A 144,179-nucleotide genomic window follows, 5' to 3' on the forward strand; every position below is an offset into this window, starting at 1 on the left:
TCTGAGGACCACATTATCTTGACAATTATATCACAACGATCAGCAGGGCTGAAACATATCCAAAGCCCTTATATGAACAGAACTCTCTTTGATTCCCTTTTCCTTTTCCATGGATAAAGCTGCTGAAAAGGGAGCAGATGGTTCTTCAAAGAAAGTTCAATCTATGAGTTGCAAAAGAATCTGAAAGTTAAGCTGAGGTCACAAAAGTCTATAGGGTTGTCTGCAGTGGGACGCCACTCCATCTTAACCCCTTGGTTTCACCTTTTCTTTAATTCCTGGAAAATCTTGACTCCTGCCTCTGTTTGCTTTCCTGTATTACTATATTATTTCTGTATTGCTGTCATTGGGAATAACCTACAGTGGACGCAGTAGATCAAAGAAGATTCCTCTTGAATAAATATTTATGGTAAAACAGGTATATATGTTTCAAACAATCTTGCATTTTATTTTATTATTAAATTTTTATCAATGCTTTTACTTTGGGAGGGAGTAATTTTCTCATGCTGATTAGGCCCAGTGTCAATTCTATCTTGTGATTATTTCCATTTTAGTCAAATGTTTGTGTGTGGGGATAAATTCATGTACAAAAACACAATTGAAGACTGAAGACGATTAAAGGTGTGAAGGCAAGAGTTTATAAAAGAGTTTTAAAACCCAGTATGTTAAAATTCAGAAAACACACAAACGTAAGGTTCCTATCCTGTTTTAAATATTTTTTTAATACTAGAATATGCTTCCTTTTCAATTACACAATGAACGTATCATAACATTTAAGTTCACTATTTTTTTTATATCTCCAACCATTCTTGGATTACGTTAGTGTTTCTTCCTCCTTGCTTATCATCCACCTATTGGCTGATGTCCAGATATATCCATCCTTTAATATATATTTTTTTGAATATTCCATGAGACTTAAATGTTAGAATGAGAGGAAACATGGCACATAAGAAAATTAAGCTATCTTCTCTCTTTCTCTTTATAATTCAGTGTGGCAAAAGCCATCTCTTTTGCTTTTTACTCAGAATTGAACCTTTGACTTATCAAACAAGCCATGGGTTGATTTTAGACAAAAAATGTAAGTACTTGATTGAGAAGAATTTATGAGAAGGGATAGGAACAGTTCATTTCCCAGGTCCCCCTATTCCCATCTCTATTATTAAACTCTATGAAACAGCCCCAAATTACTCCATACAAATTAAATTAAAAGCAATTATTTACTGATTTTATTTATACTCTACCTTAGGGCTTGGGCAAGCTTCTAGATAGATAACAAATTTAATACAAGAGCAACTAAAAAAGATCAAAATATTTATGGGAAATCTTGATGACTATGAGCTGTTTACTCAATACCCTTATTCCCCTGTTAAGTTTTTCACTGACAAGGCCTTGTTGTGAACTAACAAGATTTCCTTTCTGAAATTTGACCTTGAGATGCATAGATGCTGAAAATAAACATTCTGTAGTGATATCAAATATGTAGCCAATTATATATTATGCAAAGGTTGACATATGCACACGCATCTCCATATTTTGCATTTTTAATTTTTAAAGTTTTCACACACACAAACACGCACACTTATTTATTTATTTACTTATTTATTTGGGAGAGGGCTTCCTGCCCCAAGATGCTTCCAAGGCATTTAAACAGTCAGACAAAATCAATAGTCTAATTGTTTATGCAAATAGTTTGATATGTCTAAAACGTGATATTGATTTTTCCCAATGTTACTTGTGAGAAAGGGAATTTCACAACTGAGATGGTCTTTAGATTGTGACAGGAGTGCAAAAGATTAGAAAAACAACTGCCTTTGCGTTGGAGTTTTATTCCATTTTCCCATTCTGGTTAATTCATTAAACATTGTCACATATTTCAAGCCTGTTTTTCTTTTCAGTCCCAGATGTTAGAAATGCTGGACTAGGAACTGACTGCTGCTTCTTCTCCTCTTCTTCCTCTCCCTGTTTCTCCTTTTTATTTAATTTATAGGCTGCCCAATTCTCATACCAGTCGGGGTGGCTTACAAATAGCAATCAAAATACAGATAAAAATATAGATATGAGATACAGTGGATCAGAAGAACAAAAAAATGAAAACAAAAGCCAATAAATTGATAATCTATTCCCAAGGCCTGGAAGAAAAAAGAGCTTTAATAGGTGTTTTTAAATATATATATAATTGTGGGAGCAGCAAGGTGGCCTTGTAGCAAAGACACTTGCCTCCCACTTGGAAAGTTGAGAGTTCAGTCTTAGGTAGCAGCAGATGTTTCTCTCTTAGTGGGCAAAGAAAAAAAAATCTGCTGTGAACTCTTCATAGGCATCAGGAACGGCATCTGGCCAGTAAATGTTCAACTCCATCTAGTCACCCCAACTGTACCCTGAATAGAGACTACAGGATTGTAAAAGGAAAAAAAAAGATAAGTGTGGGAGCCACATGAATCTCTATGGAGATTCCTCCAGAGGACAGTGTAAACATATTTCCTGGGTCCTGACAGTTGATATTATTAAATTGACAGGACCCGGAATCTTCCTGGGCCAAAGTGAATGGGCAAAGACAACTAGACATAAGAGGTCCTTTAGACAGGCAGATCTTATTTCTTCAAGAGGTGCATAAGAGGTGGGAAAATATTAATTTTCTCATACTTGTTGCAAGGAAGATAGGGAGTAACTTTTTTTCTATTCTTTGTTTTTCTCTCTCTATTGCACTCTATTGACTTCTGGCTGTCATCCAGACGCTATCCTGAGCTGGATGGAAAACTCTTATTAAGCAACTTTCACCAAGAGGATAGAAGAATGTTGAATCTGTATGTGTTAAGTCTGAATCAACTGAAACCAATTCATCCAGTCAATCAAACAGACGTCAAGATATGACATGACACAATTCTAAATCAGATAAGTTAAGAACAGTATTTCCAGAAAAGGAATTTAGCAGACAGTGGTTTGTTTGTTTTTAGTTCAGTCAAGATTTATGTAATAACAATTGCACAGATTTATAGATTTTCTGTAGCGCAATGCATAAGGTCAAATATCCACAGATAGCCTATTGACAGCTAATATAAGAATTACGGTTGTCCGTGGGCTCTCCAGATTGAAAACTCATTTGAAATGTAGACAGATACATTCTCTTGGGAAACTTATGAAACAGACATGCTTAAAACTTGGCTTGCAGTATTAATGTTCCTGATGCTCTTAATCTTCTGGAAAGACTGAGTGCATGGAAGATGACAGCTTGAAGAGTCATCCATTATGATTTCAATAAAAGTCTTGGAATTCTTCACACCTAGTATGAAATAAGCCATTTGAGACAACATATCACTAAAATGCTATGGCGTTTCCACATCTCACACATGCTCTCTTTCTGGTTTATACTAAAGAAAAAACAGATTGGTATTAAGAAATGTGCCCTATAGCAGACAAAGCAGACTCTTATTTCAATGCTTGTTCTACAAAGAGTAAAATGCAACTAGGGTGTTGAAAGAACATTATTGGTTTGGAAATAGAAAGGATATATATATATATCCCCCAAAGCGTTTGTTTGACATTTTGGGTGACTTCTGAATTTCTTGTATGTAATCCCCTTGAAAAATTGGATAGGCCATAAACCAATAAACAGATAGAGCTCTCCTAAGTATGGCTCAGGCTGTGAGAAGTGGGCTTTAGCTGAGATTCAACAGTTTGGATGGTTTAGGTCTGTTAGTCAGAAGTATACCACCTCTCAGGTAAAAGTCTGTGTCACAGAGAGGAATAGCAGGCACGTCTTCTGTTCTTTAATAAAATAGAGATACACGATAAGGTTCTTATTCCTTTGTGGATAATGTTTTCCCCCACAGTCCCACACAAGAAGGGATTTTTAACCCTTAGTTATTCATTGAAAATATCTGCAGGGAACTAAAGGGAAAACTTTCTACAAGAGGTTTCTTTTTCCCTTTATACTCTTATAGAGAGTTTTCCTTTAGTCTCTTGTAGAAATTTTGTGTGTGTGTGTGACTAAACTATAACAAAAAAGATGGAAGTTATCAGCTGATATTTAAAAGGCCCAGCCCTCTTGAGCAAATGTTCTGAGGAATTTTCATTTTGGACAAACAGATTCCATAGCATGAAAAAGTTTGAAAATTTCTTATGTAGATAAAAATCCATGGAGGCAATTACCTTTTTCCTTTAAAGTCATGAAGAGGGTTGCATGAGAAAAGATGATGCCAATGTATACCTTGTATATAGAAAGCTTGAGGATCCCATCTGGTCATCATATTTTCTTCTGTTAAAAGGTCTTCATTAAATCTGAAAATGCGCCTACTCTATTATAAGTATTTTTAAAATAAAAATCCCCAAGAGAGTAAATCAAAACTCATTAGTGCTTCATACTTTTAATCTGTGGCTTCATGAATTAATTGATAAACCACAACTTGTTTAAAATATCCTTCCAGTAAAGTACATGATTAGGATAATAAAAATATTACGAGTCTTCCTGGGTGGCAAAGCCAAAAGAAGTGAACTATGGAAAAAAATAGATTACTCATGTCAGTTGCAGTACTAAGAGTTGCAATATACTTGAAACAAAATTTATATTTCCAGATACAACCTACAAAACTCTATTTCACTTGGAGATTTTTCCCATTAAGACTTGGGTTTAGTTTATCTTCCAGTGTTCAATAATTTCTGACCAGTTCCCAATTTTACTTCAGAGGAAGTTTGCTGAGAAGGTGGCTGACCTGTATCTCCAGAGGACATTGGAGGAAATGGACTATCTGAACTTAGTTAGCTTTCAGTCCTGGACACACTACTGAAACAGAATTGTTTACAATTTGTACATGACTTATAGTAGAATTAGGATGAAATTATACATCCATCTGGCCTGCCTTCATTTTTTGATCATAATATATTTCTGCTCAGACTCAGTGGGTTTGGAGTGTAAGGCAGAAGTATTATTGTAGTTCTCTTCCATGGGTCAATTCCAATCAGTGTTAACAGAGAGGAGATACTTCTGCTCTCTATGGTATTTCAACACTTTATTATTTCCTTTCTCCAATTTAAACTGTATATGAGGCTGCTGGGTGAAGTCATTCAGTGGCAGTATGTTTTCCATACTCAGTTATACTGTTCAGAGAGGGTTGTGGTGGCTCAGTGGCTAAGATGCTGAGCTTGTCGATCGAAAGGTTGGCAGTTCAGCGGTTCAAATCCCCAGTGCCGTGTAACAAGGTGAGCTCTTGTTACTTGTCCCGGCTTCTGCCAACCTAACAGTTCAAAAGCACGTAAAAAATGTAGAAAAATAGGGACCACCTTTGGTGGGAAGGTAACAGCGTTCTGTGCGCCTTTGGCGTTTACTCATGCTGGCTACATGACCATAGAGTCCTGGCTCTTTGGCTTTGAAATGGAAATGAGCATTGCTCCCTAGAGTCGGGAATAACTAGCACATATGTGCGAGGGGAACCTTTACCTTTATTATGCTGTTCAACTCTTGGCAATCCAAGTGATGCTGCTAAGTGCTTTCTTAGTGTCTAAATTTGGATGAGGGAATACGGGTTGAAGAGCAGGCATGTCTCAGAGGGGCTTTGCAGAAACCCATCTTGTGTGCCAGTTGCCTCCATTTTGATCAGGAGCATCCACCTTATGTGCCATATGAAACCCTACACATAGTCACTGATGCCTGAGCCGCTTCTTATCTACTGCAATGCATTCTACATGGGGCCTCTCCTTTGAAGACCATTCAGAAAGTGCAGCTAGCCTAAAACGAAGCCGTGCAAATAGCAGTAGTTTACACTGCTATTTCATTGGTTACTAGAATATTTTTGAGTTGCAATTCAAGATGCTTGTTGTGACTATAGGGCTATAGAACTGCATTCCTCCCAAGATTTAAATGGCTCTGATCCTGTCTTATTTTTGGAAGGGGCAGAAGACCTGTTTTTCTCTCAGAGATTAGATCAGGGGATTGCATGCATTTTTGGATTGTGGGGGACTAGGTGAAGTTGCATTGGATGTTTTATGATTTTAAAAAGTTTTCAGAAAGCATGTGTTGTCAGCTTGAGCCAGATATCAATAAGGCAGCTGTATAAATTGATTGAATATATAAATGTTTTGAACATGTTATTTTTCTTCAAATTTTATTTTTTTACAAAAAATAATAATTAAAAAATGTTTTTGTTGTTTTACTCTTTTATTTATTTACTCTTTTATCATTACTCTTACATGCGCTGAACACCATTTAGATAGCCAATGTACCAAAGCAAGGCATAATTAAGCAAACAATCCACTTTTGGTTTCTATAGTTCCATATCACAGGTATTAGTCTTCCCATTTGTTATTATTATGAATTGAAATGAAAAAAGCTTCATCACCCAAATACCAGCATGAAGAATGGGGCAAAAAAATTATAGAGGAAGAGAAGAAATAGCCTAGGTGCCTTGGGGGAATCTGAGACAACAGTAGGAACTGAACATCATGTTCAAATTATAGTCTTTCAGTGTAAGGGCATATTTTGTTAATTTGTGCCAGGTTGGTATCTTTCTATTACATTCACAGAAGCCTCTATAATACTGTGAGCTGTATAAATCAAGTGTGGTTTCTGAAGAAGTTCAATTCCAGGTCTTAATAGCTATTTTAATTCTGCATGTCAATTATATTGTAGCCAAAAGTTCAAATAAAGGTCAGGGGATCTAGGTTTTGTTAAAAATTAAACAATATAAATCATAAGGATTGCCAGCAACAAAGTTACAGTTTAAAATTAAAGCATTTCTACTACTAAGGATAGTAATGGATCCCAAGACAGGGATGAATTTGGTCTTATTATTTCTCATGATCCTGCTGCTTTTAACTGTGTCCCCCACACATCTCTTGATGCAGATGTGTGTTACAACCTTATCTGGCAAAGAAACTGTGGTAAGAAGTTCTCTCTTTTCCCTGAGCATTTCTGTACCAGCAAGTTCAAGCACAGATACAAGTAGTCCTTGACTTACAACAGTTCATTTAGTGATGGTTCAAAGTTACAATAGCACTGAAAAAGGTGACTGACGATGGTTTTTTACAGTTACAATCATTGCAGTATCCCATGGTCATGTGATCAAAATTAAGACGCTTGGCAACTGACTCATATTTATGAAGGTTGCAGTATCCTGGGGTCATGTGATCACTTTTTGCAACCATCTGATAAGTAAAGTAAATGGGGAAGCTAGATTCACTTAACAAGCATATTACTAACTCAACAACTGTAGTGATTCACTTAACAACTGTGGCAAGTCATAAAGTGGGCAAAATTCACTTAACAACTGTCTCACTTAACAACAGAAATTTTGGGATCAATTGTGTCATAAGTGGAGGGCTAGCTCTACTTGAAAAGCCCTATTTTGTAGCACTCTTCGTCTAGTTTCCTCAAAACGACACTATCGAGCACTGCACAACAGAACAACTAGACACAAGAACAGTTTTTTCCCGAAGGCCATCACTCTGCTAAACAAATAATTCCCTCAACACTGTCAAACTATTTACTAAATCTACACTACTATTAATCCTCTCATAGTTCCCATCACCAATCTCTTTTCACTTATGACTGTTTGACTGTAACTTTGTTGCTGGCAATCCTTATGATTTATATTGATATATTGACCATCAATTGTGTTGTAAATGTTGTACCTTGATGAACGTATCTTTTCTTTTATGTACACTGAGAGCATATGCACCAAGACAAATTCCTTGTGTGTCCAATCACACTTGGCCAATAAAATTCTATTCTATTCTATTCTATTCTATTCTAGGGATACTAGTTAGTCCAATTTCTGCTGAACATCTGCTATTTGAATTTTTCTTATTTAGACGTTACATTGGTCTCTAAACTGATATAAATATATTGAAATATTCTTTAATTAGTTGTTTTGCTCACCCTTATATTCAGTTTTATCAGCTTTTTATTTTTAATTTTTAAAAATAAAAAAATTGTTTTATATTTTACAGGTATTGTTACAATTGGCCTTAGAAAGCCTATTATAAAATCAATTATAAATAAACAATAATCTATGATTAAAAGAAGCTGTGAAGAGTCCTCTCTAAGCTTGGTTGTTTTCTTGCAAAATTTCATTACCCAAACTAGGTAACATCATCAATGCAGTGCTGATGTTACCTAGCTTGGATAATACAATATCTGCAAGAAAACAAACAGGCTCAGAGAGCACCCAGGACCTTTCATTTCAACCCTGAGCTACAAATATTTTCCTTTACCAGAAAATAAACTATGTTAGGACGCTTTCTTTTTCTCCAGAGCTTTTCTGCCCTAGTAATTTGAAGTATTACTGAGTGATTCCTGCAGCCTTGTCTTCATTAGTGAAATATTTCCCTAGCAATGGCATATAATGCTATGGTTAATTCATTTTTTTTCTTTCCCTCTCTTCTTTTCTCTCTTTCCCTTCAATTCTCCTTTCCTGGGCTCATTTCCCCTCCTCTACCAATTGGAAAACTTTCGGCCTGAGAATAAAGTAAAAAAAAAAAAAAGCCAGATCAGAGTGTAATTTTTGCCATGCCCTTTTTCCAGAGAATATCTCTTTCCACAGTCCTCCCCTTCTAATTTTTAAAATTATTCTTTCCGTGACCCTCAGTATCATCAGGGAGTCTTCAGGTGAAGGAAACTTGACACAAACTTGGTGGAAGGTGATTAAACGATTAATCCCCACACGTTTCATTCTAGTGCTTAAGGGCTAGAGGCTTTAGGAATGTTTGAAAGCTGTTCTCCTTCTCCTCAGAAGTTCAAATCCAGGAGAAGAAATGAATTACCCCATTGGATTCTAATTAATCCATCTCTGAACGTGGAGATATTAAACAAATCCCTTCCAGCTTTGCCTTCCCCTACAATCTCAAGTCATTTGTAGTAATCCTATTAATTTCAATCTAACAATGTATGCAGTAGCCTAATAAATGTCAATTGAAGTGTCCCACTTTTTAGGATATAGCAGAGATCAGTACAGTAAATATAGTGTATTTTAGTGCCAGGCCCCCCTCCCCCTAAACTTTACCAGACAATGTCTGGTTTAATTTATTTTTATGGCTGGTTCCTTAGCTTCTGGCAAGGCAAGTATTTAAAAAATGAACATATGTTGCATAAAACGACAATGCATTTAAATTAGGCAAGAGTTACTTGATTTTGACATGTGTTGCCAGCATAACCCTGTTTGTGTAAAATAGAACTATTTTGTAAAAAGTTATTTTGTTAGATATTAGTTATTTTATATCCTGGTAGTTTACTGGATTTTCTTTAGAGCGGAATAATAATGAAAAATCAGGGTGTGCATATACAAATCTATCATGGTTAAGTTCCATGAGTAATGTTGGAGTTGATACCATTGTAATGTGGAGTTTTGGCAAACATGGTGTAAGGACTGAGCTGAGAGCCACTGGTTCCCAGATTCTCATTATATAAACTTATTACAACTGCACAGCTTTAAGTTCCAGCAAATTCCACATCAAATATGCATTTTAGAAAAACTGAAGGAACAAGTCATGAGCTTAGTCAGCAATGCTATACAAGTCATTTACATCTTTTCAATGACAATGGACAATGAACTGGTTTGCAGGGCTCTATTCTTATCTAGAGTGAAGATTCTAATTTAGGAAAACTGTATCTCTGTGTCTCCTATTAAATCTCCTGGAGGATTCAAGCCAGCCATGCAGTAAGTGGGAATCTTGATTTATTGCCAGATTCTGGTTAGAACACCCTGGTAGACATTTAGTTGGGAATGTCTTTTATACATGAGGAGTAATTAGTATCATAGTATCATCATCTACCTCCAATCTTTGAATATAAAGGAGACTTGCACAAGTAGTGAAGAAGGAAAAAATACAAGATAAGAATTAAAAAGTGGTGTATATTTGTATGTTGCTTTGGGCTTGAATGTATGTGGACATGAGGTGAAAAATTTGTTCACACAGATTATTATTGTTTGAACAAAATAGCCAGGCCAAGCTAGGGTCATAAGAGGCAACCTTATATTGAATGTGATAATTACTCATTTTAACACCATGCTGTTTTCAGCATATACCCAGGGTTTTTCAAATGGAATTTTTGCTCGGCTTTCTGAAGAATATCATGAATGAAACTTTCTGCAGGTAAGGCAGTACATGAGAATTTAATTTCAGTTTTATGTTTCCTCATTATTTTTATTTTTTTAATCCCACTTTTATTTTAATAAACAACTCAAGGTGGTGAATATACCAAATACTCATTCCTCCTCCTATTTTCCCCATGAAGTGAGTTAGACTGGGAGAAAATGTCTGGCCTAGAATTTTCCAGCTGGCTTTCATGGCTAAGGCAGGATTAGAACTCATCACCTCCTGATTTCTAGCCTAATCGCTATACTACAAATAGTTTTGTAGTCAAAGTGTAAGTTTAATAATGCAGTTGGCATTATGCTTTGATACTGTAAATGGTTTTTATTTATTGCTGCAATTTGAAATGCATATTGTTCCATTTTAGAATCTTTTGCAAAATAAATAAGTAATATAATATAATATAACAACAGAGTTGGAAGGGACCTTGGAGGCCTTCTGGTCCAACCCCCTGCCCAGGCAGGAAACCCTACACCAGGGATGTCCAAACTTGGCCCCTTGAAGAGTGGTGGACTTCAACTCCCAGAATTCCCCCAGCCAGCAACTTGCTCATATTTATAGCTCATGCTGGCTGGGGAATTCTGGGAGTTGAAGTCCACCACTCTTCAAGGGGCCAAGTTTGGACACCCCTGCCCTACACCATCTCAGTCAGATGGTTATCCAACATTTTCTTAAAAATTTCCAGTGCTGGACATTAACCCAAATGTTTATTTTCAATACACATTTACTTCCATGCTGAATTCATTTCCACCAGCTTTTGGGTTATTCAGTGATTATTTCATGAAGCTGTGACACTAAGGAAGAAAGTATGTCTTCATACTTGGATATAAATTTCAACTTGCTTAAACAGAAACCTATGAAATAAGAGGCTAAAACAGAGAGGCCTGACATACTTCCTAGGTAGGGATTATTATATCCATAATGAACTGTTTCTAAATCATTTTCCAGAGATGTAGCTACATTCATCTGTTGCAGCAAAACAGCAAGGGGTTTTGGGACCTTGCAAAAACAAATACACTTATTATAGCACACATTAAAATATGTCTAAGGGTCATTCTGCTTGGAGTATAGCTATTGAAAAATTGCACAATAGAGGCAAATAAACTTGGAGGCATGTTGTGGCTGTCTGACAGATGGATGGAATATGCAGCATATGGTGGTACTGAAAGTCAAGAACCTAAGATTTAAATGCATCCAGATAAGTAAGAACCTAAGACTGTTGTTGGAATTTCCAAACTGTTAGTCAAACCATATGAGATTTTGGATTTTGTGGAGGAATCAGATGGTAAATGAGAGCCAGAGAATAGAGCCTGAGGTGAAGACAGATGCAACCTAAATACTACCTAAGCCTGGTTCTTTCCATTGTACTATGGCATTAGCCAAGATTTCAAAAGCACTAAGATAAACCACAGTATAACCAATATGAGTCAGAGGATTTGATTATTTGTCACTGAAAGCAATTAAGTCCTAATGGGGTTAAATATATATTTTTGAATTAAACAAGAGTTATAACTGTGGGAGAAATCCAAAGTGAATCCAAAGTAAAACATGAAAAAAAAAATAGAAAGGGAGATTTATATTCACCTCTGATCTATGTAATGGCATTCAATGAAGTCCTTCATTCTAGGATCTGGGCAAAACTTCAACATTCATGATACGAAGCTCAAACCTGGTATTGCACCGAATGTTGCTATTGACTATATATTACCACAACATATAAAAACTTCAGATCTGATATTTATCCATCATAGATTCCAGCTGTGTAGTATATTTTTAAGAGGCACTGACTTTACGTAATCATATCATAAATAGACAAATTATACAATTACGTGATGATACTGCCAATCTTGTTTTCAATTCTCTTCTAGACATTCCTACCACCAACCAAAATAATTGATCTTCTTTCAAGATTCTACCATTTAGCTGACATTTGTACAGAACTATTTATCACAGTTACAAATCTCTTTTGGGGTCAGTCACTGGAAGACTTTATCGTGCTTTCTGAGAATTCAAGATTGTTCATTCTTTCTGTGTTAAAGACAATTTCTTCGATTTGGAGGTACACTTTTGAAGTTCCTCCTTTTAAAAAACTATCCTAAATGTGTTGCTTTCATTTGCTACTTTGCTACTTCATCAGCTCACATCTATCTCCAAATCAGTTAGAAACAAATTACAAAGCCCTTATTCTAACAGACAACTTTAGTGGATTTCATTATATATACTACTCCATTATAAGAAATGTGGATTTATTCCCATTCTTGATGCTTTGCACAAAAATGATTTACCTTTGCTACACATGGAAATATTGTAAAACCAGATGAGTCCAATATAGCATAATTCCATTTCAAGATAATCAGGCTTTGGCTGATTGATGGGAATTCATAGAAGCTGATTTTTCTGATTTTTCCCAGAATTTCCTAGAATGCCTTAAAAATGTTTCAGATTGGGTGAAGAAACTCTCCTGGATAAGGTGAATAATATTTTTTAAAATGTATATTATATCACCATATTATTTATATAACTAACTCATGGCAGTGAACATACTTAATGCTCTTTCCTTTTCCTATTTTCACCCAAAACAACAACCCTGTGAGATCGGTTGAGCTGAGTGTGACTGGCCCAAAATCACCCAGCAGGGTTTCATGTCTAAGGTGGAACTAGAACTCAAAGTCACCCGGTTTCAAGTCTGGTGCCTAAACCACTAGACCAAACTGACTCTCTAATTTTATATGGTAGAAAGAGACTAAAAGATCCCTCCCATTAAGAAGAGATGGCTAGAAAGCAAAAGACCATGAGTTCAAGTCCCACCTCAACCATAAAAGTCAGCTGGGTGATCTTGAGGCAGTCCATTCTTTCTCAGCCCAACCCACTTCACAGAGTTGTTGTGGGGCAAATAGGAGGAGGAGGGGGTGGTGGATATGTTTGCCATCTTAAATTATTTGTAAAAATAATGAAGGCAGGAAAGAGAGAGAGAAAAAGAGAGAGACAGAGACAGAGACAGAGAAGAGAGAGAGAGAGAAAGAGACAGAGAGACAATGACAGAGACAGAGAAAGTGACAGAGAGACAGAGAGACAGAGACAGACAGACAAAGAGGTGAAGTATCACTTATTATTTTATTATTATTTATTTATTATTTAGATTTCTAGACCGCCCTTCTCCTGAAGGACTCAGGGCGGTTTACAGCCGTATAAAAAACAGTATACAAACATTAAAATAATTTAAAACGAAATATTTAAATTTAGGCTACTCCTTAAAACCCGTTAGAAAAAAATGTTCCTTGGGGATCCCTCTTTGTCCCTTAAGCCTCTATGCTATAGCTCACAATTTTTAATCCTCTGGGTAAAATCTTATTCTATGTGTTGCAGTAATCTTATATGTACATTGTCAGTACTATTTTTTATCAGATCCGATGGTAATTTCAGTCTATGTGGTCAGTGCAGCATTTAAAAGTGCATAGAATACTACAGTTGTGCAGATCACTGAAAGGGCATTAAAACTGGGGTCACTGTTAGAAGTAAAGATGGGGAAAGTCAGAACAGGAATTCACTGCTCTCAGTTATGGAGCGAGCCTGCAATCTGGATGGGTTTTTGATGACTAGGATCATATCCAATTCAATAGGCTGATCAGTTGAAAGCAGCTGGTCAAACCCAACTTTTGAAACATAGTGCCCCTTCAGAATATGGCTTCATAGAAATGCACTTAAGATTTGGAGATTTGTAATATATTAACTTCTTTATCAAAGGCAGCATATCTGAAATACTGGTAACTAGGAAGCAAGAGTGGACAGGGTTGTTCTTGTCCCTACCAACTGAAGTTATTTTTCAGTGACAGGATGATAAAAAGAATGTAAAAGACTGAGTGGCATTTATGAGAATTGGCATCTGTGTTCGGGACCAATAATTCTCTAATTTCTCTATAGCAACTCTTACAGCCAAGATCAGGCGTGGATTAAAGCCAACTGATGCCCTAAGCACAGCCCAACAATGGAAATGAGATTCTTGCATCATGAAATGGAAACAAAGGTGATATCTGACAACACCTTCAAACCAAACTTTTCAATTTAGTCACTCACCATGTCAAAGTAATTTTTTTAAAAAAATGAAGCAGATTAAAGCTAAACGTGGCAGATAAGGAGAATGACAAAAATATGGCTAAAGTTGAGTGTGGCTGTTAAGAGTTAAGGGCATAATAGCCAAGAATGGGAAGGACTCTATAATTTCTTTCTTTCCTTGGTGTCCTAAGCAAGGGTGACTTTCTTTTTGTTTAATGGTTAATCCATGTGCTTATTTTATTTAACGTATCCAGGGCTGGCCAAGATACACTGAGAAAAACACAAGCATCATGCTATTCTTGCTCAATCTGCAATAATGCTTTGGATGTCCTTCTTGAGTTTCTCTCATGAAACTTTCCCCAGGAACCTGCCTGGAAAACTTGACTTACAAAAAAATGCTTTTAATCAATCCAAAATGAAATGAAATCCATGCTTTATTCCTTTACTTACGTTGCTCATTACTTAGAAAGTTATTCCATTTCAAAATCATGCCCCGTTCACTCATTATATTAAATTCACAATCCTCACAATACTGTGACTTTTATGGGAAGTTCTATTGTAACTGTTTTCTGTTTTTCAAAGTTGACATCTGCTGGAAGATACCCTCCTTCCTGTTACAAAAATGAATTAATGTGCAGGTAAAAAGTGCTTAATCTTTATCTTGCTTTCAGCCTAATATCATCAGTTTATTTTTCATATCTCAGTTTCTCCAAATGCTGGAATAGTATTCTGGGTAATTGAGGTTTACATGAAAAAAAATGGTAATACTCAGCAACAAACCCTCAAAGGAAGGACTGGATGATGTGGAAATGTTCCATTTTTATTTCATGGCATCCAGATAGATTCTATACTCATCTATAAATGTACAGCTGAACAATAACTTGCAGATTATGTTTGTTTATTGATTTAGCATATTTCTAGGCTGCTACCATTGAAAATTGAAAATGGTGGCTCACCTAAAAGTTGATTTGGAATAATCTTAATATCTAAGGCACTGCTACAAAGAAGAGGGGGTCAACCTATTCTCCAAAGCACCTGAAGGCAGGACAAGGAGCAATGGATGAAAACTAACCAAGGAGAGAAGCAACCTAGAACTAAGGAGAAATTTCTTGACAGTTAGAACAATTAATCAGTGGAATGACTGGCCTCCAGAAGTTGTGGGTACTCCATTATTCAATACATTCACCCCTGATTTTAGCTAATAGTAATTCATGTAATCACTTCTTTGTGGCTATACAACTTAGGATCTTCCAAACATAACTTAATATAACATAACCACGTCCTTCTAGGGGCTTCAGACATTTAAGGACATATAGAATAGAATAGAATAGAATTTTATTGGCCAAGTGTGATTGGACACACTAGGAATTTGTCTTGGTGCATATGCTCTCAGTGTACATAAAAGAAAAGATACGTTCATCAAGGTACGACATTTACAACACAATTGATGGTCAATATATCAATATAAATCATAAGGATTGCCAGCAACAAGTTATAATCATACAGTCATAAGTGGAAAGAGATTGGTGATGGGAACTATGAAACGATTAATAGTAGTGCAGATTCAGTAAATAGTCTGACAGTGTTGATGGAATTATTTGTTTAGCAGAGTGATGGCCTTCGGGAAGAAACTGTTCTTGTGTCTAGTTGTTCTGGTGTGCAGTGCTCTATAGCGTCGTTTTGAGGGTAGGGGTTGAAACAGTTTATGTCCAGGATGTGAGGGATCTGTAAATATTTTCATGGCCCTCTTCTCGATTCGTGCAGTGAATCATAATCACTTGATTCCTATGAATGAAAAAAGAAATAACAGAAAAATCAGAGTAAAATAGGTCACACTTAATATTTAAATTAGCATGTAGAAATCCCTCAGTAAATGATTTTGACCCTACAACATGTTGTTTTTTTTTTTTTTTTATAAAAAGTTTTTATTGGTCAAAAAAGATTTATGCAAATACATATCAGGTATGGTAAATTTTCATTTTTCTTATACATGATAAGAATTTTACTCAAAATTTTAAACACATACAACAGCCATATGGCAAGCAGGTGAAACGAAGTAGCTAAGTTTCAATCTTACATACACAATGAGGAAGGGTCAAGAATAATCAGAATATCATACGAAAGAGAATAAGGAAAACCAACACAATACCAAATATCTTTATCACTTCCTAGTTTTGGATCTCAGAACTCTGGGTTCAGCCTGACCCAACTCCAGGGCCGCAACAGCGGCAGCCGCCTCCGCCCATGGTCTATAACCTCCCTTCTTCAATTCCTGGGTCATCTAAATCCAGGAGGGCTTTGTGTTCCTCCACGAGGCCGCAGCCTCCGCAATTGTACTAATTTTTTCGTAATGCCCTCCCGGAAAATCATCAATCCCTCTGGCATCAGCCATCTGAAGCCCACTCCTTCTGGTACAATTTGCTTGATAAAAGTAATATTTCTTTCTCATTTCACGTACCTGTCTGGGAATCTGCCTCAGAATGGCTATCTCCCTGCCCCTATAAGTCAGTGCCCCACTCCTATGTTTTCTAAGAATTTCATCTCTCGTCTCTCTTTTCACAAATTTGACATGAACCTCTCTAGGAACTGCATGCGTGCGTGCATATTGTGAATTAACTCTATAAACTCGATCCACATCCCAATTCATAAAATCAACACCTCTCCCAAGAAATTCTCCCAACAGTTTAGTCACAACATCTCTCAAGTCTTCTTGGTCCACTTCTTCCAAATTTTGAAACCTAAGGAAATAAGACATTTTATCCATCTGTAGTCCAAGCACAGCATTGCTTGTCGCCTCTTTTCTGCACTGCCCGCATCTCACCCTCCAGACCTTCCACTTTCTGCTTATTTTCTGCTGAGACTTGTTGAGTATCCTTTAAATCCTTTTGGATAGTCACAATTTCTGCTCTTATTTCATCCAGTTTCTTGTCCATATTAGATAACTTTTCCAGAATTCTCTCCATTTCTCCAGCAGTTGGTCTCTGACCTTTTGCCATTTAAAAAAAAAAAATTTTTTTAAAATCCTCAGGCAAGCACAGTATCCTTATAATTTCCTCCGGATCCACCAGGGGGCACTCACAGGAGCAACGAGTCCAGAGTACAGTTAATCAACCAGGAAGCCGAAGGGAAGTGATGTCATCAAGATTCTCATAGTGAAGGCGGAAGCTGGACGCCACCATTGTTCCCCAGAGGGAGGGGGGGCCTCAAACCCTCCCTCCTAAATTTCTCCATCACCTCTTCTCTCCAGAGCTCCACAAAACCGGTAATCTTGTTATTTTAAGTTCTCCTCTCTCCAAAGTGATTCGTACTCCTTCCAGTCGCAGGGGAGAAAAAACCCCCCCGCACTCCGGAGTACTCCACTCACGTTTGCCGATATTCCCTTCCCTTCTTCATTCCTCAATTCTTCTCCGTTCCCTGTTCACCACCAGGCTGCTGCAATTATAAATCCAAAGCCCCGGTGTCACCGGGCACAGCGGCCCAGGCGACGACCAAAGTAATGGCCGCGGCCTGTGGCCTCCGCACCCGCCGAGCCTAGGGCCAGCATCGGTCCCCCAGTCCTGTATATCGGCTGGGAGACCCCTGGCGAGCCGTCCGTACGGCAGGTGTCCTTTTCGGAACACCTGGCCCCTAAGGGCCTCGGCGGCGGCCGGATTCGGACACTGGAGGCAGGAGAAGCCTTCCAGACGTCCGTTGCCACCGGACACCGGAAGTCGTCTCCCCCCCACCACATGTTTGAATGGTTCCATTTATAGAATTGGGAGAAGAGGTTGATCACAAAAAAAAGTAATAATAAAATTTATATTAGAGTGATATTTCATGAGTATGAATAACAACTACAGTAACAATATAAGGTTCAGTGTTAACAATTGAAGGGGATGTACAAATTACTTCATATGATTGGTCTCTCTCTAAGTAGACTGAATTTTGGCACAGAGGAGAAAATATAATCATCTGTGCACTGAAGATATGGGTATGCTATAGGTGGGGAAAACTAGTTATTTATACAATGTTTGGGCCAATATTAAAGCCTTCCTAGAAGTCTGCTAAACAACAATAAAGTACAATCCACTGAATTCTTAATGCAAAGTTTTACAGTATTTTTAATTACTGGAAAATACTCTAGGGCTTGGATAATCAAATAATTTACACCTAGATGCTTTGACAGCACTCTGGCCTTTGGCCTTGTGCCTAACACTACAATAAAGTGTAAATCATTACAAGATGATTCACACACTGTCATGTCTTATTGCTTAGTTAATTTGTCTGAAATCACTTTCCCTAGGAAGCCGAAGGGAAGTGATGTCATCAAGATTCTCATAGTGAAGGCGGAAGCTGGACGCCACCATTGTTCCCCAGAGGGAGGGGGGGCCTCAAACCCTCCCTCCTAAATTTCTCCATCACCTCTTCTCTCCAGAGCTCCACAAAACCGGTAATCTTGTTATTTTAAGTTCTCCTCTCTCCAAAGTGATTCGTACTCCTTCCAGTCGCAGGGGAGAAAAAACCCCCCCGCACTCCGGAGTACTCCACTCACGTTTGCCGATATTCCCTTCCCTTCTTCATTCCTCAATTCTTCTCCGTTCCCTGTTCACCACCAGGCTGCTGCAATTATAAATCCAAAGCCCCGGTGTCACCGGGCACAGCGGCCCAGGCGACGACCAAAGTAATGGCCGCGGCCTGTGGCCTCCGCACCCCGCCGAGCCTAGGACGCGCCAGCATCGGTCCCCCCAGTCCTGTATATCGGCTGGGAGACCCCTGGCGAGCCGTCCGTACGGCAGGTGTCCTTTTCGGAACACCTGGCCCCTAAGGGCCTCGGCGGCGGCCGGATTCGGACACTGGAGGCAGGAGAAGCCTTCCAGACGTCCGTTGCCACCGGACACCGGAAGTCGTCTCCCCCCTACAACATGTTTGAATGGTTCCATTTATAGAATTGGGAGAAGAGGTTGATCACAAAAAAAAGTAATAATAAAATTTATATTAGAGTGATATTTCATGAGTATGAATAACAACTACAGTAACAATATAAGGTTCAGTGTTAACAATTGAAGGGGATGTACAAATTACTTCATATGATTGGTCTCTCTCTAAGTAGACTGAATTTTGGCACAGAGGAGAAAATATAATCATCTGTGCACTGAAGATATGGGTATGCTATAGGTGGGGAAAACTAGTTATTTATACAATGTTTGGGCCAATATTAAAGCCTTCCTAGAAGTCTGCTAAACAACAATAAAGTACAATCCACTGAATTCTTAATGCAAAGTTTTACAGTATTTTTAATTACTGGAAAATACTCTAGGGCTTGGATAATCAAATAATTTACACCTAGATGCTTTGACAGCACTCTGGCCTTTGGCCTTGTGCCTAACACTACAATAAAGTGTAAATCATTACAAGATGATTCACACACTGTCATGTCTTATTGCTTAGTTAATTTGTCTGAAATCACTTTCCCTAGGAAGTCAAGGCAAATGAGGATATGGATGTAATTCTCTGACAAAAAGATCTACATTTAACTTCCCATACCCTCAATAATGTAAATGAAGAAATCTTGTTCCGGTCTTTTGCAATTAATTCAAAATCAAAGATGTCTTGCTTTATCCCAAACTATCCAAATCTACAGATATCATACAATATCTTGCTTTCTCCGAGGTTTAACTAACTTGGCATTCTCCAAATATGCTCAACCACAATTTCCTGGACTACAAAGCATGCTAGTTATACTGGTAATATCACAGTACTTGAGAGAAGCAGGCTGGAAGAATATATTTTATCATCCATATTATCAGTAACTATAATTGTATATATTATACTCTTCAGACTGTATCATGGATTTTTTTGTCACTGTGTTTCTAAATTGGTGAACTTAAGAGAGCCAAATTGTATTTTACTTTTATTTAGAGATGTAAATGGAGAAAGGATTTGACGATTTTATATCAGTGGTGAAATCCAATTTTTTTTTACTACCGGTTCTATGGGAGGGGCTTGGTGAGTGTGGTGTGGTTTGGTGGGTGTGGCAGGGGAAGGATGCTGCAAAATCTCCATTCCTATCCCACTCCTGGGGGAATTATATTGCAAAATATCCATTCCCACCCCTCTCTGGAGCCAGCCAAAGGTAGTATTTGCCGGTTTTCCTCAACTGCTCAAAATTTCTGCTACCGGTTCTCCAGAATCTGTCAGAACTTGATGGATTTCACCTCTGTTTTATATGGAGATATAATGAAATATAACAGAAATAAGCCTAGCAACCAGCAACCAGCAACCAAAGACTTAGCTTTGCAAATGAAAAGAGAACAGGTACTATTTCATTAGCGCCCCTTCCCTTCCCTTCCCTTCCCTTCCCTTCCCTTCACTTCACTTCACTTCTCTTCCCTTCCTTTCTTTTAGACTCTCAAGCACACATAGTAATCTAGGCTTCTTGGAAGAGCTTGTTTCCCCTTAGCATCAGCACTTCCTGGAATGAATATGCATCCACACAGCATCATGTGAATTTGGTTTCCCAGTCAGGTTTCCATTGCTGGAATGGGTGGGTGGATTGAAATCTACATGTCACCTTATCGTCTAAACAATATGGTGATTCCAGGAAGTGCTACAAAATTAAACCTTAGTAAAAGTGATTAAACATAAACCAATAACTCTGGACATCACATGCATTTTCAAAAGTAAAACCGCACCTTCCCTAATGGAACAATAAATATATTACTAGATGGTTATTTTTTTTAAGTGGGCAGTAAAATGTTCTGGATTTACATTGACCTGCATATTGCTAATGTGCAATTAATAATATTTTTAGGGCTCCTCACACCCATTTCTAATGTTAATGCCAGCTAAAGAGGCCTCCAACACTAACCCTGAGCATGAGGCCATGATACTGACAAAAATGTCCTAGTTTCAAGGCAATTAACCTTAGAAACATCTTTCTAAGCTGCTACCAGTGGCTATCCCTCCACACCCCACCTCACTAAAGCTAACTGATGTTGTGGAAAGTTTTGCTGAGATTGCAGTTGTGGGCTGCCATTCTGGTGAAAATCAGGATTGTACCTGATAGTTTTTAAAAACAATATATATTTGTCAACCACAAATTATAAGCAAAACCTGTATCTATACATTTTTATTGCCAAAAAATGCAAACTATTACATGTAGTCCTCAATTTATCACTAAAATCGAGCCCAAAATTTCTGTTGCTAAGCGAGACAGGTGTTAAGTGAAATGATGATCCCATTTTACAACCTCTCTTGCCACAGTTGTTAAGTGAAACACTGCAGGCTTTGGTTAGTAACATGGTTGTTAAGCGAATCTGTCTTCCCCGTTAACTTTGCTTGTCAGAAGGTCGCAAAAGATCCCAGGACGCTGCAACCGTCATAAAGATGAGTCAGTTGTCAAGCATCTGAATTTTGATCATGTGAACAGGGAGATGCTGCAACAGTCATAACTGGGAAATGATCATAAATCACTTTTTTCAGGGCTGTTGTAACTTTGAACAGTCACTAAATGAACTCTTGTTAAGTCGAGGTCTACCACTGAGTTGAGACTTAAGAAGCGTAATAGAGTGCTGAAAGCTGGAGAGACACTTCTCCAGTACATAAATGACAAGGCAATTTCATATGCACACACGATTTCCCTCAAATCATGGAATGTTTTCCTCAAATCAGGGAAAAAACCCATCTAAGTTATGTTCTATCAAATTGAATTAACAGGGCATTTTTTAAAAAGAAAAAATGCTAAATAATGTCTGGTTGGCACGAAGACTTATCAGTTCAGAAACCAGGATCCTGTGAGTTCTAGTCCTCCTTTAGCCATGAAAGTTCACTGTGCGACTTTGGGCCAGTCACTCTTTCTTAATCCTATCCATCTCACAGGGTTGTTGTTTTGGGGTTCATAGGTGGAGGACAAAATATTAAATATGTTCGCTACCAGGGATGAGCTGCTGGGGGTTCGCAGGGGTTCAGGAGAACCTCTAGCTATGATTCTGTGCAGTTTGGAGAACCCCCAAATCCCACTCCTGGCTGGCCCCACCCCACCACCTCCTGCCCCTCCCCTCCCAGGAGTCCCCACGCGGCCCATTTTAGATGCAGGTAAGTAAAGAGCGCGCACAGAGGCTTGGGAGGGCGAAAAATAGGCCTACAGGAAGTTCGGAAAGGCCTGAAACAGGCCCGTTTCTGTCCTCTAGGGGGCCTCTGAAGCCTGGGGAGGCCATTTTCGCCCTCCCGGAGGCTCATGGAAAGCCTCCGGGGCCCAGGAAGGGCAAAAATGCCTCCCTGCAGGCACACCCACCATAGCCATGCCCACCCAGCAACCAGGCAGAGAACCCCTTGCTAAAAATTTTGAAACCCACCCCTGTTGACTACCTTGATTTACTTATAATGTAATAAAGACAGGATAAAAATCTAATAGTAAAAGAGAAAACCCCAATATAGATAACCCCAAGATCAGATATTACCAACTTGTATAAAAGTCAACGTGTCACTTAGAAAGCAGAAGTATACCAGTGGGCAGGTATAGTGTTGTAAGCTTTCAGGAAAATGCAGAAACATTTCTACAAACTGTTCTTATGTGGTTAAGAGGAGGGGGCATCGAGAGTAACACGTGTATCAGAAGGTGTATGATAAGAGTAGACCATATATGGACTTTTGCTTGCTTCGACCTATTAGGATAACTTCTTCTTTTCCTTATGGCAATGTATGTAACCAAAAGTATAAAAGATTATGCTTAAGCTTTACTCAGGGCTCAGACCTTTGTTTTCCACGTAAGTGGGGGTCTGTGTCCTATTTGCGCAAATAATAAATCAATTCTTGTTTGTCAAATCCTTCGTGGTATTGTCTCCTCGCTTTAAGACGTAAGTTTTCTGCTACAATAGAATAAACACATATTAAATACATGGACCAGCTGAAGGTGATTGTGTGTGTTCTAAGTTCTCCCCAACCCCCCCCCCCGGGGGTCCGTTCCCCTAGTGGAGAACGAGGATAGTACTTCTCTGTGTTGATTGGCTAAGCCAGTTGACAGCTGGTATAAAAGGGCTGTCAACAGAGAGGGAGAGAGTTTTTTGTTCGTTTGTATTTGTCACTGCTGTTAGCTATGTTAAGGTTAATAAAGTAAATTACCTGCTATCCAGAGTCCTGCCTACCCCTTGCCGGCATCTGAACCCACAATATAACAGTGACCATGTTTTGTTTAACAGCTTGCTTTTTCAAAAACAGCAAGGGGTCTTTCTTCAAAATACATATCTTGGCCTACAAAATTTAAGGCCTTCTCTTCAGAAACATGCTGATTATATAGTAAAATCTATTTACACCAAAGGGAAGAAAAGTCAGTTATCAGAGTAAGAACTGAAGTCTGTAAACAGTAATCACACATAAATAGCCCTTGGTAATTATCTCTCTGGAATGATTTTCAACCAGGGATCTAACACTAGAAATCCTATTTGATCAGCCCTTGTATTTTTAATATTTTTAAAAAAAACATATTTTGATGGTTTTATTAAAATTATACTAAATTCAAATGATAGTTTGCAATTAATTAAAAAAAAGGAACTAAAGCATTTAAACAATGAAGTGTTTCTCCCCTCCCAATTAATATTATTATGAGGTAGGCAGGGTAGAGGTGCTGAGCCTCTATTTAAAAATAAACACCTAGAAAATGCAGATGTCTGCCTTCTTCTCCTCCTTTCTATTTTACATGTCAGCTGAAAATTGCACATCTGGTAACGGTAACCCAGAAGATGTTAGTTGAGATCTTGATTATTTTTGTAACTGAACATGATTTGTTTTCTTAAAGTCAGTTCCAGTGTAGAAATATTTTACATGAAGTCATTTTTAGGTAACTTCTTTTCAATATAAAGACAAGTATATGCTTATTCATTTTCCTCCTGTTACATGTATCATATGTGTACACTGTAACATTGAATGTTGTCAAGACTTGTTTTCTTTATCTAGGTAATAACATGCTAACAAGCTGTTCTATGGCTATAACAATTTTCCTGCCAATTCAGTAGTTTATGGCTAAATCTTGTTTGTCTTCAGGAACAATCATGTTATATTCTTTGCTGCTATCCTGAAAACAGAAGCTTGTTTAAACCGTGAAATCCTACATAATAGCAAGAAAGACATTGTCCTCACGTTGGAAGGATTATGATCTATCTTTATTATATACAAATAGAGTAAGACTTTAATCATATCTGAGGAATTGATACCAAGATACATTTCTTTTTAGATTCTGTGTTCCCATTTGTCTGCATCTATACATATAAATAAACATTGTGTGTGATGTGAGTAGGCACCATCTCTATCATTAGTCACCTGAATTTGTTCTTCCAATCTTATCTTTTCTATAACCAGATACAGATATCTATCCATTCAGAAGTCAGCATCTCCTGTCCTTTAATTATTTGGAACTGGAAGCCTTAGGCTTGATTTAAATCAGGATGAGATGAAAAACAAGTTATGGACAGACAAACCACCTGCCAACAAGACATCCTTCCAAACTGAAATGAATGCCCATATGTGCTGTTTAAACTAATTCAGGGTATTTATTGTCATACCAAGATTAGTTGCAAAAAGAGGGAAAGCCGTGTGCTACCTCTGCTAGGTAACCTCCTCAAGAATATTTATGTAGTTTTTCAATTCATCGGAGTAACAGCCAATCTAGAGTTGTGGTGAAGGCCCCAGGCTAGAAACTGAGAGATAGTGAGTTATAGTCCCCATCTGAGGCACAAAGCTAGATGGGCCAGTCACTCTTTCTCCACCCACAGAACATGGCAATGGCAATAGATTTTGGAAAAGCTTTGCCAAGGAAACTACAGGGACTTGTCAAAGCAATTGCCAAGAGTATTGAAGGCAAACACACACAAACACACACAGACACACACAAAATGGGAAGCAGCTTCTGAAAATTTCCACTTAAGTGAGAAAGGAATTATTAAAACCCCAACCCTCCGCAGATGCCAACAACACTCTGGTTGATGATAAAAAAAAAACAATGCTTCTGAGACTCTTTGTGAAATCTCAGAATTTGAGTTTAACCAAAACAGTGTCAGTTCCAAACCCAGGCCTAAAGCCAAATTTAAATTCTGGAACATTTCAGTCTAACAGAAAGTGCATGGAATTGAAAGAAGAAATTGTATTTTCTTGCTGTTCTGCATACGTTCAACAAAAGTTTATCATTTTCCCAGAAAAGATGCTTCCCTCCACTAAATAAAATTAACTTCCTTTTGCTTGTCTTCCTTTGTCTTGAACTGTGATATCTTATTTCACATACCAAGAAAAAAGTTCAGAACCAAAACAACTCTCAAAAGAAGCAATCTTATTTATTTGTTTATTTTATTTATATTCATATTTCTGGACAATTCATTTCCTTCAAAGAGGGACTCTGGGTAATGTACAGTATAGTAAAAAAAAATATAAAGCAGTATATGAGAATTAAAATGTTCATGTTAAAATTTAAATTTTAAAAGACCATAAAATTATAAAAAATTCTGAAGACGCAAGAAAATGTTCAAGGAGGCAATTTATATTTTATATAATTTATATTTTCCAAAGCCTATAAACTTTTAAGAGTTAGCTGTTTGACTCATGATATACGCATTCTATCCTGCAATAACTGCCACTGAATATTTGTGGTTTAGTTTGGAAGGAAGGGATGGCAGGAAGGAGGGAGGGAGGGAGGGAAGGAAGTAAGGAAAAGGAGGGAAGGAAGAATGGGAGGGAGGGAGGGAAGAAGGAATAAAGAAAGAGAGAGAGGGAGAGGGAGAGGGAGAGGGAGGGAGGGATGGTCACACAATATTATAGATATCACAGATAAGAAATGCCCAAAATTAAAATTCCCATCCATGTAACAAGCTTACCAAGAAATATTTTTTCTCCTCAAATCTAATCCTACAATTTTATTGTTGGTGTGATTTCTTTCTGGTTTTTTTGCAAAATGCTGCTGCATGTACATGACTCACCCCTTCTCCCCCCGCCTCCCCAGACTCCATAAAACCTGGAACCATCTGGGTGCAGGCCTGGCTGCGATGAGCCTAGGGTGCCTTTAGCCAGTTCACTTGAAATTTAGAATCTGTCCCATCCTATCACCGAGCAGCAATCGAACATTTGTTCCCTGAAGGCCCGGCACACTGCCAGCAGCAGGTGTTAGCCTGTCCTCTGGGAAAAAAGGCAGCAGGCACAGGCATTGATGTGTGCCTGTGACAAGATGTTGCAAATCTGCTCTGGTAGTGACAGTGACAGCATCTGGGACAGAGCTGTGAGTCGCTATGCTGCAACCACGGAAAACCAGTTGCCCTCTTTCTTCTAAGGCTGGAAACTGTGCAGGTTTCAAATGAGAAGGGCTGGGTGGGTGGGAAGGAAAGCCTAAAGCCACTTGCTGTTCTTGAGCACACACAGTGTAATAAAAGAAAAGAGCTGGCTTGAGAGAGAAACAGAGAGATAGAGAGAGAAAAAGAGAGAAAGAAAAAGAAAAAGAGAGAAAGAGAAGGAAAGAGAGAAACAAAGACAGAGACAGAAAAAGAGACATAGAAAGAGAGACAAAGGGAAAGGAAGGAAGGAAGGAAGGGAGAGAGGGAAAGGGAAAGAAAGAAAGAGAGACAGACAGAGAGAGAGAGAGAGAGAGAAAGGGAAAGAAAGAAGGAAGGAAAGAAAGAGAGAGAGAGAGAGAAAGAAAGAAAGAAAGAGGGAGGGAGAGAGAAAGAGAGGGAAAGACAGAAAGAGGCTGAACCTAGCAGCAAGACAGTACTAGACATTATAAGGCATTTTAGCAGCTGCCCGTTAAGACAGCACACTTCATATTTCTGCCTTGAAAGTCTATTTATTTATTTATTTATTTATTTTGTCACAACATCATATAAAAAGATTATATAGTATATAAACATATATATGAGTAAATATTGGGAGGTATAAGCATCTATATATATCTAGGAAGAAGAAAAGAAAAACAATAGGACAGGAACGGTAGGCACATTTGTGCGCTTATGCACGCCCCTTATGGTCCTCTTAGGAATGGGGTGAGGTCAATAGTAGAAAGTTTTTGGTTAAAGCTTTTAGGATTATGGGAAGAGACCACAGAGTCAGGTAAAGTATTCCAAGCACTGATGATTCTGTTACAGAAGTCATATTTTCTGCAATCTAGATTAAAGCGGTTAACATTAAGTTTAAATCTGTTGGTTGCTCTTGTATTATTGCAGTTAAAGCTGAAGTAGTCTTTAACAGGAAGGACATTACTGTTGTGTTCGGCTGGAGAACACATGACCAGTAACTAGCAGTTGATTGGTTAACCGCCGATGCTATAGCAGGCGGGAGAATTAAGGAGCTGCTATTGGCTGAGCTGTTTACAGCTCCAATATAAAAGGGCTGTCAGTTTAGAGCTTGCTTGCTTGCTCACCTCAGTTAATTGTTTGTAGTTAATAAAAGAACTGTTAATGGTTCTCCTGCGTTGCCTCACTTCTTGCTGTTGTTTTGCGAATACAACACTGGCGACGAGGATTTTGTTAGCGGAGATCGCAGGGGAACAAAGCCATTCATGAGAGCTAGCCAGAGAGCAGAGCCAAGGCAACAAGACATTGAGGACTAAATTACCTCAGGCAAGTCTCCTTGATCAATGGCCACTCTTTCCACATTCGCTCCATTCGATCAGGCGAAGGAATCCTGGGACTGCTTTGTAGACAGGGTCAATTGTTTCCTGGCCGCAAATGACTACAAGAGACTTCCCGATGACAGGAAATTAGCAGTATTCCTTAGTATATGTGGGCATGACATGTTTGAAACAGCCCGAGCGCTGTTGGCGCCTCAAAATGTTCAGGATGTACCATGGGGGGTGTTATTAGATAAGCTGAAGGGACATTATGCTCCCTTGCCCTCAAGAGTAGCCAGGCGCCATGCCTTCAGGCACAGGTACCAGAATGAAGGAGAGTCTATAAGTCAATACACAGCAGCGTTAAGGAAGGCTGCCCTTTATTGTGAGTTTAGTGACCTGGAGGATATCCTTCTGGATCAATTTATTTGTGGTATCAGGGATATCGAATTGCAGCGCCGCCTACTGGCCAGAACAGATATCACTTTTCAAACTGCAATAGATGAGGCTCAAGCCTCAGAACTGTCTGCTAAGTCGGCTTCTGAAATAAGGAAGCCTTTCAGCACTGCTGCAGCTGCTAAACCAGCCACAGTGCATCAGCAGGAGATGGTTTCTGATCAGTTCTCAGAGGAGGAGGAAGAGATAAGCCGTCTTAATTCGAGTTCTAGGAAGGGTTGGGTGACAGAGGGAAAAAAGCCACAGAATCCATGCTTAGGTTGTGGAGGAAACCACCACCGTTCTTTGTGTAAATTTAAGAACGTGGAATGTCGGCATTGTGGCAAGAAGGGCCATCTCGCTAGAGTCTGTAGGGCCACGCTGCCCTCAATTTCCAACCCTGCAAAACAGCATACTAATTTCAACCCTGTGAGACCCAATCGTGATGCACGGCAGCGAGATAGGGCTGAACGGATTGAGGAAGATTGTTTCTCTATTCACCGGGGCACAGAACAGGGGGAAACCAGAGTAAGTCATGCGAGGTCAGGACTTAGGAAAAAAAATTTCCTCACAGTCCATATTGAGAATAAACCGTGTAGAATGGAGATTGACACGGGATCTTCTGTGTCTATCATAGCGTGGCACACCATTTCCCGCTTAGTGCCCTCCCTTAAAAAACACCAATTAGATCGGGCTCGACTAAAGCTTCGTGATTACCAAGGTAATCACATTCCCATTTTGGGTTCCGGGTATTTTCAAGTTCAATATAAGAACTTTAATGATCGCCTTAGAATCATAGTTGTTGATGGCATTCTCCCCTCTCTGCTAGGTCTGGAGTGGTTCGATGCATTGGGTTTGGCCATAACAGGCATACATGCTCTTGCATCAGACCACTTCTCCGATCTCTTCCAGGAATTCTCTGATGTCTTCAGTAAGGAATTAGGCAAATACAAGGGGTCTCCCATCTCATTAAATTTAGATACCTCACTAGCTCCTATTCGCCTTAAGCCTCGTGAGTTCCTTTCGCCTTCGCACTAAAGTTGATCAGGAAATTGACAAATTATTGGCACAAGGTATACTACAACCAGTGGACCATGCTCGCTGGGAGACGCCTATAGTGATCCCCATTAAGGCCGATGGATCGATAAGGATCTGCGCGGACTACAAGGCCACGCTCAACAAGGCTCTACAGGCAAACCCATATCCTGTTCCGGTGGTCCAACATCTTCTGCATTCATTGGGCCACGGCAGCATATTCGCCAAGCTCGACATGGCACAGGCCTATCAGCAGCTTGAGGTAGATGATGAGTCCGCGGAGGCGCAGACGATCGTGACTCACCGCGGTGGCTTCAAATGTCACCGGCTGCAATTCGGGGTCTGTGTGGCCCCCGGCATTTTCCAATGCCTGATGGAGAGACTCTTACATGGGTTGCCGGGGGTCATCCCCTATTTCGACGACATCTTTGTGTCAGCCACCAATGAGGCTGAGTTGCTACACCGCCTCCGTGCCGTTTTGATCCGTTTCCAGAAGGCTGGCCTTAAACTAAAGCGTGAAAAGTGCATACTGGGTGTTCGCCAGGTTGAATTTCTTGGTTTTCTTGTCGATGAGCGAAGTCTGCACCCTACCCCCGCAAAGGTACGTGCAGTACAACAGGCTCCTACACCCACGACTAAGACTGAACTGCAGGCTTTCCTTGGCCTCCTTAACTTTTATAACTTATTCTTGCCACATAAAGCTACAGTCGCAGAACCTCTCCATCGCCTCCTCAACAGCAAGACACCTTGGAATTGGGGACGGAAAGAGGACGCAGCTTTCCGGGCCGTGAAGGCACTGCTCACCTCTGACAGTGTCCTCATGCAATACCATGCGGACTTACCTTTGCTCCTGGCATGTGATGCTTCACCCTACGGGATAGGAGCTGTCTTGAGCCACGTTCTACCAAATGGATCAGAAGCTCCTGTTGCTTATTTTCTAGGACTTTGTCTCCAGCAGAACGTAACTATGGACAGGTAGATAAGGAGGCTTTGGCAGCCGTGGCGGGATCAAGCGTTTTCATGATTACTTGTAGGGCCATGCATTCACGCTTGTCACCGACCACAAGCCACTCTTGGGCATCCTGGCTGGGGATCGTCAAACCCCCCTCATCCTGTCACCAAGGATGACACGATGGGTTGGGTTCTTAGCGGCATACCAATACACCTTGGTCTACAGGCCAGGCAAGGCTATTGGGCACGCGGACGCATTGAGCCGTTGCCCCCTTCCAATTCCTGCAGAGGACCCTGCCCCTGCCTCATCAGTCCTGTTTATCGACGACCAGGCTATTCCAGTGTCAGCATCAGATGTGGCGAAGTTCTCTTCCAAGGACCATACCCTCCGCCAGGTGGCCGACTGGGTGAGGAGGGGGTGGCCCCTTGGGCAGTTGGCTTTCGAGTTTCAACCTTACAAGGTCAGGCAGCATGACATTTCTATCATCAGAGGCTGCCTACTCTGGGGCTCCCGAGTGATAATTCCAGATGAGCTCTGTGGCCGGATCCTCAATGTCTTGCATGAAGGCCACCCAGGCATCGCCCGCATGAAGGCATTAGCCCGCAGTTACCTGTGGTGGCCAAGGCTAGATGGGGAAATCGCTGAGTGGGTGGCCGGGTGCCCAAGGTGCCAGATCCATAGAGCAGCTCCTCCAGCGGCAGTGGCCACTGGATGGGGGATGCCACAAAGCCCTGGGCCCACGTCCACATAGATTTTGCCGGCCCCATCCAAGGTCACATGTTGTTGATTATCGTTGACGCTTACTCTAAGTGGGTCGAGGTTGTCTCAATGACCTCTACCACCTCAGAGGCACTGATCCATGCACTTAAGAGAGATTTTGCCACTCATGGTTTGCCTGATGTTTTAGTGTCAGATAATGGGCCGCAGCTAACCTCAGCGGCCTTCCAAGCATACCTGGCAAAGCAGGGCATTCGCCACGCCACTATTGCTCCATTTCGTCCTGCCTCGAATGGCCTGGCTGAAAGGACAGTCCGCTTAGCTAAAGAAGTCCTAGCTAAATTAGTTTCCGGAGATTGGCGAGACAAAATAGCGACCTACCTATTGGCACAACACACCACTCCATGCCCCACGACTAACTGCTGCCCGGCAGAACTGTTGATGGGCTGACGATTGAGGACTGTGTTAGATCGTTTGCACCCTGAGTACTCGCCAGAGAAACCCCCTGATTCTACCAGTGGAGCCCGCGCATTCCAAGTGGGGGATTGGGTGTATGCCCAGCATTTTGGGGGGGACCCGCGGTGGCTACCAGGTCAAATAGAAGAAGTGACCGGCCCCCGTTCATACCGGGTTCAGTTGGAAGATGGTCGCATGTGGCGGCGCCATGTGGATCAACTGCGCCGCCGCCACATGCCCCCATCCAATGTACCGAGCAACACAGATCTGGCCGCATCGAATCAGCCACCACCTGTACAAAGCAAAGAGTCCCGTCCAGAAAACATGCCCAATCCTGATAGTCCACCCACAACTTCACCAGCTGTCGATTTACCTCAAAGGCCACATCAGGACCGGTCCAACGAGTTTCCATCCAGCGCGGCTGAACAAGCCCCAGAAGTTCGTGAAGTTCCTGTGCGGGTCCCATCAACAGCACCTGGTACGGTTGTACTGCGCAGGTCGGAGCAAGCCAGGAGACGTCTAGCCTACTTGGCCTATTATGCTTGTGCAATCCGGGAAGGGAGGGGTGTTGTGTTCGGCTGGAGAACACATGACCAGTAACCAGCAGTTGATTGGTTAACCGCCGATGCTATAGCGGCGGGAGAATTAAGGAGCTGCTATTGGCTGAGCTGTTTACAGCTCCAATATAAAAGGGCTGTCAGTTTAGAGCTTGCTTGCTTGCTCACCTCAGTTAATTGTTTGTAGTTAATAAAAGAACTGTTAATGGTTCTCCTGCGTTGCCTCACTTCTTGCTGTTGTTTTGCGAATACAACACTGGCGATGAGGATTTTGTTAGCGGAGATCGCAGGGGAACAAAGCCATTCATGAGAGCTAGCCAGAGAGCAGAGCCAAGGCAACAAGACATTGAGGACTAAATTACCTCAGGCAAGTCTCCTTGATCAATGGCCACTCTTTCCACATTCGCTCCATTCGATCAGGCGAAGGAATCCTGGGACTGCTTTGTAGACAGGGTCAATTGTTTCCTGGCCGCAAATGACTACAAGAGACTTCCCGATGACAGGAAATTAGCAGTATTCCTTAGTATATGTGGGCATGACATGTTTGAAACAGCCCGAGCACTGTTGGCGCCTCAAAATGTTCAGGATGTACCATGGGGGGTGTTATTAGATAAGCTGAAGGGACATTATGCTCCCTTGCCCTCAAGAGTAGCCAGGCGCCATGCCTTCAGGCACAGGTACCAGAATGAGGGAGAGTCTATAAGTCAATACACAGCAGCATTAAGGAAGGCTGCTCTTTATTGTGAGTTTAGTGACCTGGAGGATATCCTTCTGGATCAATTTATTTGTGGTATCAGGGATATCGAATTGCAGCGCCGCCTACTGGCCAGAACAGATATCACTTTTCAAACTGCAATAGATGAGGCTCAAGCCTCAGAACTGTCTGCTAAGTCGGCTTCTGAAATAAGGAAGCCTTTCAGCACTGCTGCAGCTGCTAAACCAGCCACAGTGCATCAGCAGGAGATGGTTTCTGATCAGTTCTCAGAGGAGGAGGAAGAGATAAGCCATTTTAAGGCAGTACAGTAGAAGCCATTTTAAGGCAGTACAGTAGAAGCCATTTTAAGGCAGTACAGTAGAAGCCATTTTAAGGCAGTACAGTAGAAGCCATTTTAAGGCAGTACAGTAGAAGCCATTTTAAGGCAGTACAGTAGAAGCCATTTTAAGGCAGTACAGTAGAAGCCATTTTAAGGCAGTACAGTAGAAGCCATTTTAAGGCAGTACAGTAGAAGCCATTTTAAGGCAGTACAGTAGAAGCCATTTTAAGGCAGTACAGTAGAAGCCATTTTAAGGCAGTACAGTAGAAGCCATTTTAAGGCAGTACAGTAGAAGCCATTTTAAGGCAGTACAGTAGAAGCCATTTTAAGGCAGTACAGTAGAAGCCATTTTAAGGCAGTACAGTAGAAGCCATTTTAAGGCAGTACAGTAGAAGCCATTTTAAGGCAGTACAGTAGAAGCCATTTTAAGGCAGTACAGTAGAAGCCATTTTAAGGCAGTACAGTAGAAGCCATTTTAAGGCAGTACAGTAGAAGCCATTTTAAGGCAGTACAGTAGAAGCCATTTTAAGGCAGTACAGTAGAAGCCATTTTAAGGCAGTACAGTAGAAGCCATTTTAAGGCAGTACAGTAGAAGCCATTTTAAGGCAGTACAGTAGAAGCCATTTTAAGGCAGTACAGTAGAAGCCATTTTAAGGCAGTACAGTAGAAGCCATTTTAAGGCAGTACAGTAGAAGCCATTTTAAGGCAGTACAGTAGAAGCCATTTTAAGGCAGTACAGTAGAAGCCATTTTAAGGCAGTACAGTAGAAGCCATTTTAAGGCAGTACAGTAGAAGCCATTTTAAGGCAGTACAGTAGAATAAGGTAATAACATACCATCTCAGCTTTGCACAGAAAATGTAATACAAATTATATGGGAGGAAGTATTGTCTTAATGCAGTTACCAAAGCAAAGAGTCCCGTCCAGAAAACATGCCCAATCCTGATAGTCCACCCACAACTTCACCAGCTGTCGATTTACCTCAAAGGCCACATCAGGACCGGTCCAACGAGTTTCCATCCAGTGCGGCTGAACAAGCCCCAGAAGTTCGTGAAGTTCCTGTGCGGGTCCCATCAACAGCACCTGGTACGGTTGTACTGCGCAGGTCGGAGCAAGCCAGGAGACGTCTAGCCTACTTGGCCTATTATGCTTGTGCAATCCGGGAAGGGAGGGGTGTTGTGTTCGGCTGGAGAACACATGACCAGTAACCAGCAGTTGATTGGTTAACCGCCGGTGCTATAGCCGGCGGGAGAATTAAGGAGCTGCTATTGGCTGAGCTGTTTACAGCTCCAATATAACAGGGCTGTCAGTTTAGAGCTTGCTTGCTTGCTCACCTCAGTTAATTGTTTGTAGTTAATAAAAGAACTGTTAATGGTTCTCCTGCGTTGCCTCACCTCTTGCTGTTGTTTTGCGAATACAACAATTACAATAAATGATTGTATGAGTTAAACGTAGGTCTTGTCGAAGGCGACCGAGTTCCAAGTTTTCTAAGCCTAGGATTTCAAGTCTGGTGGGGTAAGGTATTTTGTTGTTTTCAGAGGAATGGAGAACTCTTCTTGTGAAATATTTCTGGACACGCTCAATTGTATTGATGTCAGAGATGTCGTGAGGGTTCCTTTCGCCTTCGCACTAAAGTTGATCAGGAAATTGACAAATTATTGGCAGAAGGTATACTACAACCAGTGGACCATGCTCGCTGGGAGACGCCTATAGTGATCCCCATTAAGGCCGATGGATCGATAAGGATCTGCGCGGACTACAAGGCCACGCTCAACAAGGCTCTACAGGCAAACCCGTATCCTGTTCCGGTGGTCCAACATCTTCTGCATTCATTGGGCCGCGGCAGCATATTCGCCAAGCTCGACATGGCACAGGCCTATCAGCAGCTTGAGGGAGATGATGAGTCGCGGGCGCAGGCGATCGTGACTCACGCGGTGGCTTCAAATGTCGCGGCTGCAATTGGGGTCTGTGTGGCCCCGGCATTTTCAATGCCTGATGGAGAGACTCTTACATGGGTTGCCGGGGGTCATCCCCTATTTCGACGACATCTTTGTGTCAGCCACCAATGAGGCTGAGTTGCTACACCGCCTCCGTGCCGTTTTGATCCGTTTCCAGAAGGCTGGCCTTAAACTAAAGCGTGAAAAGTGCATACTGGGTGTTCGCCAGGTTGAATTTCTTGGTTTTCTTGTCGATGGCGAGTCTGCACCCTACCCCGCAAAGGTACGTGCAGTACAACAGGCTCCTACACCCGACTAAGACTGAACTGCAGGCTTTCCTTGGCCTCCTTAACTTTTATAACTTATTCTTGCCACATAAAGCTACAGTCAGAACCTCTCCATCGCCTCCTCAACAGCAAGACACCTTGGAATTGGGGACGGAAAGAGGACGCAGCTTTCCGGGCCGTGAAGGCACTGCTCACCTCTGACAGTGTCCTCATGCAATACCATGCGGACTTACCTTTGCTCCTGGCATGTGATGCTTCACCCTACGGGATAGGAGCTGTCTTGAGCCACGTTCTACCAAATGGATCAGAAGCTCCTGTTGCTTATTTTTCTAGGACTTTGTCTCCAGCAGAACGTAACTATGGACAGGTAGATAAGGAGGCTTTGGCAGCCGTGGCCGGGATCAAGCGTTTTCATGATTACTTGTACGGCCATGCATTCACGCTTGTCACCGACCACAAGCCACTCTTGGGCATCCTGGCTGGGGATCGTCAAACCCCCCTCATCCTGTCACCAAGGATGACACGATGGGTTGGGTTCTTAGCGGCATACCAATACACCTTGGTCTACAGGCCAGGCAAGGCTATTGGGCACGCGGACGCATTGAGCCGTTGCCCCCTTCCAATTCCTGCAGAGGACCCTGCCCCTGCCTCATCAGTCCTGTTTATCGACAACCAGGCTATTCCAGTGTCAGCATCAGATGTGGCGGTTCTCTTCCAAGGACCGTACCCTCCAGGTGGCCGACTGGGTGAGGAGGGGTGGCCCTTGGGCAGTTGGCTTCCGAGTTTCAACCTTACAAGGTCAGGCAGCATGAAATTTCTATCATCAGAGGCTGCCTACTCTGGGGCTCCCAGTGATAATTCCAGATGAGCTCCGTGGCGGATCCTCAATGTCTTGCATGAAGGCCACCAAGGCATCGCCCGCATGATGGCATTAGCCCACAGTTACCTGTGGTGGCCAAGGCTAGATGGGGAAATCGCTGAGTGGGTGGCCGGGTGCCCAAGGTGCCAGATCCATAGAGCAGCTCCTCCAGCGGCAGTGGCCACTGAATGGGAGATGCCAAAAGCCCTGGGCCACGTCCACATAGATTTTGCCGGCCCCATCCAAGGTCACATGTTGTTGATTATCGTTGGCGCTTACTCTAAGTGGGTCGAGGTTGTCTCAATGACCTCTACCACCTCAGAGGCACTGATCCATGCACTTAAGAGAGTTTTGCCACTCATGGTTTGCCTGATGTTTTAGTGTCAGATAATGGGCCGCAGCTAACCTCAGCGGCCTTCCAAGCATACCTGGCAAAGCAGGGCATTCGCCACGCCACTATTGCTCCATTTCGTCCTGCCTCGAATGGCCTGGCTGAAAGGACAGTCCGCTCAGCTAAAGAAGTCCTAGCTAAATTAGTTTCCGGAGATTGGCGAGACAAAATAGCGACCTACCTATTGGCACAACACACCACTCCATGCCCCACGACTAACTGCTGCCCGGCAGAACTGTTGATGGGCTGACGATTGAGGACTGTGTTAGATCGTTTGCACCCTGAGTACTGCCAGAGAAACCCCTGATTCTACCAGTGGAGCCCGCGCATTCCAAGTGGGGGATTGGGTGTATGCCCAGCATTTTGGGGGGGACCCGCGGTGGCTACCAGGTCAAATAGAAGAAGTGACCGGCTCCCGTTCATACCGGGTTCAGTTGGAAGATGGTCGCATGTGGCGGCGCCATGTGGATCAACTGCGCCGCCACATGCCTCCATCCAATGTACCGAGCAACACAGATCTGGCCGCATCGAATCAGCCACCACCTGTACAAAGCAAAGAGTCCCGTCCAGAAAACATGCCCAATCCTGATAGTCCACCCACAACTTCACCAGCTGTCGATTTACCTCAAAGGCCACATCAGGACCGGTCCAACGAGTTTCCATCCAGTGCGGCTGAACAAGCCCCAGAAGTTCGTGAAGTTCCTGTGCGGGTCCCATCAACAGCACCTGGTACGGTTGTACTGCGCAGGTCGGAGCGAGCCAGGAGACGTCCAGCCTACTTGGCCGATTATGCTTGTGCAATCCGGGAAGGGAGGGGTGTTGTGTTCGGCTGGAGAACACATGACCAGTAACCAGCAGTTGATTGGTTAACCGCCGATGCTATAGCCGGCGTGAGAATTAAGGAGCTGCTATTGGCTGAGCTGTTTACAGCTCCAATATAACAGGGCTGTCAGTTTAGAGCTTGCTTGCTTGCTCACCTCAGTTAATTGTTTGTAGTTAATAAAAGAACTGTTAATGGTTCTCCTGCGTTGCCTCACCTCTTGCTGTTGTTTTGCGAATACAACAATTACAATAAATGATTGTATGAGTTAAACGTAGGTCTTGTCGAAGGCGACCGAGTTCCAAGTTTTCTAAGCCTAGGATTTCAAGTCTGGTGGGGTAAGGTATTTTGTTGTTTTCAGAGGAATGGAGAACTCTTCTTGTGAAATATTTCTGGACTCGTTCAATTGTATTGATGTCAGAGATGTGGTGAGGGTTCCAAACAGGCGAGCTGTATTCTAGAATTGATCTAGCAAATGTTTTGTATGCTCTGGTTAGTAGTGTAGTGTTTTTGGAAAAGAAGCTACGCAAGATTAGGTTTACAACTCTTAGAGCCTTGCTATGTAGTTACAGTGGGCTTTGGCACTTAGATCATTTGACATGAAAACGCCAAGGTCTTTAACGGGGTGGGGGTCATCTGTAAGGTAATGTCCATCAAGTATGTACTTTAGTGTTTGGGTTCTTTTTTCCAATATGTAAGACTGAGCATTTGCTGGTTGAGATTTGGAGTTGCCAAGTTTTAGACCAAGCGGTTAGATGATCAAGGTCTTTTTGGATGATAGATGCATTGTCTGTGGTGTTAAATAGTTTGACATCGTCAGCAAAGAGAACACAATTACTTGTGATATGGTCACAAAGATCATTAATGTATAGTATGAAGAGTGTTGGTCCAAGGACGCTGCCTTGAGGGACGCCACTCTTGACAGGAACAGGATTTGATAGAGCATTGCCAATTTTGACCACTTGTTGTCTGTTAGACAGAAAAGCAGATATCCATTTGTGAAGGGGTCCTGAAATGCCATAGGATTTTAGTTTTAGGAGAAGTTTATCATGTACTACTGAGTCAAAAGCTTTGCAGAAGTCTATGTAGATTGCATCTATTGTTTTGCCTTGATCAAGATTTGTAGTCCATATGTTTTTACAGTGAAGAAGTTGTAAGTTGCATGATAATTTTTTCCTGAAACCAAATTGTTTATTGGAGAGTAGGTTGTTAGTTTCTAAGTGTGAGGTAATGGATTGGTTGATGATTGATTCCATGACTTTGCAGGTGACGCAGCACAGAGAGATCGGTCTGTAATTTTCAACTAAGCTGGGGTCTCCTTTCTTGAAGATAGGGATGACTGTGACCAAAGTTTGGGAAGTGAAAGCTTTGTCAAAGATTATGTTTAGGGGTTCTGCTATATTAGTGGAAAGTTTTTTTAAGAAGTATGCCCATAGTCCATCAGGTCCAATAGATAGCGATGGTTTCAAGTTATGAAGAGCTTTTTCAACGTTATCTTCTGTGAAATCTATATGGGTTAAGTCATCATATTCAATGCTGGTGCGTTTGTGGAATGTCGGATATGTGTTATTGCTGTTAACAAAAACTGAGCCAAAGAAAATGTTGAAGAGGTTTGCTTTAACTGTTTTGTCATTGCATTCTTTGTTGTTAGAATCTTTTAGTGGTGGGATGGATCTAGAGTCTTTAAGTTTATTGTTAACAAAATTATAAAAGGCATGATTGGAATTTGTGCGCAGAAGATTCTCTTCTTGCTTGGTGTGGTAATTTGTGCATTCAGTTTTATTTGGTTGCATATATTTCTGTAGCGGTTTTGAAATTTGCTACATAGCCTTTTTGTTTCTTTTCAGAGGATTTTTTTTGATTGAAGCTTTTTTATTGATATGGGTAGTTTGCTTTTCCTGATCATGGTGGTCATTTGTGGTACATATAGTTTAATGACTATTGATTTCAAGTAGGAAAACTCTATAGTGGTCTTCAGCGGTTATGCAGGTTGCAAACAGATTTTGCCAGTCCAGAAATGAAAGATCGTTGTTTATAAGATCGTAGTTGGCTTTTTTGAAGTTGTAGCTGGGAATACTATTGTTATTACGATTTAAGTATGGACGTATATTGAGACAAAAATCAATCATGCAGTGGTCATTGTTGGAAAAAGGTTCTTTAATTTGTAGTCCATAAATTGAGTTTGAGTTGTTGCAGAAGATGAGATCAAGGCAGTTGTTGAGTCTTGTATTTTTAGTTACAAGTTGTTCAAGACCTAGATTTGTAACAGCGTTGTATAGTGTAGTATGGATTGGATCATTTGTACATTCATTAGTTATCCAGTTTATGAGAGGTAGATTTAGGTCACCCAGGAAGATGAGAGGATATGGGCAAGAGGTAGCCCATGTTAGCATTGAGGTTAGCATATTTGCATGGGTAATGTCATAGTCAGGGGCTCTGCAGCATAGTAAGAATCGAAGAGTAGAGTTAAGGGATAAGCCGCATACAATAGTTTCAGGAAGAGAAAGTTTATGTGCAACTTGGATAGTTTTTAGGTTCAGTGACTTTTTGTAAAAGATAGCCACTCCACCACCTCTTCGGTTTTCACGATCTGATCAATAAACTTGATATTCTTTGTTTGAGATAATGGAGTCAGGAAGGGATGAGTTCAGCCATGTTTCACAAACAAAAATGATATCAAATGTACCACTGTTTAACAAGAGGATAAATTGAGGTAATTTGTTAACAATGCTTCTTGCATTTATCAATTTGCATTTGAGATCTGTAGTAATTGGTGTTGCAGAGGTAAGGGGTGTGCATACCTAGTTTTGGATGTTTGTAGGTTGGGAGTTGTGCACAACAGGTGGTTGAATAGATGGTTGGGGGTTGTGCACAACAGGTGGTTGAATAGATGGTTGGATGGGTGGTTGGATGTTTTGTATTGAGATGTTTGGTTGAATGGTTGGTTGGGTGGCTGGTTGGCTGGTAGTTTGGCTGGTTGTTTGGATGGCTGTTTGGATGGCTGATTGGGTGGATTGTTGGGTACATAAAGTCCCATTATGACAGCAGCCAAAGAAACAAAGATAGTCCTCACCTCCCATTTTAGACAGCCCAGGCTTCCACACCAAGATGCATGTCTAAAACTTGTACAGTTTTATACTTGTATACTTGTATTATATTGAAATATGTGGGTTTTAGTAGTGACAGATCATCAGACAAGCCAATTATAAGGGGGTGGGGATGGGAACCTTGCTAATTCTTCTACAGCAGTGTTTCTCTACTTTGGCGACTTTAAAATGTCTGGACTTCAATATCCAGAATTCCCTAGCCAGCTGGCAGGGCACTGGAAAGCTCTGCTGTTGACAGCTCTCTAGCCATCACTATGTTTCAGAACCTCAAATATGCATCAAGTAAGATTTTGGGAGCTATATCCTTCAAGGTTTTTCTGTGTAGGCATTTCAGATAATAAAATAAGAATATTAGTTGGGGGGGAAATTAGTGAGTAATTGCACAGGCAATTAGAAACTGATAATCTGAACATAGACTTTATTTGTCTTTGAGCTGGTGATTTCTTACATTTTGTGAAATGTTTGTGTTAAGTTACTTGGTTGATGTGTTGACTAGTCTGTCCAGTAAAACTAGAAGGTTCATAACCCTTTGAACATAGTCTTTTCTTTAGCCTTTCTTTATTATGGAAGGTATTCAGCTTGCCTGACATAATGCTAGAGTAGATATTATTTCTTCTTTTTTCTTCCCCTTTTTAAACACAGTGTGAAGACTTCTGTGTAAATGAATGTTCGCCTCCATCATTTTCAGCCATCTGAAGATAACACTAATTCAGATACATTGGTCCTTAGTCACTGTGCAGGACAATTGCATTCACAGGGTTGAGCATTGCATCTAGGGTGTGTTTTTTAAAAAAATAGTTCTCTCTTGGTGTGCATTTACTCCTGCCATACAACCTACGTCTAGTTTAATGAAAAGAAAAACTAGGGGAGACATGATAGCAGTGTACCAATATTTGAGGGGCTGCCAGAAAGAAGAGGATATCAACCTATTCTTCAAAGCATCTGAAGGCAGGACAAGAAACAATGGATTGGAACTAACCAAAGAGAGAAGCAACCTGGAACTAAGGAGAAATTTCCTGACAGTGAGAACAATTAATTAGTGGAATAAGTTGCCTCCAGAAGTTGTGGCTGCTCCAACACTGGAAGTTTTTAAGAAGTATGCACATAGTCCATCAGGTCCAATAGATAGCGATGGTTTCAAGTTATGAAGAGCTTTTTCAACGTTATCTTCTGTGAAATCTATATGGGTTAAGTCATCATATTCAATGCTGGTGCGTTTGTGGAATGTCGGATATGTGTTATTGCTGTTAACAAAAACTGAGCCAAAGAAAATGTTGAAGAGGTTTGCTTTAACTGTTTTGTCATTGCATTCTTTGTTGTTAGAATCTTTTAGTGGTGGGATGGATCTAGAGTCTTTAAGTTTATTGTTAACAAAATTATAAAAGGCATGATTGGAATTTGTGCGCAGAAGATTCTCTTCTTGCTTGGTGTGGTAATTTGTGCATTCAGTTTTTATTTGGTTGCATATATTTTTGTAGCGGTTTTTGAAATTTGCTACATAGCCTTTTTTGTTTCTTTTCCAGAGGGATTTTTTTTTTGACTGAAGCTTTTTTATTGATATGGGTAGTTTGCTTTTCCTGGTCATGGTGGTCATTTGTGGTACATATAGTTTAATGACTTTATTGATTTCAAGTAGGAAAACACTATAACGGTCTTCAGAGGTTGTTCAGGTTGCAAACAGATTTTGCCAGTCTAGAAATGAAAGATCGTTGTTTATAAGATCTTAGTTGGCTTTTTTGAAGTTGTAGCTGGGAATACTATTGTTATTGCGATCTAAGTATGGACGTATATTGAGACGAAAATCAATCATGCAGTGGTCACTGTTGGAAAAAGGTTCTTTAATTTGTAGTCCATAAATTGAGTTGGAGTTGTTGCAGAAGATGAGATCAAGGCAGTTGTTGAGTCTTGTATTGTTAGTTACAAGTTGTTCAAGACCTAGGTTTGTAACAGCATTGTATAATGTAGTATGGATTGGATCAGTTGTACATTCATTAGTTATCCAGTTTATGAGAGGTAGATTTAGGTCACCCAGGAAGATGAGAGGATATGGGCAAGAGGTAGCCCATGTTAGCAGTAAGGTTAGCATATTTGCATGGGTAATGTCATAGTCAGGGGCTCTGTAGCATAGTAAGAATCGAAGCGTAGTGTTAAGGGATAGATCGCATACAATAGTTTCAGGAAGAGAAAGTTTTTGTGCAACTTGGATATTTTTTAGATTCAGTGACTTTTTGTAAAAGATAGCCACTCCACCACCTCTTCGGTTTTCACGATCTGATCTATAAACTTGATATTCTTTGTTTGAGATAATGGAGTCAGGAAGGGATGAGTTCAGCCATGTTTCACAAACAAATATGATATCAAATGTACCACTGTTTAACAAGAGGATAAATTCAGGTAATTTGTTAACAATGCTTCTTGCATTCATCAATTTGCATTTGAGATCTGTAGTAATTGGTGTTGCAGAGGTAAGGGGCATGCATACCTAGTTTTGGATGTTTGTAGGTTGAGGGTTGTGCACAACAGGTGGTTGAATAGATGGTAGGGGGTTGTGCACAACAGGTGGTTGAATAGATGGTTGGATGGGTGGTTGGATGTTTTGTATTGAGATGTTTGGTTGAATGGTTGGTTGGGTGGCTGGTTGGCTGGTAGTTTGGCTGGTTGTTTGGATGGCTATTTGGATGGCTGATTGGGTGGATTGTTGGGTACATAAAGTCCCATTATGACAGCAGCCAAAGAAACAAAGATAGTCCTCACCTCCCATTTTAGACAGCCCAGGCTTCCACACCAAGATGCATGTCTAAAACTTGTACAGTTTTATACTTGTATACTTGTATTATATTGAAATATGTGGGTTTTAGTAGTGACAGATCATCAGACAAGCCAATTATAAAGGGGTGGGGATGGGAACCTTGCTAATTCTTCTACAGCAGTGTTTCTCTACTTTGGCGACTTTAAAATGTCTGGACTTCAATATCCAGAATTCCCTAGCCAGCTGGCAGGGCACTGGAAAGCTCTGCTGTTGACAGCTCTCTAGCCATCACTATGTTTCAGAACCTCAAATATGCATCAAGTAAGATTTTGGGAGCTATATCCTTCAAGGTTTTTCTGTGTAGGCATTTCAGATAATAAAATAAGAATATTAGTTGGGGGGGAAATTAGTGAGTGATTGCACAGGCAATTAGAAACTGACAATCTGAACATAGACTTTATTTGTCTTTGAGCTGGTGATTTCTTACATTTTGTGAAATGTTTGTGTTAAGTTACTTGGTTGATGTGTTGACTAGTCTGTCCAGTAAAACTAGAAGGTTCATAACCCTTTGAACATAGTCTTTTCTTTAGCCTTTCTTTATTATGGAAGGTATTCAGCTTGCCTGACATAATGCTAGAGCAGATATTATTTCTTCTTTTTTCTTCCCCTTTTTAAACACAGTGTGAAGACTTCTGTGTAAATGAATGTTCGCCTCCATCATTTTCAGCCATCTGAAGATAACACTAATTCAGATACATTGGTCCTTAGTCACTGTGCAGGACAATTGCATTCACAGGGTTGAGCATTGCATCTAGGTTGTGGTTTTTTTTTAAATAGTTCTCTCTTGGTGTGCATTTACTCCTTCCATACAACCTACGTCTAGTTTAATGAAAAGAAAAACTAGGGGAGACATGATAGCAGTGTACCAATATTTGAGGGGCTGCCAGAAAGAAGAGGATATCAACCTATTCTTCAAAGCATCTGAAGGCAGGACAAGAAACAATGGATTGGAACTAACCAAAGAGAGAAGCAACCTGGAACTAAGGAGAAATTTCCTGACAGTGAGAACAATTAATTAGTGGAATAAGTTGCCTCCAGAAGTTGTGGCTGCTCCAACACTGGAAGTTTTTAAGAAGAGATTGAAGAGCCATTTGTCAGACATGAAATATGGTTTCCTGTCTGAGCAGGGGGTTGGACTAGAAGACCTCTAAGGTCCCTTCCAATGCTGTGATTATGTTATTCTTATCCTCTAAATTCCTTCAATCCTGTTCCTTTTAGTAAAGACACAAAATGTAGCATAACCCTACATGGCTACACTTTCACAATCATAGTAGATGGAGCCAGTTTTGTTTCTCATGTTCTTTCCCGCCACTGTCATTTTTATGAAGGGCAGGCTTCTTGCCATATCTGAATATAAACTGACCCATTGCTTTCAACTTGGAGATACATCTCAACCCACAGTGACCATTTCCCAATGTGAAAACTAACTTTAAGAGGTACAAGATTCCAGAAATCTGGAATCTTGTACCTCTTACAATGGGAAGGGGATGAAGGATTTACTGACCAATTTAGTATACCGCTGAAGTTCCTGATTAATGCTGCAGGCAGTAGACTGCCGTTTAAACACAACTGCTGCGCTAAATTCTGAGATTCTATAATGGGAAAGAGAGAAATAGCTCAACAACAAACAAACAAAAAATTAAAAACTCTGGAGGAAACTTGGGAAAATACCCGCCCTGCGTTATAACAGCTTGCCTGATATGTTACTTCTGGAAGAAATAGTTATGCAACTGATCTCATCATTAAGTAGCCTCCTTATTAATACAGTGACAAATATTTGTATACATTTTTACCACACTATTTCAAATTGGTGAAAAATAGCTCGTAGAATTCCCTCCTCCACCCACAATGAAGAAATAATCAGTTCTAATTCCCAAGTCAGTTTCACAGCTGGAAAGGACTGTATTTTCCATTATGCAACTAACTGTCTCTCCAGGGATCCACAACTCATGTCTGGCTTCCCACACTTTAATTAAATCCCATGGAAATAAATCTGGGAGTACCTCCTCCTGTGGGTCTGTTTTAGACCAGAAAACGGGGGACACCTAAGGGGGCTCAAACCCACGGAGATAAGTCTAGCAGAAGAAAAAAAAAAAGCAAAAAAAAAAAAAAAGCCAAACAACAGCATCTTCTGCCACATCATCACAATTAAAAAAACCAAAAATGTGGTATCTAAACATTGCAAGAATGACATTAGAAAGAGATTAAGATGAAAGCTGAGAATGAGGTAGGAAATCAGAAGCCTCTTTCTCTGTCTTAGTGGGCATCCATTCTCTGTACTTTAATAATGACACTATTGTGAAAGAGCCTAAGTGACCATTTGAGAATTCTGATGTTCCTAAGGATCTGTTCTCACCAGTGTTGGAAGACAGCAATACCTATTTTCACTCCATGCTTAAAGAAAAACGCTTCAAGACTTCTCTCTGCAGGGCAGCCCAACCATTCTCAAGACCTTCTTTGCCATGTACAGTCATAACTGTGCATGAAGACTGACTCTGAGACATTTAAAGCAGCTGCGTCATTTCCACAGTTCGTTCAACTTTGAAGCTCATCCTAGTTATCTGCGCAGGTAGTTGTATATGGCTCTATGCACATTCGGACAACACTTTCGTTGGGTCAACATGCATGCAAATTCAGACAGCTGGGGACAATCACACTCAGTTTTTTTGTTTTTTTTATCTGTTGGGAGGGATGCTTGGCTTAGGCTAACTTGCTATGTAAAACATGTCTTTCAAAAGCTTAGCCCAGCCCTACTGCTCACTCCCTTGTCAGTACATTTAAGATTGCTAAACGTAGGAGTGCCAAAATGTAAGACAAGCCTAGCACTTTATCAAGCATCCTGTTTCCCATGATATTTAACAATGTTGTCAACCAGACTTTGGTATTGGATTATTTTGGCCCAATGCCAGCAACCCATAGCTATAGCTGAACTTTAAAATTGATTCTTTAATTGTGCTCGGTCTGTCAGCTCTCTATACCCAGATTTATTTGGACAATAAGAGGCCAATGCTCCCAACCCACGGCACTGGGATTATAGTACAAGCAGAAAGCGCTTTGTGGCTAAAGAAACTCTGAACTGTGAATCTGGCTATAGAACAGGAGAAGCAAATAATGCTGCAACAGCGTTACTGTCCCTCTTTAGAGGTCGATCTTAAAGGCAAGGGCAGAGTATTCCGTGAAACAAATAATGGAGTTCCCTCCAGAGGCCATCCTTTCCTTGGGGTAGCCAAAGGCAAGTAAAATCAGCAGAAGGCCCCAGGTAGCTTGGAATGGTTGCCCAAGAGTGACCCCTGCTGGGTTTAGAGAAAGTGCTTTGACTTTAAGCCATGATCAATGTGGTGCATTTACCTTGCTGCTGTCAGACAGCAAATGTTTGATTTTCGGAAGAGAAAACTGGAAGACTGCAAGGGAAGTGGGACCAAAGAGGGGAACGAGATTAAAATATGTAAATAAAATGAATTGATGGCTTGTGATGAAAGATTTAAAAACATCTAATCATTAATAGCCTTATTTATATTTTGTTTTCTATTTCTATTGATTGTCCATGTGTACCAGTTTTCCCAGACCACATAATATTCTGAATATTCTTTTTCTTGTAGTTCTATGGTAAGCCTGTCCATTTCTGCTCAGTCATATACTTTTTGGATAATCAGACTCTCTGGTGGTATGTTACTAAGTTTCCAATATTGCGCGAACGCAATCCTTGCTGCTGTTAGAATGTGCAAAATCAAGTATCTTGTTTTTTTATATAATTTTGTCTTAAACATTCCAAAAAGAAATGTTTCTGGATTCAGTTCAATTTGGCATTTTGTTATATCCTGTAACCATCCCTGTATCTTAATCCAGTACTTTTTCGCTTTGGGGCACGTCCACCAGGCATAAAAGAAGGTACCTTGATGTTGATTACATTTCCAGCACTTTGGACTTAGGTTCGGGTACATTTTGGCCAACCTATCTGGCGCTATATAATGTATATAATGTATATAGAAATTATATGGAAGGTAGATCCGAAATATACAATAATGTCACAGCTCTGTTAAATATGTACAATTGTTATGAAAAAAAATGTAATAAAAATAAAATTTAAAAAAAAAAGAAAGATTTAAAAACATCATTTTAAAATAGGCATACTACACCTGGGCTGAATGTCAAAGATCTTGAAGATTGTCAGTCATTCAGGTAAATGTAGGTATACCTGGGTTGCAGGTATGTAAAATTCTGCAAAAATCTGAATGACCACAAGATGGGAACAAAGAAGAAGAATTTCCTGCTCTCGGATGGTCATGCAAATCTTTTTCAATCCATATTTTAAAATCAAGAAAAAGATGCATCCTTTCAGAAGCCACTTGTGAAATTGGGAAGCTAAGATGGCTTCCCAATTGATAAATGTAAGTAATTTATCAATCTTATTTCAGCAAGTAATAGTGGACTTTCACCTTGTTTTAAAATGGATAAATGCCATTGTTTTCTGTAATATGTTAAAGTAAAACAAATGTAAACACATAATACTAGACAATAATAAGATGTAAAGCCCCCCTCTCTCTTTCTCCCCCTCTTTCTGTCTACTTACTTACTAAGTGGAAAGAAAGAATGAATTCATAACTAGATTAAGTTGAAAGTGAATACTTTATGAAGTATACCATTTCCTGCCTGAGCAGGGGGTTGGACTAGAAGACCTCCAAAATCCTTCCAATTCTGTTATTCTGTTATTCAGCATTTGAATGTATCCAATATATATAAATTGCAGCCTAAAAGAAAAAGATTTGGAAATGAAGAGTCTTACAACCATCTACAAGATGGTTCTTTACTATCCCCATTCCCTAATGTATGAATGAGTATATCTAACTATACCAACATTAAATTAGGGTCAACCCCTAATGCACTATTGGGCCTTAGTGTCAACCCTGTTGATCACATGATTAGACTTCAAGGATGAGCTACCTCCAGTCCAGTGGTGGGTTTCAAAATTTTTTACTACTGATTCTGTGGGTGTGACTTGGTGGGCGTGGCCTGGCTTGTGGGTGTGGTTTGGTGGGGTTGGCAGGGGAAGGATACTTTAAAAATCCCCATTCCCGAGACTTCCGGTGGCTCCGCACGCATTGGAGACTGTCCTTTCGGACCGCTGCCCCCGTGATTCTGTTAAAGCCACTCAGACAGTGCAAATCAGCTGTCTGGCGGCTTGAAAACCCTTCCCTCAGGAGAAGAGGGAAAGGTGAGCAGTCGGATGGGGGTAGAGCTCCCCAAGAGCTCCAGGAATAACTTCTGGAGCTCAAAGGGTGAGAGCTCCCTGTTTAAACGTGGCAAATGCTCCAGATCCGGGAAGCTTCTGCATTCATGCAGAACAAAGCGCTCGCGACCATCTCTGCTATCAAGATGAAGATATTCTAATTACTTTAAGCAGATGGAGCGGAGGCAAGAGGCAAGGTGGATGTATGCCTTAGACCTCATCTCGATCTTCGAAAGGTATTTGAGAAGAAGGAAAATGGCGGATTTGGTTAATGAGGCATGAAAACGAAACCTCTTTGTTAACATCGTTAGCGCCTTGTTAACTCTGCTTAATTTTGATCGATTTTATACTTAAGTGAAGAAATCTTAAAGAGAAAAACCGAAGGTTTATAGAACTGATTTACCCATTTCAAATAAGTTGCTTGAAAAGATTTGACTTTGTTGCAATTTACAAAGTTAAAGCAAGATGGCTTTTAAACAAATACAGCCTGTTGATTCTAAGGGAGCTGCCTCGCTAGTTCAAATACACAAATTACAAGAGGAGTTGAAAGAATTTCTGAAGGCTCAAATTTTTGCTCAAGACAAAAAACTTAAGGAAATTGAGGAGAAATTATTGGAAATTAAAAATTCTGCTACAGTTGAGAATGAAGATTTACAAGAAGAAATGAGGTCTGCCTTTATGACTATGATTGAATTTATAAAAAAGCTGGATGGAAAAGTGCATGAGATTAATCAAATTAACTTGAATTATAAAGTCAAATAGAGGAGCTTCGGAACAAGGTGGAGAGAGCAGATGAAGAACGGGTTTTATTACAATATAAAACAATGGAATTTGCATTGAGGGTGAAAGGTTTAAAAGAAAACAAGCGAGAGAATCTAAAAAAGATATTTGCAGAAGCCTTCTCACAGGTGATTGGACTGACATCAGTGGATCTTGAAATCAAATTGAGAAAACTTACCGTGTTAATTCATGGGTGGCAAGGCAGAGACAACTGCCAAGGGATATAGTGATTTATATATCACTAGGAAGATTCGGAGTGAAATTTCACAAGCCTCCTATAAAAGTAAGATTCAAATATTGGGTCAAGAGGTTTTGGTGTTGAAAGAAATTCCTTCCAAAATATTGAGAGACAGAAAAGAATATGCTTTTTTGGCAAAGGAGCTTAGAAACCACCAGGTATGGTATAGATGGAATGTGCCAGCCAGATTAATAGTAAATTATATGGGAGGGAAGTATTGTCTTAATGCAGTTACCAAAGCAAAGATATTTATGTTACCGTATTGAAGGCTGGAAGTTTACCAGATTTAGAAGTTAAGGTAGGAGGAGAAGTGGAAATGGTTAAAAAAAGGGAGAAGGAAGTAAAGCAAACACAATTTAAAATTGGGGCTGTAACTTTCGGAGAAGAAATACAGAAAATAGCAGGGGAGGAGCAAAGGATGGTAATGTTTAAAAAAGAACAAGGAGTAAAGAATCAACATTGTCAGATGAAAAGTTTTTCCTTTTATGGGAAAGGGTAAATTGTAAGTAAAAAATTTTGAACATAAAAGAAATAGAAAGGATAATGTGCATCTGTTTGAGTCTGTAAGTCAAATGTGGATGTATTATATTTATGCTGTTATTATTATATTTATTTATTTATTTATTTATTTATTTATTTATTTGTATTTTTATACCGCCCTTCTCCGAAGACTCAGGGCGGTGTACAGCCAATAAAACGACAAAAATCCCAACAAATTTAAAATACACTATCAAATTTAAAAAACTGATTCAATCGCTGTAACTTAAAATATTAGCTAAAATTTATCAAAACTAAAACCTTGGTAAAAACCCTATTAAAACCCACTAAAACCCCCATACTAAAATCAATCAGGCCAGCCCCGCTTGGTGAAAAAAGAAAGTCTTGAGCTCGCGCTTAAAGGTCCGGAGATCAGGGAGGAGACGGAGTCCCACCGGCAGCTCATTCCATAAAGCCGGGGCCCCCACAGAGAACGCCCTTCCCCTGGGGGCCGCCAGCCGACATTGACTAGCCGATGGCACCCTAAGAAGACCCTCCCTATGGGCGCGCACTGGACGTATCGGACAATGGGAGGTAACTGTTGGCAGCAGGCGGTCCCGTAAATATCCCGATCCAACGCCATGGAGCACTTTAAAGGTGATAACCAACACCTTGAAGAGCACCCGGAAGACCACTGGCAACCAATGCAGCCTGCGCAGGAGAGGTGTTACATGGGAGCTACGAGGAGCTCTCTCAATCCCCCACGCGGCCACATTCTGCACCAATTGGAGCCTCCGGGTGCTCCTCAAGGGGAGCCCCATGTAGAGAGCATTGCAGTAATCCAGACGGGAAGTGATGAGGGCATGAGTGACCGTGCATAACGCATCCCAGTCCAGGAAAGGGCGCAATTGGCAAATCAGGCGAACCTGATGAAAAGCTCCCCTGGCGACGGCTGTCAAGTGGTCTTCTAAAGACAGCCGTGCATCCAGGAGAACGCCTAAATTGCGCACCGATTCCCTGGGGGCTAACGATTCGCCCCCCACAGTCAGCAATGGAGTAAGCTGACTGTGCCGGAACGCCGGCATCCACAGCCACTCCGTCTTGGATGGGTTGAGTCGGAGCCTGTTCATCCCCATCCAGACCCGAACGGCCTCAAGACACCGAGTCATCACATCGACGGCTTCGTCGGGGTGGTTCGGGGTGGAGATGTACAATTGAGTGTCATCAGCATACAGCTGACAGCTCACCCCGAAACCATGGATGATGTCTCCCGGTGGCTTCATATAGATGTTGAATAAGAGGGGCAAGAGAATCGACCCCTGTGGAACCCAACAAGTGAGTTGCCTAGGGGTCGATCTCTGCCCCCCTGTCAACACCGTCTGTGAGCGGTCGGAGAGGTAGGAGGAGAACCACTGTAAAACGGTGCCTCCCACCCCCAAGCCCTCCAACCGCCGCAGCAGGATACCATGGTCGATGGTATCGAACGCCGCTGATAGATCTAACAGGACAAGAACAGAGGAACAACCTCTGTCCCGTGCCCTCCAGAGATCATCAACCAACACGACCAAAGCCATCTCTATGCTGTACCCAGGCCTGAAGCCGGACTGGCACGGGTCTAGATAAACAGTTTCCTCCAGGTACCAGGGGAGTTGCCAAGCCACCACACTCTCTACAACCTTCGCCAGAAAGCGAAGATTGGAGACTGGATGATAATTAGCTAAAATAGCTGGGTCCAGGGAAGGCTTCTTAAGGAGGGGCCTCACCACCGCCTCTTTCAAGGTGGCTGGGAAAACTCCCTCCCTCAGAGAAGCGCTGATAATTCCCTGGAGCCAGCTTCGTGTAACCTCCTGGGTGGCCAGTACTAACCAGGAGGGACACGGATCCAATAAACATGTGGTGGCATTCAACCTCCCCAGTATCCTGTCCATGTCATCGGGAGTCACAGGATCAAACTCAGCCCAAACAATGTTCTCAAGATGCGCCCGTGTCATCCCATCCGGATCTACCCAATCTGTGTCCAACCCATCCCGGATCTGACCAATTTTATCGTGCAGATAACTTCCAAATTCCTCAGCCTGACCTTGCAAGGGGTCCTCCCGAGCCCCCTGAAACAGAAGGGAGCGGGTCGCTCTAAACAAGGCAGCTGGGCGGTTATCTGCCGATGCTATAAGGGCGGCCAAGTATACTTGCTTTGCCGTCCTTATTGCCACTAGATAGGTCTGAATATGTGACCGTACTAGTGTTCAGTCAGATTTGGAGCAACTGGCCCTCCAGGCGCTCTCTAGGCATCTTCTCCGGCGCTTCATCTCTCTCAGCTCCTCAGTAAACCAAGGAGCCGGTCAAGAGCAGCGCCGGGTCAGAGGCCGCATTGGCACAACGCGATCCTCGGCGAACCGTGGGCCAGCTCCTCAGGAAATGGCCCAAGCTCCGTCAGGAACCTACTTGGGTCCATCAGGCACCTGGGACGGAACCAGCGAACTGGCTCCGTCTCCCTGCGGTGAGGGTCTGCGGTCCGAAAGTCCAGGCGAAGGAGAGAATGATCTGTCCACGGCAGGGGAGTAATGACTAAATCCCCCACATCCAGATCATTCAGCCACTGTCCCGAGACAAAAATCAAGTCCAGCATGTGTCCCCCAGTGTGTGTGGGCCCATTCACTAACTGGGTCAGGTCCAAGGCTGCCATGGAGGCCATGAACTCCCAAGCTGATGACGATGACTCACCTACTGACGGCAGTTTGAAATCCCCCATGACCATATGCCTGGGGGTATCAACTGCCGCCTTGGCTATCATGTCGAGCAGCTCGGGCAGGGTTGCTGTCACGTGGCAGGGAGCCAGGTACGTGACCAGTAAACCCATCTGTACCCCATGGCCCCACCGCACAAAGAGAGACTCACAGCCAGCTGTCTGCGGGACAGAGACCTCCCTCGGATCCAAACTTTCATTTATAATAACCGCAACCCCCCCATCCCTGCCTTGAACCCTCGGCTGATGAAATGCACAGAAGCCCGGTGGGCACATCTCGATGAGGGGAATGCCCCCTTCTGTGCCCAACCAGGTCTCAGTAACGCCATCAGGTCCGCGCCCCCCTGTATCAGATCTGAAATGAGGGGGGCCTTATTAATAACGGACCTGGCATTGCATAACATCAGTCGAAGGTCGCGGCCCTGAGGAATCTGACCACTCGGGGAACAGGAAAAGGGAGCGGGACCGGAGCACGCAATCGTTTGTAAACAGCGCGGGCGCACTCCCTGAATATGATATGGTCCCCTCCTTCCACCATATCTGCCCCTCCCATAAATCGTACCGATAGAATAATACTCTTGTCCAGGGGCTTCAGTCACCCCCCCAAATTATCCGAACCTATCTTCCTAATGTGAGCTCTAGCAAGGCCTGGCCCCCTCCCCCACCCACCCCCCCTCCCCTCCACCCTGGCCCTCCCTCCCGCTAAAATCCCCTTAAAAGATTTAGTTAAAAAACTCCTCAAACCCCTCTTTTCTGCATGCATATATGGTGCATATATGCACCATATATGGTGGATTTATCTATTTTGGATAAAAATTGAAAGTAAGAAAGGATAATTTAAATTCTTTTTTATATATAAAATGTTTTATAGATGGTATTTGGTATTTGGAAGTTAAGTTGGGGTGTATTTGTTTTAATTTGCAAGTAAAATGAGGGAGATATATTTTATTGATCTTATTTTATTAATGCTGGATTTAGTTACTTTGGATAAAAATTGATGTTGGGTTTAAAGTTGGGGGGGAAATTAAAATTAAAATAGAAAGGGAGTTGTTTAAGGTTAAAATGTTAAAATGGTTATAAAATATTTGTAATTTATTGTGATGATGTTAGAGTAATATTGGAAGATGGATTATATGTTTGTTACTAAAGACTAGCGGTTAAAAATATTGAACTTGTTGGAAATTTCAATGTACCAGACTGAAAACCCACAAGAAAATATACTGGAATGAGGAAGATGGACTGACTATAATTAGAACAATTATTGGATGAAGAAACATCAAATATTTTATGAATGAACATTTCCTTCTTTTTTGGTTTCTTTTTATGGAGAAGGAGATTTGAGGTTTTAGTGGAGGGATGGGAATTTATGGATAATTAGGGTATTCTAGCTTATGATTGTTAGACCATATACCTTGTACTCTGCTCTGGGAAGTCCGGGGGTGGGGGGAGGGGGTGATGGTGGGTGGGGGGGGAGGGGTGTGGGATGTAATGGGAAAAAAATTTATTGTAAAACTTTTTCAATAAAAAAGAAATCTCCATTCCTACCCCACTCCAGGGGAAGGTTACTGCAAAATCCCCATTTCCTCCCGATCAGCTGGGACCCGGGAGGCAGAGAATACATGGAGGCAGGGCCAGTCAGAGGTGGTATTTACCGGTTCTCTGAACTATTCAAATTTTCTGCTACTGGTTCTCCAGAACTGGTCAGAACCTGCTGAAAACCACGTCTGCTCCGGTCTGATCTTAAATGGTACAGTCATCGTAATCAGAATAGAGCTGGAAGGGACCTTGGAGGTTTTCTAGTCCAACCCCTGCTCAAGCAGGAGACAATTGGAGATAAGTGGCTGTCCAGTCTCTTGTTTAAAAACTCCAGTGATGAACCACCCACATTTTCTGAAGCCTATGTCATGTCACTTTTTTCAGTGCTGTTGTAACTTTGAATGGTCACTAAATGAACAGTTGTAAATCGAGGATTACCTGTCTATTAGACATGGATTCACACTTTCTCGCTTTGGCAGTAGCTACTTTTCTCTTTGAAACGATATATAGCCTCTTCTTGCATTATTGATCCTTAGTGTCATTACCTATTTAAAACAATGACCTTGAAATGTCATAACAAAATAGACTTTTATCAGACTAAATCTGACGCACACATTTGGATGAACTGTACACTAAGGTACCAAGGGAGGGAAAAAATAACTGATTTGAGTGGACACAAAATATTTGTACACTTGCAATATCTACTCTGCAACACCACAATAGGTTTTACAGTGCTAAAACTCAACTCTTTTTTATTTGTTTCAAACAGAATTTACTGTCCAAGTTGTAAACACTGGATTCCAGTGAAGGTGGGTATTAGGGTTGAAAAAAAGGAAGGAAATGCATTTTTGGGGAATGCATTGCAACACAAAACGAAGAGCTGGACAGACTGGACAACTGGTGTGTATAAGGTATCTCAGCAAAGAAGAAATACATGGGAAATGTTTCAGAAGGGACCCTTCCTAATTTTCTACAGAGTAAAATGAAAGGAGATAAATATTTTCAGTCTTGCAAGATTCTGCAAATGTACTCTTACAATAAAGGTAGAGCTAGTACTCTTGACTGTATTTATTTTCTGGACAATCTTGCAGGGCTAACAAGATGGCCAGTTGAACCAAAGGCCTCAGGTATGACCTTTGGTTGCATTGCTGCAGCCACCATCTTGCCTTTTTTGCCTCTCTATTCCCCTCTGGATGCTGGTAATTTTAAGTGTTACACTATTATAAAAATTCATTTTGATTTGATGATGAATAGTATTTTAAGTTTTTATCCGAAAACCTTGCAAAGAAAATTTTGGGGACCTGCAGGAGTTAAGTCTGACTTAAGGCATAACTTTTCTTCTAACGTGATAAAAGACTTTTTTTTAAAAACATACTGAAATAAAGTTTTGGGAATTTTTGCTTCAGTACATTTGAAGGGCACCAGGTTAGTCTGGGCTGAATATATATGAATAGATACTATGCAATTCTCTGCAAATTAATAAAATTCTTTGCTTAGTATTATCTGGAATGATTTGCTGCAGTTGTGTAATATTTCACAATTTAGGGCAGGTGCTTTTCTCTTTTTATGTTCTTAGATCATTAAACAAGAAATTCAGAACCAATTTATTTAGAAGTCATACAGTGCTTACAATACACTTTTCTTTACTGAGAGATTTCCCTCCATTAATTGTTATTGGAAAGGACATGATTGTCCTTTTAAAAATGATTTATGGGTGCCAAGTCAGCCCAAGTAAATGGCTATGTCATTTGCTTGTGATAAAATATAACCCAGAGCGTATCCATCGTGGAGACTTTATTCTGAATGTTGCTCATCAAACGTATAACCAGAATTGGACTGAAGCTTGGGGTCAATCAAATTGTCCACAAATCATATGGTAAGGGATCTGCAAATAAAAAAATTAAGCCTGTACATATTTCCCTCTATTTGTTTTTCAAAAATTGGAGGATTTTACACATTCATATTTTCAAGATCCACTCCAGCAGAAAATCCAGCCTTTTAAATTTCTTGAGTTGCAGCTAAGAGTCAATAATCTATCTAGCCATGATGTTTGCTGATTCTCCAGAAATTATTTTGGAGTATTTATGAAGGAAAGTAAAGAATAAAACTTGAATTCCAGAAGAATCCAACCTCTTTATCAAAAGGACAAACGCGATGTGCATCCTTTTCCTTTACTGTGTGTGATGTCATGAAGTATGTACAAAAGAAGCAGAATTTATGTCACAAAAACATCATACCCATTTTGATAAGTGAGGCCTTCGACCATCCAGTCACAGCTACCTACCTGACGACTTTTTAAAAAATCCAACTTCACCCTCTCTTGCAGATGATTCTGTTCACTCTCAGAAGGAACCTACATCTATTCTTCCTTCTAAATCAGGACCCAAACAATTCTCTCCCCACGAATGAACCAAATAAAATGTTTTAATGTCTCTCTCTGTATGTATATGCGTGTGTGATACATGCGTGCACACACACACACTTAAATAGAAATATAGAAAGGAACTGTAAGTATAGGTATATTACTACTATATTCTGTTGTAATGTTGCAAATGGTAGAGTAGAAATGAGCACATTCAATAAAAAAACAAGCAAATCATTATTAGTTTAATTTCCACATAAGCAAAACAAACAAACAAACAAACAAACAAACCATAGGCCTAAAGGATATTGAGAAAGAGATCATATCATTCACAATTGGATTTGTTAGTAAAGTTTATTATTTGCCCATAAAATCCATTTCTTTCTTTCTTTCTTTCTTTCTTTCTTTCTTTCTTTCTTTCTTTCTTTCTTTTTCTTTTTCTTTCCTTCCTTCCTTCCTTCCTTCCTTCCTTCCTTCCTTCCTTCCTTCCTTCCTTCCTTCCTTCCTTCGTTCATTCATTCCCTTGAAAATGGTCAGAAGCAAAGGCTTGGTTCCCTCCACCATATTCATGTTATCTTAACATGGATTAGGCCATAATTTGACAGTAATTAAGAAAATAAATACTGAAAGGGCAAGAGGTTACTAATTTTACATACTCTCTGAAGTTGGATTTAGATACTTTAGGAATTTTCTAGTGTCAGATGCTATCGGTTTAGTCTCAAGTCATAAAGTTCAAAAAATACAAATAGGTCATTGTTTTTTATCTCTAAAAAACTATTCTAATGAAAATATTGGACATATTGGAAAAAAGTTGTAAGTTTTCGATCAGTTTAAATTTCTAACTTTTCAGCTGAAGGCCTTAGACAAGGCATCACACTTTTTAAATTCAAAAGTTATCAAAATATAGCTAGTGGCATTATTATTATTCTCATTTTAATCTAGAAAGAAACAGATGTCCTTTAGGTGGCAAGTGACTTCTTCAGTAATGGGTGGACTAAATCCCCAACCCCAAGCTTAATAAACCACAATCCTTGTGCTCACATAAAAACTGTGTCCAAACAGATGAATGACTTTTTAACACCATGGTCTTGATTTAGCGAAGACAATCAGTGCTAATACAATCCATGACATTTCAGAATAAAAATCAGTAGCTTTTGTTGCAGAACTGTGGGTATTTGTTTCAATCTATCAGTGGTTTTAAATTCCACCCACAGCAAGCTGGTTTCATCTTCTCTTTCAATTGCCATTTCTTCACAAAAATCAAATATTTTGGATGTTAGTTCCAGGATTGGCAACTATGGCAACTTTATGACCTGTGGATTTCAACTCCCAGAATTCCTGAATCAGCCATGCTATAGTTGCCAGCCCCTCTGTTAGTCCATTGTTATGTGTACAATGTACACAGTACAAGTAACAGTGTACTGTTACTGGCAAGTTTTATCTGATCAGATAAATAATATTTTTAGAAGAGTTCTGAACTCTGGATGCGATGGGCAGATGGTTTATAGCTGTCAATCTGCTCTTGATTATTCCCATCAAATATCCATTCTGGCTCTATATTCACAAACAGAAGCATTCAAGAGATTGGACTGGGCTACCAGCTTTCATGTTTCATTAGTTTTTCAAAGTGTAAAATACAGAAATGCAAAGGGAAAAAAATGAAAATAATGGAAAAATAGGGGAGGGGAAGGGAAAGAGGAACAGAAAGGGAAAAGCATTGACTTCAAACTCTTTTCAGTACAGTAGAATAAGGTAATAACATACCATCTCAGCTTTCTATTTTTACACAATAATATATACTAGCCATTTCTATAATAACAAGCCCATCTAATCAACAAAACCCCAAATCAAAATTTCATTTTTTCTCCACCTCAAGCACAAAATCCAAAAGGGGTTTCCAACAGCAGTGGGTTTCAAAAAAATTTTACTACCGATTTTGTGGGTGTGGCTTGGTGGGCATGGCATGGTTTGGTGGGCAGGGCTTGGTGGGCATGGCAGGGGAAGGATACTGTAAAATCTCCAATCCCACCACACTCCAGGGGAAGGTTATTGCAAAATGCCCATTTCCTCCCAATCATCTGGGACTCGGGAGGCAGAGAATAGATGGGGATGGGGCCAGTCAGAGGTGGTATTTACCAGTTCTCCGAACTACTCAAAATTTCTGCTACCAGTGCTCCAGAACTGGTCAGAACCTGCTGAAACCCACTTCTGGTTTCCAAGTAGAAACAAAGTTAAATGTCTTCTTCTCTTTGATGAAAATTATCAGTGCAGCTATTTCTTGCTAAATCCATCAACTTTTGAACCACATTCATCCATTGTGGTCCTTCCATTTTTGTGCATAGGGTATCGTTGCTGCTGTGGCCATATGTAACATCAAAGTTCCATTTTTCCCCCAAGTTCCCTACCCATTAAGCTCCAAAGAAAAGGACTACCTGTATGCAAAAGGGTTTGATTGCAACATGATTGTTTCAATCATTTTGAAAATATGTATGTTCCTTTCCTAAGGAACTCACTTGTGAGTAGTCTGAGTTGAGGAAGCAATGAAAACACACAAATAGTTTATATTAACCTTCAATTAGATAAAATGGACTATTCCAATCTCAAAACAATATATACCCATATTTGCTCAAAGTTTTATTTTAAAAGTGAAATAAAACATTCAAACCATTTTCAGTTTTAATCTGATTAAAAAAAACTTCAAGATACTATTTATTCTGAGCATATTTCTTATCTGCACTAGAAGATATATTGCAAGCAATGAGATTTTTTTTTAATAAAACAAAACATGGGCTATATGCCTTTTTTTTTGTCTTGCAGATCTATTGGGCTTGGAATACGCCAGTAAAATAACAGGATTGATTTTCTCAATTTTTCAATATTGCATATTGGAACTTTCATATATAAGTTTCAAATTGAAGGCTAGCCAAATTTTAATTCATAAATTGACCCAAGACAAGAGGAGCAGGTTAATTTCTGCAAAGATCAAATTCCTCAGCCATATCCATAATGAATAGACCTTTTGTAGTGTTTCAAGATTTAGAAATATTTTTTAAAAAAACAGAAGAAGAAAAAAGAAAAAACAATCACTCTTTCATAGTAAGAAAGGTTACAATCAGCTACCCAGAGACATGTAGCAATAAATTGCTAAACTCTTCATGTTATGATATGATGGCCTGAGATTTTTAATATCAGTATGGTACAATTATTAGTTTTCCCAATATAGTGGGCTGCAGTTCTAAGGCATTTGCATTCAAAAAATTATTATACTGCCTTAATTATTGTATAAATGATATTTTATTTACTTGATCTCAGTTTTCCTAAAATATATACAGATGATGAAGCTATTGAATTTATATTGCTGAGGTAATTTATGCAGATTACAGGATGGTTGAAAATCAAGAAAGGAATTTTGCTCATAAACTATTGAAAAATGTGAGCTGATTAGTACAGCTGTCATGGGAGGGGCAAATGATGAAATGCATACTACAGTGTGATAAAACTAAGTTATGTACTTGTCTTGCATTTTAACACAAATCTGAAAATGTGATGTTTAATTATGACATAACAAGGCATATTTCATCATTTGGGGCATCATCATGGCTGGTTGTGCCATAGATAGGTATGTGTCAGGCACAATCATGAGTAAACTGGCACTAGATAAGAGTTAATAGAATTCAAAGGTGGCTGGACTTCAATCGCTTGTGGGAGCACAATTAACATAACATATAACATAATAACAGAGTTGGAAGGGACATTGGAGGTCTTCTAGTCCAACCCCCTGCCCAGGCAGGAAACCCTGCCTGGGTTTCCAATTATTCCAATCTGATTCTTCTCTTCAGTCCAACGCAAGGCTCTGCCTCTTCTTCTCTTTCAGTATGATGGGTAAATGTAAACAAGGTATACACAATGTGGTGCCCCACAGTTTAGAATTATAAATCCCAGAATCCTATCTCATTAATCATAGTTGTTGGGTATTGAAGATAAAAAATATCTTAAAAATACTGAATATGGAGGTACAATAGAATAGAATAGAATTCTATATTATTATTATTTATTGGTCAAGTATGATTCTTTATTGGCCAGGTATGATTGGACACACAAGGAATTTGTCTTGGTGCATACACTCTCAGTGTACATAAAAGAAAAGATACATTCGTCAATAAACATAAGGTACAATACATAATGATAGTCTAAGGGAACAAATAAGCAATCAAATATTATTAGGAAACAGTCAATATAAAGGATACCAGCAACAAGGTTACAGTCATACAGTCATAAGTGGGAGGAGATGGGTGATAGGAACGATGAGAAGATTAATAGTAGTGCAGATTTAGTTAATAGTTTGACAGTGTTGAGGGAATTATTTATTTAGCAGAGTTTGGGAAAAAACTGTTCTTGTGTCCAGTTGTTCTGGTGTGCAGTGTTCTATAGCATCATTTTGAGGGTAGGAGTTGAAACAGTTTATGTCCAGGATGCAAGGGGTCTGTAAATATTTTCACAGTTCTTTTTCACAGCCCCAAAGTTTCCTATCTTAGCAGGAAGAAAGATTTCACTGGAGAATTTATGTGGTATATGCTTCTGGTTTAAGTAAAACACAACAACAACAAAATAGAAGTAGGCCAAATTAATAAAAAGACTGTGTATTATTTAATTTCTTCCTAAGAAATAAACATAATTTCTTATGAAAAGAATTAAACTGAAAATATGTAAAGACTGTAACACTCTTGAAAAGTAAGACTCGGAAGCTGGAAGACGATGCTCACAATTTGTTCTCTGCTTTCTTTGACCCCTAACACAACACACATTCTACTGGGAATCAGAAGGACAGCTATTTGCTTAAATTCAAGATCCTAGATCATGACGATAGCTGTGCTAGCACCGAAACAAAGTTAATTTAGTTCTTTTTTTTAATTTCATTTTGTCATCACAGTATACACAAACATCGTCATAAATAAAAACAACACATCATGAAATATATATATATATATATGTAAAAGTATGCAACAGCTATGTTAATTTGATATAATGAAGGAAACAATAGGACAGGAACGGTAGGCACTTCTGTGCTCTTATGCACGCCCTTTATAGTCCTCTTAGGAATGGGGTGAGGTCAATAGTAGACAATTTTTGCTTGAAGATTCTCTTCTTCAGACTTTTTTTTTAATTTAATTTTGTCACAACAGTATACATAAACATTGTCATAGTAAAAAAAAAACTTCTCACTTTTAAAAAAAAAATTCACTTCCAAGCCCTCACTCATTCAAGTGGATATCTGAAAAGGGCAGTCCTTTTTCTCATTCCCCTCAATGGTCTCATTCAGAACAAGAAACAAGTGCCCTTCTTCCCACCAGCTTTTGGAGGAAGATTGACCTTCTTGTCAACCTTAGCTTTTCATTCCCTAAATCATTGTTTCTCACATCCCTCATTTTTTGGGTGTGGGTGTGTGTGTGTGTGCACGTTTCTTTAGTATATAATTGCTTGCTACTGTAACCTGCCCTGGTCGTGTCCCTTTTGAAGGACTCCAACAAGAGTACTTGGTGTGTTCACCTTCCATAAATTCCATTCAGGCTATTCCTTTCTTTTCCCCAATTTGTCTCTGCGACCTATTAAAAATTATTCTTTGAACCTGGTTTTCCTGCTAAATTTCTGCGGCAGCTCCTTTTCCGGTGTTCAATGGAAGAAATGTGTCTTCTGCAAATGAAACACGTTTATGAGTGTTTTAAAGCATTTATTGTGTGTCTTTTCATCAAGGGCATGCACAACTGCCCTGCTTTCCCAGATAAGGAAGGCTCTCTCACATTCCAAAGTTACAAAAACAGATTCAAGAAAGAGGCTGGCTGGATGAACAGATATTGGATAGGTCTTTTATTATGCCTGACTTCAGCAGAATATCCAAGGCAACGAGGGTGGGAGGGGGGCCAGGAGAGGAAACGTGAAACCACTGAAAGTACTGTCTGAGCTGTAGTGTCAGAGAGAAGGAGAGCAGACTACAGAGGGAGAGAAAAATGCTTGAAATGTCTGCAAAATGTAACTCAATTATCCGAGATCAGCCATAACAAGGGAGGGGCGAGGTGGGAGGGAAATCGACTGTAAGAGCTATAAGTACCAAATAGTTACATTGACTGCATTTATAACCAGATATCTTTTGGCAGGGATATCAAAGAGGCCCTCCACAAGGCATGAGATTCTGGGCTCAAATCCATTCACTCTGTGAATTAATTGACTTGGTTTGAACTCTGCTGTTTTCAGTTGGAGAATTCACTGTGAACATGTTGTACATATCTCGGATATCAAATAGCAAATGTTCTGAAGCCAGACACTGAAAAGAAGCCAGAAAAATTTTCATTAATCAGTACTGTGTGCTTGCTGAGAAAAGGAAATGGGACAACACCAAACATAATAAGGAAAACATCCCTACTATTTCTGTTGCTAACAGTTTCCCAATAATTGTTAGGAGTTTGTGTAGGCATGGACTGTATGCGGTAGCAGGAAAAAGAAAGGGGGGGGGAAAAGAAACTATCTTTCCCCACTATAGATATACAGTTTCATGTCTAGGTTTACAATTGTTCTGGGTCTGAGGTAAAGGGAAGGGACAAAGATGTCACAACCAAATCAAGGAGATTAGATAGTCCTCGACTTATGACCATGACTGAGCCCATTTTTTGTTGCTAAGTGAAACATTTGTTAAGTGAACTTTGCTCCATTTTATGCCACAATTATTAAGTGAATCACTGCAATTGTTAAGTAAGTAACATGGTTGTTAAGTGAATCCGTTTTCCGCATTGACTTTGCTTGTCAGAAGGTCACAAAAGGTGATCATATGGCCCAGGGACACTGCAACCGTCATAAATATGAGTCAGTTGCCAAGCATCCAAATTTTGATCATGTGACTATGGGGATACTGCAACGGTCATAAGTGTGAAAAATGGTCATAAGTCACTTCTTTCATTGCCATTGTAACTTTGAACGGTCACTAAATGAACGGTTGTAAGTTGAGGACTACCTATACATGGAAACAATCCCATTCTTACTGCTTCTGTAGTTTCAATCCATGGTTCCATTGACTCTTGATGCATCTACCCATCACATGAGCAAAGTGACTTCTTAATTTTGTGGGAGAAGGCACTCCAGGAAATGAAATGCAGGTATATTTCCTGAATAATGCCTTTGTCCAGTCTGATCAAAATCTCTGTGTGACTTAGAACATAGAATAATAGGGTGGGAAGGGACCTTGGAGGTCTTCTAGACCTACCCCCAACCCACAGCAGGAAATCCTATACCACTATGGACAAAAGCTGTCCAGGCTTTTCTTGAAAACCTCCAATGATGAAACTCCCACAATGTCCACAAAGGCTGTTCCACTAGTTAATTGTTCTGTGCTTTCTATATTTAAGTGATACTGGAGATGTGACTTTGTTAAAGTACAAAATATAATTTTTGATAATTTATATTTATTTTCAGAAAATGTCTATTATGCTAGAGTTCCCATCCCATCCTAAGCAAGGTTATTAGAAATAGCTCTCTGAACGCAACAAGACTTAATGAACTATCTCTAATGATGCAGCCTAAGCTGTGTACATATGCTAAGAAAGCCATTATTCCTTGGCACAGAAGCCAATCGATAAAAAAAGAAAAACAGTTCTGAATAAATCAAAGTTCCTGGCACTTTCATGAAGCCAACTTCACACACTCCCCACGATATTTTCAAAGTTTTAAACAAGTTCTTGCAAAACTGCACAATTGTGCTCATCTCTGTTGTGAATTGAACAATGAACAAAGAGCTGTGTACCCACTAGCTGACCACCAGCAGAATTTAGCAACTTTCTAACAAACCCCTTCCCCCTCTTTCCTGTATCATGATGGTTCATGGAACAGGGGAATAGTACAATTCAAGGCTATTGGAATACCCCAGAAACGTCACGGCCAAGAAAAGGGAGAGAACCAGACCAGCCATCCTAGAAAACTTTGCAAAAATAAGGATCTCCAATTATTAAATGGAGATTAGAAGTAACTGAATTGGAAGACAATTGGCTCACTGCCCTCCACTCCAAAATCCATCAGCATGGGAACACAAACATCAATATCAGAAATGATTAGATTTGGAATTCTGCACCTTTTTAAGATGTAGTTTCTGTGGTAATTATTTCCTTTGAATCACTGTGCTTTTGCAAAAGACCAGACAGACTTCTGCTTCTACATGCCAGCCGCTCTCACCAATCTGTAGAAAACTAGAACTTCACTACAAGTGGGCAAGATTTATTAGAGAAATGATCATATAATGAACTGCTTAACCCATCATAAGGTAGAATACTTTACAGAATAGAACAGAATATTTTTATTGGCCAAGTGTGATTGGATGCACAAGGAATTTGTCTCCGGTGCATAAGCTCTCCATCTACATACAAACAACAAAATACCAAGAGGAGATTGTAGTAGGAAAGATAAGAAGGATAATATTAATATAACCATGCTACCTAAGTAAATATCCTTAGACATAAGACAGTACTATGATAATTAAGTGTTCAGCAGAGTGATGGCACGAGGGAGGAAAAACTGTGTTTTGGCATGCAATGCCCTATAGTAGTGTCGATACAATTGTAGAATCAGTACAGACTGAATTAATTATATTATTTATTGCATGCCTATGTAAGACTTCCCAATGAATGCACATAGTTTCATTTAGTGAAAGTTGTCCTGCACTTCAGATTATGGAAAGTCTTGGTCATCATTCTTCCAGGGTCTACAACAGGGCTGTCAAACTCCTGGCCCATATGCGGGCCATGCCCACCCCCGGTTTAGCGAAGGGAAAAAAAGTCCCGATACGTCATGTGATGCTACTGTGACGATGTGAGTTTGGTATCCCTGGTCTACAGGAACAATTAGGAACCCACATTGCTTTAATTAGAAGGAAAAGCTTAGATAGATGGTTGAAGAAGCATGAAAATATTGATGTTATTTAACTGAATTCAACTAGACCAGATCATAAATGCATATAGCAATAAAGTGTTGTTGGATTGCTACAACTGGCTTCCATATTTGGTCAAATAATTAGAACATTTAGCAAAATAAGAATGAGTACATGCTTGAATGTAGCATTACCATATTTTTCAGAGTATAAGATGCACTTTTACCCCCCCAAAAAAGGGGGTGAAAATTTAGGTGCGCATTATACACCAAATGTAGCCCACCCACCCACCCACTGGCCCCTGCCCTTTGGCCTCTGCTTCTCAGCAATTTACCTCCTTGCAGCAAGAAACAGCCCATTTCAGCTTCAGCACAGCCTAATTAGCACAAGTTGATTGTCCAATCGGCCTCCTGACTCTCAGTTGTTTCAGGCTGCAGGGATTGCCATTGCCTATTGCTGTGTGGGCCTTTGCTGCTTGCTGCAAGGAAGTAAATTGCTGGGAGCGGATTTTTTTTTTCTTGTGCTAATCAAGCTATGATGAAAATGAAAATAAAGCAGGTTATTTGTTGTTTGCTGCAAAGAGGCAAAATTGCTGCGAGGCAGAGGCAGATTTCTTTTTCTTGTTTTCCGCACCAAAAAAGATAGGTGCGTCTTATAGTCCAGAGTGTTTTATACTCCGAAAAATACAGTACTCTAAAGTTACAATACATTCTGCTTACTTACAAAATGCTCTGTGGCATCTTAAATGCTAATACGATTGTGATGCTTTAATGTTGAATCTTAAAAGTCATTTTATTTGATGAACCTTCCTCTGATGAAGCGAGTGAGTCTCCTCAAAAGCTAATGCCACAATACATTTAATCCTGTCTGCCTAACACATCCTCATAAGTGAGTTTCATTGGCCTGAAAACTTGTAATGCACGGAGGGACAAATCTCGATTTAAAATTCTCAGTAAAATGCATGGTAAGACTTTGCCACAGCACAGATGTACTTATAATATTCAGTAACTGGGAATTAGAAATGTAGAAGGCCAATAACTTTTTAATGTTTGCCACCAATTCCATCTCCCTAGTGTGATGGTTCCTTCATTTTTTTCCAAGATGTATTTTTGTGCTGCTGAATTTGTGATCTGGAAATACTACATCTGGCGGCCACCACCATCACCCTTTGAAGCTATTCTGCAAAAGGTAAAGCTTATAAACCGAATGTGATTTCAAGCAATGTTACGGATTGTATCCTGGTTGCTGTGAAGTGCTAGAAGCACTGAGGCCAGGAAACCTTGCTTTCATTATCAGAAAGACGATTCCTTGCAGCTTTGAATGGCTCTATTTCCTGTTTATCTTAGTCATGGCCTTGATCTAAGCAACATTTACTATTTAGAGATAATGACTTATTTTATTTTTTATTTTTTTCACAGTTAAGTGGAGCATTTTAATACAGCTGAATTGCTGTGAGCCTTACTGGAACAAATCTATTAGCAGTATGGCTTGAAACAATACACAAAAGAGCCCTGTGTGTGGTCTGCTCGACATGCTTTTTCCCCTTCCTTATGTTAAACAATAAATCTCTGAGTCAGCTCAAACTTGCGAGCTGAGCATCCAAGGAGAGCTGCATTTTATCTTTTATTCATTGGCAGGAGCATAGCTGTAGGAGGTATTCAAATCACACTTTTATTTAAACAAACACAGCTGGATCACATCCTCTTAATATAGCAATTCTCTAATGAAAAATAACAACATAGTAGTTATCTCTTTTCTTTTGGGCAACTCTCAATTTGCTAAAATTAGGCAGGCTTCAATCCTGGGTAAAATCTGGCACGTTTTCATGACCAGTACTCATAGCAACTAACTGCAAAATTATAATGGGAACGCAGTTATAATGAGGCATGTGAAATACACATCCTTTTGCTGCTGTAGGAAGTTAGACAATTATGTGGTAATAGCCACCTTTTCTGTGGTTGTCTTTGTCAGGCAGCTCATTTCATGTATTTAATGCTGAATTATTCCATTGTGTGCTACAGTGGTTTATCGTTAACAACGGGGACCGAGAAAATCAATGCCGAAAAACTGGAGTTCCTTGTCTGCACCACTCCAATATGTCACATTTGCACAAAACCAGCTTCCCCAAACACGGTGAATAAGGCTTGGCCTTCAATACAATGGATATCTGTGCCATTTGTTTTTTCTTTGGACATCATTTGGTTAAAGCAATGGGTAATTAATTGCATAATGTTGTGCAGGGTTGGATTAAATGCAGCCCAAAGCCCGTTGGATAAAAAGTAGCGCAGTTTTGGCAACTCTGTGTTTTTTGACAATCCAAAATGATGGTGATGATGCCATGATAATTTACTGCCCCAGCCTCTTCCCAGTCAATGCCATTCTTGACCATGCTGGCTCTAGTTTAAGGGAAGACTGTAGAATACGGTACTGTGTTTTCTAGGGATGTAAAAAGCATTTGAAAAAGGTGAAATTGCAGCACGCTCTAGGCAAACAAAGCACCTCAATTTGTAATGGTAAATCATCTGCATCTTATGTAAGACTCATGCAGCTGCTTTGAAACCCATCTACAATTATTTTACTGTTTGTAAAATAGTAAAGCATTCTTTGTATAGGCATAAACAAAGCAAACATACATGCTCACAAAACCAATCTATGCAGTTGTGCTTGAACTAGATCTCACTCAGTTCAATTAGTTTATAGATTAATAGATGAGGGATGCTGTGGCCTCCATCACTACAGTTTCATTTGGACAGTCCATAGCAGGGGTCTCCAACCTTGGTCCCTTTAAGACTTGTGGACTTCAACTCCCAGAGTTCCTCAGCCAGCTTTGCTAGCTGAGGGATTCTGAAAGTTGAAGTCCACAAATCTTAAAGGGACCAAGGTTGGAGACTCCTGGTCCATAGCACTGATTGTCCTCAATCATCATCCTGTTTCTTAGGAGAAATTCTTGATTGATTATGATCCTTGCCTGTATTATAATTTCTGCAATTGAAAGACAATGCAACTGAAACAAGGGAAGTATAATATGCTGACACCAAGGAACTCCAGAGAGAGAGATGACTGTATTTTGGCTCCACTGCAGTTTCCATGTTTCTTTGAGAAGGTGTCCCACACAAAGTCTATTATAATAATTTATTTGGGAAGTAACCAGCGCATGGAGTACAAATGCCAGGTCAATCCCAGAAGCACAAATAATATTATGAACAACTGAAAGAAGACATCCTTTGCCATTGTGCTTCCCTGAGTACTTAAGACATTGTGGGGTTCAGAAGTCCCTGAAGCTTTCAAGAGGTGTGTGACCTTTTCCAGAATGAGGAAAAAAAACCCTTCTTTAATTATAATTTAGTTATTTCCAACAACTAAAGTCTTAGACTTATAACTGTAATGATCGTTTGCCCACTTCAGAGCTATCAATTACTTTGCTTTATCTCCATTCACAGGACAAGAAGTACACAAAAATAAAACATGGTATCAACATGAAAATAAACCATCTGATAAATGTGTTCAGTGCTTTTAGAGTTCTCTAGAGAAGATCTTTGCACAAAGTTGGGATAAGTGCAATTTATCAATATTCTTGATCAGTTTTGTATTGAACCTGTGGTTTAAGATATCGGTCATTTACATATGATTGTTGTTTTATTTTATGCTAGCATGTATTAAAAAGAATACAGCAGGGATGGCTGGTAAGACATAAAACACAGATAAGGAAGCAGAGTTTCAGAAGGCCAGTTAGCAAGGACTCACAGACCCACTATGAACCAGGTGGAAGTGAAGTGAGTTGCGTTGTAGATTATTATTAGTTTGAAATACAAGCAACCTGTGGGTTTCGATTTGGAACGCATGCATCCATACACTCTTTCTTTTGCAAGGAAGCATTATGCAAAATGCAGGGTAGGGGCTAAAGAGTAGTATTCAAAACCATGGAACAAAGAAAAAATAAAAATAATTAAAGCTAAAACACCAACACCAATGACAATATCTGTCATATCTTTCTAGCCTTGCAAAGTATCCTTTACTTATTTATTACATTTATGAACCTCCCAATTTCCTCAAAGAGGGAAACTTGCTTCCCCTTACTCCAGTGTTTCTCAACCTTAGCAGCTTAAAGATGAGTGGACTTCAACATCCAGAATTCCTCAGCCAGCTTTGCTAGCTGAGGATTCTGAAAGTTGAAGTCCACAAATCTTAAAGGACCAAGGTTGAGACTCTAATCCATAGCACTGATTGTCCTCAATCATCATCCTGTTTCTTAGGAGAAATTCTTGATTGATTATGATCCTTGCCTGTATTATAATTTCTGCAATTGAAAGACAATGCAACTGAAACAAGGGAAGTATAATATGCTGACACCAAGGAACTCCAGAGAGAGAGATGACTGTATTTTGGCTCCACTGCAGTTTCCATGTTTCTTTGAGAAGGTGTCCCACACAAAGTCTATTATAATAATTTATTTGGGAAGTAACCAGCGCATGGAGTACAAATGCCAGGTCAATCCCAGAAGCACAAATAATATTATGAACAACTGAAAGAAGACATCCTTTGCCATTGTGCTTCCCTGAGTACTTAAGACATTGTGGGGTTCAGAAGTCCCTGAAGCTTTCAAGAGGTGTGTGACCTTTTCCAGAATGAGGAAAAAAAACCCTTCTTTAATTATAATTTCTGCAATTGAAAGACAATGCAACTGAAACAAGGGAAGTATAATATGCTGACACCAAGGAACTCCAGAGAGAGAGATGACTGTATTTTGGCTCCACTGCAGTTTCCATGTTTCTTTGAGAAGGTGTCCCACACAAAGTCTATTATAATAATTTATTTGGGAAGTAACCAGCGCATGGAGTACAAATGCCAGGTCAATCCCAGAAGCACAAATAATATTATGAACAACTGAAAGAAGACATCCTTTGCCATTGTGCTTCCCTGAGTACTTAAGACATTGTGGGGTTCAGAAGTCCCTGAAGCTTTCAAGAGGTGTGTGACCTTTTCCAGAATGAGGAAAAAACCCTTCTTTAATTATAATTTCTGCAATTGAAAGACAATGCAACTGAAACAAGGGAAGTATAATATGCTGACACCAAGGAACTCCAGAGAGAGAGATGACTGTATTTTGGCTCCACTGCAGTTTCCATGTTTCTTTGAGAAGGTGTCCCACACAAAGTCTATTATAATAATTTATTTGGGAAGTAACCAGCGCATGGAGTACAAATGCCAGGTCAATCCCAGAAGCACAAATAATATTATGAACAACTGAAAGAAGACATCCTTTGCCATTGTGCTTCCCTGAGTACTTAAGACATTGTGGGGTTCAGAAGTCCCTGAAGCTTTCAAGAGGTGTGTGACCTTTTCCAGAATGAGGAAAAAAAACCCTTCTTTAATTATAATTTAGTTATTTCCAACAACTAAAGTCTTAGACTTATAACTGTAATGATCGTTTGCCCACTTCAGAGCTATCAATTACTTTGCTTTATCTCCATTCACAGGACAAGAAGTACACAAAAATAAAACATGGTATCAACATGAAAATAAACCATCTGATAAATGTGTTCAGTGCTTTTAGAGTTCTCTAGAGAAGATCTTTGCACAAAGTTGGGATAAGTGCAATTTATCAATATTCTTGATCAGTTTTGTATTGAACCTGTGGTTTAAGATATCGGTCATTTACATATGATTGTTGTTTTATTTTATGCTAGCATGTATTAAAAAGAATACAGCAGGGATGGCTGGTAAGACATAAAACACAGATAAGGAAGCAGAGTTTCAGAAGGCCAGTTAGCAAGGACTCACAGACCCACTATGATCCAGAGGGCACATCTTAAAAGATAGTGATTAAAAGGATGGTGTTTGTGTACACAAGGTTTGACAAAATAGCCACTTCTTCTAGGGATTGTATTCCTACAACTGATTGCACAAAAAACAAGTAAAATAACCTTGGCATTGACCTTTAGGAATGAGGCTTAGTCAAAATAATTTCTCTACAATAACTAATATGTCTGGGCAAAGTGACAACTGGCAAGCTTTTGTCTATGGAAGTGAATCTTCTTTGGAGAACCACACTTATGTTTATTATTATAGCCTGTCAATAGGATCTATGGGTTATATTATCACAAAGTTATCCAAAATAGAGAAATAATAAATTTCCAGCCACATTTAAAGCACTGCAATTTTTCACTTTTATTCAGTGTTCATGATTTTGCTTACTTTCTAAATATTCCTGTGAGGCAGAGCTAATTTTACAGAAATTCAGTAAAGCTAAGATAAAGTCAAGCTGGAAACTACATAATATAGAGGTCAGACCTGAATCTAGATTTCCTCAATTCTGACTCCGTTTGTTAGCTGTTGATCCAGATCCTTTTAAATATCTTAAAATAATCAGTTCCACGTTTATTTTACTTTATATACTTGTTCAAAAAATTATGGAATTAGTCAGTACGGTTTTACATAGAAAGAATATGTTCAGTAAACTTAATGAACCAGGTGGAAGTGAAGTGAGTTGCGTTGTAGATTATTATTAGTTTGAAATACAAGCAACCTGTGGCTCAGGAGCCACATGTGGCTCTTTCACCCCTCTGCTGCGGCTCCCTGTCACTCAAAATATGCGACATCCACTGGCATGTGATTTATTGAGCTTTTCAACCCCCATAGGCCAATCATGGATAAATCCAATTCAGAAGAAAACAGAACTTTTAATTCAATTACATATGCTAATTTTGTGGCCGCTCAAGAAATAGTCAGGCACAGGAAGGGTTTTGTGGCTCCCGGTGTTTTCTTTTCTGTGGAAAACGGGTCCAAATGGCTCTTTGGGTGTTTAAGGTTGCAGACCCCTGTCCTAAATCCAACCCTCCATGAATTCTGTTGATCCTTCTTGTAATGTATCTTTAAAAGTTTTGGCGGGAATTAGCACGTTGCTGATTGGTTGAGGCCACCGGCCAAACTGTATATAAAGAGAGGTTTGCCCCAGCACTGGCTGCTGGGTTCACTGTATATTAAAGAGCTGTTGTCACTACCCTGGTCTCCTGCCTCGTTACTGCCCAAACTTAACACTGGCGACGAAGGTGGGATCCCGAGGCTAAAAGCACCAGGAAAGAGCTGAACGCACGACAAGGACCGAACCCAGCAAATTCAGGGCGGAAACGCAGCGATGGCCGGCTACACACCGCCCGCGCCGTTTGACCCATCCAAGGAGAAATGGGGGACATACATGACCCGTTTCGAGAGTTTCCTCGAGGCGAACGAACTGCAAGGAGTTCCAGACAACAGAAAAAGGGCATATTTCCTGAGCCACTGCGGTCCCGAGGTCATCGACATCGCAGAAGCCCTGGCAGAGCCAACGCCGGTACAATCGGTATCGTGGCAAACTCTGCAGAACCTATTGAAGAACCATTTCGCGCCAACACCGTCCAAATCCGTGCAACGTTTTGAATTTGGAGAGCGCAGACAGCAAGAGGGCGAGTCCATCAGTGAATACATGGCCGCCCTGAGGAAAGCCTCCAAATATTGTGGGTACCGAGATTTGGATGAGGAACTGTTGGAGCAACTCATCCGTGGGGTCAGGGACATTCGTTTGCGGAGGCGGCTGCTATCAAAGAGCAACCTAACGCTGGCAAACGCCTGGACGAAGCCAGAGCTCATGAGATGTCCACCCAAGCAGCGGAAACCCTACAAAAGCCGCCACACCAATGGCGGCCAAAATCAACTCCGTCCACAACGAAGAAATCCAGACCGAATCAGACGGCGAGGATGAGGAAGGAGTTTTCCACACCGAGAGACCGAGAAAGAAGACCGATGACTGCGGAAGTTGCGGAGGGCAACACCAGCGTCAACAATGCAAGTTCAAGGACGCTACATGTCGGCGGTGCGAGAAGAAGGGGCACCTAGCTCAAGTCTGTCGAGCACCCCAACCTTCCCGCCGAAAATTCAAACCAACCAATCAGAGCGCGGGATCGGAAAGGCGACCCGTGATTGGTCAATACAAAAAGGGCGCGAAGTCAAATCGAACGACCGTGATAGTGGGTCGTGCAGCGACCCGGGTTGAGAAGAAAATCTTCACAAAACCGAAAATCGAAGGAGTGCCGTGCCGACTGGAGGTGGACACAGGGTCAGCGATCACAATCATGTCCTGGGACACTTTTGCGAAAGCCTTGCCGAACATCGCCAAGCGCAAACTACGAACACAGCGGCTAAAAGTTCAAGACTACCAAGGGAATCGCATCCCTGTTCGAGGGACAACATCCGTCCACGTCGAGTACGGACCACACAAGAAGAACCTGCCCATCACAATAGTCGAGGGGACCCTGCCAAGCTTGTTGGGACTAGACTGGTTTCGAGCATTGGGCATGGGAGTGACTGGCATCCACAGAAACGACTTTAACCTAAAGGACGCCCTCATGGAAGAATTTGAAGATGTTTTCAAAGACTGCCTGGGCAAGTACAAGGGGACCCCTATTTCTTTCAACTTAGATCCTCAGGTAGCCCCCATACGGTTAAAAGCGAGGAGGGTCCCTTTTGCCCTTAAACCCAAGATCGACAGGGAGATAGACAAACTAGTCAGTCAGGGGATACTAGTGCCAGTCGATCATGCAAAGTGGGAGACGCCAATCGTCACCCCAGTGAAACCAGATGGGTCAGTTAGAATCTGCGCTGACTACAAGGCAACTTTAAACAAAGCCTTGCAAAAAAGCGCTTACCCGGTCCCAGTGGTGCAACACTTGCTGCACTCGCTGGGGCAAGGGCACGTTTTTGCCAAATTAGATTTGGCCCAAGCCTATCAACAACTGCCCGTAGACGCCAACACAGCCGAAGCCCAGACAATTGTGACTCACAGAGGTGCTTTCAAGTGTACCCGGTTACAGTTTGGGGTGAGTGTGGCACCTGGTCTATTTCAAAATTTAATGGAGCGACTTCTGCAAGGGCTCCCAGGGGTGGTCCCCTATTTTGATGATGTATTGGTATCAGCCGAAAATTTAGACGAATTGGGGGAGCGTTTGAGAAAAGTTTTGGGCATTTTCCGGTCAGCCGGTCTAAAAGTTAAAGTGAACAAATGCCAAATAGGGGTAGAATCAGAGTTCTTGGGCTACAGAATAGACAAGGAAGGAATTCACCCCACTGAGAGCAAGGTCAAGGCAATAAGAAAGGCTCCAGCGCCAAAAACAAAACAGAGCTACAGGCATTCCTGGGTCTAGTGAACTTTACGCGGTCTTTTTAAAGAATAAGGCAACCGTTGCCGAGCCGCTACATAAGTTACTGGGAAAGAATACTGTTTGGTCTTGGGGAAAGACGGAAGCTAGGGCTTTCGAGGCAGTAAAAAACCTACTCTCGAGCGATAGTTTACTGATCCAGTATCATAGCACAATGCCATTGGTATTAGTTTGCGATGCTTCCCCCTACGGGTGGGTGCTGTGCTCAGCCACAGGCTTCCAAATGGCACAGAAGCCCCAATAGCCTTCTACTCCAGAACAATGTCCTCGGCAGAGAGGAACTATAGTCAGTTGGATAGGGAAGCCCTAGCTATAGTTTCAGGAGTAAAAAAGTTTCACGAATACGTCTTTGGTAGAGACTTTGAAATTGTTACAGACCACAGACCACTGTTAGGGTTACTGGCTGGCGACCGCCCAACGCCTGTGGCACTCTCGCCCCGATTGACCCGATGGACTATCTTCCTAGCTGCCTACTCCTATAAACTGCGGCATCGGCCAGGAAAGGAGTTGGGGCATGCGGACGCATTAAGCAGATGCCCACTGCCAGGGGCGATCGAGGACCCCACTCCGGGGACACCCATACTGTTAATTGACTCTCTGGACTCTGGCCCAGTCACGTCTAAGGAGGTGGCTCGGGCTTCATACCGGGACATTACTTTGAGAACTGTAATTGGTTGGGTTCAAACAGGGTGGGCCTGCGCGAGCGTTTCAAAGAATTTGTTAAGAAAAGCGGGAATTATCAGTGCAAGGGGTTGCCTGCTCTGGGGGGATAGGGTGGTTGTTCCAGAGAAACTGAGGGGAAAAGTTCTGGAACTTCTGCACGAAGGTCACCCTGGGATCGTGAGAATGAAGGGTTTAGCTAGGAGCTATGTGTGGTGGCCCCTAATGGACAAAGAGATTAGCGACAAGGTTGGCAGATGCCAAGTGTGCCAGGAGTCCAGACCACTACCACCTACGGCCCCAATCCGGGAGTGGGAGAAACCCCAAGGCCCATGGTCCCGTATACATATAGACTTCGCCGGCCCCTTCCACGGCCAAACATTTCTAATAGTGGTGGATGCATTCTCCAAATGGTTGGAGATCATCCTAATGAAATCCACAACCGCTGAAGCTGTCATTTCAGCACTAAGGCACCTTTTCGCAACGCACGGGTTGCCGGACACTCTAGTGTCAGACAATGGGCCACAGTTCACTGAGACACTTTTTGAGGGGTACTTGGCAGAAGAGGGCATCCGACATGCCCTCTCGGCGCCTTTCCACCCTGCGACGAACGGCCTTGCTGAACGTTTCGTCCGGAGCGCGAAAGAGGCATTGTCCAGAAGTGGCCCAGGCGATTGGCAATCACAAATTGATGCATTCCTAACGGTACAACACAGAACCCCTTGTGTGGCCACTGGCCGCAGCCCAGCAGAACTACTGATGGGACGAAAACTAAGATGCCCATTAGACCGTTTAAACCCGAATTACACGCCAGACGGGTACAAAACAACACCAGGCAAAACAAGAGAACTGGCCATAGGAAGCTATGTATGGGCACACAATTACGGTGATGGCCCAAACTGGCTAAAGGGAACAATCATAGACACCACGGGCCCCAAGTCGTACTGTGGAAATAGAGGACGGCCGGGTGTGGAGACGCCACATAGACCAGCTAAGAAATAGAATTAACACTAGACCAGAGATAGAGGAGACGGGCCCTGACTACGCATTGATTGAACCCACAGCTGACTCAAGCCGAGAAAAAACGGGGGACTTATCTGGTTCAGACGAGGTCCAGCGACACCATCTGGTCCTTCCTGAGGACAGCAGGCACGACTCGGCAGTAATCCAAGGCCGGATGGCCTGGAGGAGGAGCTGAGAGGAACGAGCAGTCCCTCCGTCAGCTCGACTCACTCCCAGAAATGAACTGCGAGGTCCGGGAGAGTTAGGAAACGCCCAGCGTGCATTACCTGCGACTACGTAGAGAAATAATATGCTAAATGTATGCAAATATGAGTAAAGTGTTTTCTGGGAGGGAAGGAGTGTAATGTATCTTTAAAAGTTTTGGCGGGAATTAGCACGTTGCTGATTGGTTGAGGCCACCGGCCAAACTGTATATAAAGAGAGGTTTGCCCCAGCACTGGCTGCTGGGTTCACTGTATATTAAAGAGCTGTTGTCACCACCCTGGTCTCCTGCCTCGTTACTGCCCAAACTTAACACTTCTCCAATGCCAAACAGATTCTAACTCATTGAGAAGATTTCTGTGCATAGTCTTTTTAGCAAAAAAAATATATCTTTAATTGGACCTTCATATGTGGACCTCATCTTTTGTGCCTGATATGTTGATAATACAAAGAAAAGTAGCTTCTTTCTTATGCTGTTCACTGGTAGAGTCAATGGCCTTGGAAAAAATGGAGACTCTTTAATTTTAGTGTTTAAATAGAAGTTTGTATCAGTGGAAATGCTGCATCTCAAGAAGTTGAACTAGAGGATTACTGAGTCCTTTTAAACTCTTAACACCATGAACAATCTCATCCTTTAAACAATCACTCCCACAATTTAGGAAAGTTGGATAATACCGGTGTATCAAGAACACAGCATGTTCATAAGATGTGCATTTACATGAGGGTAAATTTGTACATACATATTCTGTTCATATTCCAGTGCTATTAATTAAAACCAATGTTAATATTGTTCTTTACTTGCCTACCTTGTATGAGGATATTTTTCAGGAAGTGCCTTAACCAGAAATAGGTGAACCTGCCTATTTCAATTCTGAATGAATTTTTTTTTCAAGGCCTGTTCTCTGTTTATTTTCAGCATTTTAAAAAAGTTTTCAGACCTTTAGCAAGCAGAAGACATTAAACATACCTAAAAGTAACACTAACAAGCTCAAGTGATTGTTTTCTGGCTACCAAAATTGCCAGCAGATATAAAAAGCTTATGTAGTATTTGAAGGTTATATCCAAGCTTAGTTTTTAGGAAATCCCAAAGGAGATTCCACAGCTGCAAAAATGACTGCAAATGACTACATATGCCCTTGTTTTATTGATTTAATATACTCCTCCAATAATGAACAGTGGGCTCTCAGTCAGTGTCGAGGTTGAATAAAATTTAGATTAATATTCAGTCTCTTGGATGTTCAGGAAGCAAGATATTTAGGATTTTTGAAAAAAATGATTTGGGTCAAATCCAGAATAAAGAACCTGCCATGTTGGTGTAATAGACTACTTCAATTGCTAAACAGATGTACTTGTTGATTTAAAAGCAACCTTTGATAGAAGATTCAAGGACTTGCCAAAGGATGGGATATCTGCTTTATCCCCTCTCTATTTCCTCTGGTACTTTCAACAGGGGCATATCTGCCAAATTGGTGTGCTGTTTATTCACTCTCTACTTCATTAAGCGCTAATAAAGCATCTATTATATGAGTTCCAGTTCAGCAATTTATATTCATGCAAAGTTTCATTTGGCCTTGCTTATAACTCCACACAAGACAGTCAAACTCAAGTTTTAGATAGAGCAAAAATTATCATTAATTTAAGTACAAATTACAAATGTTCCTTCAAAGTCTAATACAATGCTTTGTATTGTTGGCTTGGTAAAATCCAATGGTTGCATTTTACCTATGGGGAAAACCATATAAGATTATCCTTGTTTTCTCATTGACAGTCTAATATAAGCGATCTAAAGTAACAATCAGTATGTAACTTTAATTTTGAAGTATCAAACACTGATTGATTTATTTTTTCATGCTTCTCTATAATTTTACCTCTATATTTTAGTCATTACTGACAAGTAGAGGGTCGATTACCATAATGTATAGTTTAAATATTCAGGTTTATCATAACTTGAAGGCAATATTTGTCTTGAGTCTTTTCAATGGTTACTGACCCCGCTGAAATCAACATTTGTCAAATCAAATTAGTCTGGTTGTTAATTTTAGACAATCATATTCATCTTTTTGATACTTCGAAGCAATCACTTAGTAAATCTCTGAGACATCTCAGTCGCTCAATACGCCAAAGGAGTACTTCATTCAACGCTGAAATTGTCAGAAAAAATATGAAACTTGCTCTAAGGTAAATAATGTTGGGTCACTTGAAATATATGCACGTTTGACATTTCTTAACTATTTAGCATATCTATACGTCAAATGCTATCACAGCCTTTACTTTTCATTCTAGCAAGTTTGAGTCATTATCAACTTCTTGTTCCTCCATGAAGATTAAAGATCTTTAAAACACTTCAGAAATAAAACAATTTTGTTCAAAAGGAGAGTATTTCTTTTCAAAGACCCGGAAATTATGTGGATAAGAAAGTGAATAAGAAGTGTCTGAAGCCTGATACTTTGTATTTGAACATAAAATAAAAATATTTTTATACAAATTATTAAAATAAAAAGAACGGAAGCTGAACAAATTACATATGTTCTGATCCTATTTAGCCATTAGTAGAAAGCAATACCAAGAAAATGTGCTCTTAATCTATTCAAAACATAACCAATTCAAGTGAACCACAATATCTACACAAATAATGGTTATTACTATAGGTAAAGGTAAAGGTTCCCCTCGTACATACATACTAGTCGTTGCCGACTCTAGGGGGCGGTGCTCATCTCCGTTTCAAAGCCGAAGAGCCAGCACTGTCCGAAGACGTCTCCGTGGTCATGTGGCCGGCATGACTCAATGCAAAAGGCGCACGGAACGCTGTTACCTTCCCACCAAAGGTGGTCCCTATTTTTTCTACTTGCATTTTTACGTGCTTTCGAAACTGCTAGGTTGGCAGAAGCTGGGACAAGTAACGGGAGCTCACCCCGTTATACGGCAGCACTAGGGATTCGAACCGCTGAGCTGCCTACCTTTCGATCGACAAGCTCAACGTCCTAGCCCCTGAGCCAATGCGTCCCCTTGTTATTACAATATTATTGTTATTATTATATTATTATAATAATATAATATATATTATATTATAATTATAATATATTTATAATAATTATAATCATAAAATTATATATTATATTATTGTTATTATTGTTATTTAATATTGTTATATACATATATATATATATATATATATATATATATATATATATATATATATATATATATATGTAGGTCTTTGGTTATTCGGGTTTTCTCCCGCGTAAAATTGGAAGTGTCTTGGCGACGTTTTGACGAAGTCTCATTCGTCATCTTCAGGCTTCAGCTTCGTGCTTCTGGGAGCAATGTGTGATTGCAGCTGTTTCTTCCTTTTTAACTGCTAGTGGGGGTTTGAACTGATTGGGTGGGAGCTTGGCTGTGCTCTGATTGGATGGGGTTTTTTTGTGCTCTGATTGGCTGGGGGTGTGTCCTGTGTTGGTGGGGGCTTGGTTGTGCTCAGATTAGTCTGAGTTGCAGGGGGATTTGAGCTGGTGAGCTGCATTGTTGTTGTTTGGCTTCGTGTTTGTGGTCGTGCTACATCTTCATAGTGGGTGTCTGTCTGCTGTATGTATGGATTGGAGGGGTTTGAAATGGCTAAATGGCTCAGACAGATGGTTATCCAACATTTTCTTAAAAATTTCCAGTGTTGGAGCATTCACAACTTCTGTAGGCAAGTTGTTCCACTTATTAATTGTTCTAACTGTCAGGAAATTTCTCCTTAGTTCTAAGTTGCTTCTTTCCTTGATCAGTTTCCACCCATTGCTTCTTGTTCTATCTATCTATCTATCTATCTATCTATCTATCTATCTATCTATCTATCTATCTATCTATCTATCTATCTATCTATCTATCTATCTCCTCCATGTGGTCAGCTACCCAGAATCACACATGCTTATTCATTCTGCTTCACCATTAAACCATCTTTCTAATCAGCCTCCATATTTCCAGTGTCTTTCTTCCCACTTGGAACTGAACCCAGATGGACATTTCTTCTAACAGAAGGATCAGCTTAACAATATCCTCCAAAGAGGGTATTTCACAAGAGCAATGGATACATTTTTAAATCGCCACTTTTATAGCTTATTGGCCAGCTAGTCCACTGAGAAATTGTATCAATCACCAACCAAAATGTGTGGGAAGGGATTAAGAATCAAAATATTGAAAAGACATCCCAATGTCTGAATCATTTTAAATTATTGTTGGTATAAGTTGACCAACACCAGGGCCAAAAGGTCTGCATGAAGGTAATGAATCCAATCAGAATGGAACGTAAATGATAGATTTTAATCCGAGTTTTATGTATTCATCAGAGACTATAACAACTGATCTGTTTGTTACATGAAATTCCAATTTATCATGTTAATATAGAAATTATTCTTGGGTTTTTTGAAACAAAGTGGAGGGGGGAACATATTCCAAATGTCAACAATCTTTGTTTAAGGGGGAAAAACATACACTTTTAGAAATAATTGGAGCAGAAAGAGTGTCAGACACCACTAACATATGCTTATTTTTCCCTTCTGTAACTGAAATAGAGGCAAACATTTTTCTATGTGCTTTGCTGTCTCTCCCCTACTTTTTATATAGATATTTTTATTCACACTGTGTGACCTTGCATACTAAGTTCCAGGATAAATTGAATGATTGACTTAGCAGAGCCTAGAAAATTAAGAACAAGAATGCTGATGGATCCATTTTTCCTGCAGGACAAACAGAACCACTATAATAAATTAATGCTTGATGTTTGACAATAAATCAATAACCACTTTTATCTTCTAACTAAAAGATATTTTATGTAGCCTCCCCTGTCTCTCATTTTCAAGTGCCGGGGAAAATAGAGATACTGAACACACATTCTGAAAGCAAGATTTCCAAATGACATTGGTGAAAAATTCACATTTGCAAGCTGCACATGCTCTTCTGGTATTGGCAATGAATTTGACAAATGAAAAAAGTCACTAATATTTTGACACCTTCGCTGCCCAAGCATGATACCAGCTGGCTGTGAATTGGAGTATTCATTGTTCTGCTCTATTTTAAAGACTGGTCTATAGCCAATGTCCTGGACCGGCTCCATTCATTAATTTCCACGAGTGAGGTTTCAGCTAACTGTAACAGCTATTTTTTTAAAAAAATTGGAAACGGCTTCAAATTTGAACAGCATCGTTCAGATTACTGGAATTCAAGTAAGCATTTTGACTCAAAGCCAGTTCTTCCAAGCTGAAATATTGCTTTTCCATCAAATATTATCACTAGCTGAAGGATTTACGAATATAGGGGTTATTTTGGTTGCTTTGCAAAACATTCTGTTCAATAAACATCAGAAATAAATATTAGTTTTTTATGTTGATTAGTCGCTTGTCAGATGAAATCAGCTTTTTTATATTTTGGTTATGGGTATGCAAATACCAAAATATTCACTGTACACACAGTGTCAGGAAAACAAGCACATATATATAAGAGGTGAACTGCATCCTACTGGATAGTTGGGATGACAAACTTCATTTTCAAAACTGATTTTCTGGTTACCATACACTGGAGAAAAGTAATGGCATATAGACACAACTGCTCAGGTACACAGACAATCATCTAAACCTGTTCACAAATTAAAAGAAAATTATGCTTACCTTGCTAAGGCTTCTTTATTATGCCTGTGAAGAATTTTATATAGCATTTTTCCAAAGTCAATAACCATATTTAAACCCTCTGGCTTGTAAACCCACTGATTAAAAAACAGATTGCCAGCAGTCATCTGCTATTGTCTGGCTTCTTCGATTCTGTTTCTGGTTTAATTTATTTGATTGTCCCATACACTATTCATGAGTTCTATAATATTCCAAACTTTAATTTCAACAGATTAATTCTGGCTAATTATTCGACATATGAAGGAGCACATGAGAATTCTACTGTATGTATCGTCCTGAGGCACAGGCTACAATGTCGAATCGTTTTCTGATTTCAAGTGGAAAACAAACTAATTATGTGGAAATATGATAATATATTGCGCTGCAGGGACCAGCCCTTTTGTCTGTTTTAAAATGTTTGCTCATGATCAGCTGCCTGTGTTATTTCTTCCAGGACAAGATGCCCTTTCATAATGCATAAACATTCCTGACTGGTCCGTGGATATTTTTTTTTAACTTCATGTAAAGTTGATTTACATAATTTAATATTACTTTCAAACTGATGGAAGCCAAGAAGACATGTACGGAGTGAAAGAGCTGACTTAGCTCCAGACCGATAAGAATCAAGAGAGTTCCTCTGATGAACCTGATCAGAACCTGATTCTTCCTCCTCCTGCATTGTACATCTTTCTTTCCTTTATGTCACTTTGCTAAAGAGCAAATCACAGCACCTCATGATAATACTCCGTAAATCAACCAGCAAAAATGAATTGCCCCTAATTTGCCTCACAGTGCAAGCGATCACTCTGCTTACAATAAAAACGCTGAGCTGGAGTTACGGGAGCAGGAATTCCAAAGTCAATTAGATGAGCAAAGTGACGTTAATGGCACCTTCCTTGTTGACCATCAGAAGTCCTGACATACATGATGAGTTTGTATTTTGATGCCACAGATCATTTATATATCTCAAGAGGGTTTTCAAAAGGCATTCAACTCAGAACCAAAGAAAGTTTCCTTTTAATTCTCCAATGGACTGATTAGAGCACACATTTGAGATCTAAGCAGAAACAGAGCTCCAGGTCAAAGAGAAAGAGCACAATATTTCCTCTTGAGTCAGAAGAATGTTTTGAAAGTGACGCTGGGATGATAAAGGAATGGACATGATTTATTCCCTTTTAAAAGTAGGAATTTTCAAAGCATCAATGATACTTTGGAGGCTAACTAATGTGGCTGTGCCATGCTTTGGCTACTCAACAGCATCTTTTTTGAGGACCCTATGGCTGACTTCGACAGCTGCAGTGTGTTCTCAGGAAATGATGTGCTTGGTGGATATAGCTGAAGACAAATAGCTTGTGTGAGTGCAAAGTGGTAGCTCATGGAATGGAATGGAATGGAATAGAATAGAATAGAATAGAATTCTTTATTGGCCAAGTGTGATTGGACACACAAGGAATTTGTCTTTAGTGCATATTCTCTCAGTGTACATAAAAAGACAAGATACATTCATCAAGAATCGTAAGGTACAACACTTAATGATAGTCATAGGGTACAAATAAGCAATCAGGAAACAATCAATATTAATATAAATCGTAAGGATACAAGCAACAAAGTTACAGACATGCAGTCATAAGTGGGAGAAGATGGGCGATAGGAAGAGTGAGAAGGCTAATAGTAATAGTAATGCAGCCTTAGTAAATAGTTTGACAGTTTGAGGGAATTATTTGTTTAGCAGAATGATGGCATTCGGGGGAAAAATTGTTCTTGTGTCTAGTTGTTTTGGTGTGCAGTGCTCTATGGCGTCAATTTTGGGGGTAGGAGTTGAAACAATTTATGTCCAGGATGTGAAGGGTCTGTAAATATTTTCACAGCCCTCTTCTTGACTTGTGCAGTATACAGGTCCTCAATGGAAGGAAGGTTGGTAGCAATCATTTTTTTATGCAGTTCTAATTATCCTCTGAAGTCTGTGTCTACAACTCCCAAGGAAGATTTTAAAACCAAAAACCAGGCAAAAACTTCTATGCATCTATCCAACTTTAAACATAACTTTATATAAACTTTTTTTAAAAACTTATGTATTCAATAATTTCATTATACGGTAGATTTCTCCTTATCATCTGTTAATCTATAGCAGCTATCAATTGATGGGTAAATGCTTTATGTCCTTTATTTCTTGAGAAAAACATTACAGCATTTGCAAATTTGTTCACTAATGGGGTGAATATAACTTGATTCTCCAAGATAACATTTAAATATTTTAAATCATTCACCCCACATACTTTTTCAGAACAATCAAAGATTTTTTTCAGTGATCTTTGGTATAGTATCTAATTAACTGAAAATAACAATGTATTTAACTTTAGTGGAGTTCTAGAATTAATGAGATGTTTTTGATTCAGTCAGGCATTAACCCAGGCCCACCTGTGAATAGTTTCAAGAAGAAGCTTTATTCATCTATGTTACAAGAATTTCTCAGACTGACTGCATTCAGTTGGGAATAGTCAGATAAGGCATTAGGGATTCTGCAGGAGGTTCAGCCTGCAATACCTTCTGCAGCCCCATCTAGTCTAGCTGGAGATCTCACCATAGTTACCAGGTCATTCATCTGATTCCACTATGTTCTAAATCTAAATCTATGTCATTGAGTGCATGTTGAGAAGCCTGCTAATCTTAATTCATTTATTGCTCAGTTAGATCAGGACTTGATTCAGAACTGGCTATTGAGAACATAAATATAACTGTAGAAAATAGCAATAGCAATAGCACTTAGACTTACATACCTTCACAGCCCTCTCTATGTGGTTTACAGTGTCAACATATTTCCCCCAACAATCTGGGTCCTCATTTTACCGACCTCGGAAAGATCGAAGGCTGAGTCAACCATGAGCTGGTGAGACTCAAACTTCTGGCAGCTGGCAGTCAGCAGAAGTAGCCTGCATTCAAACTATTGTGCTGTCACGGCTGTTTTTACCTGGAAGTAGAGGCAGTATAGACCATCCCTCCAAAATGTTGATGGCTGAGCTTCTGAAACTACTGAAACTACTGTTAATGTTCCAACTAGAATTTTATGGATGCCAACTCAGCAGCAATCCTAAGCTTTGTGATTTAATATTGCAAAATAAAAACTCTGCAAGAAGTTAGAAGTATAGCAAGAAAGTATTTTTGGTATTGAAAAAAATACATGTTTTGGGAAAAAATAGTGTTACTGAATGGAATCATAGAATAGAAAGGGCACATAAAGCAAATCTTACTTAGGATTGTCTGTATAGCTCTATTTCAGTGAATGAGAATTGATCATCTTAATGGGATTCCACTATTATACTGATCCTACAGTTAGGATTTTGTCTTCCTAAAATTCAGATGGAATCTGCCCTTTTGTAATTTCTGTGTCCTGCACACCAGAACAATTGGAGTTAAACCAATGCTCCTGATGCGAGGTAAGGCAAGGCAAGGCAAGCCGAGCCAAGCCAAGCCAAGCCAAGCTAAACTGATGGAGACAAATAGAATTCAATGATCAGTCAATGGAGCCAGTCAATGGAGATTATATGGCCAATCAGAACATATAGGAATCTAGCACTGCAGAAGCAGATAGGAAGGAGGAGAATACGTGCTCTATAGAAGCAGAACCAACATAAGCATCAGTTACACGGTATAGACAGGCGAGCTTGTTATATAGATCCAGTACCACATTCTGTCGCTGCTCCTGATCTATCATCTGAGTGGATCATTCAGTATAGATTATAAATGTGTAAATCTATCAATCAAACAAACAAACAATCCTATGGAAGAAACAACATGCATCCATGAAACAGGCATAAGTGAAACAAATGATTTGTGTGTGAAAGTGTCATTGTATGCACACTGTGACTCACATACTTGTTTAATCATGGAAGAATGGATACAAAATTGCATAAGCATCTCACTTGTGTAAATAGTCTTGTGGCAAGCATGTTGATATTTTCATTTAAAATGGACTTGTGACTTTTTGCAGATGCTTCTGGGAGGAACAAAACTTGAATTCTGTGTAAAAGAGGAGCAAGGACTCCAATTAAATACTTTCAGATTTTACTGGGCATGTTTAATACCAGCATATGGTTCTGTTGATCCTGACCTAGATTTCTACAGCCATTTCTAAGAGGAAAGAAATTGAAAGCTCAGATATTTATTCACAGTTGATATCTCTGATCTCCCCTTTGTATCCAAGCATTGTATCATGAGATCTCTTCTGGACCTTGTTACCATACTCACTTAACTGGTCAATGAAAAGGTCAGTATGTCATGGGAACAACAAAAAGGGTCAGCTGGCTCAGTCAACTAACCTCAGGGAATTAAGATTAATCTTAAACAGAGCAAATCCTGCATAGGTGTAAACTACCTCTATTTAGTCATGAGAATTGCTGGCCATGGTCTTAATTAATTCCAACAATCTTGAGATTGTTCTAAAGAGGCCCAGCAAAATATACACTACCTCCCCATTTGCAAAGGCTTTATTTTCGTAGACAAATAAAGGAAGAAAAAAAGATACATGCAACAATATGAGCAACCCAATATGGTCTCACATTTAATATTCATAAAATAAGGGGAAAAAATAAAAAGAGGAAGAAGAGCCATAGGAAATTATCTTATAAACAAAACAACACTCCTGTCCCAGATGTTTAAGTTGTTTAAAAATATAAATTGTTTAAAAGACTTCTTTGTTTTTCCTATGTAAGAAAAGAAAAGAAAAGAAAATTGGGTGAGGTCGGAGCAGCCAAAGCCAAGCAGTGATGGGGCTGGAATGAGCTCATATAAGAGAACTTTGGTCCAACATTTTCTGCTTTCTTGGAAGACTATTGAGTTTTCCTAAACAGCTTGGGGGATGGGGTGTATATCTAATGCCACACCTTTTGTTTGGGTTTCACATGTTGCAAGTTTTCTAATTTTATTGCATATTTGTAACTCATTAGCTGCTAAGAGAATTATGACAGTGGCGGCAAACAAATTTTAATAATGAATAAAGAATTCTAATATCGATAGACTTCACATACAAACAATTCATTGCTGCAGATCTCCTTCTAGTATTCTACTTGATCTCCATGCTACTTAATCCCTTATTAATGATTCTGTTGATTTTAGTCCAAAAATGTTGGAATAATTAAACAAGTCCAAACCACCAGCATAGCATTTAAAGCAAACACTTATTAAACCTTTTCTAAGGCAATCAAAAGCATTATTTCTTTATGGTAATTTCATTTGTACACTATAGTAAATGATATAAATGCAAATAAAAAAAATGTTATGCTATTTAAAACAATTGTCCATTGGCTTATCACTACTGGATATTAAAAGCCAATTATATTAAAAGCTCAAAACCTTCTTTTTTCACCAAGCAGGGCTGGCCTGATACAATTTTAAATTGAATGTTTTAATGGGATTTTAAGGGGATTAATTTTATTTACTATTTTTATTCAAAATTTTTAAATTTTCAGCTTATCGAATTAGATTTTTAATGGTTTATTGTATTTTAAATTTTCTCGTTATTTATGTTTTATTTTTGCTGTACACCTCCCTGAGTCTTCGGAGAAAGGCGGTATAAAAATACGAATAATAAATAAATAAATAAATAAATAAATAAATAAATAAATAAATAAATAAATAAATAAATAAATTGTTCCGGGAGTTACATAAATAATTAATAAGTTTCTTTTATAACCTTCAACTACCTTTAACATAGTGGTTGTTACAATCTTTACCTAGGACAAATAGGTAGAAGACTAGCAGATGCATCCATGAACACCAACTAGCAGTCAGAACACACAATGAAAACTCTTTAATCACACAACATATGAACATACTTAACCATAGTTTCAACTGGGAAACTGTGACCATTCTAGATGGAGCCAAGTTCAAAATTACTACAGAATTCCCGGAAGCCTGGCTCTCTGACAAATTGGCCATCAATAGATACATAGACATAAACAACATTTACACATTGTGCAACAGAGACAATAAACAAGCCAAAAAAGGGAACAAAAAGACCAAAATGCCTCCCCAACACAATCAATACCCAAATGAGCATAGATTAACACCAAAACTAACCTCAGACCAACAATTAGAAAGAAAACGATATCCCAATCAAGGAACTGCCAAACAAGCTTACAGTAAATAGTCCAAGCAAAGAACCACCAACACTGACAGGACATGCCACTAAAATACAGATTGAGAGCACACCCTATTCCTTTCTAGCACTGATGATGTTACCTAGTTACCTCTGCAAGAAAACAACCAAACTCAGAGAGCATGAACTAAAATGTTTAACATTGGACATATTAAAGGATATTTTTGAACAATGGACCCAGAAGTTAATTTTAAGAGTCTCTGCCTCTATAATAGACTGTGTTTAAAAGATGTTGGAGACAAGGAACTACTTTTACCTTAACAAGATTGAGACTGATTTGAAAGTAGATTTAAAAATAACAGGCTACTGGAATGACACAGAGAAAGATGTTACACTGATTATAGAACAGAAACCAGCTGATGTCTTAATAATTAAAAGGATTGTGTAAATAACAAATTAAGGCAGTGACCTGGATAATTTGCCTACAGTGAATTTACAAAAGAGGCTTGTTAAAGTTTTGAAAAAAATTTATGAAAAGGGACAAGACAAAACAAAAAGAAATCAAGTGATAGGGCCTTATTTGAGGGGATTAAATATCAAGATTTTTAAGTAAAAGAATGGAATATAAAGTTGGTTTATTTGATCAAGGTTAAAATAGATTTCTTTTAAGTTCTGGTGAGCCTTAGTGGACTTTTACCCTACATTAAAACTGAAATGATAAGGCTTTAATAATTTGTTTATAGATAAGAGATAGGATAGAGGAATGGGTAGAAGATATCATTGTATTTTAAGAGAAGGTGATCTTACTAAAATTGTTTTGATAAAGGGGAAGTCACTTCTTTATGTATTACTTTTCTTTTTCTTTACTATATTCTTATTTCTTTCTTTGTCTTTACTTTTTTTCCATTTCTAAACCTTCTATTTTTTCTTTTTTAGTTTGTATTAGTTTTTATTGTTGTATCTGTAACTTTTAATAAAATTACTTTTAAAACAATCTTCTCCCATTCAGACAATCATTAATAATGATTTCAAAAAGATAGTACTGTCTCTTTAATACATTACCTTCTGAATAGACCAGCTGCTCTAAAAAAGTCTATTGCAAAAATTATTTTATTTACATAGAGGACTTGAACAAATAGTAAGGGCTTTATATTTTCACCAAAGACATTCATAAACATTCCTACAGTGAAAATGTTTCTGCTCTTTTTGCTTGCTAGGCATTACAGGAAGTTGAGTCCCAAAGGTAAACTTTGAAATTAACTTCTAGAGTAATTAATACTTAAATGGTAGACAGCTCCATCTCTTGAGAGGACACTAAAGAGTATTGTTATAATCAATTCTACTGTATTTTATTGAAGCAATGAATGGTTACATCATGTTTAAATCATAATGCTTCTCATATGCCCACCAAGAAGTAAATATGAAAATGGCTATCTTGTAATCCGCAAGGGATGAATGACAGACCTCTCCTACTTGCCCTTGATATAATATTGCTGCTGATTTTGGAGGGTTTTTTCTTTCTTTCTAGCATTTTCCCACAAGTGCAGAGTCTACTTTTTTTGGGATCAACTGAGTGTTCATCCCTTGCATGCAACAAGAACTAAGCAACCAACTTGTCAACTGAGCCTAATGTTCTGAGCTGAGATAGAATGATTGGCCCAAAGTTACTCAACCAGCTTTCATGCCTAAAACAGGACTAGAAATCACAGTTCCTGGTTTCTAATCTGGGATCTTAACCATTAGACTAAACTGACTCTTTTATTAGTTTATCTTTATATATTTTTCCTTTACATCAGCGGCCAGTGGGCTGGATGCATCACATGCTGACCGCCCTCACCCCCAGTTTAGCAAAGGGGGAAAAGTCACAATACATCATGTGACAACAACGTGATGCTACAAGTTTGACACCCCTGCTTTGCATGGCACTGAGGAATAAACTTGTTAAGTTGCAAAGATGGGCTTAATAAGAACGCACATAATTACAGGGCTACAACAAGCATTCATATTTCCTTTAAGATTTGTGTGATAATAAGACAGTGAACACTGTAAAAAACATCTTCATCTGCAGATACTTTAATGTTTCTATTTGTATCTTCAATTAATTGTGAACCGACACTGTATTAATTAAGCAATGAGATTGTCCTCTACTTCTCAGGTTGCAAGTTTCGTTCGCCTATGGATATCTATAGGGATTTCTGAAGTCACGTCATCACAGTCTCTTAGCTCTTTATGCCACTGAGAATTGGTTCAGCCAGCCAACAATCTTAATATGGCTTTCCCTGTTAACACCTGTTATGCAGTGAAGCAATGTGCAACTCTAATAAGTAAAGTTGCAAGTTGGTCAAAAATAGGAAATACATATTGAGTCCAGGAATGAACATTTGTCTCTTTCATGCTCAATACAGCTCAGGCTTTTGGAAGGTGTGCCAGTCCCCAGTCGCCAAAGATTTGTATTAGTTCGGCAATTTGCACACCTGTTCTCTAGGCAATAACAAAGGCTCACCACAGTGGAAGCTGTGTCACACCGTACATATGCTGCTTCTGACATATATAACACTTCTTTAAGGAAGCACATGGCCCCATATGTCCCAGGAACTTGTTTGCATTCTGCTGTACTGGAAAGGAAATATGCTTCAGAATAAATGGTTTTATCCCTTGCTTTTTTGCTTACAAAGAAAAATAGGGTTGCTCCTCTTTGCAGTCAATTTTCCTATACTAACTGTATTTGTATTACATATACAGAGGGGGGTGGGGGAGAAAGAGAAATAGATCCATTATTCAGTCTTTGGGTCAGCTGGGATGGGTGGAGAGAGAAAGAAGAGAATGTCTATAGGAAAAGCAGATTGTTGTATGAAAACAAGAATCCTATATCAAAATGCCTTAAATAGATTTCAAGATCCATGATAAGAAGGACTACAGGTATATCCTTAGAAGACACTCACATATTAGGCCTCTGCCAGGCCATAAACATTAGGCCTCTGATATTTACGGTTAGAATAAAAAATATTATTGCTATGTGCCTAACAATTTGGAGTATGTGTCTTATAATGAATGACCCTTGTTACATTCTGCATTCTGGTTACAATAAAAAAAAGCATATTATTACAGCAGAAATAATAAAAAGATTATTTTTATATTTGCCCATCCAGGCCCAGCCTTACCTGCTATCTTGCTAGGTTGCTTAAACAGGTTCTGGTAACTCTGACTTCTACAAGTGCTAAATACTTTTTTAACTGCTGGATAAAAGCCGGGACGTGGTTAAACAGCACAACTATCACTTAGATAAACATTTAAAAAATAATACTTGTAGAGCATGCCAGGAAGACTTATTGTAAGCAATATTATGGCAAGACTGTACAAAAGTGTAAGTTAAAATACATAGAATAATAAATATATAGAGATCTATATTAGAATCATGGAAACAATAGATATAAACATGATATTGTATAAATAAGAGTTAAATGGTCGTAACTAGGAAGTATAATAGTATGCCTATTGTAAAAAATTGCTGATACAACCAGTATATCGCTGTTGCAAAGTTAAAACTGTGATACAAAACGAAGAAAAATGTACAATAAAATATTACAAGAAGACTAGAGGCAGAATCCTGGCTAAACCATTTAATTACCATATGGAAATTACATTATGATGGGATTTTTTTTCCTGCAGTGGTATTTTCCCATTAGATCCAGATCAAACTAAATTAATCCAAAAAATTTTTTAACGTGGAAGATTCATTATTATTTGTACTCTGCCCTCAGACTGCATTTATGAATAAACACTTTTCAGCAGTTTTAGAAGAGAATTTCAGGAAGATTCCCTTCATCGCATGGCGATCTCCTTCTGGTCTGGGTTCCAAAGAAACCCTGATCTGTGAACTTCTTTATTGTCAGCTGTACAGGAAGAACAGTCTTCAGAAAATTGTCTTTCTTTAACTGAGATTTATCTAAGTTTCTGGGGCACTCTGATATGATTAATTTGTACCATTTGTTCAATGACAAAGAAAAATGGATCTCCTTAAAGCAGGGGTCTCGAATCTTTGTTCAAAGCTGAGGGGTCTCAGCTTTGCTGGCTGAGGAACTCTGGGAGTTGAAGTCCACAAGTCTTAAAGTTGCCAAGGTTGGAGATATCTGCAAAATTTTGTTGCACAGTGTGTAAAACCCACCAGCAAATAATAAATAACTAAATTGTTTGTAATTAAAAGTGCTTATTTTGTTATGTAATGGTCCATGACTACAATAAAGTAATTTATTCACTTAGGAGTTGGAAGCCATGTTTTACCTCATCTTGGCTCTCTCAATGAAAGGAGATCTACTGAGACATTTTTGGTTAGAGTTTTATATTTTGCCTTTGAACCCTAATATTTTTTTCTCCCCTTATAACTGGAATGAATGTTGCATTCTGTTACATCTCAGTGAGGACCCTGTTACAATCCACAATAACAACAACCTACAAACTGATCTTTTGTGTATCTGTCTATGAGGACATGACAAGAAAATTTCAAGGATAGGTATTAACAATAGGTTAAAACTGCTATACTTTTCCTAGGAGTCTATAGTAACTTATTACCTTATTTTGATTTCCATTGACCCAAACTGCATTATAACGAAAATAACCATACTTTAAACTTGAGCTGAGCTGAAGCTAGTCACAATTTTTCTCAAATATTTTTTCTGGCTATCCCGGTTGAAAAGTTTGCTGACTTGTTTACCTTTCATTTCCTTCTGTGATGATGTCTGATCTCTGATTGAGATGGATTGGATGGATCAACCATGTAATTAATCCCTTGAAGGAGACAAGGCAGCAGCTGCAGAGAAAGGAATCAGTGTTCTTCAAAGTCCGATCTGAGACTCAGTTTACTATCAATGTCAGTTTGTTCTGCGAAATTATTAGCCTACAAAATAACTGGCTGAAACACATCAGGCGTGTTACGATTTTCTAACAAAACTTGATTGATACAATTATGGGCTTCAACAGTCTTATGCCCATGATATAATCTCATCATTTAAAAAAACACACAACATTTTGACTTCCTGCAGTAGCGGGGATAAAAATCCAGTAATTTCTTACCATTAACTATTTTCTATGGCCAAAAATGATCCTCATAAAGGTTCTCCAGATCTTTGACCAAAACCCAGAATATATTAGCCTGCACTGTCAAGAACTGGCCCTAGGGTGCCATTTATTATTTTAAAAAGAAAGTCTGAGAAAAACACAGTTCCCACATCTCATATGGAATTGTGATTCATGAGCAGACATCTTTTAATTTAACTACACACTTGACTTGATTGTATTATTCATTGAGGCTCCATGAATAGAGTCCATTATGTCTTATTTTATTGTCAAGAGGACAAATATTTTATTACATAATAGGGTACTGTGTCATGAAGGCTATTTAATTTCCTTTCAGAACTTGGTGAAGTTTTCAGGGCCTCCAATGACAAAAAAGGAAAGGACAGCAGGGGGAGGGAAAGCTCTCCTTTAGGTACCCTTTAAAACAGTATTTATTGTCCTTAATCACTTTTATTATATTAGCCCCCCCGAAAGTAAAACGAGGACCCATATTAATTTTGTCAGTGAATTTTATAAACAAAGCTAGCTGTGATTTGGAACAGAAAGGTTTATGAATAGAAGTATGGCATCATTTTTTAAAAAAACTTCCCAACTTCTGAAAAAGAATGCTTCTCGATTTTGCCAAATCAGTACATCCTTTGAATCCAACTCTGGTTTTGTTTTGTTTTTTTAAAGTAAAACATCAGAAACAATGTATAAATGCTTACAGAAACCTGGGTATTCTTTGTAGATATTTACTGGTCTCACAACATTTGATCAGGTCATATTAAAAAGAAGGATTTAATCCAAACAATCAAATGAAATGAAAAATAGAATTGGTCCTCACAGATGCTCTAAGTGCTTTCCAATAAATATCGTTTCATCACTGCCTTGATCCTGCTAAAGCCGAAGCCAAGTAACATTTCTGAAAATTATTTTGTAATGTTTACTCAGTGAGATCATTCTCCCCCTCTTTCCTTGATGAAATACAGGTGCAAAGACTAAACACAGGGGTCCCAACGGGGCTATCTTCCAACCATTTCCCTCTACAGCAGACGTAGCAAAACTCAGCCAGCCAACTTTTGCATGAAAATGGAGGGGGGAGGAAAGCTCTCCTTTAGGTACCCTTTAAAACAGTATTTATTGTCCTTAATCACTTTTATTATATTAGCCCCCCCGAAAGTAAAACGAGGACCCATATTAATTTTGTCAGTGAATTTTATAAACAAAGCTAGCTGTGATTTGGAACAGAAAGGTTTATGAATAGAAGTATGGCATCATTTTTTAAAAAAACTTCCCAACTTCTGAAAAAGAATGCTTCTCGATTTTGCCAAATCAGTACATCCTTTGAATCCAACTCTGGTTTTGTTTTGTTTTTTTAAAGTAAAACATCAGAAACAATGTATAAATGCTTACAGAAACCTGGGTATTCTTTGTAGATATTTACTGGTCTCACAACATTTGATCAGGTCATATTAAAAAGAAGGATTTAATCCAAACAATCAAATGAAACGAAAAATAGAATTGGTCCTCACAGATGCTCTAAGTGCTTTCCAATAAATATCGTTTCATCACTGCCTTGATCCTGCTAAAGCCGAAGCCAAGTAAAATTTCTGAAAATTATTTTGTAATGTTTACTCAGTGAGATCATTCTCCCCCTCTTTCCTTGATGAAATACAGGTGCAAAGACTAAACACAGGGGTCCCAACGGGGCTATCTTCCAACCATTTCCCTCTACAGCAGACGTAGCAAAACTCAGCCAGCCAACTTTTGCATGAAAATGGAGGGGGGGGGGAGTGAAAGCCACTAGAAAGACGAAATAATATAGTAAACTTCCCATCCCACGTAGCTTAAAAATAAGAGAAAACAAAACAAAAACGCTTTATTTTTGAAGCTTAGTTTCAACAATCCAACAAGCAGCGGATGGGTCTTGCACGAAGCAGCAAACTTGCCGAATGATTGTCAATGTATCTGCCAGTGTCAGTTCACAGACCAGATGGTAAAATGCCTGGTTTCATTAGGGCTAGGAGGAGCTTCTCGTGAGCCCTGAAAAGAAAAGAGGTAGCACCCTCTAGCACCGAGACTTTGCTACCACTCTAGTGACAGCAACTGTCAACCACAAATTAAGAGCAGGAAGCTCTTCCTTCTTCCTCGGAGGTTTTGTTTTGGATTCTTTCTCTCTGCCCATAGCAGACAGGATTCAATCCCCACCCGGGCTGCTCCCAGCAGCACCGGTAGCCCCACCATCCTGTCCGCCTCCGGTCCTCATAGGATCACACCTCCAACTGGTAATTTTACATATCAGAATAGGAATCCTGAGAAGCTGATCGCCTATGCAGATCAACAGAAGCTAATTAGCATTTAGTCACAGCCATCCCAAACTGATTGGCAGAACAGCTGTGGGGAACAAACAAAACATGCTGAGTTGCATATTTGCAAGGCCACCTGCCACTTGGCAGAAGCCAAAATAGGGTAAACTATCATTTCATAATAACTCGGTGCCAACCTTAGTTTTAAAGCAATTCTGAACAGACGTATTTGGCTAAGTGTATAATTAGTACTTGTTTCACCTGACACACAGTTCAGAAATAGACTATACTGCCTGCCATACCTGTTAGTTTGACATGCTGATGTCTTAATTGAGATTGACAACTTGCTAAAGTGGCATTTATGGGTACAGGCAAAACCTACTCATCTTGAAACAAAAGCACTTCTGTTTTGCGTATATACTTGTAAGTCATTCAGAGACGAAACCTCTCTACATTCAAGTATTCAGCTAAATATTTTGTGGGATCATACCTACTTGGGCAGCTGAGATTAAAACATGTCAAATATACAGATTTGAAATAAACAAGAAGTCTAGAGGAGGAAATATGTTGGAAAAATAGACAGGACATCATAATTATGGAATCTAACGGTACATGACATCATATGATACAGACCATCATAATTCTATGAATAAAACTACTGTATTTCAATGAGAGATAGTACTGCTTGGGTTACAAAATGTATTTTATTTATTTATTTACTTTTTCCCTGCCTTTATTATTTCTACAAATATCTCAAGGCATTGAACGACACATCTTCCTCCTCCTATTTTCCCCACAAGAACCCTGTGAGGTGGGTTGGACTGAAAGAGAGAGTCTCAAGGTCACCCAGCTAGCTTTCATGCCTAAGGCAGGATTACAATTCGTGGTCTCCTGGTTTCTAGTCTGGTGCCTTAACCACTAGACCAAATGGGCTTTCTGATTTCTACATCTCTTCATTTATATCTATACATTACATTTATATCTATAAAATAAACAGATTTGGAGGAAATGACAGCCAGTTTGATCTAGTGGTTAAGGCACCAGACTAGAAACTAAGAGATCATGAATTCTAATCAGCTGGATAACTTTGGACCAGTCACTCTCTCTCAGCCCAACCCACCTCACAGGGTTGTTGTTTTAGCCACAAGGAGAAGGAAGAAGTAGCAATAGCAATAGCATTTAGACTTATATACTGCTTCACAGTGCTTTACACCCCTCTCTAAGTGGTTTACAGAATCAGCATATTGCCCCCAACTATCTGGGTCCTCCTCAGAAGGATGGAAGGCTGAGTCAACTTGAGCCTGGTGAGATTCAAACTGCCAAATTGCAGGAAGCTGGCAGTCGGCAGAAGTAGCCTGCAATACTGCATTTTAATCACTGTGCCACTACACAGCATTAGGTATATTCTCTGCCTTGAATTATTTATAAAAATAATAAAAACAGGAAATAAATATGAAAAAACAAAAAGCTAATTCATGGGCAACCTAAATGTTAAATTTGCTGGTGTTCTCCAAGCTTTACAAATCACTTACTAGATAATTGAGACAAATGTTGAATACCTTGTTATCAGTGAAAACTCATTTTGAAATATATGCCGAATGCAACATTTTCTTTATATTGTTGTAGAAGTATCTCTATGAGGTGACAATGCTTGTTTGTTCTGATGTGTAATGGAAGTTAAAACAAAATCTTGTCATTTCCTTTCAACTTATTCATATAAGAGGATGAAGCCCATCCTGATAATGTGCCTGAAATCATTCCCGCAGGCAAGAAGCCTATATACAGTATAAATTGTACTAAATATACTATATAGATTTTCTGTGCATAAGCTCCATCAGTTCTTTAAACTCTGATAATTCAAGGTTCTAGGACCAAAGAGGCCAAAGGCATAAAATACTGTAAGGCTATTTAAAAATATTTGGGGTGAAAGTATGTTAATTGGATCTGATAAAGCCTGTTTTATCTTCTGGAAACAAAGACTGAATGGCATGAATGTAATGTTTAAGTATGCATTAACTTTAGTGGATATCTCAAAATACTTTATACTGATTTGAATCTTATTGTTCTTATTAGAAGACATGGACACAATGGTATGTGAGCAAAGTGCTTTCTTTTTATTAGTGTTACTTTTTATTTAATTCAATTTTCAGGTTCCCGGACCCTACAATGACTCTAATAGCTTACAAGTAAATGAGAATTAAAATAGAGATACATCAAAAAAGGGAATACAACCAATTGGAAGGCAGGAAGGAGAGTAAAATAATACCATATTTCTCCAAAAAGAAGGCTAAGTCTTATTTTCTTTTGACCCCTAAATAAATGGCTAGGTCTTCTTTTTGAAGGGTTCTAATTATTGACTCACCTCGCGGCGGTGGCACTGACAGCCCCGCCTATCAGAAGCCCACTGTTAGCTCACTTCTTCTGCATCTGCTGGCCGCGACTTGCACACATCGCCCCGATCTCCGTTTCGCTTTTAGATGCCTGCCGGAAGGCATCTGCAGCCAATAATAGAGTTCTGCATCGATGTGAGGCAGGTGTGTACGAGTGTCAGGCCTGGAAACCATGCTAGGCCGTAGGTTTCCAGATGCTGCCACATTTCTCCCCTGAGGGGAAGAAGGGGGGTTGAGGGGTATGGTAACATTCTTCAAGCGGTCAAGGTCGGATTGTGTTCACATCTGCAGAAGGAGTGGCAAGAAGAGGTTTCGAATAAAGCGGAAGAACGTTGGACCATGTGACTGGCAAAGGGGTTAGGGGGGTGGGACTCTTGGGGTTTGTATAACTGGGGAAAGCATCCAGAAGTTTCAGTTTTGGAATTTCACTCATCTTGTGCCAGTTTCCTTATGCTAGTAAAGAACTTTGAAAGACAATGGCTTCAGAGTTTTTTTTATGCAGAAGAGGTTTTTCTGGAACCCTGTCAGCAAGACCTAATAAATAGGGAAGCTCCATCCCCCCATCCCCACCCTAGCTTACTTTTTACCTATGTGCCTTGCCCCACTCCCTGCACCCCGGGATGGGTAGGGTCTTAATTAGGGCTAATTTTGTAGGTGGGACTTAATTTGATTGCATGCACCCAAAAATGTGATAGGGCTTCTTTTCAAGGTGGGTTGTCTTTTTGGAGAAACACGGTACCCAGACCCAAAGGGATTCAACCACCATCATATCCCAAGGTCTGGGAGAATAATCATGTTTGTAACAGTTTGTAAAGAGACAGTAAGATGCGATCAGTATAAAACTCTGGCCAAACAGCATTACAAGTAGTCCTAGACTTACAACAGTTCACTTAGTAACTGTTCAAAGTTATGTCACTGAAAAAAGTGACTTATGACCGTGTTTTGCACGACCATTGCAGCATCCCCATGGTCTCATGATGAATATTCAGATGCTTGGTAAACTGACTCATATTTATGACAGATGCAGTGGCCTGCATCACATTTGCAAACTTCTGACCTGCAAAGTCAATGGGGAAGCCAGATTCAATGTTGCTAATTTAACAATTGCAGTGATTCACTTAAGAACCGTAACAAGAAAGGTTGTAAAATGGGGCAAAATTCACTTAACAAATGTCTCACTTAGCTACATAAATTTTGGGTTCAATTGAGGTCATAAGTTGAGGACTGCCTGCATAGAGAGTAGATGTTTTATCTCTGAGAAAGCACTCTAAGTAACCTCAATGAATGGGTTGAAAGATACTTGGATACGCAGGCCGTCAAGTAGTCAGGTTCTGTGCCATGAAAGATTACATACAACCAGCACCTTGAATTGCATCCAGAACAGTAGTGGTATTCACTTATCCTTGCTACTGGTTTGCAAATGTGAGCATGTGTGCCACCTTTGTGCATGCGCAGAACCTTCTGCGATGCACAAAGCATCCATGATGATGTCCAGGTGGGTGGGTGGAGCATCCTGCTACTGCCGCTACCAGTTCACCCGAACCTGGAAGAAATGGTAGAATCCCACCACTGATCCAGAAGCCAATTGGCAACAAGTGCAATTTGCAAAATGGTAATGACACATGACAACAAACATCACTGCCCATGCCATTGCATTCTGGACTGGCTGTATCATCCCAGTTCTTCAAGGTGAGCCCTGTTTAATGCACATTACAGTAGTGCAACTGTGAGGTATCCAAGGTATGAGTGAAAGGACTCTGGTTCAGGAACAGGTGCAGCTGGCTCACTAGGTGAACCTGTGCAAAGGTCCATTGCCCACAGTTGTCACCTGCTTTTTTTGAGCAGGAATTATAAGTCCAAGAGGATCCTCAGATTACTTACTAATCAGAAATGGGAATTTACCTTCGAAGACAGGGCAATGAGACCAGTCAAGATTCTGTTAATGGAACCTTACAATAAAATAGAAATAGCTAATCTGTTCATGTTTCCTGTCTGTCTACCTTGTAAGGCTGACAGCAATCTTGCAAGCCTGAAAGTACTTCTGCCCTCCCATCCCCTTTACAGCCCAAGAAATTAGGGTGGGTTTCTCTTGAGCCTCTTGTCCTGCTCACATTCCTGTTGTGGGCTAAGCTGCCTTCTATCTCAGTGTTCCCTTGATCACACCTCATTGCCCTATCTCCCAAGGCATTCTCACGTACCGTTTCACATCTTGAAGATTAAAGATGGAATATTCCCAGAAATGAGGGTGGGGAGGCAAACAATCCTTAGTGTTGTTAGGATTGAGTCCCATTTTATGCACACACAGCCTCCAAGCATTCAGTCAGAACTTGGACAATGTCCCTTGATCAACCTGGATCAAAGATGTATAATTGGGTATCATTAGCATATTGGTGATATCGGACTCCAAACTGACAGATAACCTCACCCAGAGTTTTCTTGTTGATGCCTGTCAGGAGCTTGACAAAAGAAGAACACATAGGTATTAATTTTAAAAATACATGCCTGAATACTAGCAAACTATTCTTCTTCTATTTTTGAATAATAGTGAACTACAATGTTATTGTGCAGGTTATAGATATTTGTAAAAGTCCTAATATTGTGGATTTGTTGGCATCAAGAAAAGTAGTCATAAGACTAAACATGTGATTAGCAAATAATTGTTGTTAATTTTGTGGAAACAGTTTGAAGTCTGTGGTTTTTTCATTTTGATAAAACTTACCTTCTTTAAGTAGTCCTTTTTACCAGATCATACAGTTTTGTTTTGCAGGAATTCTATTTTATCTTCTAGGAGAAGCAATCTTATTGTCCAGCTTGAGTCTGGATTCACGGGTCTTTTGAATACTGCAACAAATGGGCCAAATATAAATAAAAATTCTATAATCATCTTGTCATTTGTTGTATATTAATACAGAAAGTTCACTATTTGATTTGGTGGACACAACATATCAAACAGAAACAAAGCACATTGCAATCCAATTTATGGACCTTATAATTCCAAAACATTCTTCATTCTTATTTTGAAAATATTTGTGCTCCAAATCAGAAACAACATTTCCCCAGTTAACTCTGTTTTGTTAAATACATTTGCTGGAAGCTGAAGGTGTACAGATATTTTTTTTTCTAATTTGTTTTTTCCAACAGTCGTCACTCAATGTAATGAAAGAGGGTTTTTTCCCCCACAAAGGTGTACTTGCTTATCTACTACGTGGCTAAAGGCAAACATCCTTCTTTGGTTGGATAATAATCGCTTAGAAGAGTCCCTAGTATTGTGAATTTCAGTTAAACACCAGTTGAAAAAAAAATGTCTGAGAGAAAATATTATTAGAAAACATTCATCCTGAAAACATTCATTTTCATATTGGGAAGTATGGCCAGAAAATGAGACTTCAAAATGATACTGTTAAGTATCTGAAAATCAACAGTAGCATCTTCCATCATCTCCATCAATAAACTGACCTCAGAAGGATTACCTGTAGAAATTCAGCAGAAATCCTAAAGCTTGCTGAAGACAAAATAGAAAAACGAAGAGGGAAGCTTCCAAGAGGCTACAAGGCAGATTTTGGCAAAGCATTCTGAGAAATTTCCCACTGTCTCCAGTTGAGAAGAGGCCTTGGCTGGTGTGTGTTTCAGGATTCCATTAGTGTTGGCAGCAATAATTTCCCCCATAACAGCTTCTGTTGTGTTTTTATGATCCACACAGATGCAAAATTCCTGTTTTCATCATTATTGAGACCATTGGTGGGTTCAGTGATTTCCTTAATTACACTGTTCCTTCTTGTTTGACAGCTTGATTGTTACCTTATGGTATAAGAAAATGGTGATTCTGGGGGAGATATACGCCTAGTAATGGCACTGGAAATGATGTCCTTGCAACTGGGTTTTGGCATATGTTTGTTTTCATCCCAGTATGAAGATTGCTCGCTTGTTTTAAAAATGCAGCCTACATTTGTTTAAAGATGAATGAATGAATGAACTAAAAAACTGGGGAAATTTGAGGAAAATTGGAGAAATTAACAGAGGTATCAGAACTTCTCTATTTTTAATTTAAGCTCCAAAAGCTTTGCATCACCTTGTACATTATGGTATTCTATTGTTATGGTTCACTTTAAAATGCTGTTTCTAGAGCATATGGCTCCTTGAAATTCTTCATCCAATACGTAGTAAATATGGTCAATTTTTCTACATTTCTTCAGAGGACAGAGAAATTCTCCAGCAATGTCTCAGGACCATAACTCCCCCTTGTGGATCATCCTCATGTCTCACTGTTATGCACAAAGATACCTCAGTAATCATTTAAAAAAGATAACAGAATAATAGAGTTGGAAGGGACCTTGGAGGTCTTCTACTCCAAACCCCTGCCTTTATAACAAGGACTTCATCCCAACCCCAGACTTGGGATTAATGAGGGTATACAATTCAGTGTACAAGTGGTTTTCCCTTACAAAAAATACTTCCTGGACTGTCTAGGAACTAACTGGCTGAGGAAATCTGGAAGCTGACATCCACAAATCTTAAAGTTGCCAAGTTTGGAGACCCCTGTCCTAGACCATATTTGGTGAGGATGCTAGAGGCAGCATGATCAAACACTGTGACTCAGTTGCCCAACTCTATCTCTATCTCTCTCATATAAGATTATTGCAACACATAGAATAAGATTCTACCCAGAGGGTTAGAAATTGTGAGCTATAGCATAGAGGCTTAAGGGACAAAGGAAGATCCCAAAGGATGTTGTTGTTGTTGTTCTTCTTCTTCTTCTTCTTCTTCCTATGTTGTTGTTGTTGTTGTTGTTGTTGTTGTTGTTGTTGTTGTTGTTCTTCTTCTTCTTCTTCTTCTTCTTCTTCTTCTTCTTCTTCTTCTTCTTCTTCTTCTTCTTCTTCTTCTTCTTCTTCTTCTTCTCCTTCTCCTCCTCCTCCTCCTCCTCCTCCTCCTCCTCCTCCTCCTCCTTCTCATTCTCCCTTCCTTCCTCCCTAACTGGAATAGTGGTTTCTTGGATGATCAATAGATCGGTCAGCCAGGATTTTTTGTTACGTGGTTCTCCTGGGCATGTTGATAATGTTGCAGAATTTGCTGGATTCTTTTACTGAGTGGAATTACCAGAATTGTACTGCTCCTCTTTTGTGTCTGTATACATTATGCAATTATTTCTAATACACACATACAAACAGAAACAATGTCCTTCCTACTGAAGACTACTTCTGCTTCAATCGCAACAATACACGAGCACACAATAGATTTAAGCTTAATGTGAACCTTTCCAATCTTGATTGCAGAAAATATGACTTCAGTAACAGAGTTGTTAATACCTGGAATGCACTACCTGACTCTGTGGTCTCTTCCCAAAATCCCCAAAGCTTTAACCAAAGACTATCTACTATTGACCTCACCCCATTCCTAAGAGGTCTGTAAGGGGCGTGCATAAGAGCACTAGCGTGCCTACCATTCCTGTCCTAATGTTCCCTTCGTATCCAAATTGTATAGTTATTTCATTTATTTATTTATTTATTTATTTATTTATTTATTTATTTATTTATTTGATTTATGTAAGTGATATTTTGGAGATTGAAAATGTGTAAGGAAATGTGTAAGGAAATGTGTAAGGAAATGTGTAAGGAAATGTGTAAGGAAATGTGTAAGGAAATGTGTAAGGAAATGTGTAAGGAAATGTGTAAGGAAATGTGTAAGGAAATGTGTAAGGAAATGTGTAAGGAAATGTGTAAGGAAATGTGTAAGGAAATGTGTAAGGAAATGTGTAAGGAAATGTGTAAGATAGAAGACAAGGGAAGGAGAATGCTTAAGATGTGATTTTGATCATTCATGAAGAGTTTTATAGTTTATGAATGGCTCTTAAGCAAACAGAACTAATTATTAAAATCTTGCAAACTTCTTCATTTCAAATATGGAATTTTTTTTTTTTTTTTTTTTTTTTTTTTTTTTTTTTATAGGAACTTTTGGAGGACAGATAGAAAAATTTATGGATGTAATGTTGGTATTTGGTTAAATAGAATTTAATTGTTATAATTGATATATTTTGGATATAAGTTATAATTTTAATAATGTTATTTGATTTATGTAAGTGATATTAAAGATATGAGAAGATAGAATATTGTTTAACTTTTGGAGGATGTAATGTTGGTATTTGGTTAAATAGAATTTAATTGTTATAATTGATATATTTTGGATATAAGTTATAATTTTAATAATGTTATTTGATTTGATTTCAAATGAGTGATTTTATTTTATTTATTTATTTATTTGATTTCAAATGAGTGATTTTGATCATTCATGAAGAGTTTTGGGGGAGGCAGTTTATATAGGTTGAACAGCCACAGGAGATCAACAGTCCTATGAAAAAAGTAATAAATACTGCCTTGTGGAGATCTCAACTGGATTCCTGCAGGCTGAAATCAGAAATTTTAAAATGGCCATACCTGAGAGTACCTTTATTTTCTTTGGTTCAAGTATATATGCATGTATCCAAAATCAGGACAAAGCGGGATTAGGGTGGGAAGGAAAGAGACACTCTCATGCTGCTAACTTTGACCTCAGTGAGGGTTACAGTATTTCCAAATAAACATAAGTAAAATCGATCTGTAAATGTAATTCTGGGAAAGAGAGGAGAAATGAAACCAATCATGTTAACAATTTATTTCTCTCCCCTCCTCCCAATCTCTCCTCACATACAGGGAGAGGGAGAAACCTAATAGGTGACCCACCTGCCTTGGAACAAAATATCTCTTGCCTTTCTGGGCAAACCATGCATTGTGCTTTGAGATCCAACCAAGTGAGGGGATTGCAGATATGTCACCAAGTCTCCTGTCCTTCAAACAGCCTGAAACTACTGTATGTGGTAAGCAGCAGAGTTGGCAGCATACAAAATTCAGAGGTTTTTGTACAGGGCCAGCTTGGGAAAGGCATACCACCCAGAACTCCAATCTAGAGGAATTCCTGTAGGCCAAGTTAAAGAAGGGAATTCATGCAGAAATGCCAGGATTAGTTTGGAGAACAGGTTGCCTCTTCTCTCTCCCCCCCCCCCCACTCCTCCCCTGGTCTCCCTGCACCATTAGCTTTACCACATGGCTGATTAGTATTTGGGAGGACTTTAATTTAAAGCAGCTTTCCTCGGTGGATAGATGTAGGAAATTCCATTTCCTGTAATTGAGGATGATGGGAGGTTTTGGCCAAGTTATTTGGGAAGCGTCATTTTGGGCAAGATAAAAGAGAAAGTTTGGGTGGAATGCACATGTATCCTTGTGTGCATGCCAGTTGTGGGGAAAGAAGCCAGCATTAAAATAAACCACAGACCAAGACTTTGAAATGTCCATCCCATTTTTTTACATGCCACCTGCCAAGTTTTGCTCTTGAAGTCACAGGAGATCACATAGTCCTAGAAAATGAAACCAATACTAAGCACTGGGAATGCGCTGGTGCAGGACGGTGCCAATCTTGGCAACTTTAAGACTTGTGGACTTCAACTCCTGGAATTTCTCAGCCAGCCGGTACAGCTTTGCCAGGGTTTTTAACTTGTAAGGAGGGCATACTTGAGATAGGAGGACTTATGACTTCCGGTTGGCAACGCAGGCTTCGCGGACGTTCCCTTGGGATCGTCTGCCCTGGGTTTCGTCAAACCGTCCCTGACAGTGTAAATGGGCTGTCAAACAGTTTGGAATTTTCTCCCCCGGGAGAAGGGGGAGGAAAGAGTGGTCAGGTTTTGGGTAGAGCTCCCCAGGAGCCCCTGGAATTTAACCAGGGGATCGAAGGGTGAGAGCTCCCCTTTAGCCTGACGAAGCTCCGTGCCCAGGGTGCTTCTGTTTATACAGAACGAGAAGCCGCGACCACCTCTGTGCCAAGATTTATCTCTAAAGAGAATTCAACACAGACAGAACAAAGTAGGAGGGCTAGCAAGAATTTGCAAGTAATAAATCTTAACTTCAGCTCTTAAATAGCTTTCCTTTGAACTAACTTTCAACTTGAGTGGATTTAAAATGGCGTTTGCAATATACAAAGGAAAGTGAAACTATAAAGAAGAAGAATATAACAAGCTACTTTTTTAAATGGAATGAACAAGAATTGTTAATGATTTTTTTTTCTCTTTTTACCTTTTTACCCTTTTTTTTTTATCACAATGTTTAAGAAGAAAAATTTATTGAATTTTTTTTTCTCTTTTTGGTGGATTTTACAGTTTATGAATGGCTCTTAAGCAAACAGAACTAATTATTAAAATCTTGCAAACTTCTTCATTTCAAATATGGAAAAAAGACAAAGGAAGAAGAACATAACAAGCTACTTTTTTAAATGGAATGAACAAGAATTGTTAATGATTTTTTTTTTCTCTTTTTACCTTTTTCTTTATCACAATGTTTAAGAAGAAAAGTTTATTGAATTTTTTTTTCTCTCTTTTTGGTAGATTTTATAGTTTATGAATGGCTTTTAAGCAAATAGAACTATTAAAATCTTGCAAACTTCTTCATTTCAAATATGGAATTTTTTTTTTTTATAGGAACTTTTGGAGTTCCTTTCTTAATAAGTTTTTAAACAAGAGATTTTTACACCAATATATTAAAAATTGGAAATTCTTTATTGTTAGATGTTAAGCTGATTGGTGAGCAGATGGTGGAAAATGTGTAAGAAAGTGTGTAAGGAAATGTGTAAGATAGAAGACAAGGGGAAGGAGAATGCTTAAGATGTGATTTTGATGGTATTTTCTTTTTTTTAATATATATATATAGGGTTTAATTTTTACAACTGACTTATTTTGGGTATAAGGTATTACTATTTGAAATATGTGAGGTATAAAGGAATGGGAAGATGGAATATTGTTTAACTTTTGGAGGACAGATAGAAAAATTTATGGATGTAATGTTGGTATTTGGATAAATAGAATTTAATTGTTATGATTGATATATTTTGGATATAAGTTATATAAGTTATAATTTTAATAATGTTATTTGATAGATGTAAGGTAAATTGAAGAAATATTAATATTTGCAATGTTATTTGATTTATGTAAGTGATATTTTTGGAGATTGAAAATGTGTAAGGAAATGTGTAAGACAGAAGACAAGGAGAAATGCTTAAGATGTGATTTTGATGGTATTTTTAAAATATATATATATATAGGGTTTAATTTTTACAACTGACTTATTTTGGGTATAAGGTGTTACTATTTGATATATGTGAGGTATAAAGGAATGGGAAGATGGAATATTGTTCAACTTTTGGAGGATGTAATGTTGGTATTTGGTTAAATAGAATTTAATTGTTATAATTGATATATTTTGGATATAAGTTATAATTTTAATAATGTTATTTGACAGATGTAAGGTAAATTGAAGAAATATTAATATTAGTAATGTTATTTGATTTATGTAAGTGATATTAAAGATATGAGAAGATAGAATATTGTTTATTTTTGGAGATTGGATAAAAATTTAAGAATTTAAGCTGGAAATATGAATTATATTTGGGACACTGTTTAAGGAAGAAAGATATATTATAGAAGAATTTCTGATGAATACTGGAAGATGGAATATCGTTTTGGTCTTGATCGATGAAGATTGGATATTATTGATGAACTGGAAATACTAATTTAATTGGAAGATTCTGAAGATTTTAGGAGTGGAATGGACTGGTATATAATGGACTGGAAGAAGAATGTACCTTTTTGTTTCTGGAAGGGGAGTTAAGGTCTTAGAGAGAGGAGTGACTATAGATTTGAATTATGTTATATTTTAATTTATGATTGTTAATTTTATACCCTGTACTTTGTTCTGGGAAGTCTCGGGGGTGGGAGGGGGGAGGGAGGGGAAGGGGGGAGAGGGGGGGAGATGAAGGATCAATGTAAAGGAATGATTGAAGATATGTAATTAAGAAATAGAAATAATTTGAAAGGAAAGCGGGCTGCTCAGCTGCCATTTCAGAAGGAATGGAGAGGAGAGGAGGAGTGAAGGAAGAAAGTAGGTAGGAAAAAGAGAGGTAGAAAAGGGGGAAAGGAGAGGAAGAAGAAAGGGGAAAGAGAGAGGGTTAGAAAGGGTGGAAGAGAAGAGTAGGGAAGGAGGAGAGGATGTAGAAAAGCGAAGGAGAGGAAGGATGAAGAAAGTAGAAGAAAGTAGAGAAGGGAGGAGGAAAGGTTTGTTAAGGAAGGAAGTGGTAGCTGGGCAGGCCCGAATAAGTAACAAATGAAAATTAATGATTAATGTTGAATAAGAGACTGTATATTGAATAGGTTGTTGGAAAATGAAAATAAAACTTTTTACAAAAGAGATAGGAGGACTTATTTCTTCCCAGCTTCACCCAGGAGTAAAAGATGCTAAGGTGCAGCCAATCTTGCCTTAAAAAAATCAGGAAGGCATATTTTGTTTTGTTTTTAAACCTAAGAATGTTGATCTCTATAGTCTTTTGAAATCTATTTTTCTTCTTCACCTGCAGTATGTACAGCATTTCACATGAGTAGGACTGTGCTATTGAGGGGATCACTGTGTTTTTGGGCATTTTTCTATTGAGCTCAAAGGAGACTGATAGTGCTTTGGCAAAAAAGAGACATACACATAGGTGACTGGCCACTGTGGGACAAAGGACTCGAAGATCACCTGTGATGCAGTTGTGTAGAGTAGGGGTATCCAACCTTGGCAACTTTAATACTTGTGGACTGCAACTCCCAGAATTCCTCAGTCAAAATTCAGGGAGTTGAAGTCCATAGATCTTTAAAAATGATGTAGAATGATTGGTATTGTTTTTCCCACTGGTAGAGGTTACAAGGTGGGAGACAAGGACCCCATCAAACGTTGCCTTAAAATTAGCCTGTATTAGGAAATGTAAGAACAGCCGTATTGTCCAGCCCAACTGTTGATGTACTTTACAGCTCTGCACAAGTCATTTCTACATATTTTGCTGAAGGTTTTAATTAAGAAAATTGAGGCTGCTGGAGGCATGATGGTATAAGGAAAGGCTAGACTTTCACATATCTCTTGGAAATGACATTTCACCATATACTCAATATTTTTACCTTTGAAAGAATGTGAATATTAAAGGCAATGTTATTTTATAAAATTATGATGCCTCACCCCAAACCGATAGATAATTTCCCATGATGGGCTCGTGTAGTTATTAAAAGTTAGAGAGGAGAGAATCAACAGTGGCAGAACTGCACAAGGGACACTGTCCTTGCCCCTTGCTAATCACTTGATTACAAAGGAGTGGAACCACTGAGACATTGTGACTCCAATTCTCTACATTATCATGTGATCTAGAAGGACAGCATGCTCAATGGCACAGAATGCTGCTTCATCCCTTCATTGAGATGAAGGCCATTTCACGGCCTTAAATGAAGTTCATATACTAGAGAGATAAGTCGTATTGGTTCTATGTCAGAGCCTACATATACAATATATTGAGAAGGATCTAGATAAGTTGACGTCTCTAGAACATTTTGCAGCTAAAGCCACAACACTTTCTTGACAAGGAAAAGGGAATATTGTAGTCAGAACAGTATTGGGCAAAATAGCCATAGCCATAGCCAGAGAAGGCCTTTGCAGAAGGTGGCATACCAATGCCGCCTTAGTGATATTTGACACCATCCCTTCTTTTCAGGCATTGCCTACTTCCCTAATCTACACTCTCATTCCCATACCCAAGCCACAAGAAGGAACCAGGAGTAGCATGGATCTAATCCACAGGTAGTGGCACTTACGGCAGAGAGCACCCTGTCCATTCTGTTAGAGTCCACAAGTTGCAATAGATCCCAATGATGATGCATTATCCCAGTCATCATTTAAAACTTGTTCATGAGAAATCAAAGTTCCAACAAATTTAAGCAACTGTGTCCACAAAATGCCGTGCAAATATATTACAGTAGCCAGGTTGTAGATATTTTTCCTCATCTTTTACATCACCTACTGGATGACAAACCTCTTATGCAATAGCAATAGCGCTTAGACTTATATACCACTTCACAATGTTTTATAGCCCTCTCTAAGCGGTTTACAGAGTCAGCATATTGCTCCTAACATTCTGGCTCCTCATTTTACCGACTTTGGAAGGATGGAAGGCTGATTCAACCTTGAGCCCCCAAAGGAATCAAATTGCTGGCAATGTGAGCAGAGTCAACATTCTGTAGTACTGCATTCAAACCACTGTGCCACCATAAACAAAATTGCGTGCCGATGCTAATATTTCCATGTGCTCTTTTTCATTTCTGGTGTTCAAAATAAAAATAAATTCCACTATTTTAATAAAATGAAATGTACTTCATACTATTTGGTGGAAGAAACACAGTGATCGTAACTGAAAAAAATAAAATAAAACCAAATATCACTTTTCCTTAGCTTCCTTATTTCTTTCTTTGCTTTTCCAGTACTTTTTGTTAGATAGGGCAAATGAAGAGATGGGAAGCCAGGCTCATACAACTGTTCTTTATTATAAATCTGTAACATCCAGCGATCCTTATATCCTTATATAGGGAGCTGTCAGCGTCTCAACCAATCAGGTTTAAATATTTTTCCCGCTCATTCAGTGGACCTGAGTGAAGCCTATTGCTTCACTGTTAGTATCTAACATTTTTATTCTGATTTTTATATATTTATTCAGGAAACAAGCAGTAAGGATGAAAAAAAGTTTGGACAATGCCTATTCCTTGGCTCCCAGATAGCTAAAAATAACTAAAATATCATGATCTAGGAGAATCCCTGAAATATTTTTTCCTTGAAAAGAAAACTTGGCAACAATTTTTTCCATCGTTTTTAAGAAGACTTGAGACAAAAAATTCCTGCTGATATTTTCCTCATTAATAATTTATTGTGCCAACATTATAATCTCTCCAAATTAAAGATGTCTTTTTCTTCTCCAAGGTATTAACTGAAACCCTCAGAAAGGCTTCTTCCTTCCAATATTGATTAATTCACTTATGTGACTTTCTCTATTTATTGCCACCTACAAGTTTTCTACCTAATTACTGTCTCTCTTCTGTTAAAATATATATTGTGTAGATTTGATTGACCCACTGTAATGGAATGACACATCTAGGATCACTCTAGATGCTGCTTATCCAAGATGCTAGAATGGATATTTATGGCCACATGTCCAACTCTTTCATGACTTAACTCTTCAAATCTTCCTTTAGTTGTCATAAATGTTTGTTGATTAACTGGTCTGAGGAAGCCTTAATCTCATTACATTTCCATTTAAATACCACTTTTATATTAATTTTAGGTGCCAATTGGATTGTTCCTGTTTGGCATACAGTAGTCCTAAAACCAAATATGGATACCTTTTTACTGTAAATGCCAACTCGGACTGGCATATAGAATATAATAGCCTTCCTCAACCTGATTCCTTCCAGATACATTGGGGATGACAATTCCAAAAATGGTCAACTATATTTTGTGGCTGGGAATTCTGGGAGTTACAATCCCAACATAATTGCAACATCTCAGGTAAAAGTAGAACTAGAATATCCTTTTCTGCTATTTCAATCTTTTTTTCCCTCCAGCGGGATTAAATTTAAATGAAATCTGTTGAATATAAATATAAAATATAAATTCAACACAAAAATAGTTTGTCGTGAAAGTGATTGCCTGCAAAGGCTCCTGGATTGGGGCTGAAAGGTGAAAGCGGAAATAGTATGCTCCGTCCCATAGTTGGGTAGACCAGGTTGCCCTGATAGACCAGTCTCACCAGGAAAAAAACCACTTAAATGTGTTTTTAAACATATCTAAAAACTTTTTGTTAGTCCTTCACTTTTGTTAGTCCTTTCCACATTCAGAGTCCATAGTGTGCCATCAGCACCTTTCCCTACTAGTTAGACAGTCCGTAATGGTGAAAGTCATTGGAGGGAAGATAAAAAAAAAAAATCCAAGTACTACTACTCATAAAAAATCCATTCCAGAAAAAAACCCCTAATGTTTTTTTTATAGCCCTCATTTCATCCTATGCATTTGAATGTCTTTCCTTTGCTGCACTGACTCAGTGGAGATTGATGATTTATATTCATTATTGTCCCAGTTCTACTTCAGTGTGCCTCCCCCCACCAACCCTTATTGCTTCAACAAAGCCCCTTTATAAAAGTTAATCACTTTCTGTATAAGCAATTCCAGACTAGTTTATATTCTGTTGTTAATGGGGAGTGATGCTCTGAAAGTTGGTACCCATTGCAAAGCAGGTGTGAAGACAGAGGAACAAGAAACAAAAGCATTTAATGCATGAAAAACTCTAATAATAGACAATGTATTCACCTGGCTGAGACTGCATTTGCATTTGAGATGAGTTCATTGTTATTTGGCAATCAGCTTATTGTAGGTCCCAGAAGAAGCCCATGAAACATCCAAGTTGTGGCAATAAGGTTTTGCTGATATTAGTTACATTATATGGGACAGCAGTGAAAAGCATGGATTAAAGTCTTGATTTTCCAAGAAATCTTTCACTGTTTTTGAAAGAGACTTTTTTTTTTTAAAAAAAGGGAGAAATATTCTAAGTTTGTAGTTGTGAATGTACATATTTGGTAAGAATATACGCCAAGTACAGCTGAAAACTCACTTGAGAGAGTCAGTTAAATATATGGTGATTATCCTAGCAAACTCTCAGCAGTAACAACAAAAGCAAAACTAATCAATGTTTTCTAAATAGAATCATCCATCATGACTAATGTTCTCCTGAGCATAGAGATTAATAAAAAAAAAAACCTACAGTTTAGCTCAATTAGCCATTTGGTTTAGTTTAGTGGTAAAGTATTTATTTCAAAATAAAATTCAAATTAGCTAGTCTACGAAACTAGTGTGGAAGGAATCTAAACAAAATCATCAGGCAACAAATATAAACAGAATATGCAGGTGTAATTACTAGAGCATCGAAGCCTCGTGGAATCAGGAGGCATGTGAGGCTACTGTATTTAATGGAGGAGATGACATGTAGACAACAAATTGAGATGAGCTACTGAGATCATATCATGAAAGTACTACTGCAGCCAAACAGACTTTTAATCCATTTCTGAATATGATTTAGGACCCAAGTATTGAAATACCATATGTTTCTAAATGCATCTATCCATATGTTAACATTTTCTCTTGAGGCAAGTCAGTCTCCACTTGGCTGCATTTTGCACCAAATGAAATTGTCAACCATCTTCAAGGGCAACTCCTCGTAGAGATCATTATAATATTGTATAATCCAGGGGGTTACTAGAATATGGATAGCTGTGGAGAGGCTATCTTTGTTAAGGAACAGCCAACAATAAAGAAGAAGTAAAAGCTATTGTAGGTCTTCATGCCTTACATTTGTAGGAAGTTAGCAGCCACCCTCTCCTACAAGAATGAAATATCTTAGGAAATATTAAAAAGGGCAGAATATTATATTTCCCTGGATGAGAAATGGAGAAATATGTTTTGAGGACAGAGCAGCTCCCTGCAGTTTCCTGCCATCCGGCACCTTTTTCAATGGGCCATTAAGGCCTCAGCCAAGCTCACTCATTCCCCCACCTTTGTCAATGGGCCAGAGGCAGAAACTCATTCTCCCCATCTTTGTCAATGGACCATCATCTGCAACACAATAGGACCCACCTAGCAACAGAAACTCACCACATGACACGGGGAAGATTACATCAGCCAGCAATGCTTGCTAAGACCCCCACCCCCTGGGAGTCTGACAACCAATCAGGATACTCTTCTTGTGCCCCAGAAAGTTCAAAGCTCAGAAAAAACATAAAGCCAGGAAGCGCACAGGATCTCATCCCTTTTCTGTTCAGGAACTCAAGCCTGTCATGTCCCACTCCTCCGCTGACGGCCGGGTCAGGGAAATCCGAATCAGGTGTGCCTCTGCAGCTCTGCCAAAGTCCTAGCAAAGTTCTCAAGGCAGGCAGGAGACCAGGAAGTGACTTCAGCAAGATAAGGTAGACTTTGCCTGACTCAGAGAATGCCAGAAAGCAGATCCTTTATATAGGCCATGGGTGTGGCTCCATGACTCAGCACTTATCCAGGCCTGCCCCTCCCTTCCTTCTGTTGATGCCGCCTATCAATTCTCCTGAAGCGAGAGTCACTCCAGTCTGCAGCTGTTGGTAATTGACCTTCCTCAGGCTCACATGCTGTGGGGGAGGGGGAGGGGTCTAGTTGCTCCGTTTGCCTGGGCATGGAGCCAGAGCTGGGGCCGGGAGGCATGCTAGGACATTCCTCAGCGTTCGGAAGTAGATAAGACGGGCCCAGCTGCGGGGAAAGCGGACGAGGCACAACAAAGCCATGTGATCCTGACCACCATTAAATCATCTTTACAAGCAGTCTCCATGTTTCCAGTGTCTTTATCCCCACTTGGAACTGAACCCAGATGGACGTTTCTTCCAACACATTAACCGTTCAAGTTTCCAGTGAAAAGGCAGAATTAAGGAATATTTCCTTACAAGTTCTCCACAACCAGGGGACTTAGTAAGGTACAGCTTTTTATTAAATATGCTTTTAAAAAGTCTCTAAGCAAGCTTGTTGTTTTGACCTAGGCTTCCTTATAAAGCAGTGGTTCTCAACCTTTATAGTGCTGTGACCCCTTTAATACAATTCCCCACGATGTGGCGACCCTAACCATAAAATTATATTTTTTTTTTAGGCAGTGATCTCAGCGCACCTCAGCAGAAGGGGGAAAAAGCGGCAAACTGTTTTTTTTAATTCATCGCGCCTGAAGCCGTATTGGCTAGCAATCTGAATTGCTTGCAATTGCCTTGAGGACGGAGGCATTAAAGCGGAGATTCCTCCCCTATTAAGTTTATCGTGCCTGAAGCCAGATTAGGCTAGTGATTGGGAGTGATTGCAGCTGGCTTGAGAGGGAGACATCAGAGCAAAGATTTCTCTCTTTTTTAATTCATCGCGCCTGAAGCTGAATTCAGCTAGCGATTTGAAGAGCCTGCAGCTGGCTTGTGGAGTCAACCATTGGAGCGCGATTCTTCGACTCGCGAGTATACTTCCCATATTTCCGATGGTCTTAGGCGACCCCTGGCAAATCGTCATTCGACCCCCAATGGGGTCGCGACCCACAGGTTGAGAACCGCTGTTATAAAGTATACAGCACAATCTTAGTCCCGGCAAACCTCTTTAATTCATACGCCTGTGAATTTCCCAGTCCGAAAGGCTTCTCTAACAGTCTTTCAGGGGAGTGTTTACAAACACTCACCTTATCTCCCTTGGAATACTGCCAGAGAACTAATTGCCACATGCAAGACAAGGCCAAACTTAGCACAGAATCAAACAGAACTTTTCCAGAGCTTTTACCAACCAGATGAACTAATTGCTTCCTGCAAAAGCTCACGTCCCGTTCACTTCTCTTTTATGTCTTATGGGAGGGGTGAATCATCTCCAAACCTTACTCCCAAGTCGACCCTGTTTTCTAATTGTTCCTGTCTTCTGGCAGCTCTGTGCATGCGCACACTGGGAATGGGCTGATGCTGTTCTTCTGCCTTGCTGATGTCAGACTCCAGAGACTCTGGAGGCAGCAAAGAATTACCAGATGGCCTTGGCCCCATCTCTGCCTCCAATTCAGAACCCTTGTCTGAGCCTTCCCCAGACTCCAGGACCGGCCCATGTTCCTCCCCAACTTCCTCACTGTCCGAATCTGATGTCCGCTCTGCTGGCCACTGGCGGGCCACAACACTTGTAGGAGTATTGAGTACAGAGTTCATATCATCTTCCCACCTTAGTTCATAAGTGGCCAGTATGTTTCTGAACAAATCTGTCACTAATTAACCTCCACTAAGATGGGACTCTAGTACATATTTCCTTTTATGGGCTTAATGGCTATGTTGTTTAGACAGTAAGACTGCTTTTGTAAACAGAATTATATCCACAATTTGTATGTGTTATATTATCAAAATCTCAAGTTCTTTGAGCACAGGTTTCCAGACTTGTTTCTTGAGAATGGCAATATCAGGAAAAAAGAGGATATTGATGCAACATTCTTTTGACATTTTGGTCGTCAGGTTATTCAGAGAACGAGATGACCCAGGAACACTGTGAATCTGATCTGTTATAAGTAGGGAGATCCCACCTATCTTGGGCAAACTGATCTTCACTACTACACCACTATATCTTTGTTGGTTTGGATTTCATCTTTTTACTCATTACAATTTATTGTACTGAATCACTGTTTCATGATTTATGCTGCTTTTCTTAAATCGTATATGAAAAGAGGATCAGACAGCATTGACAGATTATTGATATTACTCTTCAAACCTTTGGACAATACATTCCTGTGACTTCAGATGGAGGTTAAATAGTACTGGGTACAGGATGGCTTCAGTTGTATATTTAGAATGCATTTATTAGCAACCTTGTAGTCTCTTTTCTAAACTTTGGCAAAGTTCCCGGTTGAAGAAGATTGATATATGGCAGTTATGTGGGGCACAAATTACAAAGCAGAGCTGGTTAATGTGTTTTTTTTTCTTCCCACATTAGTTCATTTCTGACCTTATGCTTACTTTGATGCCATTATAATTTTTTTTTCTCAGAATCCAAAATTTCACTTCAATTCACATCACGTATCAAAAAGAAAGAATATAAGCAAATGCAGCCTAAAAGGAGTAAACTGCAGAAATTGAAGTTATAACTGGTTTTTCTCAATATTTTATTTGAGCATGTGTATGGAACAAATGGTCAGGAGTGTTAGAAATAAAGTTTTTTTAGGATTCTGACATTTCTTGAATTTTTTTCACTGATGAATTGTTAGAGAATGCTGCGAGAACGATGAAAATTATTAGAGAACTGTATCAAGAGGCAAATAATTATTGAGATGAATAATTTGATAAAACAAAAGCACACAGCTCCATTTTGCTCTGAAGTTAATTCAGAAAAGTAACTTTCATTCTACATATGCCAATACTTTTATATTACTGGAGGGAATCAGTTTAATTATTTGACTTTTGTATGCTATCTTTGTACTCTTTTATTTATTGTTACTTGGGATATCTAGAGTTCTCTCTCTCTCTCTCTCTCTCTCTCTCTCTCTCTCTCTCTCTCTCTCTCTCCCTCCCTCCCTCCCTCCCTCCCTCTGTTTGTGTGTGTGTATATATAGGTATATTTGTGTGTGTGTGTGTGTGTGTGTGTGTGTACACACACACATACATACACCTTGTTTCCCCGAAAATAAGATCCTGTCTTACATTTTTTTGAACCCTGAAATAAGCGCTTGGCCTTATATTGTAAGCCCTTTGGGTTCCTACCTTGGAAACCCGATATTGGTATTCTTGCAACATCTAATACTTTTACATTTTCTTACCATTGCAGAACTGCATTCCCATTAATCAAGAGGAAAATTGAGTAAAGTAGTACAAGGGAGGTCTTATTTAAGCGCTTGAAAAAGCAAATTCATTAGTAAATGGCAGTTCTACTAAACATCTTCTGGTGGAGGAAATAATGAGACACACTGCACTTCACACTCTGTTTCCCTTTGCCAAAAATGTGACACCGTGTGATACAATAAATGAATGCATAAATAGTTATTGTTCTGCAGGGGCAGTCATAAATCACCAAGCAAACTAGAGGACTTTTCTTCTCTGATTCTTTTTTTCCTCCATTTTTTCTTTTTTGATCAGGCTTGAAATGTGATCGACCTTCAATAATAGTATTAGGGAGAGCAGCCCCCACTCCTCCTTGTTGCATTAAAAATGAGACAGAAATCAGGCACAAGTCATTTTAATAATACCTTACTGCACCCAAAATGTGAAGCCTCAGCAGTAAAGTTAGAACGGATAGCCAAAAACTGCAGGAAAAAAAAATCTGAAAAGTACAAGCAAGCTATTCTAAGGCTATTAATAATGAAATATTTAAGAATCAGTGAGATTTGTCACCACATTGCAATCAGCAAACCATTAAAATAAATAAGGATATGTGGTAAGCGTAAGATATGCTATGTAATTATCTTACCTTTTTTAATGGGATCCCTACAGCTCATCCTACTGGTTTAAATAATGTTCAGCCTTTATGCATAATTAGAAGAGATGTATTTTGTGTAACACATAATTGAACTACAAGTATTTCTGGATAGTAAGGTTGACATATGTTCCTTCTTTAAAAGTGGATCTCCTTTCTTGATGAGTGTAAGACTCATATGATACCTTCATGCCAAAAATAACAATAATTCTTAGCAGTGTTTACCAGTTTTATGTGCTTCCTTTATATAAACCATTTCCCACTGAATCTCCGAAGCTGGATTCAGACATCATAAAATCTAGCCACTGGGATGTGTAAACCATGCTCATGACTTACTGTTATATTCCAACCAAGCCAACTGTGCATTTAGTAAACCACAATGGGAGAGCTTAGGCAGCGTCATTTCACAGTAGACATCCTTTGGATTTGGCTGCAACTCAAGGCTGCATTCATAGATGCATTCATCGATATAAATCTTATTTACATGACACAGCTACCACTAGCCACAATTCAGCCATGAGCATGATCATAACCTTCTTCACGGCTTCTCAGACACTCTCTCTGTGCCTTATTTTCTAGAAGCTCTCTTCTGCAAGTTCTATGAGTGATAATTATTTCTGTATAGGCAACCCTGTTTCTTTTTTTTTAACTACTTTCTTCATGGGTACTCTTTTTGACCTTTTCCGAAAGAGTCATTTCATCAGATTCACATTACTTAGATGAAAGCAAATGAATAATAAACGGTGGTTTACAACAGTGGTGAAATCCAAATTTTTTTACTACTGGTTCTGTGGGCGTGGCTTGGTGGGCATGGTGTAGCTTGGTGGGCAAGGCAAAATCTCCATTCCCACCCCATTCCAGGGGAAGGATACTGCAAAATCTCCATTCCCACCCCACTCTGAAGCCAGCCAGAGGTGGTATTTGCCAGTTCTCAGAACTACTCAAAATTTCCGCTATCAGTTCTCTGAACTGCTCAAAATTTCCGCTACTGTTCTCCAGAACCTGTCAGAACCTGCTGGATTTCACTCCTAGTTTACGTGTTATACGGTGTCAATGTTATATGGTGTCAATGGTGGGAAACATAAGCTCTTCTATAGCTAAACAAGGTTTGGAGAGCCAGGTTATTTGAACACATGGATAATATGGAGGCTTTCTGTTAATATAAATTGGAATGGGCTCTTAATTTCATTGTCATCTGGCTTAATATTCAGTTTAAATGAATTTTTTATTTGTTTTAATAAATAAAACATAATATCAGATTTAGTCATATGCTTGACTAAATCTGATAATTCAAATGATAACTTACAATATCTTGAATAATTCTGCAAACACTATCTAAAAGCTTATTTGCACTGCCTGGTTGTCCTTTAATGAGAAGAAGGGCAGAAACGGACAGTGACATCCAATAATAATTCACCACTCATTATTAAAGCAATTTTAGAGTTTTGATGTACTTCCGAATAACGTTTTTCCATCTTAAATCTCCCTGAGCACTCCTGACAAATTCAAACAGTGCATGTCAGTTTGTTTCAGGCTAACCTCGGCAGTTCATTTACTACGGTACTTTGCAAACACGGGGATAAGGATGAACCTTCAATTGCATCTATCCTTACCATGCTCTCTAATACTATTTAGAGCTGCCTTTGCATAAATGTCAAAGCATATATTATTATATAGACTCACTGTATATCGTTTCTCTTGTAAATAGAACATTGCTGGTTATTACCCGGTAGAATTTTTTTATTACTATTTTTCTTTCCTTGAGCTTGCTACATTGCCTGTTCTTTTTTAAAAAGAAAGAAAGAAAGAAAGAAAGAAAAGTCTAATGGTGCATCATTTCATTGTTTTCCAGTCATCTTACTCCAAAAAGGTTTCACTTTGAATTTCCAAATAATTTATAGATTATTTGAACAATTGGGAAGTTGAAAATGAAACCCTTGTACCATGAGTGACTGAAATAAGGATGAAACAATGCACTGCCACAATTACTTTTTTAAAAAAGGCTTTTGTATGCTCTTAATTTGACATCATATGATATATGATATAATATGATATATACATGCATATATATACCCACATGCACACACATTGTATAGCAATGTTGGCGAACATTTGGCGTTCTTGTGTGCTGGCCTGCGAGCTGGAAGTGACACGCGAAACCATCCTGTGATGAATGCATGGCCTCGCCGGCTCCTCTTTACGTTCCTGTGCTCAAACGCACACCGGTCAGCTGGCCGTCATGCGCATGGTGCCAGCAACCCTGGAAAAGCAGCGGTCCATCGCGCATGCGCACGACGTCAACCCGGAAGGTTGGGTGCTGGGATCCGCCGGCACCGCGCGCACGACGGCCAGCTGACCGGCGCAGGTTTGAGCACAGGAATGCAAAAAGGAGCCATCGAGGCCATGCATTCGTCACGGGATGGTTTCACGTACCGCTTCCGGCACGCGTGCCATAGGTTCACCAGCACTGCTGTATATGAAAATAAAAATTAAGTGTCAAATTAAATGCACACAAAAGCCTTTTTGAATATATAATTTATCTGCACAGACATACACAAAAAGTATGTATACATACTTATCCAGGAAGCTCCATCCATGGGAAGTAAAATGATTGGTTTTGCTGAAAAAGAAAGGTAGGAGAACAAAGCAGCAGGAAAGCTGCCCAAGCTTGTTGTCAATGTGTCTCAGTTTGAATAGGATTTTCTTAAGCTGGTTTAGGTTTGACAAGAGCAAAGGACAAAACCAACTTACATGCTAAGTGTAGATAGGCCTTAAGAAGCCAGGATCTGAAAATAAACAGAAAGTAAAAACAATTTTCCCTTTTCTATTTGTTTTCTAGTTTTATTTCATATATTCAGCCCATTATTCCTACTAGTGAGCTGGTGGGCTGTATACTAGTCAGCATAAGGGCCTGGGTCTTTCTTTAAGCCTAGACCATGGCAGAAACTATTTTAGATAAAATGGGAAAACTCCTTAAAGGAAGAGCAATATAAAATGTGATAAATGAAGGGTGGCTTATATTTAATAAATATTATTAACAAATGATAATTCAGCAGACATTACATACAGCCAAATCTTTGAATGATCAATGAATTATTTGTAGCATTATTGAATGTAGACTTTAAGACACAGTTCTTTTCAATCTGGGTTTGTTTCTGCTTGACTGAGACCATTTTTTAAATTAATAGGGTTCACGCCAATTATTTTGGCAAGTTCCTTCCACTGTATACATATTTTTTAGAGAGAGACTGTTTTTAATCCTTCAGGCATGATTCCTCTCCAATGCATCAACAGACAAAAGTAATGATTTAGCTTTAAGGAGGTAACCACAGCTTTGGAGTTCAATGAATCAAAGGTGAGTGTCTTTGTTATATGGCAACAGCAGAAAGCCACCTGAAAAAATAATGGTATTTATTATTTTTGTCCTGAAAGCTGTTTCATTTCCCTCTGCAAATCACCTCTGTTTTTCTTCAAAAGGACATTTCTGCATCCCAGTACTGAGTTAAATTCCTTTAAAATTGAATTTAATATTTAAAAATACAAGAAGCAGTTGATTATGTTTTGATTTTTTTTAAAAAAAAATGAGGCGTGTTGAAATTAGGTGCATGACCAAGACAAAGTTCAGCACTTCCTTTTCAGTGGAAAATCTACTGATGATCAACAGTAGATCCTTCCCAAACCATTTCACTGAGGCTGTGAGTTGAGTATATGTGTTAGATTCTCTGGGACTATTAAAAGAGGCCAGTTGGAATAACCGGTGTGTGTGTGTGTGTGTGGAAATGTTGAAATAAATATGTATTTCAATAAGGTTGTTAGCAATACAATATGGTGCTGTCATTTGCCCCTAAATTCCTGAAATTTTCATTCACGCAACATGCTTATCTTGCTCTGAGTGCACTTCACAGTTGGGGAATGCAGAGATTATTACTTAGTAATCTATAAGGTAAAGGTAAAGGTTCCCCTCGCACATACGTGCTAGTCGTTCCTAACTCTAGGGGGACATCTCCGTTTCAAAGCCGAAGAGCCAGTGCTGTCCGAAGACATCTCCATGTCATGTGGCCAGCATGACTAAATGCCAAAGGTGCATGGAATGCTGTTACCTTCCCACCAAAGGTGGTCCCTATTTTTCTACTTGCATTTTTACATGCTTTCGAAACTGCTAGGTTGGCAGAAGCTGGGACAAGTAATGGGAGCTCACCTTGTTACACGGCACTGGGGATTCGAACCGCTGAACTGCCGACCTTTTGATCAACAAGCTCAGTGTCTTAGCCACTGAGCCACCATGTCCCTAACTATATTTGTCTTCTAATTTATATGCCATTAATTCTATACAGATTCATGGCAGCATAGAATGAAAATTAAAACATTCATGATGTGATATGAATATATAAGCAATAAAATGTCTATGGTGATGTCTAAAACATCAACAATTACATCCTAATGTCCATGGTAATAAATTAATAGAACTCCAGCCGATGACATTCTGACAGAAATAAATTATAACGCATATCTCTACACTCATCTCACAGTAATAACATACTCAGAAAAATCTCAGAAAGAAGCAACATCAATCCCCAGCAAGACAGCACTCAATTCTGAAGACCCTCTGGAATAATTCTGCTTTTAATGCTTTCCAGAATACTGGAAAGTTGGGGGGGGGAAAGAGAACTTAATGCCCAAAAAGAGACCATTCTCTAATACTGTATTATATAATAAAAGGAGCATTGTCTCCTGGCTTAATTCTCCCTTATCTCAGGGAAAAGCAGGATCTTGAAGAGCTTTGCATATGATGAATATTCTATGTCAACATGTCAGCTCTTGTTGGAGAAAGTGGGTCTTAAGATAGTTTGATGCCAAACCCTAGATTGCTCACTTACCATTCTCAAAAGGTTACCTTGACCTTGAATTAATCTATAAATCTGCTCAAAAATAACTGTATGAAGACATTTATATAGGTCATGTATTTTACAGTAGATCTGACCCTTGAAACTCTCCCAAAATTGAACCTCAAGATTGCTCTGACCTATCCAAAATATGTTGGGCATCATCCCACATAGGGTTGTTTTTGTGTCTAATTTGGAAATCAGTTTGTATAAAACATGGCAGCTAGATTGGTCTTGCAATATATTCTCCATTAGACTGCCAAGCAAAATAACAAAGTGCCATATTTTTTTAAAAAAATATAAAGCCTACCACTTAGATCCAGGCTATTTAAGAAAATGCCACGCTTATTCATATCATGGTTGCTGCGAAATCAACTGATGCTGAATCAGGGTCAAACTTCTGATAGCCTTCTCACAGAGCTTCAATTGAAAGAGGAACAAAAAGAGGATTCAGTTAGTGGTGCGATTCAAATTTTTTAAGAACCGGTTCGGTGAGCGCGTGCTTCGCGCTGAAAATGGAGCATTTACAAGCTCAGCTGCTTACCTATCAAGTCAGTAACAGTAACAGTAGGACAGCGCGGGGAGGGGGGAATCAACTGTACCGCGCGATTGAGATGACCTAGAAAGCAGGAAATAAAGGACAGGATAGGGCGGGTGTGGATGGGCGGGGCCAACTCATTGTCAAAGCAAGTGGTTCACCCAAACTGGTCTGAACCATCTGAATACCACCTATGGATTCAATACTATCACAATTTTGTGTCTTTCTTTGTAGCAGCACATTTAATAGGGCTTATTAATTCTTTCTTCCTACTGTTTTCCTGCCAAGTGCAGAGTACACTTTGTTTTTCAAATCAACTAAGTGTTAATCCGTTGATTGCAATAGAAATTGACTGATATTGAAAGACAGAGGTTACTGGCCCAAAGTCACCTTCATGCTTAAGGCAGGACTAGAATTCACAGCCTCCTGGTTTCTAGCTTGGTGCCGTTTTTTAAAAAAGTTTTTTTTATTTTTTAACAAAAAATAAACATAAAAATCTCATCAAATCAATTACAATGTATTGATGGGGCGTTTACATATCTTCTTGTGCAATCTCAAGATAAACATCTCTTTCATATATCTATCTTATATCATCTAGATCTCTTATTTGATCTGGGTCTTTAACATATTTTTCCTTCTAGACAATAATAAAATAACTCCCATATTTTATAACATTGCTTATCTTCTTGATCTCTAATTTCGAACGTCAATTTACTCATCTCTGCACATTCCATCATCTTCCTAATAATTTCGTCTTGCAGGATAATTTCAAGTTTTTCTAATTTTTAGCAAACACAATCCTGGCTGCTGTAATAATATTCACAATCAAATATTTAACATCTCTAGTATATATTTCAGGTAAAATTCCCAGCAAAAACACTTCAGGTTTAAAGTCAATATGTTTTTTGATCAGCTTGGTGCCTTAACCACTAGACCAAACCAACTTTCCATTAAATCTTACTTGCTAATGGTTTTATTACTTGTTAATTAATGATTCAATGCCTAAGCTTTCCAAGCATTTTACCCCTCAAAAATCTAATGGCAGAAAGAAATCCTATTGAATTGATTGGTCTCTTGGCATCCCAACATATACCTTTGGATTTCCAACTGGGTTGTTGTTTTTTTGCCTGAATTTCAGTTTTTTAAAAAAAGTCAGCACAATTCCTATTTGTCACTCTTCTTTAATTACCATGGAACCTCTAATCCAGGCCACAAATTCCTCACTGCCTATTTTCTCTTTTTTTTTTTGTAAAAGCGTTCAGAATGAGTATCTAATAGCAACGAATGACTTTTCCTATTTTCTCACTTGGATTCGGCTTTGGAGCTTGGAATTGCAATCACACTTGAATCAGTAACATCTGTGAGTGCAGGGTGGGGAAAAGCAGATTTCTTGCATTTTAAAGCTCTTTTCTCCTTCTCCCCTTCTTCTTCTGAGGAGATTGCTCTGGGACAATCACATTTAATGTCCAGATAGCTTGAATTGAAGGATTTTTAAGTGTTTTTAATGAACATTAAAAAGTTCCATTTTCCAAACACATGAAAAGAAAGAAAGGGGGATTCCTAAAACTTTATTGCAGCTTGCAGGTATGGCTTTGATTTTCATTTCTTGGCAGGCTTCATAGTTTCCATTCCCTTTCAAAGACATTAATGAGTGTCTTAAGATCAAGCCTTTAAGGAATATTTAAAAAAAACCCAAAAACGGTAGAGAAGAACAATGGTCGAAATTCATGCTCAAAATTAGCAGAGATATTCACTGGGAGTTCTCCTTAAATATGAGCAACATAATGGAGGAACAAATACACCCACCACATGTTAAGATTTACACATTTTCATTTACAAAAGACAAACGTCATTTAATTATCTTCAGAGTACATGCTGCAAGGAACACCTTTGGTAAGAGGTTGATATTTAAGTATTGCAGCGATTCAAATAGCGGCTCTGTTGGTTTAAGAACCATTTTTTGGGGAGCAGTGGGAGTGATGGAAGACATATAACATGCAATTTACTTGTTGCTGGTTTTTTTACCAGACAACAAAACTGTCACCCATTCTAGATGGCTGTTGATAAATTATTCATGCAGCTAACTGAGAATCTGGATTTTCATGTGACTCACACTGGTCTGTTGTTGTTGTTTTAAATTAAACCCCCCACTATTTAAAGAGATGTTTTTTACACACCTGCATGCCTCAGGCAATCAGGTGTTTAAAATCACAGATGGGCTGTTCTGCTCAGCTAACCATCCTCCACCTCCGAACGATGGTATATCAAAGCAGTCCTGTGGATACTTTGTCTTCCTATTCCGCCTTGTCTGTGAATTCCCTCCCCGCTGAATTAATTAGCATGAGGGGAAAGGGGAATCTAAGGGGACTTGCTTAATTAGTACTGGGGATCCAATAATTTGGCTTATTAATTTTAAATGTAAGAAGTGCAGGTGCGCTTCCGTCATAGGTTAACGAGAAAGCCAAGCTTCAAAAATGTTTCCCATATTTCCGACTCTTCCCCTTCCAAACAGATAATAGTAAGATTCTTGATTGCTTTTAATAAGATCAGCTGCCAAATGGTCCAGTAAATGAAGCTGGTGCCAGGACTGAGAACTGTACAATATACAGTGAAAGGACTGAATATATTTGTGCTTTCGTTCTGTTCTGCATTGGGAGAACAGGTGATGGAAGCATTATGAGTAACCTGAAAGGGTTACAAGCTTCAGTGCCTTTGAATTCTGGAAGAAGTGGGTTTTTGGCAATAAAGAAAGAACAAAACTGACTTTTAGAAGTTGGAAGTATAGCATGAGATCAGAGTGGAGTTGTGATTCAGAACAATGGAATATGGAAAAAGTTAGCGGATGACAAAAAATAGAACAAATACTCTGTAAATATACAACAGCAAAATAGTATAATGACTGAGTATATACTTATACATAATATATCAAGTCTTATGCATATTATGTATATAACATTATATATATTATATATAATTAATTTATGTTTTCTTAACTGCCCATCTCCCTCAGAGAGAGATATATAAATAATTATAAATATAAAATAATTACGGAATCATAATATATAATGTGTGTGCATATGTGCATGTGTGTGTATGTATATATGTATGTATTCTTATGCATATGTCTTACGAATGTTCAGAACCTTGAGTTATTTATAAAAATAACTATATTTTGTGGACATAAGCAAATAAAATATTAAACAAGTTAAGGTTATCTGATCTCATTTGCACAAAAGCAGGAAATACAAGAGCAAGTTATTGAAATATAATGAATTGCAATTCAACCTAACAGTTGTTTCCTGGAAAAGTTGGATTTTTATATTCCATAATGGGAGGGAATAAGTAGGAATAGTTGGCTAAAACTCAACTGTGCGTGTGGTTGTTTAGAAGTAAGTTCCAATAAATTAAATGTTTTCTCCCCCCAGTTAAGCCATGGTTAGTTTCTATTAAAACCAGGGTCCTTCTCATAACATGATCCAGGAAAGAACAGATAGATTTGCCATGTATCTCTGAGGCCTGATCGGAAGAGTGAAGTAGTATTTCTTCATTTATTTAAGATTTACAAAGTTGTGACAGTGCTGAACAAGTGATACTTGAGTTCAGTCTTTGCAATTCCAGTCCTTGCGGCAACCCGTAATCACATGTACGTGATTTGGGGGCTTGGCCATGAGCTCGCACATATGACTGGTTGCTGCTCCTCAAGGTCACATGATTGCCATTTGGAGTCTTCTCTGCCAGTTTCTCATAAGCAAAGTCAATGGGGAAGCCAGCAGAGAATGTTAAATGTTGTTTCACTCCAGAAAATCTCCCATACACACCTCTGGCCTTTCTTTGCTCACATGCCCTCCAGCCTTCTTCTTTCTTCACTTTTATGCATGGACTTATGGGTCCCCTGCTTCCTTGGGCCTCCCTGCACTTGCACACCAGTGGTGGGTTTCAAATTTTTTTACTACCAGTTCTGTGGGTGTGGCTTGGTAGGCGTGGCATGGCTTGGTGGGTGTGGCATGGCTTGGTGGGTCTGGCAGGGGAAGAATATTGTAAAATCTCCATTCCCACCCCACTCCAGAGGAAGGATACTGTAAAATCCCCATTTCCCCCTGATCAGCTGGGACTCAGGAGGCGGAGAATAGATGGGGGCGGGGCCAATCAGAGGTGGTATTTATCGGTTCTCCAAACTACTCAAAATTTTTGCTAGCAGTTCTTCAGAACTGGTCAGAACCTACTGAAACCGATCTCTGTTGCACACACATGATTACTAATAAGACCTAAATAAAACTGATTCACAAATGAACTGGGATTGTAGCTCCAAGGCTTGTTTTGATTGAGTTCTTTGATCTCCAATTGTTGCTTGATACATTCTATTGTTTTTTCTCGTCCTTCACCAATTGATCCGTTTTGCTAAGACTCGGTTTATATTGGCTTATCCAATAATTAACAATTGGCTAGGTTCAACAAATAAAGCAAACTCCAATCATTTAGCTTGAGGTGAAAAACCAATCACTTACCCAGAACAGTGTTCCTGGGGTTAATAGCAATCTTCAAAATAGTTACTATGAGATCTTCCAATATGAGTTTAGGAACATACCATATACATGCATGTATGTGATTATGTACAAATTATAATCTTCAAATAAATTGACTTTATAAAGTCACTTTGACTGTAAAGAGTATTTTCACTTCTCCACCCCCTTAAATCTATGGCAGTATTTGGAGGTCACTTTCCTCGGTGTACGAGTTTGAGGATACATTCCTGTAAATGATCTATGTGATCGCTTAAAATAATTTTTGAAAACCTTGATAACTGCCTTAATACCAACTCAACTGGAAATGGCACCACTGTCCTATAGATCAGAGGTTCCCATAGTTTCTCAGTTCATGGCATCCTTACTGTCTTAGAAAAAATTGCTAGCTCAAACAAAATAGGAATCTGCAATATTGTTGAAGCTTCCATAGCCAAATAGGCTGTCACAGGGGTGGGCTCTACTTACATTTACTACCGGTTCGCAACGAGATTGTGCCAGCACGCTATCTTCACTCGTGCATGTTCCAAGCTTCTGTGCATGCACAGATCGTCTATGATGACATCCGGGTGGGTGGGCGGAGCCCGCCCCTGGTTGTACTACCAGTTCACAAGAACCAGATTGAACCTATTCTTGAATACAGCTCACGTGTCTGGAACCCTCACCACATCTCTGACATTAATACAGTTGAATGCGTCCAGAAATATTTTACAAGAAGAGTTCTCCGCTCCTCTGAAAACAACAAAATACCTTATACCACCAGACTTGAAATCCTGGGATTAGAAAACTTAGAACTCCGCTGACTCCAACAAGACCTGTGTTTAACACACAGAATTATCTATTGCAATGTCCTTCCTGTTAAAGACTACTTCAGCTTCAATTGCAATAATACAAGAGCTAACAATAGATTCAAACTTAATGTTAACTGCTTCAATCTTGATTGCAGAAAATATGACTTCTGTAACAGAGTTGTTAATGCTTGGAACGCACTACCTGACTCTGTGGTCTCTTCTCAAAATCCCAAAAACTTCAATCAAAAGCTGTCTACTATTGACTTCACTCTATTCCTAAGAGGACTATAAGGGGCGTGCATAAGAGCACAAAAGTGCCTACCATTCCTGTCCTATTGTTCCCTTTCATTATATCAAATTAATATAGTTGTTGCATACTTTTGCTTATATATATGTTTATATGATGTGTTGTTGTTTTATGTTGATGTTTGTGTATACTGTTGTGACAAAACAACAACAACCCACCACTGGGCTGTTCCCATATATACCACACATCAGTGTTCTTAATCTGTGGTCCGCATACTCTGGGGGAACCGTGATGTCGCAAGGGGCCCATGAAGGCTTGAAGAAGTGTTATGATTTGTATCTTGAGTTAAGTTTCAGGTCCATGACCATGGTCCATGGCCACAAAAGGTATATAAAGGGGATCTGTGTGAAGAAAAGGTTGAGAACCACTGCTGTACATCACATACATGTTTATTATTACTACTTTATATTTGATTTCCGGCGGAAGTTCAAAGTGGTAAGTCTTCCTGTTTTTATCATTACACCAAAAACCTGGAAAAGTAAATTGGGTTTTTAATCAACCAGTGAACACCAGGATTGAGTGAGAATTTGAAGAGGAATTCTTGTATTCCTGACTATCTTAACTACTATACTATATAGGAAATCATATTGGAAATCTGTACATAATTTGGCTGAAGTGCAGTAGTTCACACACACACACACACACACACACACACACACACACACACACACAAAGAGAGAGAGAGACAGACAGACAGACAGACAGACAGACATATACAGGGTTGTGCTGAGGATTTCAGCAGGTATCTGTTTGACAAAATCGCTCAGCTTCGGGACGGTCTGGACCAAAACTGGGTAGTTTCGGGTGAGGTGACGGAGGCTAGTCTTGTTGAGACCATCTGGGAGGAGTTTGACCCTGTGGCTCCCGAGGACATGGACAGGTTGCTGGGGCGGCTGAATGCCACCACATGTTTATTGGACCCGTGTCCCTCCTGGTTGGTGCTGGCCACCCGGGAGGTTACACGAGGCTGGCTCCAGGGGATTGTTAATGCTTCTCTGAGGGAGGGTGTTGTTCCCACCGCCTTGAAAGAGGCGGTGGTGAGACCCTCCTCAAGAAGCCTTCCTGACCCAGCTGTTTTGAGTAACTATCGTCCAGTTCCAACCTTCGCTTTGTGGCGAAGGTTGTTGAGAGTGTGGTGGCACACCAGTTACCCCAGTACCTGGATGAATCTGTCTATCTAGACCTGCTCCAGTCCGGTTTCCGACCCGGTACAGCACGGAGACAGCTTTGGTCGCATTGGTGGATGACCTCTGAGGGCCCGGATAGAGGTTATTCCTCTGCCCTGGTTCTCCTTGATCTCTCAGCGGCTTTTGATACCATCGACCATGGTATCCTGCTGCGACGGTTGGGGGATTGGGTGGGAGGCACCGATTTCGGTGGTTCTCATCCTATCTCTCCGACCGATCGCAGACGGTGTTGGCAGGGGGCAGAGGTCGACCTCGAGGCGCCTCCTTTGTGGGGTGCCACAGGGGTCGGTTCTCTCGCCTCCTGTTCAACATCTACATGAAGCCGCTGGGCGAGGTCATCAGTGGTTTTGGGGTGAGTTATCAACTGTACGCGGATGACACCCAGCTGTACATTTCCACCCCTGACCACCCCAATGAAGCTGTTGAAGTGTTGTCTCGTGTGTGGAGGCCGACGGGTCTGGATGGGGAGAAACAGGCTCAAGCTCAACCTCCAAGACTGAGTGGCTGTGGATGCCGGCATCCCGGTACAGTCAGCTGCAACCGCGCTGACTGTTGGGGCGAATCATTGGCCCCAATGGAGAGGGTGCGCAATTTGGGGTTCTCCTGGATGGACGGTTGTCCTTTGAAGATCATTTGGCGACCGTCTCCAGGAGAGCTTTTACCAGGTTCGCCTGGTCCGCCAGTTGCGCCTTTCTAGACCGGGATGCCTTATGCACGGTCACCATGCCTCGCCACTTCGCCTGGACTACTGTAACGCCTCACATGGGGCTCCCTTGAGGTGCACCCGGAGACTTCAGTTAGTTCAGAATGCAGCCGCGGTGATAGAGGAGCCACTGTGGCTCCCATATAACACCGATCCTGCGCAGGCTGCACTGGCTACCTGTGGTTTTCCGAGTGCACTTCAAGGTGTTGGTTACCACCTTTAAAGCGCCCATGGCATAGGACCGATATCTTCGGGACCGCCTTCTGTTACCACATGCCTCCCACCGACCGCACGCCTCATAGAGAGGGCCTCCTCAGGGTGCCGTCAGCCAGACAGTGCAGGCTGGCGACCCCCAGGGGGAGAGCCTTCTCTGTGGGGGCACCTACTCTCTGGAATGAGCTTCCCCCAGGACTTCGACAACTTCCAGACCTCCGGACTTTTCGCCGCGAGCTTAAAACATATCTATTCTTTCGAGCAGGACTGGCTTAATAGGGTTTTAAATATGGATTTTATTGGGGTTTATTTTATATTTTGTATTGTATTTTAAATTTAGGCTATTGGAATAAGTTTTTTAAAATATTGTTTTTATTGAATGTATTGTCTTTATTTTATCTGCCTGTTCACCGCCCTGAGTCCTTCGGGAGAAGGGCGGTATACAAATTAAATTATTATTATTATTATTATTATTATTATTATTATTATTATTATTATTATTATTATTATTATTATTATTATTATTATTATTATTATTATATGGGCAGCTGTTTTTATTATTAGTCTGATTATTCTATAATGGGTAGTGCACTCTTGTTTTCCAAATGAATTAAACATGAAGTTTAGAAAATGCCGATCTATAGATACATGAAATGAAGGTTTCAAACTGAATTCTTAATAATAGTTCAGGCTAGTATTGATAATTGGATCAACTGGTTTCTTTTGTAATAACCAAGACTGAGACAGAAAGAGCTTTGAGCTACTGTTGAGAAATAATGTTTATTTGCTTTTGCTGGAGGACTATAAAGAGACATTTGGTTTCCTTATTTGTAAGGAGAAAATGTATAGATTTTTTTAAGGATTAAAAAAAAGCCATTTCAAATGGACAAGGTCCAGCTGTATTCATAGTCCATGTTGATCTTGGAGGCAGATGAGTTTATTTTTACTCTTCTTACAACAGTGACTTTGGATATGGAACAAAAAGAAAGCAATGAAAAAGATTGGTATTCAACATTACTACGCCACCTCCTCAAGGATATGTTACTCATTTGAAAGACTACTCAAAGGCCATCTTTTACTTGGCAGGATTTGTATGAGAGAATGCTTTCTAGCCATCTAATATTTTTCATTCTCAGAGACAGAATTATACCTGTGTTCATAAATTAGCATAGACTCAGAGTTCGGAAGCTACAGAAGTTGTCTATCCATCTTGTTTCCCTTGGTTGAATTTCAAGAAATGGATAGCTTTTTCGGGAACAATTTTCCTATTATGGTCCATATATTTCAGTAAAATGCTCTGAAACAAATGCACACAGAGTTGCATGGAATCGGGTGAAAAGTATTCATTTTTAATATTGCATACAAAAGTAAGAGTTCTGATACTGACTGAAAGTATCTGTCTGTCTGTCTGTCTGTCTATCATCTGTCTACCTACCTACCTACCTACCTATCATCTATCTACGGTATCTATCTATCTATCCATCCACCCACCCATCCATCCATCCATCCATCCATCCATCCATCTATCTTTCTATGCATACATTGCATTTTATTGCCTTACATCTCTAATGGGGCTACCCTTGAAGACTATCTGGAAGCTATAGCTGGTGCAGAAAAAGCCATGCAGCAATTTTAGGTGCCCCAAGTATGGTACATGTAGCACTTTTGCTGAGAGAAAGTTCATTAAGTCATTTGTGATTTTTTTTCAGGCAGCTTTAGAAAATGGAAAATTTTATAGTCCTAGATTATTGATGCTATTCCTTAAATAAGATTTTCCTAAAGAGGAAAATTGTGCACAGGTCATCTTTTACTTAACAAATGTCCTAACTTGCTAAGTGAGACATTTGTTAAGTGAGCTTTGCCCCATTTTACGACTTTTCACAGTTGTTAAATGAATCACTGTAGTTGTTAAGCTAGTAATACAATTGTTAAGTGAATTTGGCTTTCCTCATTGACTTGACTTGTCAGATGGTTGCTCTATGACCCTGGGACTCTGAACCATCATAAATATGACTCAGTTGCCAAGTGTCTCAAATTTGATCATGTGACCATGGGGTTGCTGCAACAATCGTAAGTATGAATAATGGCCATAAGTCACTTTTTTTCAGTGCTGTTGTGACTTTGAATGGCCACTAAATTAACTTTTGTGAGATGAGGACTACCTGTATTCAACTTTCTCCCTTTGTTCCTGCCAAAAAACCAGAAAAGAATGCATTCAAGGATGTTTACAACTGTGGTGGATTCTCTCTTCCTTCTAACTGTCCCCAATATGTGTCATTATAGAATGAGCTGAATTGAATGAATTAGAGACTAATCAATATTTCATTCAAGAATGCAGTTTCTCCCAAACTGTAGGGTTTTGGACTTCATAAGCCATGAAGGACAATATATTACATAAATAAGAAGAGTTTCTTTTTAAAATGTTAAGGAATCACTTTGAACATCATAAATTTGGGATGGGGAGGGAATAATGTGCCCTCTAAGATTGATCCATTTTTCACCTGTTTTTGTGAAGTCTTAATTTTTTAAGAAACATTCAGTACCCATCTGTGTAAGTTTCCTTGTGGGTTGCTTGCTTTTCTTTTTTTCTTTTGAATGTATCTTAGGAAATGATAACCTAATGCAAAACTTTCTGGTATTGATATTTGCTTAAAAAAAACCGCTCTTCCCTTTTAAGTTGAAGGCCAGGAAAAAGACAAAAAGCCCTGGATTTCTCATTATTCATATATGAACTTGCTCTGTGAAAACAGCATTTCATGAGTACAAGATAATAAAAACAGGTATGTCTTAATAGTTTTCTTCCACCTGCTGTTTGATGAATGGTTCCAGATCAGGCACGATATAGCTCACGTGCAAGTGCCTCAGTGCCTTCCCTAAAAATTATTGCCCTCCTGAGTGAATCTGTATCATTTAGATGTGTGTTTTCACTCGAGGCTAAAGATAATGATTAAACATGCCAGATGCCTTTGGGGAATTCATACAAATATCTGTTGCTTGGTTGCATCATAGCGTAGGCTGCAAACAGAAAGTTTTCTTGAGCAAATGCATGTTGCTCATTTGCTCAGACCATTTGGATTTGAGGCAAGCCTGAGAGACTGGACTAAGGAATGAATTAACCCATAATTTGGATTGTCACTGGGAATACATGTCTCAACTAAGGCCATGCCCCACAGCATCCTCCACTCCTACCATCCTTTGATTGTCCTATGTGTTTGAGGAAGAGGCTACACTTTAGGAAAACAGATATGCTCAAACATTGGAAACTTGTGGTTATTTCAAGTGGACATTTGGGGACTGACAGAGTAAGAATCAAAGGTAATATGGTAAAACTCACTGTTATGCAGATATTCCACTTAGGGACAGGTGTATTGGAACATGGCTTCTTTATAACATTCTAAATTTTAGATTTTCATCCGTCAGAGCCAAGGTTGAATATAGAAAAATCACTCAAGACATGCGTCAAATGCATCGGATGCATATTTTCAAAGCCTAACATTAAGACTTTGGCACAATAATGCCAAAATCCACACTCATTTGATCAGGTTAGAAAACTAAACACTTTTCTTTTCAAGCATATTAATATTTTAAAAACAGTGACCGCATTTCCAGCAATATAGACTTATGAAAGATCCTAGGCCTTTCCGTAACGTACATGTATACATCCCAACTAGACTGTGTTGTGTCATATAATATATGTGGGTATATGCATAATTTTTGTACTTATTTATTTATTTAGTCATGTTTATGCAGTGTATATTGGAGGTGGTGATCCTTTGAGAGCTGTATGCAACGAAATTTCATTTTAATGTATGCCGATTAGTGTACATTTGAAATGACAATAAAGTTATTCTAAGTCTAAATGTGTCCAAAATATAATTTGAAGCTGGTTACTTGCGTTTCAAGTCAGAACTCAGGATTTGTTCTATGATTCATTTGTTTGTTTTCTTGGCTAACCATGGTATTCTCAGGAGTTTTTTTCCAACACCAAAGTTTGGTGTTCATCCTGTTTTTTCATTGTGTTCCTTGACTTTCCTTGCTAAAGTTTGTGGATCAATTGCATTTTCACTACAGTATTAGAGTAACATCATCAGCACACGAGAGGTTTTTGAAGTTTATTTCTCCAGTTTTAATCCACTGTCATCTTCTTCAAATCCATCTTCCCTCAATACATATTCAACATTAATCTCATACTAGTCACTCCTTTAGGGATTCAGTTCACACCCATGCAGCACTCATTCATTCTGTAACACTTCTTGTTCTACTATGCACACGTCTTAAATTCCCATACAACAAAGTTGGCAGAAACATGATTTTGTATGTTGGAGTTTGAACTATGTATGTGCAAGTGGGGGAATCTGATCTGAGAAATGATTAATGTGGCAAGTTGTATAACAATATCTGAATGGAGATTTATTTACAAGAAATACAATGCAGATTTTAGGGAAAGCCTAGAATGCAATTAACTTCCTCAAACCAATAGAAAAGTCAAACTTTTTAATTTGTGCACTTGGGAAGAAAAACTGGAGTAAGTGACCTGAGATTAGTAATCTCTTAGAGGAGGCAGAACACTAAGATAAAGAGAAGGCACAGGACAAATACTTAGCTCTCTATTTCCACCCCAGGGCTGCCTTCTGGCTATACAGAGGTCTTCAAACTTGGCAGCTTTAAGACTTGTGGACTTCAACTCCCAGAATTCTCCAACCAGATAACCAGTCCACTTCTGGGCTAATAGTTCATGAAATCCTGGACAATCAATGCCACTGAATCCACACTTCAATATTATATTCCACCATGCTTGCTTACTTACAGAAATATGCATTTTTTGAAACAGTGTATATCAATTTTCAGATCCTAGTTACTTCATATAATCTAATATTTGCCAGAATTTATTCTGGTTCTCAGACCACACTGTGTCTTCAGTTGCACACAAAAATGTGCATATGTTCATGTCCACAATCAACACACCTCTTACATCACCACAAACATTCCTAATACTGTACATAACATAACCAAGAGGATATACCACACCCTGCCTTACTCCCTGGTCAATGCTGAACTATTCACTAAATGTTCCTTAAATTCTCATGTATTTACATCATATACTGTTTTTCTTGAATTCCACAACCAGTTTCAACTCTAGACCTCTAATCTGGAGATTACTTTGCAAGATGAGAGACTTAACGTTCTATCAACTTGGAGGTAGATGCAGGATACTGGTATGTGCACAGAATGCAATATATTAATTAATTAGCTTTTTACATTTTAGATTCCACTTTCCTGCAAGGAATTCAAGACATATTTATTCCTCTCCTCGTTTTGTTCTCTCAACCACCCTGTATATTAGCTCATATGGAGATAACATAACATAACATAACATAACATCAGAGTTGGAAGGGACCTTGGAGGCCTTCTAGTCCAACCCCCTGCCCAGGCAGGAAACCCTACACCATCTCAGTCAGATGGTTATCCAACATTTTCTTAAAAATTTCCAGTGTTGGAGCATTCACAACTTCTGAAGGCAAGTTGTTCCACTTATTAATTGTTCTAACTGTCAGGAAATTTCTCCTTAGTTCTAAGTTGCTTCTTTCCTTGATCAGTTTCCACCCATTGCTTCTTGTTCTACCCTCAGGTGCTCTGGAGAACAGCCCGACTCCCACTTCTCTGTGGCAGCCCCTGAGATATTGGAACACTGCTATCATGTCTCCCTGGTCCTTCTTTTGTTAAACTAGACATACCCAGTTCCTGCAACCGTTCTTCATATGTTTTATCCTCCAGTCCCCTAATCATCTTTGTTGCTCTTCTCTGCACTCTTTCTAGAGTCTCAACATCTTTTTTACATCGTGGCGACCAAAACTGGATGCAATATTCCAAGTGTGGCCTTACCAAGGCATTATAAAGTGGTACTAGCACTTCACGTGATCTTGATTCTATCGCTCTGTTTATGCAGCCCAGAATTGTGTTGGCTTTTTTAACAGCTGCTGCACACTGCTGGCTCATATCTAGATGGTTATCCACTAGGACTCCAAGATCCCTCTCACAGGTACTACTATTGAGCAAGGTACCACATATACGGTACTGGTGCATTTTGTTTTTTTGGCCTAAATGTAGAACCTTACTTTTTCACTGTTGAATTTCATTTTGTTAGATAGCGCCCAATGTTCAAGTCTGTCAAGATCTTTCTGTAACTTGAGCCTATCTTCTGGAGTGTTGGCTATTCCTGCCAGCTTGGTGTCATCTGCAAATTTGATGAGTTCCCCATCTATCCCTCGTCCAAGTCATTGATGAAGATGTTGAAGAGTACTGGGCCTAAAACAGAGCCTTGGGGTACTCCACTGCATACTTCCCTCCATGTGGATGTAGTTCCGTTGAGGACTACACGTTGAGTGCGGTTGGTCAGCCAGTTACGAATCCATCTGGTGGTGGTGCTGTCTAACCCACATTTTTCTACTTTATCTAGTAGTAGGTTATGGTCTACTTTATCAAATGCTTTACTGAAGTCCAAGTAAATTATATCAACAGCATTCCTCTGGTCTACTAATTTTGTCATTTTGTCAAAGAATGCGATAAGATTAGTCTGGCATGATCTGGTTTTGACAAACCCATGTTGGCTTTTGGTTATTACATTGTTTGCCTCTAGGTGTGCGTGATTCGTTGCTTGATTATCTTTTCCAGAATCTTCCCCGGTATTGAGGTCAGACTGATAGGTCTGTAGTTTCCTGGATCTGTTTTTTTTCCTTTTTTGAAGATGGGAACTACATCAGCTCTTTTCCAGTCCTCTGGCAGCTCCCCTGTGCTCCAGGATCTTTGAAAGATATAGTTCAGTGGTTCTGAGATCACGTCTGCCAGTTCCTTCAGAACCTTGGGGTGTAATCCATCCGGTCCTGGTGATTTGAACACGTCTAGGGTAGACAGGTGTTCACTTACCATTTTCTTCCCTATTTTAACTTGTGTTTCTAATCTGTTTTTGTAGTGCTGTTTTGATAGGTTGGATTGTTTTTCCTTTTGTGTAAAGACAGATGCAAAATATGAGTTAAGTAGATCTGCTTTCTCCTGTTGCTTGTCATCTTCTTGCCACTTTCTCCCAGCAATGGGCCAATTGTTTCCTTGACTTTTTCTTGTTTTTAACATGTTGGAAGAAGCTTTTTATTATTTTTACTTTTGTCGCTAGCCTTTGTTCATTGTGAGCCTTAGCTTTCCTCACTTCATCTTTACAGGCTCGGGCTATTTGCTGATATTCTGCCTTAGTTATTTGCCCCTCTTTCCATTTTTTATATTTGTCCTTTTTGTCTTTCAATTTGTCAGATAGTTCTTTATGCATCCATGCTGGTTTCTTTTGTGATCTACTATTTTTCTTCTTCATTGGTATTGTGTTAGACTGTGCTTTTATAATCTCACTTTTCAAAATTTCCCAAGCTTCTTGAGCTGTTTTCCCCCTGAGGATTCTCATCCATTGAATCCTTCTCAAGATCTCTCTAAGTTTATTGAAGGATGAGAATATTGTAGAACAGTGATGGCAAACCTTTTAGACACCGAGTGCCCAAACTGTGCGCGTGCGCATGCCTAAACTGAAAGGTGTATGCGAACATGTGCATGCATGGAGATGCGTGAATGTTCGCATGCAGGGACATGCGCAAGCATGCACATGCTCAGACATGCATATGCATGTGCATGCACGAACATGTGCATACATGGACATGCACATGCATGAATGTGCACATCCTTGGACATGCATACATGTGCAGCAGAAACCCAAAGACTGGCAGGCCAGCAGCATGGCAAGAGGTAAGATCTTTTTCTTTTGTGAGTTTCTGTTTCATCATTTGCAGGGAAACAGAAGCTCATGAAAGAAATGCCATGGAGACCTGACCTGGAGCAATGCCACGGATGCCAGCCAAGAGGGCTCTGCTTGCCATCACTGGCATGTGTGCCATAGGTTCGCCATCGCGGTTGTAGAATATTGTCCAATATGGGGAACATAAAATTGCTGTAATTGAGTCTCAGGCCAAAAATATATTTACCATTTATATAGAAAATACCACTATACTTCTTTGCCTTGACCAAATCTTCCATAACAACACTACATAATCAAAGAAAAAGTATAATACCTTCAATATCGCCAAACACCAAACACAATTTTGCAGACCTAAATTGAAAAGAAAACAATATACAGTAGTCGCTGAGAGTTAGCTTTCGATATGGTATAGGGCAGAGGTGTCCAAACTTGGTCCCTTTAAGACTTGTGGACTTCAATTCCCAGAGTTCCTCAGCCAGCTTTGCTGGCTGAGGGACTCTGGGAGTTGAAGTCCACAAGTCTTAAAGGGACCAAGTTTGGACACCCCTGGTGTAGGGTCTCCTGCTTGAGCAGGGAATTGGACTAGAAGATCTCCAAGGTCCCTTCCAACATTGTTATTCTGTTATTCCTTGCACAGGAACTTACTGAAGAAGGCATAATAATCCTTCTACCAGCCAGATTTTATTAAGACATGATTGTTTGTTCTTATTGTTATTCATTTGTTAAATTACTTCCATCTAAATTCATGCCTCTGGTAGCTTACTGCTTCAAATTCCTATTCAAAAAGAAGAAGAAGAAGAAATGAATTTTAGACATTGCCATATTGCATACTGCTGGCTGAGGGGATTCATTAGTGTTCCTGAATCCCTCCAGCATTATGTAGATGCCTTCAGGTAGAGATGTCTGCCAATATCCAGCTATGCTCACGCTATGCTGTAAATATGGACATTGATAACCCTTGTTCTTGCAGTTTGCTTCTTCCAAACTATTAAGAATGAATGCCCAACCTCTGTGTAATTTTATTTAAAAGGTATCAGCATGACAAGTCAGAAAGCCTTGAAAAAAGACTAACATTTTCAGCAACAGATGGATTTAACCTGGCAGATGGAACTTTAAGATACAGGTAATAACAAACTCAGCAATATTCTTTACCAAAGTATAATTGTGAGAGATTCATCACATACTGGTTCCTTCGGCTTCACTAAGTAAATTTTATTTGCCGTTCATCTTTTTCTAAAGCTCCGGCAAAGATCTCTGTTCAGATTTGGTCTGACACTGGATGAAATATTTTTGAGAACAGCTTTCAATTAACAAGAAAGGGCCAAACAAATCACAATGGTAATAGATCTGTAACTTAAAATCAGTTCAGCTTACATACACACACACACACACACACACACACGTGCATGTGTGTGTGTGTGTGTGTGTGTGTGTGTATGTATATGAAAGAAATGAAGATATAATTGACAATTTGTAATGCTATAGGAAAACAATAGTAGAAACTTTCCCCAGTTTCCATGATAGCTTCTTCTCCAGAAACACTACACTACTAACCAGAGCATATAAAACATTTGCTAGACCAATTCTTGAATACAGCTCGCCTGTCTGGAACCCATACCACATTTCTGACATCAATACAATTGAACGTGTCCAGAAATATTTTACAAGAAGAGTTCTCCACTCCTCCGAATACAACAAAATACCTTATGCCACCAGACTTGAAATCCTGGGTTTAGAAAATCTAGAACTACGCCGCCTTCAACATGACCTGAGTTTAACTCATAGAATCATCTATTACAATGTCCTTCCTGTCGAAGACTACTTCAGCTTCAATTGCAACAATACACGAGCACACAATAGATTTAAGCTTAATATTAATCGCTCCAATCTTGATTGCAGAAAATATGACTTCAGTAACAGAGTTGTTAATGCTTGGAATAAACTACCTGACTCTGTGATTTCTTCCCAAAATCCCCAAACCTTCAATCAAAAACTTTCTACTATTGACCTCACCCCATTTCTAAGAGGTCTGTAAGGGGCGTGCATAAGAGCACAAGCGTGCCTACCGTTCCTGTCCTATTGTTTCCTTTCGTTATATCCAATTAATATAGTTATGATATACTCATACTTATATCTATGCTTATATATTGTATAGTAATTTCATGCTTATGCTTATATATACTGTGTGACAAAATAAAATAAATAAATAAAAATAAAATGATACTAATTAACTATGATCCTAGTTAGCCATGCCTATGGCTACATTTGTTTGTTTATCTCTTCTGCCATATAATTGCTAAACTCCTGAAGTTTGGGTTTCTTTACTTATTTTCTGTGCTGTCCCACTCACACACACATATACACCATGTGTGTAGGGGATCTTTATTAAGGCTTCTGAGCCTGAATTGGTATCCCCCAGCAATTCCCTGTGCCAGCACCATCTCAACCCCAATGAGTTCTGTAGGCTACTGAAATGAATCCAACACTTGTTCTCAAGGCAAAGGCAAGTCTAGACCCCTAGACGAAAGCAATTTCCCCCCCCAAAAAAGGCAGATCCACAAGCAAAGGCAGGGCAAGCACAGCAAAAACAGCTGAAGAGACATGATCTGAAGTTAGAGGCAAGAACATGCAGCAAGAAACCAAACACATTGTTTCCAGCATCACCTCCATCTGTCTGCTGTGCTAAATAGCCAGGTTCTGGTGCAGCCCATCAAGGAGGGTGAGCCTTTCTCCTCACAAGTAATCTGGCTGATCTTCTCTATTCCTTCCTTTTCTCTGCCCTAAGTGTTCATGGATCAGGTGCAGAAGGAAGTTCCTCTTCCTTATTTATTTATTTATTTATTTATTTATCTATCTATCTATCTATCACATTTCTATACCGCCCTTTTCCGAAGACTCAGGGTGGTTTACAGCCAAGATAAAATCGCACAAAAACAAACGTTAAGAACATTATTAAAAATCTAATTCAAAATTGGCCCAATAATTTTAAAAACTAATAAAATATAAAATAAGCCCTAATAAAACCACCCATGTTAACATTGCAATTAGGCCAACCCTGCATGATGGAACAAGAAAGTCTTAAGCTCGCGTTTAAAGGTCCGGAGGTGAGGGAGTTGGCGTAGCCCCAGAGGTAACTCATTCCACAGGGCAGGAGCCCCCACAGAGAAGGCCCTCCCCCTGGGAGCCGCCAGTCAGCATTGTTTGGCTGACGGCACCCTGAGGAGGCCCTCCCTATGGGAGCACACAGGTTGATGGGAGGCTATTGGTGGCAGTAAGCGGTCCCATAACCCGGTCCCAAGCCATCTCATCACTGACTGGCTGCCTCATTATTATTATTTATTTTTTTATTATTTTATCTGAAGCCTCAGGGATGTCCTGCTGCAGTGGCACTTCAGCCAAATCCTCTCAGATGGCTGCTTGGAGCCACTGATCGACTTTCCTCCACATGTACCTGGAACTGGTTCATCTTCCTCCAAGCTGACATCTGGAGAAGTATCTGGGGAAGCATCCGGGGAAGCATCACACTTTCAAATTTTGCACAACAGAGTGGCAATTGTTAAAGTGATCCTGGATGTCTGATACTAATCAATTTCAAAAGTTTGATGAAAAGAACAAACACGACAGACTTCAAAATCCAAATTTACTCATCCAGTGAAAGCAGACCTATGATGGCCTATAGTGCACACCATAAGTACCAAATTGATGGATATTTTGTCTTACCTAGAAATGTGGATCCAAGACATGTGGACTGTCTCAGTCTTTACTTCTTGCTGCAAACAGCAGCTTGTTTTTTCCCATTCATTCAAGTTTGTATCTATTAACAATGAGCCACACAAACTATAGCAGGATTAAAATCAAAACTGGAATGCCTGGAAGATTAGCAAATATTCATCGTTGCAAAATGCTTCTATGCCACAGGTGCTGATGCTTTTAACCCACAGACTCATTCCATGCTTGCCAGGACCCCAAAATGTTAAATGATTCAAATGGACACTTTTGTGATGGATACCTTTTCATACCAATATGCAAGGATCTATTTCCTACACCCACCCTGATAAATTCATTGCTTTCTTGGAGCTTTCTTACATTTTGTGGATTATCCTCCATTCTAAGTTAATTTGTTATTACTATTGAATAATTTTCTACACTGGTTTTCGTTATTGTTTAAAGAGACAATATTATTTGACAGGGTAATATATTAAACAAGGAAACCATAATTCCCTTGGCTCCCTAACCTTTCTCCCTAGCATCTACCCTTTGTTTTGCCTTCGTGCCGTTGCTGGACAGTCAGTGACTGATTTTGTTGCAACGTGTGCAATTTTGCTCCAAAATACGATGAGATAACATTGCATCTTGTATTTTGGAGCAATTACTACATGCATGATAGATAACCTCGGTTATAGCAAACAGCTTTTTGCCATTAAACAGCATTTAGTTTTTCCACTCTAATATGAAACAGACTAGAAGTTGTTGCCATTATGGTTAAAGGTCATACAATATCTGATAAATAACATACATATACTTTTCTCCTGCCCTCCGTCATTTAGTTCTCTTAAATGTCTCTAGAATAGAATAGAATTTTTAATTGGCTAAGTGTGGTTGGACACACAAGGAATTTGTCTTGGTGCATATGCTCTCAGTATACATAAAAGAAAAGATACATTCATCAAGGTACAACACTTAATGATAGTCATAGGCTACAATTAAGCAATCAGGAAACAATATCAGTTGTTCGTAGTATAAATCGTAAGGATAAAAGTAGTATAAATCATAAGGATACAAGCAACAAAGTTACAGTCATAAGTAGAAGGAGATGGGTGATGGGAACAATGAGAAGATTAATAGTAGTGTAGATTTAGTAAATTAGAATAGAATAGAATAGAATAGAATAGAATAGAATAGAATAGAATAGAATAGAATAGAATAGAATTTTTATTGGCCAAGTGTGATTGGACACACAAGGAATTTGTCTTGGTGCATATGCTTTCAGTGTACATAAAAGAAAAGATACCTTCATCAAGATACAATTTACAATGCAAATGATGGTCATAGGGTACAATTTAACACTTAACGATACAACACTTAATGATAATCATAGGGAATTATTTGTTTAGCAGAGTGATGGCGTTTTGGAAAAAACTGTTCTTGTGTCTAGTTCTGGTGCGCAGTGCTCTATAGCGTCATTTTGAGGGTAAGAGTTGAAACAGTTTATGTCCAGGATGTGAGGGGTCTGTAAATATTTTCACAGCCCTCTTTTTGATTCGTGCAGTACACAGGTCCTCAATGGAAGGCAGATTGATAGCAATTATTTTTTCGGCAGTTCTAATTATTCTCTGAAGTCTTTGTCTGTCTTGTTGGGTTGCAGAACCAAACCAGACAGTTATAGAGGTGCAGATGACAGACTCATTGATTCCTCTGTAGAACTGGATCAGCAACTCCTTGGGCAG

Source organism: Ahaetulla prasina, chromosome 3 (genome assembly GCF_028640845.1).
Source record: "Ahaetulla prasina isolate Xishuangbanna chromosome 3, ASM2864084v1, whole genome shotgun sequence".
In the NCBI taxonomy this organism is placed as follows: Eukaryota; Metazoa; Chordata; class Lepidosauria; order Squamata; family Colubridae; genus Ahaetulla; species Ahaetulla prasina.